The 123,944-nt window shown below is 32.6% G+C and overlaps 7 protein-coding genes, 2 long non-coding RNA genes and 1 other non-coding gene across 17 annotated transcripts; 6 read left to right on the top strand and 4 right to left on the bottom strand.

The window, feature by feature from the left end:
• The first annotated feature begins 6,617 nt into the window (after window positions 1-6,617).
• LOC105768461 (GDSL esterase/lipase At5g55050) lies at window positions 6,618-11,466 on the top strand. Its single transcript, XM_012588381.2, has 5 exons — window positions 6,618-7,013; window positions 8,638-8,768; window positions 9,585-9,815; window positions 10,080-10,329; window positions 11,200-11,466. Exons 1-5 carry the CDS (start codon window positions 6,761-6,763, stop codon window positions 11,418-11,420), a joined length of 1,086 nt encoding a protein of 361 aa, XP_012443835.1. The 5' UTR covers window positions 6,618-6,760; the 3' UTR covers window positions 11,421-11,466.
• Window positions 9,471-9,543, bottom strand: TRNAF-GAA (transfer RNA phenylalanine (anticodon GAA)). Its single transcript has one exon. It is a non-coding gene; the product is annotated as a tRNA-Phe (tRNA).
• On the bottom strand, window positions 10,974-28,821 carry LOC105768462 (DNA mismatch repair protein MSH5). The gene is made up of 35 exons (XM_052630528.1): window positions 28,783-28,821; window positions 28,117-28,148; window positions 27,805-27,899; window positions 27,537-27,617; window positions 27,386-27,458; window positions 26,720-26,783; window positions 25,999-26,153; window positions 25,752-25,853; window positions 25,626-25,653; window positions 25,516-25,547; window positions 25,362-25,419; window positions 25,090-25,176; window positions 24,831-24,887; window positions 20,204-20,305; window positions 20,079-20,123; window positions 19,674-19,751; window positions 19,511-19,561; window positions 19,337-19,418; window positions 19,136-19,209; window positions 18,876-18,975; window positions 18,393-18,489; window positions 18,184-18,279; window positions 17,992-18,056; window positions 17,793-17,851; window positions 17,301-17,377; window positions 17,111-17,197; window positions 16,540-16,601; window positions 16,377-16,438; window positions 15,222-15,275; window positions 15,014-15,099; window positions 14,306-14,337; window positions 14,185-14,208; window positions 12,551-12,666; window positions 12,352-12,448; window positions 10,974-11,422 (listed from the first exon to the last, which is right to left on the bottom strand). The coding sequence occupies exons 1-34, from the start codon at window positions 28,819-28,821 to the stop codon at window positions 12,377-12,379; spliced, it is 2,424 nt and encodes an 807-aa protein (XP_052486488.1). The 3' UTR covers window positions 10,974-11,422; window positions 12,352-12,376.
• A 13,146-nt stretch (window positions 28,822-41,967) lies between these two features.
• LOC105768463 (hypothetical protein) lies at window positions 41,968-47,682 on the top strand. 2 transcript variants are annotated; one of them, XM_012588383.2, is made up of 14 exons: window positions 41,968-42,192; window positions 42,379-42,440; window positions 42,867-43,067; window positions 43,199-43,296; window positions 43,549-43,742; window positions 43,868-44,049; window positions 44,407-44,751; window positions 44,835-44,899; window positions 45,229-45,277; window positions 45,403-45,532; window positions 45,808-45,892; window positions 45,990-46,059; window positions 46,643-46,783; window positions 47,044-47,682. In XM_012588383.2, the coding sequence occupies exons 1-14, from the start codon at window positions 42,096-42,098 to the stop codon at window positions 47,392-47,394; spliced, it is 2,070 nt and encodes a 689-aa protein (XP_012443837.1). In that variant the 5' UTR covers window positions 41,968-42,095; the 3' UTR covers window positions 47,395-47,682. The 2 variants fall into 2 exon arrangements, with proteins under 2 accessions (XP_012443837.1, XP_052486728.1); XM_052630768.1 differs by lacking the exon at window positions 45,990-46,059 and having other exon boundaries at window positions 46,648-46,783.
• A 4,524-nt stretch (window positions 47,683-52,206) lies between these two features.
• LOC105768464 (glycine-rich protein 5) lies at window positions 52,207-52,712 on the top strand. Its single transcript, XM_012588384.2, has one exon. The coding sequence runs from the start codon at window positions 52,234-52,236 to the stop codon at window positions 52,585-52,587; it is 354 nt and encodes a 117-aa protein (XP_012443838.1). The 5' UTR covers window positions 52,207-52,233; the 3' UTR covers window positions 52,588-52,712.
• A 3,144-nt stretch (window positions 52,713-55,856) lies between these two features.
• Window positions 55,857-60,449, top strand: LOC105768465 (dihydrolipoyllysine-residue succinyltransferase component of 2-oxoglutarate dehydrogenase complex 2, mitochondrial). Of its 2 annotated transcripts, none has more exons than XM_012588385.2 (15): window positions 55,857-56,017; window positions 56,183-56,242; window positions 56,328-56,402; window positions 56,665-56,728; window positions 56,820-56,847; window positions 57,285-57,355; window positions 57,759-57,833; window positions 57,935-57,990; window positions 58,070-58,114; window positions 58,272-58,547; window positions 58,617-58,711; window positions 58,815-58,905; window positions 59,012-59,122; window positions 59,272-59,466; window positions 60,019-60,449. In XM_012588385.2, the coding sequence occupies exons 2-15, from the start codon at window positions 56,192-56,194 to the stop codon at window positions 60,208-60,210; spliced, it is 1,425 nt and encodes a 474-aa protein (XP_012443839.1). In that variant the 5' UTR covers window positions 55,857-56,017; window positions 56,183-56,191; the 3' UTR covers window positions 60,211-60,449. The 2 variants fall into 2 exon arrangements, with proteins under 2 accessions (XP_012443839.1, XP_012443840.1); XM_012588386.2 differs by having other exon boundaries at window positions 55,874-56,017; window positions 56,186-56,242.
• Window positions 60,450-75,386: 14,937 nt separating this feature from the next.
• On the bottom strand, window positions 75,387-80,153 carry LOC105768469 (uncharacterized). 6 transcript variants are annotated; one of them, XM_012588392.2, is made up of 5 exons: window positions 79,763-79,882; window positions 78,828-78,877; window positions 78,516-78,676; window positions 77,253-78,041; window positions 75,387-76,926 (listed from the first exon to the last, which is right to left on the bottom strand). In XM_012588392.2, the coding sequence occupies exons 2-5, from the start codon at window positions 78,844-78,846 to the stop codon at window positions 75,520-75,522; spliced, it is 2,376 nt and encodes a 791-aa protein (XP_012443846.1). In that variant the 5' UTR covers window positions 78,847-78,877; window positions 79,763-79,882; the 3' UTR covers window positions 75,387-75,519. The 6 variants fall into 6 exon arrangements, with proteins under 6 accessions (XP_012443846.1, XP_012443844.1, XP_012443848.1 ...); XM_012588390.2 differs by lacking the exon at window positions 78,828-78,877 and having other exon boundaries at window positions 79,763-80,153; XM_012588394.2 differs by lacking the exon at window positions 79,763-79,882 and adding an exon at window positions 78,308-78,368 and having other exon boundaries at window positions 78,516-79,727.
• A 3,581-nt stretch (window positions 80,154-83,734) lies between these two features.
• On the top strand, window positions 83,735-85,232 carry LOC128041296 (uncharacterized). Its single transcript, XR_008196048.1, has 2 exons — window positions 83,735-84,157; window positions 84,289-85,232. It is a non-coding gene; the product is annotated as an uncharacterized LOC128041296 (long non-coding RNA).
• An 11,968-nt stretch (window positions 85,233-97,200) lies between these two features.
• On the bottom strand, window positions 97,201-98,179 carry LOC105768471 (uncharacterized). Its single transcript, XR_001125850.2, has 2 exons — window positions 97,931-98,179; window positions 97,201-97,581 (listed from the first exon to the last, which is right to left on the bottom strand). It is a non-coding gene; the product is annotated as an uncharacterized LOC105768471 (long non-coding RNA).
• Window positions 98,180-117,832: 19,653 nt separating this feature from the next.
• On the top strand, window positions 117,833-121,383 carry LOC105768473 (disease resistance protein SUMM2). Its single transcript, XM_052630579.1, has 2 exons — window positions 117,833-119,187; window positions 119,287-121,383. The coding sequence occupies exons 1-2, from the start codon at window positions 118,002-118,004 to the stop codon at window positions 120,744-120,746; spliced, it is 2,646 nt and encodes an 881-aa protein (XP_052486539.1). The 5' UTR covers window positions 117,833-118,001; the 3' UTR covers window positions 120,747-121,383.
• The last annotated feature ends 2,561 nt before the right edge of the window (window positions 121,384-123,944 follow it).

A 123,944-nucleotide genomic window follows, 5' to 3' on the forward strand; every position in this document is an offset into this window, starting at 1 on the left:
AGGGTTTGTAATTATTCATCTTAATAAATTTTTCTTTTAAGAGTGTAATATGTTTTATCATTAGTTCAGGCTGGATCTATATAAGGTATTTAGACCAATTCTTCAAGCCTGAGTTTAGCCTAGTCCGAGAACTGAGTTTGCTTTTTTTTCTCAAGTCTGACTCAATTTAAGAAAGATAAACCTAAACTCGACCTAATCAACCCATATTTGATTTTTTTATGATTGGTTTTTATTTGAATATATATATATATGTATATATATAATACACTAAATGTACTAAAAACTCACACCAAGATTTTCAATGTTATTTTATTGTTACATGAATTAATATTTTTTAATTTTAAAATGTCATAACAGTGGATTTAATGGAAATATTTTAATAGTCATAACAATTGAATCAATTTTTAAATCCGAAAAATAGAGGTATTAAATTCCTAAAAATAAAAGAATAGAACTAAATTCCAATGTACCAATTGCATAGAAACTTAAAGCATAATTTAACCTTCAAAATTTCACCTTTTTTTTTCTTTACATTATAGAAGAATGATTAAATTTCAATTTCAGTCCCTCTATTATGTTCAAATTTGAGATTTAATTCATATACTTTAATTTCTAACATAATTAGGTCTCTATATTTTATAATGTTATTAACTAGTCCAAATAGTTAATACCATTATCTTTTCGATTAATATGTTTTGTGGTTATATATTATTTGAAAGCAAATTTTAGATCCAAAAGTAGAATGCTAAATTCTTAAAAATAAAATTAGAGGGACTAAATTTCAAATGTATGAAGTATATAGGACTTAGAATAAATTTAATTTTTAAAATTTTACTAAATAATTTGATACAAACAAATAATCAAATCCAACTCGAAATATAAGTGCATCATACTATAAATATATATAAAAGTTTGGACCTTCCTTGGTTGACATGTGGAACTGGCTCTATTTTTTTTTTATTATGGTCAAATTTGATCCTAAACTCAAATTTAAGATTATATAATAATGGTCAAATTTCAATTTTGATCCCTTTGCTACACACAGATTTAAGATTCAATCTTTATATTTCAACTTTTAATATAATTTGGTACCTCAATTTTTACAATGTCATTGTTTAACCCAATTACTTTATTTTGATTAAAATGTTTATGCAACTTTTAAGAGTTATTAACACTATTAAAATTATTTCTTAATTTCAAGTGTGTTGCAATGCAATTTTTTATTACATAGTAGAGGTGCTCATGGGCCGGGCGGCCCTGCCCGGCCCGGCCCGATGGCCCGCCCGAAATATGGGAGGGTTTGGGTAAAAATATAGGCCCAAAATATGGGCTTGGGCAAAAAAATGAGGCCCGTTTAGAAAACAGGCCGAGCCTCGGGCACAACTTTTTTGGCCCGAGCCCGGCCCGGCCCGATATAATAAATATATTTATTTTTAATTTTTTTTTAATTTTAAAATATTTTTAAAATACTTTTTTTAATTTTAAAATATTTTAAAAATACTTTTTTAAAAAAAATTTTAATTTTAAAATACTTTTTAAATTTTTTAATTTTTAAAATAAATTTTTGGTATTTTATTAAAAATGGGCCGGGTCGGGCCGGGCCCGGGCTTATGATTTTTTCCCGGGCCAGGCCTGGGCAAAATTTTAGGCCCATATTTTGGGCCGAGCCTAGGACCCGGGCCAAAATTTTTTATGGGCCCGGCCTGAACCCGGCCCATGAGCACCTCTATTACATAGCTATTAAGTGCGTTTTTTTTTAAATTTCAAAATATAATGCCGACAAATATACAAAAGAATTTGATGGGGTTAACAATTAGATTTGAATTCTTAAATTCAAAAAATAGAGGAACTAAATTTCTAAAAATAAAATTATGAATACTATATTTTAAATATAAAAGAATCGAAAAACTTAAAGTATATGTAAAAGAGAATGTCGATAATGGCAAGAAAAGAGAGAAAAATAGAACACACAGATTTTACGTGAAAAATCATATTCTAATCAAAGTCAAATAGAAGTAATGCAATAAAATACCTTATTCTAATCAACATCAAATAGAGGAAGCATACTTCTATACGGATTTCACTTGTGTAGTCTGTCGACCCCAGCCCAGTATCTTGCTCATTGGGGATCTATTGGATCACATATCTTTAACAGTATATTTTAAATATTCACATATTTATTCTATAATTTGATTTCAAAAATAATTAATACTTTTTTTAAAACATTTATCTCATTAGGTTCTTATCATATCCGTTCTTTTTGGTACAACGTCTAGAATTACTTATAACTCATCCCAACCCTTAAATAAAAGAATAATATACTTTAGCACACTCAAACTCACGTCTTCCTGCACTGACAACAACACCAATACCAATCGAATTAACACTCAATCGATAAAAAATAATTAATAATTAAGTCAACAAGAAATGTAGGAAGACTAATTTTTATTAAAAAACAAACTTTTTTTTTCTTTTCATATCATTATATGAAAGCATAAAGATTTCATGTCGACAGTCTGAAAACAAAATCAGTTTTTCACCTATATATATATATAGTATTTATTTTTGGCCTATATAAAATTCAATAATATTGTATCTATAGCTTAAAAATCAACACAAAATCCCAACATACCAATTATTGCCTTTTATATATCTATAGCTAATATTTTTAGCGTTTGTATGAATCTGTAAAATATTTGTTATTATTTGGAAGATTTCTTGAAAATATTTCTTAAAAGTTGTTTTCGATGAAACAAATACATTTGAGATTTATGATAAAGAGTTTAAATGTAGTGAACTGATTACAAAGTGATGTTACGGTGAAATTATAGTAAATAATGAACCCGAATGACGTTAAGGATTAAATTGTAAACTTTGTGAAATTTATAATTGAAAAAGAGAAGTGATATGCATGAAAATTTGTTATGTGAAACAAAATATTATAATGAAATATTTCATTAAAATGCTTATATGGTGAAAAATAAATTGGATGGCAATAGGGACTAAACTGAGAAATGTACAAAAGTTTAAGTGTGAAACAATTTAATATGTGAATAAGGAAATTATGATAATATTTTAATGAATGTGTCTATGAGAGGATGAAATATGCATAAAGTATTGTAAAAGTGAAATTGTAAAAAATATGAAAATTTTATGATGATAATGACTAAATTGTTAAAATTGAGAAAATATGTGGATGAAATAATAGAAGTGAAATACATAGAAATTTGATATGTGAAACAAGATATTGAGATAAATTATGTGATTAAAGTGTAACGAGAAATAAAATTGATTTGATATGTTTAATGATACCCTATGAGGTTAATACACTTATGAAAAGGTCATTAGACAAGCACTGATCGAGATGCTTTCGTAACGATATGCCATTAGGGAGAGCTCAATCATGATGCTATAGTAGAATGACTTTGTGACTAAACGAGTTTATTATTAATAGGCAAAAAATTGGAACTTAATTACAAATCATTTAAGCTCTAATTACATATATTCAGCTGATCCATTTGCTAACTCGTTGAGACCATAAATGAATTATCGCCGTCCCCAATTAATTGAGCCAAATTAATTATGAAAAATTAGTTCAATAAATTTTATAAAAGTTAGTGACATATCATACATTATCCCATACTACCAAAAGTGGAATACCAACAAGCAAAATAAATAATAATATTCTTATTGTGTGTAGAATAACCTACTAGAAGCATTGGATGAAACCTAACCCAAAAAAATAGAAAAAAAAACTATAAAATAATAAAAAGTAATTCTAAGAAACTACTGAAAATTGATGGCACAAAATATAAAATAACTTATGAAGTATGTTGAATCACACACGTATACGTATGGAAACTACAATTTAAAATACAGATGAAGATAATAGACTACATATGTTAAAATAAAATGTATAAAGTAAATTAAATTTTAATTTTGGTTTTATGGTAAATTTAAACTTTTACCAGTTTAATTAGTATAGGTTCAAATTTCACCATACACGTATTTTAAAATACTCATGAACAATATAAATAAATTTAAAGACTTTAACTCGTGACACCAATTCAGTTAAAAACTTTATTAATGGAATAAATAGATAAAACTCAAGCCTCAAATTCAAAACTAAAACTTGGTTTGTTGTTTTACCCCTAAAATTTTCTATGGAATTCAACCAAATCTCCATGGATACCTAAATTCACATAAATTTACTGCTTTATATCTGTCACCTAACCTTTTCCTTTTAATCTGCAGTAACCCAGATTAAATTTAAGTATAAACATATTAAAAATTAGAACAATTCATAGGGGCTAATTTAGAAAAAAAATTAGACATATATTAATTTATGAGGATTAAATATAATTTTTTTATTTTTAAGAGATTAAAGTACAAATTTATTATATAAAAATTTATAATTTAATAATTATTAAAGGGACTGAACTGAAATTTTCCATTTTCTTTTTGGTTTGAGGGTGGAGTCAGGCTCTACCAACCCTTTTACGTTCTCACTTGACAATTGGGACTATAAACAGTAATCAAACTAAAACCCACATTTACGTATAGTAGGACTTAGAAATTCGTACATATAATTGCACGTGCAATTAAAATTCGAAATATGTAAATGTAAGGACGAATAATTCGAAATATATGAAATATGTAAATTTGTAGTATACGAATTTTTCAAAATCATAAAGTTTGTATCACAAATGATATCAAGTAAATGCATGTGAAACAGGCAAAAAAGACTAGTGATATAATTGGTGGTTTTCGTATGTTTGATTTTCAAATATTTAATAGTATTTTTTAAAAAATTAGAATCGAAAACGAGTTTAAATAAAAAATTTATTTAAGAGATGAGTCGATTCAAGTTTTAATATTTAGATTTATAAAGACGAGTTTAGATAAAATTTGATACGTACATAAGGACGAGTTTAGATAAAATATAATGCTCATATTTTGAGTCCGGTCAAGTTCGAGCAACTATATATAGTATTGATAGGAAAGTAGTTAATACCGTATTAGTGAACATATTATTTTCCTATTGGTAGTACTTATGCATTTATTTGTTTTTCATTTTCTAAGCATTATTCATAATTTTAAATTTATTTATTTTTGTATTGATCGGTACCACATATTTCGAATGTTATGAGTGGAATTTATCGAAACACATCGGTACGAGTAATACAAATTAAAATTTACACCAAATCCAGAATTGTAAATTGTTTTGATTTATTATCAAAGCAAATAATTCGATACAAAATTGACTTCCTAAAATAACATTTTCTTATCCGAATCTAAATCCGACCCGACCGAAACTATTTTTATTTATTGTTATCTTAAAAATAGCCACACAGAACATGAACATGAAATCAGATTAAAATATAGAGTTGGGCTTATTATTCAGATTAAAAATTGCAATTTTTCTTTCATAAATGTTACTTTTTTTTATGTCATGTGTCGATTTCTCAAAACTTTATAATATATATAAAATTTCAAAATTTAATTTGTTTCATTAATTTTAAGTCAAATATTTTAGTATAAATAAAAGGAATAATTCCAATGCAGAATTGACTTCCTTAATTAATAATTCTAAATTAAATATGACTCAACATAACAATTTTAGTTAACTGCTATCCGCCTAAATCATTTACATGTGTTAACATACTAAAACTTATTTAATATGTAATATTTTTTTATAGATTTTGATTATATCTGAATTTTTTGACATAATACTTAGAACTACCCGTAAGGCTCGATCTGCTCGAAAAATAAAATCTTAAATTCATAATTATATTATATTGTATTATATGGAATTTTGATTACATTGGGGGTGGGGTTTCCATTTAGTCGCTTAAACGACACCGTTGAATATCTTGGTCACCCTCCCCTAATTTCACACCACAAGAAACTACTAGAATAATGTAAACAAATTATAAAGTTTCCCATCATTCTTCAAACACATATATTGCTAATAATTTTTTAATTATTACCCTAAAAAATCATAATTAAAACCATACCAAAATTTATATAAACAAGTAATTTCTGGGTACAGCGTAAGATATATCGGATTTTTAAGGAGAGAATTCGGATTCGAATTATGAAAATGATATTGTTAAGAAGAACAATCACAACCACGGAAAGAGTTAGTTTTGAATGGTGATTTAAATCGTGAAAATGATTTTTTTGAGAGGAATAAATAACCATTACTACAGAAAGATCGATTTAATATTCATGAATGGTAAAACAGGCGTGAAACTAAATTCACCGTTAACACCTAAACATTTGAATCGATTATTGATGCGTTATAATAAGTTGAGAAGATTTAAACCCAAGGCATCAAAATTATGGGCGAAGGCAGAAAATTAGTTTAAGAGAACTTTGAAGATCAAAATGCAATTTTACCATTATACTAACTTATAATTTCATAAACTTCAAAGTATCTAAATGTGATATTTACCATTTTTAAGGGTCAAAGTCATAACCTTTTAACTTGTTCACAATAAGGTTCCCACCTTTTCAGTCATGAAAGACAATCTAAAATCCACTTTTGAACTAAAAAAAGGTAATGTGTCACCCATGAGACCTTCTATAAAAGCACAAAATCATTCATTTCAGTCCTCACCTAAGGAATCTATCACCCTTGAAACCTTCTATAAAAGCACAATCATTCATTTCACTCCTCACCCATCAAACCTTAAACATTTTTTTTTCAAACAAAGAGAGAGTTCTCTTTCTGGTCTTTGTTTGAAAAACCCTAGTAATGGTGAAAATGGATGGGAATAACTTCATCTTCTTCCTCACTATATGTGTATTGAGTTGGAGAATGGAGTTATTGAAAGCTCAAATGGTGCCGGCGGTGTATGTGTTCGGAGATTCGTTGGTTGATGTCGGGAACAACAATTTTTTACCTGTTTCATTCGCTAAGGCAAATTTTCCACACAACGGTGTCGATTTTCCGACCCGAAAACCGACCGGAAGGTTTTGTAATGGCAAAAATGCTGCTGATTTGCTTGGTAAGTAGCTTCTTTTTGTTACTTCACTAAGTAAACTCAATCTTTTAGATTATACATATATATATATATAAAACTCATGAATGAATGGTAGAAATGGTTGTACGGCTCCAAAGGGATAGAAGAGCTGCTAGTATCATGCATTGCAAATTAATAAACAGATTCTTTTTTGGGTTAATTTCACCAAACGTCCTCAAACTATTACATGAAACTTAGTTTGATATTTGAACTTTAAAACTTGAGTGAAACTAGAAAATTATTTAAGGAGGCTAAAATTGAATACTTTTTTTGGGGGGGGGGGATAAGGTATATTTTTACCATTATGTTTATTTGTAATTTCATAAAATTTTAAAGGGGCTAAAGGGAGAATTTCACCATGTTAATGGGGCAGATAGTCTTGCCTTCGCCCTAGAATTGAATCTTTAAAATATTAGTATTGTATCAATTAAGCCCTTTTCATTCGACTTGGTCATTAGTTTAGGCGTTAAAACCCTGGTCCAGATTCGACATGGAGCATATTTAAAATATGTTGGTCAAACTATAAACACGTATTTATTTACTGTACGGATAGTTTGGATCTGATGCATTTTTAAAATGCTCCAGATCATATTTGGGTGGTCATTTAACACTCCAACTAATACTAAACTAATGGAAAGATCTTGTTAATACAAATCTGATACTTTAAGGATTAAATTTAAAAAATTTAAAATTTAAAAACCGATTTAATTATAACCATAATTTAAAGATGTTGGATGCAATTAACCCTTTAAACCTTCCTGTCCAACTTTTGTTGCTAAATTCATGGCATTCACGTTTCTGTCTCTACATTTCCCTTTTTTTTTTTATAAGACAGAAAAATATAGAAATTTCAAATAAATTAATGCCGACGTTTTGTTTGGGACACATGATAATGATATTAAACACAACGTGACAGAAATAAATTAAAATACGACATTAAAATGATATAAACAGAATAAATACATAAATGTCTTAAAATATTTATTATTATAGTACATAAATACATTTAACATAAATGTAGGAGGACGTGGGTTTGAGTGCGCTGAAGCGCATTACCCTCTTATTTATGAGTTAGGCCAACGCGACTAGCGCGACTCAACTCAAACCCAATCTACACATGGACAATAAACACCCTTGATCATCAGACCATCACATGGGTTTGATTGTTCTTAGAATTTTTAATTTATAATGCATGCACATAAATAAATTTCTTAGGGGTCGAAATTGAGTCACATATTTTTATAAAAATTAGATTCAATTTTATTATTGTAATTTATTCTTTTTGAGGATTAAATTATAATTTTATAAATTTTGGGATCCAAAAACAATTACTTCATTTTAAGGTTAACTCCCACCTTCTCCGTGTGCATGTACTATTAATATGTTAGGCTTGTTTCGAGAGATACCTTAAGAAATAAAAAATTATATATAATTATAATTTATTTGTCCAAATAATTAACATCAAATACATTTAATTATAGCTATTTTCGGTGAAACAAATAAAATTGTGGAACTTTCTTAAAATAAATAAATGAAGTTGTGGAGAATGAAATCTCATATCTGCACATGTATGTGTTTTAACATTTGATTTGTATGTAATTTTGGGCAGCTGAAAAATTAGGGTTACCAAGTTCACCACCCTATCTTTCTTTGTCAGTCAACAATATTACTTCCCACTTAACCGGTGCTAGCTTCGCCTCGGGCGGTGCCGGAATCTTCAACAGCACCGATCATGTCTTTGTAAGTTGGAAAATCACATATTGATGTATTCTTTTTTTTTTTTTGTTCTTTGTTTATATATATATATATATATATATATATATATATATATATATATTTGTTTATGGATCAAGTTATTCACCCAAACCTAATGATCTATTGAAATTTGCAAGGATTTGTACAAAAATATTAGGTCTATTAAAAATATGGACCAAACTCATGCTCAAACCTTAAAAGACCCAAACTTGTCCTGGTCCTTTTAATTTTATAATAGATTATATTATATTATATTATTTTTATATATTATATAATTTATAACACAAATTAAATATATAAAATATATAATACTATATTGTTAGTTAAGTTATCTATATATAAAATTTTAGTAAATAAAAAATAAATAAAATGTTTTAATATTAAATTAAAAATAAATATTTATTTTAAAATAATAATGAAATCTAAAATAGGATGGAGTTAACCAATTACAAATATAAACAAATTTAAATAAATTTTAAATTCATATTTTTGAACAAATTTAAAATTTATTAATATCAAAAGTGTTACCTAAATCCAGCTGTATCCATAAACCCATCTACTTGTAAATAATGAACTAATTGGGCCTTTTTATTTGTTCGGCCTAATTTCGTTGTGTTTGCTTACAAAATTATTAAGAATAGCTTGAGCCCACACTGGGCTGTTGAAAACAAAAACAAAATCAATAACTGCGGTGAGCGTGGATCGAACACGCGACCTTCAGATCTTCAGTCTGACGCTCTCCCAACTGAGCTATCCCCGCTAACTGATATTTTTTATTTCTAAATTATTTTAATGTGACAGGGTCAGGCAATACCACTGTCAAACCAAGTGGACGATTTCATGTCGCTGAATAAAATCCTGATGAAGCAGGGAAGTTCTGCAGCACAAAATCACACGTCAAAATCTCTCTTCGCTTTTGTTATTGGGAGTAACGATCTCTTCGATTACTTTGGATCTCCAAATCTTAGAAAGCAGAACACCCCACAGCAATATGTAGATTTGATGGTTACCACTCTCAAACAACAACTCATGGTAACTTAACTACTTTCTTAAACCATTTTAAATTTGGATAATTCAAGCTTACCAATTAAATTTTGATTTGAGTTATGTTAAGTTTAATTATTTAAGATTTCGATTAGGTGAATTTAAATTTTGAGTTTATACAGTTAACTTGAATTTAGCTAAATTTAAATTCAAGTTAATATAATCTAATTTTCGAACTTACATATCTACCTATATACATGGATTATGTGTGTTATTTTTGTAACTTGATCTTAAGTTTTACTATTTTGGCAGAGACTCTACGCAGTGGGTGCACGGAGATTCTTTTTGGGTGGTGTAGGAGCCATAGGATGCATCCCGGTAGAAAGAGTTAAAAACAAAAGCCATGGATGCAATGCAGAACATAATTTTTGGGCTGTCAAGTACAATGATGGGCTAAAGGCAATGTTGAATGAATTAAAATCCAAGCTTCGAGGCTTCAACTACTCGTTCTTTGATACTTATGGTATCATGCAAACCATCACCCAAAACGCATCTACTTACGGTACTAATTACCACCTTTATTTTTATTTTATTTTTTTTATTATTATTTAAATTATCTAGTCTTGCTGTAGATTTAGGAGCAAACTAATATTTTTTTTACTATAAAATGAAGAATTTAATCACCGTCCATTTCATTTTGAAATCAATAGGTAAAATTGTAAATGATGATAAAGTTCAATATTAACAAATATTAAATTGTCGTGTTTTAGATTGGAGTTTAAATTATATTAGAGTAATTTCTAAAATTCACTTTTACGCATCTAATAAAAATGTTTCAAAAGAATATCATACACTTTTAACATGAGAACAATTCTCCTGAATAATATTTTAATTTTAATTAGTATTGATCGATTAAATATAATTTTAACAAATTAAGGTTCATTATCTATGTCAGGGTGGGCTAAAATTTAGAATATTTATAATTTTAAGGAAAATGATTAGATTAAGATTTAGGGTTTAAAGAGAGTTTAGGGTTTTAAATTTTATATAAGAATATATTTTTTAATTTTAGAGTTAAAAATAATAATAAGAGTTAAATTGATTTTTTGATATATTATATTATTCATGCACTCTAAAAATATATGATATGTTATGTTATTATTTAATCTCATTTTAAAACAAAACAAGTAATTTTTAACATTCTAATTAACGATCTAAAATTCTACTTATTTGCTTCAAAATTAACTATAGACAAACTAAATAGCTAGTTTTTATAATAAAGAGATTAATTTGCTCTTCAACCTATAGGACAAGGATCAATTAGGTATTTAACCTCTTTTTTTTTTTTGTCTTAATTGTCTTCTTCTTTTTTGTAAGGAAAAAAAAAAAGAAGATAGAAGAGTTTACCCTTTTATTTGCCATTTTTGAGCAGGGTTCAATGAGACAGAAGCTGCTTGCTGTGGACTTGGTGAATTGAGAGCTATAGTTCCTTGTTTACCGTTTGTAACACAATGCTCCAATAGGACAGACCATATGTTTTGGGATTTGTATCATCCAACCGAGGCAACCACTGGCATTGTTGTGGATACTCTTTTTGATGGTCCCTCTCAATATTGTGTCCCAATCAATGTTCGGCAGCTAGTTTCGGGTTAACTCTGCTTGTTATAAAAATAATATAATATGAGTAAGTGTTAAATAAGAGTATATGTTTAGTACAAATATATAATTGATTATTTATTCGATATAAATGTTGAACACTGATGTTTTTGTTCTTTTGGTAATAAAAATAAAAAAGATGTATCAATGTAATATTAGGGAAAAAAAAGCATAGCAAATAAATCTTATCCAATGAAATTGTGTTGAACAGAATGCTGTGTTATTTGAAGTAAAATAAAAATAAAAATACAATGTGATGAAAATGAAATAACCTATCAACTAAAATTGCTTAAGGTGTTCATTGTTTTCTTTATTGGTCTGAGAATACAGGTTGTTTTCACAAAGAACTATGTATGCAATATTTATATTTGGCAAATACTCAGACATGAGTAAAGTATATGATCCTTTATTATATAAAAATTAACAAAATATATATATTTGTGTATGAAAGTTGACACATATTCATATTTGACATATATGAAGCACAAATACTTGTATAAAGAGAGTGTCAAAGTGTCGGACACAGTTCTGACATGACAAAATACGTGTATCTTTAGATATCTATGTTCGACAAATACTCGAATATGGGTAAAGTATATGATCCTTAGATATATAAGAACTTAACAAAATACATATACTCATGTATGAAAATTGACACATAAGAGCCCATCAAGGGTTTTTTTCCTTTTACTTCTAAATTCAGAATATACAATGAGTAACTTTGTTCTAATGGATGTTCAATTGATAAGTATAAATAACTTTTTATATTATATTATTATATAAAAATTTAATATCCTAACTTTTTGGAAACTTAGATATTTCTGTTTTCATGTCGTGTTATATTTGTATTACGTATTCAGACTACCAAACAGCCAAAATGTAAAATGTACCAAAACTAAAGAATATACAGGCCAGTGCAAGGACATACCTTTCATGATTTAGAATTAAAGTATTCATATATCTTGGAAGAAGGCTTTGAGGTCACCCTTGAGTAAATCATAGGCCAACATCTTCTCAACTGCAGTCTGAATTTAGGCCCAATCAATGAGACAGAATGTATTAATAAAAACATGAAATAAACAATAGGATAGTCTTATACTTTTTTTTTTAAGTCGTGAAAGTAGAACCTTATATTGCTGGTCTTTGGCTGATATTTTCTCATTGCATAATCGTTCCACGTTTTTATTATTTTCAATAGCATCCAAGATTAATGTTGCTCTGTTAATCACTTCATCTGGGACACCTACATGATGAATAGAGGAATCATGCAATTCCTTCATGATCAATAATTTTAGGTTTTTAGATTCACTTGGCTTTCAAAAATTTGTATGTGGTTAAAGTATCAAAGTAATCTTGGTCAGAATAGCAATTTAGTCTTGTACAACTATGTTACATTCGGGTGTAGGTGTCAGGGTGACGGATATGTATCCTACAGAAATATCATTAGATTTTTTTAAAGTTTTTTAATGTATTTAAAGAATTTTTTAAAATCATATCTCTACATCAATATATCTAATTAAAGATTCAGATATGAAAACTTAAAAAAAAAAAGTCCAAGTAATAGAGCTATACTACGGAACATTTGATGTTGATGCAAGCAAATAAAATTGATACTGGTGTATATGAAAAATCGTCTATTGACTTGTGAAATCTAATAGTGAGACCTGTAAATAGAACTAAAGCAGTAAATGAATATAATTTATCAGACTCCACGTCAGCATTTAAACGATCTTCAATTAGTACTTTTAACAAATTTACTATGACATACTTATTAGTACTTTTAACAAATTTTCTATGACATACTTTAACCATTTCCTTTTAAAAATTTAAAATTAGTTTTTGTATTTTTATTTCTAAGAATTTAGTCATTTTATTTTTCAAATTTCAAAATTCAAATCCACTATTAACATTATTAAATTTTTATTAAATTCAAGTTAATTACATTATTATTTTTACTTACATGGCTACCAAGTGGGTATTTTTGTTTATTTTAAAATGTCACAGCAACAAATTTAATCAAAAAATTAATAGTGTTAACAGTTGAACCTGAATTTTGAAATCTAAAAAGTAGAGGGACTAAATTCTTAAAAATAAAAGTAAATGAACTAAATTCTAAATTTTTAAAAAGTACAAAACTTATGACATATTTTAACCATAATTATATCACTCAGTTCTATCAAATAGGACTGGATTGCACATTTTACCTTAATTAAAAGGCATAATGACTTATTTGGTCTTTTAACTTTGCAAAAAACTCATTTTAACCCTCATTTAATTTTTTGCCTCCTTTAGCCATTAATTTTGCATTATTTGTCAAATCACCTTAAAATGGATTAAAAAGTTAAGGCCTATCCACGTATATGCCACGTCAAAAATTAATTAATTAATTAAAAATTTAAAAATATTTTTATATTTATTTTGTAATTTTTATATATTTTTAATAATGTTAAAAATTAATTTAATAATTTTTATAATTTTTGAATTTTAAAATTTTAAATTAATTATTTGATGACGTGATGTTATGTGGTAAAAGTTAACCGACATTAATTTTTCCATCCATTATGGGGTGATTTCATAAACAACATAATTTCAAAAACTAAAAGAGGTAAAAAATTACATGAAGAACTTTTTTTTATTTATAAAATTAGAAAATCAAATAAATCATTATGCCTAATTAAAAAATTGCGTACATGCTTTTAACTATCTCTATGCATATAGTGATGAAAGCAGCAAACTCAGTTTTAGGAGATTCGAAACATACCTGCTAGTAATGCACAATGTAGCCCTGCAGGAAATATGAAGTAATCCATACGATTTTTAGTTGAGATTTCTATCATGAATCCCCAAGTTATATAAACTAAAAATAATAAAGAAAAAATCACCATAGCTCAGAGCTGCGTGTCCGGGAACTAACCTGCAAGAATGCATATGCAATTGTTGTCTTGATTATTAAATTAAACTATATGTAAAGTATAAAGACAATGGAATTAATAGGTCTGAGACCTGTCCACGGCCCATGGACAGGTCTAGGTCTGACCCAAAAACTGCAAATATGAAGTTATTTATGATACATCTAGGTGGTTCAATACAATGTATATTAACACTCCAAATCAGCTAGGTTGGTCTTTGGTAACAATTAAGACCAGACAAAGAGTTATTATACCATTTGGTACATGAGTTTGGCTTTGAGGTTCAATTTGGTACATGAATTTGGCTTCAATGTTCAATTTAATACCTAGTCTAAACGATATCATGTGACCCAATGAATATTTGACAAATGTTTTCTAGTAAAAAAATATAGAAGTATCAAATTGAAAAAACTCAGGTACTAAACTGAATATTGAAGCTAAACTCAAGTACTAAATTGGGACAAAAAAAACCATAGGTACCAAAAACATTGAAACCAAACTCAGGGACCAAATAGAATATTAACCCTTAGAAAAACACTAGCAAGAAATCTGTAAGGGTCCTAGGTTGTCATCTCCTCCTTTCTAAGCCTATTAGATGGTATAAAGTTATAGCCATCAATGGAAGATTTTAACATGTTACTGTGATTCCAGTAACGTGATATAAATGCAACAGAACTGTACCGATACAGAAAGATGATGTCTTCAACATTTATAGAGTTCTCGTCAGGCCGTAGCACACTCATGGTGTAAAAGTTGATTTTCTCGGACTGAAAATGATTGTAGAATGGAAAATTTTGAGTAAAAATAAAGGTAAAAGGCCAATGTTCTTTTTTTTTTCTCTAGCTGAATATGCCATTTAATTGTGCAGCAAGTATGCAATAATGTGTACCTTTGGTAAGCAACTTTCATTAAATAACTCAGTCAAGTGAGTGCACACCAGAACCTGCAAATACAATATTACCTCATAATCCCAATAATTTACCGATAACTATTACAGTAAATACACAGCCAATCATTCACTATGCACTCTGTTTTTTGCTTAAATCCTTTCTTAACTTCGTTAACCACCGTAAATGTTATGTTTCATTAAATCTACAGCCAAATAATGTGTATGCCTCCCTGAGCTTGGAAAAAGTGTAGTAAATGATAAAGCCAAGTAGTTAAACAGGCTAAGAAAAACACTTTGCAGTTTTAGTGCTTAGCTCCAGATGAGAGTACACCTATGTTACCCAAACTCAAGGGTGAATGTTGATATAAATATGCTTAACTTTTTCTTCAAGTTTTTCTATATGTTTTGAAGATCATACTTTTATAACTGTTGAGGGGAGATCAGACTCGCTCTAGGAGAAATCTTCGAAGTGTCATCCATTGGAAGCTGATGCACCACTTAACGGTGGAGATATTGTGCTCAGGATGTCTATGTTTGGTTTTATGCGCAAGTTTTATCTCTGGACTCCACAGAGAGACCTCAAAGGGTTCACGAAATGGAAACGCCTTGCCCGCTAAGGAAATGTGAGCATTTGGCATTGGTGGGGTTCGAACCCATGCCCTTGTATGGCATTAGTGGGTCAGAATGGTACCACTTGAGTTAGCCCACCAAGGCCAAATGCTCACATTTCCTTGGTGGGTGAGGTGCTCTCACCCCGTGAACCTGTTGAGGGCTCTCCGCGGAGTTAGGAGACAAAACAGGATAAAATCGAGCACAAACATTCCAGGCACAATACCTCCATTGTTGAGGGGTCTGTCGGCTCTCAACGGATGACACTTAGAAGACTTCTCTCAGAGAGAGTGTGACCTCCCCTCAACAATAACCAATGTTCAATTACATAGTAGAGATGGATACTTTAGGAGTGATGAAGAGTCAGGGTAACATAGGGCTACTCCACATCACAGCAAAACAAGTTTAGACTGAAAATGGTTACATTAACATCCAGTGTCTAGTAGATAGTAATAATTCTGACTATAATAAGTTAGAGCTAATGTGCACCCCTCAGATTATAACAATAGGCGGTAATTTGGTGGGAGGAAGAGTAGATCAGAAAACCTTCGGTGGAACATCTAAGTTGGCGAAGTGCTTTATGGTCCCACCAAGAAGACCAATGCCATCTAAATTACAAATTGATAGGATAACTCAGTGAATATATTTGTAGTACTGCAAAACCAGACATTAAATATCCGTGCGATAAGGTTAAAGGGAAGATACCAACCTTCTGTCAGGGTACCTTTACCAAATTCATCCAGCAAACATAAAGACCTTGAAGTTGCCTGCCTGTAAAATTTCTCAACGTCATGCACTAAAAAGCAATTTCTATAATATCTGAATTCGTATTTACAAATAAGCTTTCAAATCCAAGTCCATTTTTTCATCAGCATTGAATCTGAATTCGAATTAAATAAATTATATGCAGCATATCCAAATATGCTAAATAACTGAATTTAATAAGTCAAAATTTAAAGTACAAATTTTAAAAGTAAAGCGAATAACCAATTAGGATATTTGAATTTGAATCCCTTACCCACAAAAGTAAAGTTGATTCGAAATATGAATATCCGAATTCATTATTTGAAAAAGGAAACGGATTTGAATAAAGAATATCCATGGTTTATATTTGCATTCACTCTGAATCCACTGCAAATAGTAACTAAAATATCCAAATCTGAATCTGCAAAATGCAAATCAAATATCCAAAATCCGCACTATCTATTACCATCCCTAATCACGACATGCCATTCCATGAGAGACTACGGAGCCATCATTATCTTTCTAATCTAGTATACCTTAGCATCATTCCCACTTGATGTAGATCTATCATAAATGTGGACTGTTGTGCAGTCATAAGCTTGCCTCCCATTGCACAGAATATCCTATGAAAATAGGAAATATGGTTGACTGACCGACTGGATAACTACTAACAGAGATTTGCAATTTTAGTTTTAAGGAAGAATTAGCAACAAGCGCATCTCATACCTATCAGTCAATCCAACTGTTGCAGCATCAGCAGGTACAAAACTTCCAATATGAGAAAGGAAAACAATTAAAGCCACCTAGGAAAACCATAATTTAGTAAGTGCAATTTATTTGAAACCTTTTTAAATGGATGATTATGTAGGCTAATAAAGTAGTTATTTTCAAATAATCATGGATTTAAAATTTCAAATTAATCATCCAATAAAGAAATAAATGCTGTACGGACAGCCAACAAAGAGGAGAAATAAGTTCTGTTAGTACTGTCATGTCATGCAGGAGGAAAATAAAAACATAATCTATTTTTCACCAATCACCTATTTAAGGACAAACAAATTTGATAACGTTTTCTAACACAATCATATTGGAGATCAAAAGGAATCTCATAGAAACTAGTAAAAACATAGAAAAATCCATCAAAACTTAGCAAATATGCGCAAACAAGCACGTGCTTAATACAAATATGCTTCTACTAGAAAAGTACACCAGACTGACCTGCTTTATGTAGATGCTTTTCCCTGAATAATTAGGACCAGTGATGATATGAATCCTTCCTGAAAATAGCAGAACCTTGTAGATTTGGACAAAACCATTTCATAATGAAATATTTGGAACAGGCTTTTTGTGATTAATTGATTAAATGTTTTATCCTGAGATTTTTACATGTTACAGTTAAACTTTTAACTCAATTTACCTTCATCAAGAATCTTTGTGTCATTGGGGATAAATGTATCCACTGTCATTTCCTGCAAAACATGCCTGTAGCAGAAGCCTAAAGTTGTTAATGCTTGTTGGAAAAAGAAAGAAAAACATCATTAATTCTAATAATAAGATCTCTTAAGAGGTTTTCTAAATGAAAAAAAGTGTGAAATTGTAAGTAGATGGCTCCTTCCTTCCATTTTGTATATCAAGAGTGGTCTCCATGGTTAAAGTAGGCCTCACATAATTGTTCTGGCGAGCAACCATTGCCAACGACAAAAAGCTAATATCAACATGAAAGATATTATGTTTAGTATAGTTACCTAAGACACATTCATGTTTGCAGAGAGAAGAAAATGTGAAATAGAAATAAAGTGAACCTTTTATAATTCTTACCAGTCAAGTTCAGACACAAAGTTCACAGCCTTATGCAGTTGTGTTGAGAATGTTAGTACACGTAAGACCAAGTCTCTGATAATCGCCCTCTCCATATCTTCATTAATGAATTTAAGAAGTAATTTGTTAGACGTCAAATAATTATAATATAATTATATCTCTCTCTCAACGAGTCTAAGGTCTGGACTCTGGAATTCCCTTCAACGAGTTCCACTTGTTCACTATAGGTCATTTGCGTGGCAGAAGCACATGGAAAAGCCCCGCTAAGTCAAATGATTTCCCTACAAATCGTGCAGTGACTCGATCCATAACTAGGGACCGTAACATAATTATACAAAGAAATTCGCTACTAAGTAATTATGCTATCTTTCACTAACAGCAGCATGGTTGGGATATAGCTTGTTGAGATGGGTTACAAGATGAAACTTGTAAACATATAACACACCAGGCATTAACTACTTAAAAGTAAATTAGAAAGCGTACCTAGAACTTTATGATAAATGTCTCCAAGAAGGCTATCCAATTCTCGTGTCTTTGGTGTACGATAAAAGAATCTCTTTGTTTCCCCGTCAGCATCAGAGAACTGAGTTTTCGTAGAATATTCTCTGATTAGATGTGATACACATGGGAATAACATTCGCATTCATTTAAATCTAATGCATATATCAACTCAGTTTGCCTTGAAAATTTAATGTTAGACAATTACAAATTTAGGAAGCCATATGATGCATGCATCAACTTACTGAAAATTCAAGATCTTGAATTTTCGATTGTGTGATTTCATCGGGTTGTTCTTCAAAAAAACACATCAAGTATCCTAGACAGACAAACAAAGGTTATCATGCTAAATGTTAATTAAGATGTACTTCCAGTATATTAAGATTGTGTTTAATATCACAGGAAATACTTTGACACATGGATATGCTGAAGAGACACAGAACAACCTATTTGATGTATATACACAATACAAGGAGAAAACTTCTCTTTGCATAAATGAGGAAGTTGCTTGAGCTCTAATAATGAAACCTGTGAAGATGCAAAATAATGTAAACAACTCTGTAGAAAACCTCAAATGGTACTTTGAATTCATCAAAAATGCTTTATACTCTAATAAGCACCTCTTCTAGAAATTCGGGCAATTCCTCGTATATTTGTCTCAGTTCATCCAACTGCGCACAGATGGAAATAAACACTAAGGTGAGAAGTTTTCTGTAAGGACACAAACTTTCCTAGAAAAAACATGCTATCCTCATCACAGAAAAATCAGAATTAATGTCCAACCTCATCACAGAAACCCTCTTTCACTAGTGTCTCATAACCCTTCTCTTTCCTTCTGTTTACATCAATAACACCGATGACCTATAACACAGAATGTGTCAGTTTAAAGAAGAAAGTTATAAGGCAGGCAACAGGAAAACTCAGCATTTTTCTACTGACTATATTCTTCCTATTTAAAGGTCACTGAAATGAGAAATAGAACCAAATCTACATGAAGCAAAATAAGAGACACGAGGAGAAAAAGAAAGTAGCATAATCGGTTATTAGTTCCTATTTCCACACTATATTCTCAGTTTTAAAGCATCTCCTTGTCAAACCTCATAAAGGATTTAATTGGGATATGTCTAAACCAAGCAGCAATTTTTAGCATCAGCCTGTCAATGAATATTAAAAGTGAAAATGACTAACCAATTCATAGACATATGCCAGCTCTGCGGTGAGGCATGAACTAGCCTGGAGAAAAGATCAGATAGATAAATATTTCACATCCAACCTAATGGAAAGAGGACATTCATGAATAACAAGTTTGATACCTTAGCAACAATGTCTACGTTCAAGCACTCCATATGCTCTCTAAGGTTTTCAGAAATACCTACTTCAAATATCTTGTTCACATGCAAGAGCGAACAGACACTCTACAAGAAAACAAAGAAGGATTGGAAAATTAAGGTAAACTGTGCAGCATAAATCTAAAAGAACTCCATGCTTTTTGTGAGATAATTCTTTCAGGACAAAATTAAACCACTAACTGAAATGACTCCTGAAACCGAGAACAATTTGCTCCATGTTTTTCCATACAGTTCATGTTTCTCAAACTCAAATGCTGTATGCAGCCACATTTCTCAAATTCAAATTGAATCACTAACTGAAATGACTCCTGAAATTGAGAACCATTTGCTCCACATTTCTTCATACGGTTATGTTTCTCAAACTCAAAAGTTGTATGTAGCTAAGGAAACAATAAGTTCTAATTAAACTTGTTGGAATCCCTATAATTAAGGATAGAAATCTGATGGTATTGGAATCCCTATAATTAAGGATAGAAATCTGTTGTGATCTCTTGTAAATAGAAACTAATCTCGATTCTCGATTCTTAGGAAATTACGATATCAATTACTGATTCTTAGGGATTAGGATTTATTTCCTTTAAAATGATTATTTTTCTCTTTATAAAGCTGTAAACTAAAGTAGTAGCAATATAACAGAATTTTTCCTCTGAGTGTTTTTACATGGCATCAGGGCTTTAGGATTCATTCGATCCTAATTTTTTCTCTAATTTCCCTTCTTAAAAATTCCTTCGGTTTAGTCCTCCAATGGGTGATATCAATGAAATTTTCTCTCAAACCGAGACATCACAGATAACTCGAATATCAATCGGGAATCACTCAAGGTGAAATTAATTCCTCCACTACTGCTGATGATGTTTTTGATGTTCGCTAACAAAACACGACTTGAGACTCTCCATAAGATACTTGGTACTCCCACCACTCATGGATCTCTAGCCATTCAAGGTACTGCCTCAACATTGCTTTTGAATCTAATAATCAATCTCCTTGGATACTCGATTCAAGCGCCTCGATCACATGACAGTAACTCCACTGTTTCAAACCTACACTCCTTGTCATAACAAATCCGAATCCGCATAGTGACGGTTCTTACTCACCGTATTGGAATAGGAGAAGTACAAATGATGAGAGTTTTTCTCTCGATAAAGTCCTACATGTCCCAAACTTGTCCTGTAATTTACTTTCAATTAGTAAACTTACTAAGGATGAAAATGTTCTTGTTGAATTTTCGCAATTGGTTGTGTGATACAGAAGTAAATCGGGAGGATGATTGGCACTTGCTAAAGTTGATGATGGACTATATATTTGGAATAAAAACAGACACAAGGGGATTGGCTCTATCCATCGCAAAGAGGACACTATTATGTTATGGCACCGTAGGTTAGGACATCAAACTTTGTGTATTTGAAAAACATCTTCCATTGTTATTTCAAATAAAAGTATTAATTCCTTGAAGTGTGAAATTTGCCAATTATCTAAACATACCCGTGTGCCATACCCATTAAAACCACATATTTAGTCCCAACCTTTTCGTTAATCCATAGTGACCTATGGGGAGCCAAATAGAGTGAAAAATATTACAGGGCTAGATGGTTTATAACATTCATTGATGATCATACTAGGGTCTGTTGGGTCTATCTACTCAAAGAAAAATCTGAAACACCCAAAGTATTCCAAAATTTTCACTCAATGGTTTGAACCCAATTCAACTCTACCATACATACCCTCCGTACTGACAATGGGAGAGAATACTTCAACTCTGTCTTAAGTCCATACCTTTCTGACCAAGGCATTATACACCAAAGCTCTTGTCCTGACACTCCTCAACAAAACGGGATCTCTGAGAGGAAAAATCGTCATCTTCTTGATGTGGCTCGAGCCATAATGTTCACTATGAATGTTCCAAAATACTTGTGGGGAGAAGCTGTCCTTACTGCCTGCTATCTCATAAACCGAATGCCATCAAAGATCCTCAATTTCCAAACACCTCTAAATACTCTTTTAAAGGCCTTCCCTCTATTTCATGTCCCTAATCTTCCAGCCAAAATATTCGGCTGTAAAGCTTTTGTCCATAACCATCAACCAAATCAATCCAAACTTGATCCTCGAGCCCACACCTGTATCTTCATTGGATATTCCCCTACACAAAAAGGCTATAAGTGTTACTCACCAACATTGCGCCGAATGTTTGTCTCTCGAGATGTTACCTTCTTTGAAAATGAACCATACTTTGCAGCATCTCATCTTCAGGGGGAGATTTTTAATGAAGATGAGACCCTTAATACTCTCCTCATTATACCGCCTGATCCTACTACTACTATCCCAGATTTAGTTGTTTCCCCTATACAGCAAGAATTTAACACCGTCCTTCCCAATGACAATACCTCCACCGAAGTACAACAGCCACTTGATCAAGGAAAACAGCAAATACAGGTTTACTCCCGACGGAATCGTTCTCCTGAAACCGACTGAAGAAGGCCAATTACATCTCCAACCGAGGACTGCTTACAAGGCGAAGTCCCACCTCCGTCACCATCCATCTATCTTCCAATTGCGATTCGAAGGGTACAAGGAGTCGCACTCAACATCCTATTTCTCGGTTTGTATCCTATGGAAATTTATCTAAGTCTTACAAAGCTTTTGTGACTAATGTTGATTCTGTAAAAATTCCAAAAAATATAGAAGAGGCTCTTGAATCAGCTGAGTGGAGACAAGCCGTGATGGAAGAAATGAAGGCCCTCAAAAACAATGAAACATGGGAAGTCTCGGATCTGCCTAAAGGGAAAAAAACGTAGGGTGCAAATGGATTTTCACTACGAAATTTAAACCCGATGGCCGTATTGACCGATACAAAGCTCGACTTGTGGCTAAGGGATTCACCCAAACTTATGGTCTCGACTACAACGAGACGTTTGCACCGGTTGCCAAGCTAAACACCATTCGGGTCCTGCTATCTCTTGCTGCCAACCTTGATTGGCACTTGACTCAATTGGATGTAAAAAATGCTTTTCTCAACGGGGAATTAAATGAGGAGGTGTATATGGATTTCCCACCAGGGTTTGAAGAAAACAAGGACCAAGTGTGTAAGTTGAAGAAGTCCTTGTATGGGCTGAAACAATCTCCACGAGCATGGTTCACCGATTTAAAAAGCTATGACTAGCGAAATTACATTCAAGGACAAAGTGCACCACACCATGTTCTACAAGCACTCGGAAGAGGGTAAATGCTGCATCCTTATCGTTTATGTTGACGATATAATAATAACAGGAAATGACTCGAGCGAAATTTTGAGATTGAAAAAATTTCTTGGTACAGAGTTTGAACTTAAAGACTTGGGGAGTCTTAAATATTTTCTTGGTATGGAGGTAGCAAGGTCGAAAAAAGGTATCTTCATTTCCCAAAGGAAATATGTTCTTGATCTCTTGTCGGAAGTTGGTTTCATGGGCAAGAAACCAAATTAAACTCCTATGGAGTTTAACCTCAAATTGGGAACTAATGAGGATGGAGAAGAAATTGATAGGGGAGATATCAACATCTAGTAGGAAGGCTCATCTACCTATCTCACACTGTCCGCACATAGCCTTCATGTGAGTGTTATTAGCCAAGATATGCATGCCCGAGGAGAAGCACCGAAGTCTGCATATAGAATACTAAGATACCTAAAAGGAACTCTGGTAAAGGCACAGACTTCAAGAAGACTATCAACCGAAGCATGGAAGTCTACACCGATGCAGATCAAGGCGGGTTACATTAATGATAGACGCCTACAAGCGGCTATTGTAGTTATGTTTGGGGTAATCTCGTGACGTGGAGGAGCAAAAACAATCTGTGGTAGCACGCAGCAAGGCAGAGGCGAGTATCGAGCACTATCTCATGGTATATGCGAAGGAGTTTGGATACAAAGACTTATGGGAGAACTAAAAGTGCCTTTTACTGACCTATGAAGATGCATTTGTGACAACCAGTGTCATCAAAGATAGCACATAATCCATGCATCATGATCGGACCAAACATGTGGAAATAGATCGTCACTTTATAAAAGAAAAAGTACACTCGGAGAAGTATGCATCATCTACCTACCTACTAGACAACAAGTTGCGACATGTTAACCAAAAGTTTGAACAGAAACATGTTTGAAGAACTTAGTGGCAAGCTGGGTTTGATTAACATCTACACTCCAACTTGAGGGGGAGTGTTGGAATCCCTATAATTAAGGATAGAAATCTGATGGTATTGGAATCCCTATAATTAAGGATAGAAATCATTGTGATCTCTTGTAAATAGAAACTAATCTCGCCATCGATTCTTAGGAAATTACGATATCAATTACTGATTCTTAGGGATTAGGATTTATTTCCTTTAAAATGATTATTTTTCTCTTTATAAAGCTGTAAACTAAAGTAGTAGCAATATAACAGAATTTTTCCTCTGAGTGTTTTTACAAAACTGAAATCATTAAAATAGTCCTCAAGTATTGATGTTATATCTAGACGATCATCTTACCAAGAACGGATCTATAACTTGATATCTTGATATATATCAATTGCCAGACAAGAGAATCAAATGACAGTATGGCAATGTTAATATGCAATACCTTCAGAAAAGCAATCCAGTCACTACTTGTACACATAGAGCTTGGTGAGTTGAATTTCTTCCACACGAAAAGAAAATAAAAATCCATCAGAAAAATAAATTGGCTGAGTTAGCATCTAAAAGTATTTCATTTCAGAAAAGCAAAAATATGAAAAACTTTGAGGAAAAAAGTTGTACTTAATGCAACATAATCACTTCATTTTTCCACGCGTAGGAATTGTAAGGGAACCATAAAAAACATTAAACAGTAGTGGTCATACCTTTAGTAGGTGAGGGACATCCTTCATGGATTTCAGAGTTTCACATAGAGAAACCATCAGTTCTTCGGACGAAAGAAAGAATGATATCTTAATCCTGTTAAAGGCTATGAGTTTCGATAATAACAGATTAAGATTATAGCTGGAAGACCATATATTGGATTCCTCACGATAGTGGAGGTTCTGATATTATGTGTTTGAAATGCCACCATAATGAATTTTTTATTCAGGAAATGCAAGCACTTTCTAGATATGATTGAAGAATAAAGGGATACGACATTGAGACGATTGTTCAAGTTTTCCAGGTCGAGTATTGGCCTGAGGAACCAGTTTCTATAGCAAAGAAAACCATTGTCCAAGTGTTTGGATTAGATTAGATATAATATAAGCAGCAATAATTTAACAGATTTCTCGAGTTCGATCGAGTACCTCAAAAGACGTCTCCCCATTGGTGTCACACACTGAGTTTAAAGAGAAAGTGAATTATTCCACTGTGAGAAAAGATACAATAATATGAAAATTAAAGTAACTTTACAAACCTTGTTCATGATTCCAAACACCGAGAACCTAAAAAGAAAGGAAACTATTAGAGATATGGTCAGGTTAAAACATCTAAAAGTATACCCAGAAAGAACTTATACTTGCAGTATAATGGATGTAATTACCCTTCTTTTGCTCTACCAATTCCCATATGACTCGGATGTTTATCTACTTGAAAGATCTGCAATGCCTCATGTGCTGCAGCATCAAGCTTAAGAAACTTGTCTCTATTTTTTAGTTGTCAAGGAATGCAATATTGAGTTCTGGTTTCTAAATCTATTGTTATTTTTCCAAATAGAACGTAAATTTTGACTTGAAAAATCAGAAGAACAGGTGCTGTGAGCATTGTGATCAATTCATATAAAATGATACAATGAAATTTCAGTAACAGAATCGATTGTAATTGAAGCAGTCCTAGACTCCATTTGCTCAAGGGTATCTACAATCCTTTCATTCTCTAATATAGCAAGAAGGCCCCCACTTACACGAACTTGGATATCACTTCCCATGTCCATCATTGAACTTAGCTGCAATAGTTTAGAAGGCAATAAGAGCATGCATATATCAACAGAACTGATATTATGCTCACTAGAGTATCCTTACTGCAATGAGAAAAGAGTACTGGGATTGACAACCCCAAAAAAGGAGGATCAAACACGCCAGTAGAGGTTATATACTAAAAAACCTTTTTTCTTTAGTTTCTTAATGTCAGGATGCTGTTAAGAACACATCTCATTTCTTCAAAGATTGAAACAGAGAAGCTATACTGAGCAGAACATTGCCTTGTTTTTTCATCGTGTTTAGTTCTAAACTATTTACATTAATATAATAATTATGAATGAAGTAGTATTTTCATAATATTCCACTGCAACCTCGAAACTTCCACATCACTATGTTATAAAAATATTTACAATTTGCATAAAAATCTTTAACCATGACTAAACGATGAAATTATGTGAACTTAGTGCAAATGAAATTATTATTAGATATTACAGCTAATGGAGTATCCTGGTTAAGAGATTATGTTATCAAAGACAGGTGGCGTTAATAATCATGTGTGAAAGGAGGGGGGGGTCATATTTAGATGACTTACATAGCAAATTCTCTCCTTGATGTTTAATCCATCATCCATTCCTGTTACTCGAAGGTATATCAACCTATAAAAGGCAAATAAGAAACCAGAAAAAAAAAAGGTGAGGAGAAATATCAATGACTAAAGCTGGAATCGAAGAATATCATTTTAGGTATGAATGATAAGAAAGATATTTCATTTAGGAAAGCAAAATAAAATGAATCAAGCTACTGTATAAAATGAGTAAGTAGGGTACTACAGTTAGTCCTATGTGAAAAAGTTCACAATAAGAACTAATGTCCTGAGTGAATATAAATTCTTCCAATCAATCCATAACAGCGGCAGATATGAAGCATGTACGTGCATATTACAATATTAGTTAGTTGACTTCTGCCAAATACTGGAACGAACCATTTACAACATCTCCGATAAGTTTGTTACTATGCTTCATATGAAAGAATGATGAAGGAGCTTTCCAGTCAAGCATCCAATGAATGTTAACCATATGGTTAAGTATCTTTAGGGAGATTGATTAAAAGAATCTTGGGCTTCTGTTGCTGCTGTAGAGGGCTGGGATTGGGTGTAGTATTTTGAGATTACCAATGACACAAAAATGAACCCCAAGTTAAGTGCTTTAGTTTATAAATTTAGTTATCCTAGCAGTTCATTTATGCTATACATTTGTACCTGTGCCATGCTTGTTCGTAAGTGAATATCGAACTTTTAACAAGCTTCACTGTGGGAGTCTCTGTCATCCCATCTGCATCACTTTAGAGAGTAAATAAAGTTCACAAGCTAATAAGAAAGTTTATATAACAACTAAACCAACAGAAGTTACCACTTCGTTGTAAAGCTGACAGAAAGGTTTCTTCAGTTTTTGTACTTGTATATATAATCACCGGCTTGGCTTGATATTTCACTGAAATTGAGCAAAACAAAGAAAACCAGATATGATCAATTAGAAGTTAAAAACAGACTAAACGAATACAAAAAATCTGAAGCCATAGCAAATGGGAGAAAAGATTATGAAGGCAAGCAATGATAATTCTAATTAATTTGAACTTTTCCTCAAAAGCCAGTTCCTTTCATAGACATGAAACTCATACCAAGTTCAATCAGTGGGAAGTCTGAGCTACCATCATCCCAAGCTTCAAGTACATTAAGCTGACGAATGCTGGAATCGTAGTAAGAAATTCCAATTCTGCACAACAGAGTTTGAAAAACGAAAAAAAAAAAATCGCCCAGTTGATACCTTACACCATAATCAACAGCTTTAACGAAATCTACCTCCGCTACTTTCTTAATGTCATGTTTGCACTTACTTGTCAGTACTTGTTAAAACTTTCCTTTTTCTTTTCTACATTTTAAAGGCACAATAAGGAAATGGAAAATAACTCGAAATCAAAGATAAAGCTCACCGATGTCCCTGGTGAATGCAAGCCATGTAGACCTGCATAATATAGATCCATCCAAACAGATGCATTAGCAAGAAAATCAATCGTAACAGCTTTACGTGGAACAAAATTTTCCTAGGATCAAAACAAACTTAAAACTTAAAACTTAAAAGGTAGCATTATCTATGATCAAACAAATGTCAATAATTAGTATTGAATAGAATTTTACATTAAAATAAACGCGGTTGCATGATTTGAATCTTTAGGAATTTTTTTGAATTAAGCAAATGGATTAATGAACAATCGAAGATTGAGGTGTTAAAAAGTCGTTTGGAATATACATCTGATTCAACTCTGTTCGGATCATTGGAAAATGCAATGAAAATTATAAAATCAAAACAATGAAAGCCAAAATCAAACAAACTAAAAAACTATACTGCAACAAAAGAAAAATCAAGGTCTCCTGTCCTTAGATAGCCAAATAGAGAACTTTTAAAACTTGAACGTTGAGCGTTTCGGTTTTTTTTTTTCTTTAAAAAGCGAATCAAACAAGCGAAAAAATCATTTCAAGTTCTTTTTGCATTTTTTTTTCTTTCTTTCTTATCCTCAGATTTTCGCAGCAACCAAACAGATCTTACAGAAAAAAGGAAAAAAAATCGCAGGCATTTTAAGCTTGGAAATCAAATGGACCTGAGGGAGGGCTTCGGTTTCATCCATGTCTTCATCCATTGTTTGGGCGCTTAAATTTGATCACTAATTAATGAGAAAAAAGAGAGGGAATTTTTGTTCTTTTATAGTACAGCCTCGAATATGCTTTGAGATTGAGCGGGATATTCAACGGTCTAGTTCTTTAATTGAAGTAACAAAAAAATGGTTAAAATATGATATTAGTCCCTGTACTTATCCAAAATTTGAGATTTAGTTCCTGTACTTTAAAAGTTAAAATTTCAATCCTTTTGCTTTTCAATTTAAAATTCTAGCCCAATCATTATTTTTGTTTGTAATTTTTTAAAATTTTATCAATTTAACATATTTATTTCTTGTCAATCATATGCAATGTTATATGAGAGTAGTTTAATAAACATGTCAAGTTGACAAATTTTGATGAAAAATATTAACAATATCAATGATTAGATTGAAAATTTTAAATTATAAAAAGTAAGAAGACTTAATTTTAACTTTTTAAGTACATGGACTAAATTTAAAACTTTGTCCAAATATAGAGACTATCAGCGTATTTTAAACAAAAAAAATACCCTATACTTCACACTTATTTTGTAAAAAGAATATAAAATGTAAATATACACATAAAATTTTATATTATTTGTGGTTAAAATGTTAAAAAGAAACTAATCGAGTCTTGACTCAGTTGGCATTAACATTATTCTTAGTATAAGAGAACATGAGTTCGAGCTTGCTGAAGTTCATTTATCTTCCTTGATGAAAGTTTTGGGATGTTCAAAGATAGAAGATAAGAGGTGATATCATCTTTAACGAAAGAAGAATTATTAACAGAAAAAAGAGATGATAAATGATCAACAAATACATCCTTAATCCTATCAAAGTCTTTTATTAATTCCATATTATTGTCATATTATTGTTATGAATGAACCAGATTCGATTATTAGTTCTTCTCCTCTTCACTATTTATGCTAGTGGCTTCTCTACTTCATCGATAGCATCAAACAGATCCCGAATCAAGGGATCGTATTGGTTCACCAATTATACGCCATTCAACACCGAATCAAGGGCAAAACTCGATTTTGATGCTAAAATGAAATTGTGAGACAATTGGATTTATCTCCTAAATCAAAAAATTAACAAATACTAAATTGAAAACTATACACATAATTTTAAAGTCTCACGGTTCAATCACCAGATTAATTATTAACCTAAAACTAAAATTATGATTTAGCTCCTCATAATTTGAGAAACAAACAAGAAAATAATTGAAAGGAAATTACTCAAAAGCTTTTAAATTGAAAATTAAAAAAAAAAATCTCTAAAGTAAAACCACTGTGCGGCTACAAAAATAAGGCTCTTTTTGGATCATCAATTAACATTAGTGTAATGGAATCGTAAGGGATAATGCTTTTTTTATCAGAGTTTTTGGGTGTTTGGAACACGAATGGTGAAACACATTTGAAAAACCTGACCTCACTGCAGCTCCAATTTTCAACTGAAGATGAGTTTGGATGGGCGGTGCGTTTACCTACGGTTAGTGTAAAAATAGAGGTGGCAGTGAGATTAGATACTGTAGCGTGAGATAAAAAGTAAACTAAACGCAACGTACCGCACCGCACCCAATCACCCATCCAAACTCACCATGAAACACCAATGAAAAAAAAAACAACCCCAATCAAACTGTTTTTTTTACAATTTTAATCTTTTATCTAAGGTATGTTTGTGTTGTTCATAATTTTTTTTGTTTATTTATAAAATAGTAGTTATATATATATTACCATTATAAAATTAATATTAATTAATTAAAATGAAAGTTTTAATAAACATAGTAAATAATTTTAATATTTTATTAAACGAAATTATAAATTTACACATATTTTTAGTAATTTCGTAAAAATAAAATATTTTATATTTTCTCTATTATATATAATTTCTATTAATCTAATGTCTTTAATAATAATTTTCCAATCCCACCTCACCTCATTGTTTCTAATTTCATTTATTACTGATTAATTAGATAAACCTAATCCCTAATTAAACTTTTAAAGAAATAAAAATAAAAAAATTATTAAAATAGTTCTAATGTTTAAGAATTTTGTGCTCCATTTCAACTCTCATGCAAAATCTTAATTTTAGTCCACAATTTTATTTGTTTTTCAACACACTAGATAATATTGTGTTTATTATTGTAGTCTACTTCTAGTATCTAAACACGATTGGTATTAAATTTAACATCACGAGAATTATATTAATTATTAGATTAATTTAATTTGAAAATTAAATAATAATAAACACATATATGTACAAATTCATTGTACAAGAATAAAAAATAATTAAAATAAATGTATGAATTTGATTCACATAAAATATTAATTATGATCTGCTTTATCGAAATTATTAAAATAAAGTATTATAATAATTAATTTCGTAAATTAATATCCTTTAGAAATGATATTACACTGTGATATTTTCATATATGTATTTTGGCACCAACAAGGGGGATTCTGTTTTATTTGTTTATTTATTTAGGGAATATTAAATAAAAGAAAAGGAATCATAAAATATCTTTTCGGGAAAAAACTCTTTCAAACATTCAGTGAGAGTTTTTGTTCATTCGTTCGCAACATGGTGGACTACGTAAAGGCCGAGACTATTCTGTTGCGGCTTTGGATCGGTAGCGTGCGAAAGGGATTAAAATAGAAGTGGTTCATTCCTATTTTTCAAAGTTCAAAAGGTATGTTTTTCAAACATTTTCTACCCGATTCGTTCCTCGTGCATGGATTCCTGGTTTGGATCGCCGAAATAATTTTTTCGCTGCGCCATGGGACGTCTTGATGATCCAACAAGAATAATAAGGGAACTTCAACAGCCACGCGTCATTACCGTTAGCCCTATCGAGTCACTCAAATACACCACCCCTATGCCATGTAAAGGGTGTGCATTTGAATCTCAAATCATGTAGATCGGAGGATTCCATAAAATTCTTGAAGAAAGAACACCTTTTCCCATTAACCCGTCCACCCCTTTTCTCAGTAGAGGTTAAAATTGCATTAAAATCTCCCATTGTGATCCAAGGGGAACTCGAACATGGAATAGTCACCTTAGGGCATCCCAAAGTCCCTTGCGTTTATGATTATCAAGGCTACCGTAAATAAAGACAACATAAATCGGTCACTGAAGAGAACAGTAAGAAACCTTAGTCATAAAACATTGCATACGACTCCGCATAATTTCCACCTGAATCGTCTCCTTCCAACTGACCCAAATACCGCTAGAAAAACTTATAGCTTCCACCCAATGAGAACACTGAAAACTGAGGTTGGCAATGACCAAATCGGCTTTGCTACCACTCACTCTTGTTTCTAACATGCCAATAATATCCGATTTATACTCTCGAAAAAATTGTAAAAACTTTTTGCTAGCACACCTTTGACAATTCCATGAAAAAATAGATAAACTCAAAAAAATATATAAGAAATCTAAAAGAGAAAGAAAACGTACCATATTTCATGTCTGTTAGACACCTTCTCGACTTTTCTCGTCGCTACTTTGGCCCTCTTCTTTAGCCTCCAAATTAATTTGTGAGCTAATAAGCTTGGCCATTGAATTCATTGTGTCTGCTAAGGGGACCCTCGTAATACCAGAAAATTTTCTTTCTCGAATTACTTTACTAATGGCACCACTAGAGCGAGCAATGCCCTTAATTCCTGACCCCCTACCTTTCAAAAACGAGGACCCTTTACCTCTTCCAACCGTTGTACCATTTTCAAGAGACTTGGCATGCTTAATTCTCTCACTATCCTTGAAGGTAACAGCCGAGTGATTTTTAGGATTGAGAATTTCCCTACTTAAAACCACCAATGACTCAACCAGCCCATCAAAGGTGGAGTTAACGTGAGCATTAATTCCTACTAAAACCGACCCTTCCTTACTTAAAAGCAACGATTAAGAATCATAGTTTGGGGCATTGGCCTTCTCAGCTGACCTATTAACAGAATCATTCAAAACAGCTTGTATAGAAAATTCGGTGATATCATGAGGCTGGTACCACGAAGAAATTAAAAACGCCTAGACCTGCTCCTTGTTAATTTCCATAGCCTTTGAACTCACTATGACGCCATTGGGCTCCTGCGAAGAAGAAACAAAATTGGACTTTGGAGTAATCACAATTGGGTTAGAAACCATACTTGAGCTTTCGAGTATAGAAGTAATCTGAACCAAGTCTACTGAAGCTCCTGGCCCGTTACCCTCCAGCATATCAACTCCACCAACAGGCCCAGCAACCCTATCAAAATGCTGACCCGTTTTACTTGGAAGATTCTGCTCTTTATTAGTAAATAAAATAATTTCTAAAATTAAATATAATATTTAATAATAATTTTAAATATGTTTAAAAAAATCAAAAAAATATATCTTGCTTAACATCTTATTCTCTTAAATCTCATGTAACTTCTCTTAAATTTTTTTGTGCTTGTAAACCTAATCGAACAATAAGATGGAGTCATCGAATTTCTAGATTTGCAATTATCCTTTTATTATTTGATCAATTAAATTAGTTCATTTTCTAAAATAAAAGGAAACTAATTAATATTTATATAAATTAAAAAGTATACATACATAATTTAAAGACATATAATATATTAATTGTTATATAATTAAATTATGTATGTAAAATAATTATTATAACATGATGATATTACAATCAGCATTCTTCTATTAACGATATGCAATTTAAACCTTGAATATGGAACTAATTGTATATAGACGGGCTCATCTGTTACATTAACTAGACTCACTCCTACATAAAAGAAATTTTTTTTACTGGCTAATCCTAATTTCAAATAAATCACTCTTCCTCGTATGTTTCTTTTTTCTACAAAAAGAAAGCTTTTTTTTTTTTGTCAATCAGGTAGAATTTGACATATGGTGATGTTATTTCCAACCGGCATGTCAACTGGAATTTGATATGTAACCCAGGGGCAAAGCTAGAAAAATTTTTTAGGGGGGTCAAAATTAAATTGTAATTTTTATGATAGTAAAAAATGCAAATTTTTAAAGGATTAAATCAAAATTTTATCATTTTTAAGGAGGCAAAGTGCAATTTTACTTTTACTAATTTAAAATTTTAAAGGTCTCTTTTCCAATTTTACAAAAATAGTCACTTTTGTTTGTCTCAGATTACATTTTAGTCACTTATGTTTGAAATGTTACGTTTTAGCCACTTACGCTATAGTTTTGTTACGAAGTGGTCACTCAACCGTTAAGCTCTGTTAGATCCCTAATGGTGCTCCTACATGGCAGTCCAAATTGGTTTTTAATGTCAACTTGGATGTCCTATGTGGCAGTCCAAATAAAATTTATTTAATTAAAAACCTATTTTCATCCCAGCAACTGGACATCCAAATTGGCATTTAAAACCCATTTGGATTGCCATGTAAGACTGCCGTTAAGGAGGTAACAGAGTTTAACGGTAGAGTAACCACTTCATAATAAAATAATAACGTAAATGACTAAAACGTAACATTTTAAACATAAGTGACTAAAATGTAATTTAAGGCAAACAAAAGTGACTATTTTTATAATTTACCTATAAAATTTTAAACACTTTTAAATATATTATAATTATTATATTTAATTTTATTATTAATTAAAATATTTAATTTTAAAAAACATTTTTATTGATATTTATATGTTATTTATTAGTTTGTCTAAAAAATATTTTTAGACGTGTTTTAGTTGCTAGTCCTGTTTTCCAAGTTGTTGCCCCATTCAACACTCTTAAAAGAGACTCAAGTCTTGAATGACATTGTAAGTGTAAAACTTTGCCAAATATTTTTTTGACGAATTCCATCAAATCAAAGTCTACATTCTCTAAGTGATTTTACTTAGTTCCGTGTTTACTCACTGTTAGTATAAAAATAACAGTGATGATGGGATTAGATGCTACAACAATATTGTAACGTGAGATAAAAATGAATTAAACGCACTAAACTGGAGATAAACACTCTCATTTCGTTATTTTTGTTATTATTATTTAAAATTTAAGAAAATATTGGCATAATATTTGATAACATCGATTAGTACATCTTCTCTTATTAAGTTTAAGAAATTTAAAATAATAGTAATATAATTAGATAAATATTTATTATAAATTTTAGACTCTACAAGTAAAGTTAGGGAGTTGATAAGTACTGGATATATAGTAAAATATTAAAATAATAGATATTAAAAAAAAGCTTATAAATTTCTAAAATTACTTGTGGAATAAAAAAAAGTACAAAGCCAATGTACCAAATATTCACCCAATTAATTATTCTTAACTAGTTTTTTTTTTTATTTATAAAGGGTAAATTACACTGCAAGTCACATAATTATCCATTTGTTTTTTTAGTTTGTTTTCGTTGAGTTTTGTTAAGTGTTTTACGGAAGGGTTAGTGACTTCACATATGAAAGCACCTCCTTGGTCCCTAACAACCAGTCCATAGCTGGCTTGCTGCATGTTTTCGCTAAAAGCAGTGTCGATGTTACACTTGATGCAGCCAACTTGTGGCCGAGACCAGCTAACAACGGGAGCAGCGACTGCTTGAGCAGTAGCAGGCCGCACTTGTTGGTAGGTCGATCGCGCAACAGGCCAATCTTGCCCTAAAGAAGCAGCAAAAGCCGAAGCCACTGTAGATGTGTCTGCATGCCATAGGAACTGATTATGGAAATACCAGAGAGACCAAGCAACCACTCTACCAAACATCAGTATCGACACCAAGCAGAAGCGAGAATAACTGGTCAGAAAAAGACGAAGATGGAACAACAATAGTAGATAACGAACATACTTGAACCGCAAAAGTACAACCCAAAATTACATGGTCGATATCCTCAACCTGTCCGCAACGAGGGCAGTTAATCAGCACCGCACAACCTCTGTCAATAAGCCGACAACGCGTAGGAAGCTAAGAAGACAACGCCATAAAAAATCTTTTACCTTTGGTGGAATATCAGCATTCCAAAGAGGCAACCAAGGCCCCTCCACTCTATTAACAAGTGAATCAGCGAACTTGTCAAAAGCAAGGCAATAGGCGGACTTAACCGAATATTCACCATTCTTATCAAAGTGTCAGATAAGCCTATCGGGAGGGCGTAACGAGCTAAGCGGAACAACCATAATCCGTCGCACGTCACAAGGGGCAAAGACACCCTCGACCAAACCTCGATCCCAACCCCACTGAACATCACGAAACAAGTCACATACCAATATATATACCATCGGTAACGTATACTCAAGTAGTGCAGTTGTCTATTAGGGGATCTAAATTTATACAAGAGAGATGTGTTATATGCATATCGTGGATGCAATCATTGAAAATATAAAATAAAGAAGGTTCAAGTCATCCGTTGACAATGTAAAAGTAAGAGATGCGATCCATTCGTTCGTAATATGAAACATAAGAAATACATACTATTTATTTGTTAGAACTAAAGAATGCATAATGTTCGTTAAAATGTGAGCGAGAGGATTATTCATTGTTATAAATATAACTTTTGGCCTAAGTTTTTTTACAAGAATATTGAATAAGTGCTTATGGAAGGTGGTATTATAGTGTTGATCGGGAGAAATAAAGCGTGTATGCTCGTAGTTATAAAATTTATTCATTAACCCTAATTTTGATTTTTATGAAAAAGATATGTCTCATTTCTATCGAGAGCTCAAAGGGTTCACGAAAGGACTTAAATGTAAAAGATATACCTCACCTCTGTCAAGAGCTCAAAGGGTTTACAGAGAGACTCGAATGTAAAAAATATTTATATATATAACTTCTTGTGACTTGAAAATTTTGCACATCTAATAAACATAAAAGTATAATCAAATAAACACAAATTTTTAGTTCAATAATGATCAAACCCAAATTATTTCTGGAAAAATAAATACTCAACCAATAAATCATAACTTGTGTTTAATACACAATTTTTAGTTCAAATAATTGCATGGTTAATACACATATTATCTATAACCTACTATTAATTAAAGTTATCCCTCACTTGATGAAAAGCCATAATTTGAGTTTGGAAGGCCAAAATAATTTCATGACAACTAAGCAATGTATTTTTTTCTCCATAGTGAGAGTAATTAAGTCATTTTATTGCTAAAATAAAGAATAATGTTAAGAAAAGTGAAAAGGAAAGTAGGGAAGATAATTATAATATTTATAATATTAAGCTATTATAAAATGTAATTATTTAAAATTAAATGATTATTATTGAAGTGTCTAAAGTTATTACGATGAATCAATGGAAGTGCGCCTATTTTCACCACCACTGTTAGAGAGTGTAACTTGTCATATTTCAATTATTGATAAATTATTAAAACAAAATTTTGGGTTATGTTGATATCATGAGATTATTCAAGCCCACAGATGAAGATCAATTCACTTGGTGAAACATATCTTGAGGATTAGATCGGATTGATTGCACCAAATCCCTAGGATCAAGGATGTTAAATCAATTCTCTGGTCATTATTATTGTATTGTATTTCGCTTTTTTAGTTGTTGTTTAGAAGGGATCGATTCTGATTGATCTTTAGTATGTTAGCTAGTTCCGAAATTTCCTGTATATTTGAGAGACTTGTATAGGTTTATACACAAAGTATTAAGATTACTTACTAGTTCATTGAGGAACATTTCTTTTATGCACTTGAGACCGTAAAATGTTTTGTTATTGGTTTAACAAACTAAGTTCTCAGGGAGAGAATCTAATGGTGAGAGGTTTAGTTCTTGAAGTACAAAAGTGAGAGGTTTAGAACTAGGATCACTGGTTGTATTGAGTTCAAAGATAGTAGATTTATCTCATTGAGCTAGACTTTACAGATGTAGAAAAATCAAACAGCGTAAACAATTTCTTATCCCTTATTTTATTGAAGTTGTCGTAATTATGGCAGAAATTCCTATTTCCACTATCATTTCTACTCATATTCTATTTCATGCATTTACCAATTAGCCCACGTCAACAATTATAATAAGTTACATAAAATATGAAATAAACTAAAATCATATAAAACAACATGAAATGATTAAAACATAACATAACATGAAAATGATACAAATACAAAATGTGTTAAATTTGCATTTAACGAATTATTCACATGTAAATTAAATTTTATAATGAAAATTCATAACATGAAAAACACAAACACAATATGATTATGTCTTTCTTTAAATTGAATCAATATTAAAATGATGTAAAATATGACATAAATTTAAACTCAACATAACATGAACGCACATACGATTCTCTAAATTGAGTCATTGTGATAGCGTATGTAATACACATTATGATACAAAATAACATAAACACGACATGCGTTACAAAAATCGTTCAAATCTATATAAAAACATGTAACAATATATTTTTCGTATTTAATTTTTTATCAACAGTAAAGTCATATTTAATATATTTTTATATTTTATAAAGAATTTGACACATTAAAAATATTTTATGTCAAATTTGACAAATATATTTATTTATATTTATTTATGGTTTCATGTTTTGATTATTTTCATATTGATTTTGTGTTGTTCAATTAATTATATACAAATAGATCTAAATTTCGTCTCATATATTATATAATAAATGGATTTATTAAGCATCTAAATTATTTCATTTTTGTATTTTTAAGTTTATTTTAAATTATCATATCAAATATGATAGTCTGCTGGCAGCAAAGTGCAGGCATGTATTTTATATTACATTTAAAATTTTCATACATCTAATAATTTATAGTGCATAATACATAAAAATAAGTGGCAAAGGGGCTGACATGGGGTCGAGTCCTCAAAATGGTAAATTTTTCATGTAGACCCTTTTATAATTTATAAAATTTTAAATTAAAAATGGTAAAATTACATTTTAGTCTTAAAATGATAAAAATTTGATTTAATTTTTAAAAATTATAAAAATATAGGGTATTAAAATAATAAAATTATATTTATTATTATTATTTAAAATTTAGGAAAATAATAAAAATATAGGGTATTACATTCTATAATTGCTTTTACCTAAGCAAACAAAGTCTCATTTCAATATCTTTTATATTTATTATTATTATTTAAAATTTAGGAAAATAATGACGTAATATTTAAAAATAATAATTAATACATTTTCTCTTATTAAGTTCAAGCAATTTTATATAATACTAATATAATTATTCTTAATTAATTTTTAGCCATAATAATAAATTTAGCTCTTAATGTTAAATTTATTTTCATTTTATCCTTATTCTTTATTTGAGTTAAATTTGATCCCTATCTTTTAAAAGAATCAATTACTTTTTTAATGAAAATACCAACTAGAATGTTAAATTTTTAAACATGGTAACCCGTATGATAATCCATGTGTACTTCATGTTAATTTTTTAATAATTTTATAATATTTTACTTATTTATTAACGTGACATATAAGATAAATAATGTCATGTTAGTATGTTGTCACGCCAACATCACTAAAAAATTAACGTTTTAGTTAGCATTTTCATTAAAGAAAAAATTTAATCTTTTTTGAAAGGTTAATAGTTAAATTTAATAATTAAAAAAAAGACCAAATTGACAAAAGATATAAATATCAAGGACTGAATTTATCATTATACTATTTTTTATTATATAAAAAGTTGACACTTAGGGTAAGTTTGAATGGCCGGTGAGTTTACCTGCGGTTAATGTAAAAACAGTGGTGGCGGTGAGATTAGATACTGTAGCGATACTATAGCGTGAGATAAAAAGTAAACTAAACGCACTGCACTGCACCCAATCGCCCATCCAAACCCACCCTTAGTCATGTAAAACTAGATTATTTAGCATGTTAGGTTTTACGTGACATCTAAAACGTGTTGACCAAAAAAAAAATCTTATGCTATATTTAAGGTTAATAATTACTAAGAAAAAGTTAAAAATCTTTTTTGATTTAAATCCAGTGGGGGTAATGCTTCTAAGTTACGGTGGTTAAATTATTTCATAATATATCCTTATATTTTTCAGAAATTTAGAATTTAGTTTATTATTTTGCTTTTAGAATTTAATCTTTTAAAATTCAGGTCTAATTGTCAACATTGTAAAATTTAAGTTTATTACGATGTTCTTTTTTAGTTATATTGTTGCCAAGTGAGTATTTTTTATTTTAAAATGTTACACTAACAAATGTAACAAAAAATTTAACAGTGTTAATAATTGGATCGAAAATTGAAATCAAAAGTAAATAAACTAAATACTTGAAAATAAAAATATAGGGACTAAAATTCTAAATTTTTGAAAGGTATAGGGACCTATGACATATTTTAACCAAGTAATTAATAATATGCTTTTGAAACTAATGATTGTTGCAATTGACGACAATGAATTTGTGCTTTTGTCCTTTAAGTTTATTTATGCATAATTACATATAAAAAATGATTTATAGATCCGATCTTGTTTTTTTTCATTTTTTTAATTTAATTTTAAAAACTAAATTATATAACTCTTAATTTTTTTAATATTAAAACTATAAAGGTTTAGGCCGATAGAGCCTTAACTCGACCGGCATGGGCATTGTTACCAATACAGGAGGACATAGATTCGAATGTACTGAAACGTATTATCCTCCTATTTATAGTTTATTAAATGAAATAGTTAACGTGATCTTCATTAGCTTGTGTGCTGATCCCCTTTAAAGTAGTGCTTTTCATAGGTCATCCGCCCTAAATGTCTTTGGGAAGCTTCACTTGTTCTCCTTAGAGCAAGCCGTCCACCCATTTTTATGTATGAACAATCTTTCAATGTGAATGCACTTCATAAACAACAATTAGTATATTTAAGCATAACAACCTCGTACAAATAGAGGCCCGTGATTATTCTTTACGCATTTAGTAGGACTACTATCACGTCATATTAATGGACAAAGGGACCTCTCCTATACATAAATTGAGGAAAGATGAAGAAATGATCAATCTTCTAGCATCCTAGGGAAACTCTGAGCAATTGTCTTCTTGATCAACCTATCATATTGTCTTTATTTCAACTCTCAATCTCTTTAGGTGAATTGGCCTTCATTGTACCACATTATCCTCCACTGTTGTTGTACTTTGTATCAACAACTTTCAAAATGTATTTGTATAGGACTGACATAGTAATATTTAAACTCATAATAAATTTAAGAGAGAACAAGTGCGTAATAGAAATCATAAATAATACATGTAAGATCAACTAGAACTAAAATGGTAAAAGTACCATAGAGGCCCTTGTACTAGAAGTTAGTTTGTATTTTCCCTCATCTAGAACTAAAATGGTAAAAGTACCATGGAGGCCCTTGTACTAGAAGTTAGTTTGCATTTTCCCTCATCTACTAAAAAATGGGCAAATTAGTCCATGTACAATAGATCAAAGAGCAGTTTGATCATTCTATTAAAAAAATAATCCATTTCTACTATTAAAATTTGGTCCATGTATGCTAAAATGAGATACATGTGGCACGCCACGTATAATTGTCTAGTTATTCCGTCAGCCAAATTAGTTTTTAACAGTAAAAATAAATGAAATTTTTAACAGAAAGGACCAATTTGCTCATTGATCTAATGTACAAGGATTGATTTACCTATTTTTTAGTAAAAGAGGCAAAATGTAATTTAACTCCTAGTAAAGGGTCAACTTAATATGAAACCACAATCCCAAAAATAGAAAAGGGCAAATTCCATTATAACCCCTTCAAAAAATTTAAAATTACAAGTCAATATAATAATAAATTTACACTTTGACCCTCCAAAATTTATGATTAATCTTTAACCTCCCAAAGTAATTTTCTAACTTTGCGATTGAATACATTTGACTGAAAACCGTAATATATTTGACCTAAATCAAAATAAATCTACAACATTTATGTAGGATGAGATTGAACTCCACCTTAATTTTATTTTATTTTTAAAAATTTAAGCTAATTCAATAATACTCCAAATCTTATCCATAAATTAATGCAAATTTTTTGTAATAAAGTCAAAATTAAAATTTTATACAATCTTATCCAAGTTAACGTCAATGTTACATAAAATATCATCAACTTACCTTAATTATAAAAATAAATCAAAATTTAAAATATATTTACATAAATATATTATTTATTATTTAATATATTTAATTTTTTTTAAAAATTTAAAATCCTTCTATTTTCCACTCTAACTTGCTTTTCCATCCAAACAGATCTCCCGCTTTCCCTGCAAATGCCGTCCTTTCGGTCCTTCCAATATTAACAACACCTCTCATTTTCCCTCTTAACGCTCCAAATCTTAACGTGCGCATCCTCAGCGCACCACATGGCAGCTCCTTCATTTGTCTCCAAAGCAAGAACCGCTTTCAACTCTGCAGCTGCCAAAGCCGAGCGAGTTTTCACTGATTTTAAACCCGATTTTGGTAAATAAAAGAAAATTTTTTTGATCCTCTATATTTTTGCCTCTTAATATCCATCGCTAATTTTATTTTTGCGCTTTGCTAATTTTAGATTAAAAAAATTGTCCGGCTTTTAGGTGATTGATGTAAATGTTTATAACGGGAATTTGATTATTTTTTCTTTGTTTTTTCTTATCCATTTCGTTGAAGATTCTGATAAATTATTGCGGAAAGAATTCAAAAACGAATCTCTTAACGAAGGCGAGTCTAAGGTAATTTTTTTAATTGATTTTTGATTTTTTTTTAATTTAGAAGGTCGTCGGAATTAAGGCACAATGCGATTCTTTGTTTGGCTGCTGAGAAAATGAAGTAGATTGTAGAATTCGTTTCTTTGAAGTTTCGTTGAGAAAAATGAAGTAAATCGAGTTCGAAGAGTTTAGCTTAGTTTGTTTCTAATGGAACCAGAGGCTTTGTGATTTGTATACTTTTTTTTTTTTTAGTTTCCTGCACTTTCTCTGCAACCAAACAAGCTTTAAATGCTTAAAAGTTATGCTGAGTACTTAATAATTATTATGCAATTTAAAAAAAAAGAATTATTTATTTCTTTTTTCCCAGAAAATTCACGTGAAATAATAAGAAAGTAATTTTCAATCCATATTTACTTATTTTAGTTTTAAATTTGGTGTGGTTTGACGCAGAGTTTTGACGAGGTAAAGAATTCTAGGTGGAGACCCTCAAATTTAGGGACAAAGCAAGAATGGCAGGAAAGGTTTAGGAAATTACGGATAGGGAGAAAAGGTATTGAAGACACCGAGAAAGTTGAAATTTCTATAATGGCTGTTCCATTCTATGATGAAAACATATATTTGCTCAACATGAAGAATGACACGGAAGCAAAGGTACATTTGTGATTTTGTATATTTTTTTCTTTCCCCACAGTTCAGGGTTACTGTTATGGAAATTAAAATGTTTATTTTCCTGTTATTACTTAAAATTAAATGGATTTATTGATGGAATTGTTTCCCTACAGCTTTTAGAAGCAATACCTTCTGTAGATGTTTTAAATACCACCAACACGAATAGCATTCCTCCGACATCTGTACTCAAACAATTGGCTGTAGCTATTGAGTAAGTTTTAGCCATTAATTTGCCCCCAATACTTGAATTTGGTTTTTCTTTATCTGACCTTGTTGGTATTTAAAATTATAGGATGCCTCATGGCTGATTTGTGAATTGCTTTGTTGTAATGATGGCTACGGTTTAATCTTTTGGAGCAAAATGAGTTCAATGCTTACTGGTCAAATGTGTAATCTGTTGATTAATCATATTTCAGCTTCTACATGGTGTTCTTATATTTCTGTACTTTCCTTCTGGTCCCAGGGCTGGAAAAAATTTTAAGACGGTGAAAGATCTTTTGGCATCTTTTGGAAATTCTTCACCAAGTAAGGAAAAGCCAGGCTTGAGCTTCTCTACAGTCAAGTCGTTAGTTATTCGTGAGAAAGAGGATAAGCTTGCATCTGGATTTGGTGATGACAAGAAAGTCCTTGCTTTGATTAATTCACTGTTTGATGCAGGTAGATTCATATATGTCGCCGATAAGACATGTGCTTTTGTTCGGAGACATGTTTCTTCTTTGAACTTTCAAATTTTCTTGTGATGGTCTTCCACTTTCATTGTAATATCTGCAAGATATTTGCAGATGGAAAATTCCTCCAACGGAAGCTTGTATCTGATTCAAACACATGTACACCAAAGATACCTTTTATTAAAGACATTCATGGTGCTCCTCCACATGGCTTTGTTGTTAAGCTTTCTGAAGTCATTGGAAGCTTTAGATCCCTTCACAAGATGGCACTCTTTTGGTGCAGGGTTGTTATCGAAGTAAGTGGATTATATGTTACTTCTATCCAAAATAACACAAATGGTCAATGTCAAAAGCAAACTTCACTGAGTTTACACTTTGGATCTTTTTGTCCCAATAAAAACTAGTATCAGAAACTTATCTAATGAAGTTCAAGGTATTGTCATTGCATGATATTATAATAACCACTTCTAGCATAACAACATGCTGACACTTGGGTGCATCTTAGTAGTTGCAATTTGTCATACCACAACTTATCTTCAAGTAAACTAAAGTCCTTCACATTCACATGCTAATGCATTTAGAGTTTTTTTTTTCTTCACATTATTGTTAATCTTCATCTGATGAGAAGTGTTTGGAATCCTTTACACATGCAGCTGAGAAGATTTTGGTCTGAAGAAAAACATCTGCCAGGCATTCCTGTGAATGAGATTCCAGATCTAAATTCATGTCTTCTATATCAACAATTACAGGTTATTAACTGTTGTCTATCAAGAAAAAGACAACATTATATTGCCACTGAATCATTTGATTCAGAAATGATGGAAGCTGGTTCAAATTTTAAAGAATCAGATGTTTCTAAGGGCACAGTGTCTGCCGGCTCTGCTTTGTTTGCTCGACTTAAGACTGGAGAACTTGTTCTTCGGCAGGGAGCTAATCAACTGATTGAAAACTTGGCAATGTTGGAAACTGGTGAACCTATGTACTCACCTATTACCCAGGTCTGGTTGCAAATTCTGCCAATAGATTACCTACCTTCCAAGCCTAATCCCATAAGTTAGTGTACTTATGTATATGTCTGCAGGAAGGACCTTTGCTTACAGAAGATCTTATCAGGGAAACGGAGGAATTGGTGCTTCGTACTGGGAGGTCAGTATTTCGGCTTCTTAACCTTATAGCTCACCATTTAACACTTACTAATATGATTTTCTTTTGATGATCATCGTCTTAATTTGTTTACTGCATAAAATTTGTTCATAAATTTTATCATATATTAAGATTCTCCTGTATGCTTTAAAACAATGAACTTAACGTGCAGGATCTTTTCCATCTTTCTGTTGTATGCATCATAAGAATTTGAGTGAAACATAGGAAAATAATTCAGAATCTACGAAGTCTTTTGTCTGTTACCATAAGACTCTGTACAGTTACATTATTCTTGTTGTTTTTTACTCATTGCCTTGTCTATTGTGGGTCAGTGTTGGTGCTGGGTGCTCTCGACTACTCTCTGACATGCAGGCTTTCAAGGTGATTTTTTAGCACAAAGAAAAATCCTCCATCTTTACTACTGTTGTAGATATATATGGATGCAACAGAAAACTCTTCCTAGTTTCAATGCATAATCTTTTTTTTCTCTTTAACACTCGTGTTAGGCTGCAAATCCTGGCTGTGTTTTAGAAGATTTTGTTAGATGGCACTCTCCTCCTGATTGGATTGAAGATGAGCCAAGCGATAAGGTTCCGGGTGCAAGAGGTCAACTAAGTAGTAGAATGCAGAAAGGAGGTTTTTTTTTTTTTCATTATCCCAGTTTCCTAAAGTTTACTTTTAGTTTCTTCTCAGTCAGGTCTTGCTATTAAGGAGAGAACATCAGTCCATTGATTGTGTAGAGGAGTATGTTTGTATGAACTCGTATTATGTCCTTGTGTGATTCGTATTAGAAGCGTGTCTCATGTAGAAGATACTCTTCTAGTTGTTTATATTCTTAACCTGCAGAGATTGTCATTTCTCGGACTTATGCTATAGTTGGCTGTAATATGTGAATTATACATATTTGTTAGGTAATTTGTGGCGTGAACTATGGGAGACATCAAAACCCGTACCGGCTATTAAACAAACACCCCTCTATGATGAGGATTTGGCAGTGTAAGTTGGATTCATAAATTTTGATGCTACGAATCTTAAATTTTCTATTACTGGAGCATTGATCTTACAAGATTAGCTTGTTTTATGGTTGCTTTAGGGATGGAATTCTGAATTTCTTCGAGAACATTCCCATTTCTGAGCTTTTTCAACAATTGTTTCTTGCTCTTGTGAGTGTTTTAATCTAGTTCGAGTTTTCTTTATTTAATGTCTCTTATTACCAATCTGCCGTTCAGTTTATGTATCCAAACTGTGGGAAAAAGGAGTTTTCTGTTTTTCTACTTTGTTTCTAGAACATGATTTGACAACTATGTCCAACACAGGTATATTTAATTTTTCTAAAGTCTTCATATGTATTTGGTGGGTTCTAGGAGGATCATATCTTTATACCCATGTCCGGATACGCATCGAACATGAGTGTTGAACACATGCATTTTAAGAATGAAGATACGAAACAACATAGTTTGACACAAACTATGTTGCTTTGAAAAATACCTGTGTTCAATGCATACTTAAACTTGTTTTTAGGAATATGACCCTCTAAGTATTCTATAAATGCATGGAAAAACTTAGAAAAAAGACTAAATGTACTTGTTCAGATACATATCCACATTTGACGCCCATGCTTGAGTCTGAGTAACATAGAATGTGAATATCAATAATTGGCTGTTATTTTCTTATTTTTAGGTTGCATATTATTACTTTTACCACTCATTGTTTATAATGCTAATTTCTCATTTGCGTAATGTTCAGCTCAGTTTGGGATTTGTATTAGCCGAGGACAAACTCTCTGCTAACGAAAACTTGTCAAAGCTGTTTTATGAGTGCAAAGACTATGTTGTTGCAACTTGCCAGAGAAATACCTGGAACGATAAAGTGGACGATCTTTGCCAGGTAGGTTTCTATTGTACACACATGCCTCGAGCTAGATCGTTTCATTTAGTTCATGTCATTGTTTACAAAGAAACCTTGGTTTCTTCGCATGCAAGAAAACCGAGCTGCGCTCCTTGTCATGTTTTCTATTCCGTTGTCACTTAAAGGAGATTGCTATTTCCCTCGATAAATTGTCTTTTGGCTCATCAATCAGATGAATATTTTGCTTCTTCTTCGAATGTATACATTTGATGATGTTCGAAAGTGAAATCTATTTATAGGTATACGAAACCGTGGAAACGATGTTAGTGTCTCCCGAAGAAGTCATAAAGGCAATAAAGCAGGCGGATGAGACACCAACACAGGAAAATGAAAGCCCCACCCGGGGTGAGCTAAAACTTCGATTCCTGAGGCTCGGACTCAATTTTGGTAACAAGGATAAACAGCAGAAAAAAACACCGACGACGACAAAAGAACCGAAGAAGAATGCAGATGAGAATCCTTCTCGTCCATTCGCTAGCTTTTTCGATACCAAGTCATCTTTATTTGCAAAGATGTCACCTAAAGCTAAGAATCTCCCACAAGTTGACAAACCTCCAGCCATAGATGAAAGTAATTTGACGGTGGCTTGATTGTATTGATCAAACAAATATTTATTCTTTTCGGCCTTACTCTTTAAATGAGTTGGGCTAAACCTAAAACGGCGTAGTTTTGGAGGTAATTGTAAATTATTGTGAAATGAGATGATGGCTTTCCATCCGAAGAAGTAATTTTTCTAAGAAATTAATATTTTTCTTTATCTCGAGCATGTTCGGGATTCTCAGTGTATTTCGTAATTAATAAGTTTAAGAGTTAGAATGACGTCATTTGTGCTTAAAGTGTAATCAAATAATATAAATAATATTTGATAGTATTATAAATCTCTGTGAGTTTTTTTTAATTAAAAAATTAAAATAATAACAAAAATAGTATAAATATGACTTAAAAAAAAAATTCACCTCAAAACTATGACAATTTTCTTATTTAACCTAAACTTTGATTCTATTATTACTCTCTCTTCTCCCACGTTTCATCTTCTTCCCGCTCTCGTAAGCACCAGTAACAGACCAGCCCATTGCACCACTGCACCCTCTGGTCCAGGCAAATGAGCAGGCCACAGATGAATCTACTACTTCCATGCTCATCATGTAAGTCTCCAATGAAATCATTGCCTTTGAAAGTGAGATTATGGACCGGAAGGCCCCTGCAAGAGCTTGAAGTTTGTTGTTGTGGTGAACAGTTTGAGAGGGGATGGGCGATGGGAGCTGCTGTGAAAGTGGGCTGTAATGGGCGCTTATGAGAGAGTGAAGAAGGAGAAGAAGAAACGTGGGAGGGGGAGAGAGAAAGAAAATAATATTTAAATTAATTTATTTTTATTTTAAAAAATGTCACGTATTCTGAATTTCTGATTCACTTTAAAAATTTCGAATGTAGTTTTGGAGATCATTTTCGTTTTTTTAATTGAAAAATTAAAAAACCTTGAAAATTTTAAAATTATTTTTAGAAAATGAACAAAAATAAAAATTAAAAATTAATAAAAGTTTTTTTCTTTTCACTAAATTGTTTTAAAAATGAAAATTATGAAAACAAACCGCATAACTTTAAATGAATTCACCTTAATTTAAATTTATATAAAAACAAAAATTATATAAATTTTAAATATTAAATATAGTACTCTGATTCGAATAAATTTTATTTATTAAACGTGTTTTTAATTTTAAAAAATAAAAATATTTTCAAAACTTAAATTTTTCCTTAAATAATATATAACAAAATATCTCCTAAATAACAATATTCTATAATAGCTACCAAATCCATCAACTATTTACTTAAATTCCTAATGAAAACATAATTTAAAAAAAAAATTTACAAAGTTGGGTTTTTAACGGGGCTTTGAGTCACTACACCAAAATAGGCTTTTAGCGGTGTTTTTAACGGCGATTGGATAAAAAACGCCGCTAAAAATCAAGCATTAGCTACAATTTTCAAAAAATGCCGCTAAAGATCAAGTATTAGCGGCGTTTTTGAAAATGCGCCGCTAATGCTCTATTTTAGTGGCGTTTTTGAAAGTGCGTCGCTAATACTAGTATTTAGGTAGAAAATTATATTTTTTTATTAGAAATTTAAGTAAACAATTGATGGTTTTGATAGTTGTTATAGAATATTGTTATTTAAGGAGATATTTTGTATGTATTATATAATAAATTTTACTGATGTGGAGACAAACGTTTTGTGTGAAATGCGCTTTCGGAAAGCACTTTACACAAAAAGTGCTTTCCATTGACATGTTATAGTTCTATGCTTGGTGGTTAGATGTTGGTGTTCCCACCCATGCGATGTTCACTGGTGAAGTCAGAAAATTTTTGAAGGGGTCGAAATTAAATTGTATATTTTTACCATAGTAAAAATATAAGTTTACCATTTTAATAGTCTATATCATTATAAAATTTAAAAGATTAAATTAAATTTTTATCATTTTTAGGGGCCAAAGTGTAATTTTACCATTACAAAATTAAAATTTAAAGGGCCTAAATGAAAATTATTCATTTTAAGGAGGGTCGAGGCCCCTGCTCGATGTTGGCTTGATTTCGCTTTTAATCATGTTATGCTTTATTTTTTTCATGTTGTTTCAAGTTTTTTTCTTTATTAATTTCTTTTTTTTAAAATTTTTAATTAATAAACATGTTATTTATATAAATAAAATAATAAAAATGTAATTGTATAATTAAAATATATCCTTTTATATCTATCATTATGTTAAAAATATTTTATTTTTAAAAGTATAAACTAATTTTATATATTTTTCCTTATATATAATTTTTATATGTCAAATATTTATTTTTCCACCTACATTATGGGTATGATAAATTTTAATATTATAAAATTAAATAATTATTTCAAATATCATTATTATTTTTATATGCAAAATATTTCAAATAATTTTTAATTAATGACTTTTTTTCCAAATTTTTAAAATTTTTTACAAAGTTGAGTTTCCAATATGATTTTGAGCATTTAATTGCAAAATTATGTTTTTCACTAAGAACTTGCTTGAGCATTTGGCAAAAATAGACAAAAATGTTATTTTTAATTGAAAATCAAGGATTTTGGCTTTTTTTATTCCAAATTTAGGGAAAGAGGCTCAACGAAAGCTTACCTACATGGCACTGTGTCCCAAAATAAATTTTTTAAAAAATAATTTATTATATTTAATTTGATAAACATTACAGATTTTAAAAATATCATCGTCATTGATCACACACACATATTTGATGTTCAATTACAAATGGTAAGAAAATATTATTATATTTTTCATATTTGTTAATATCATTATTAAGTTGTTGAAATTTATTTAGGATTTTGATTGAGTTTTGTGTTTATATACTTAGGACGAAGATTGAATTATTGAAACATCTATACATAATTTAAGTACGAGAGCATCACGTGTTATAGAACAGTACTTGAATGAGGTGAGATTCTTATACGTGTTCCGTATGCTCGGTGAGACTAAATTGGGGCCCAAACTTATTAGTACTTTGCTGGAGAGATGGAGACCCGAAACAAATACATTCATCTTCTGTGCGATGAGTGTATGAATACACTTAAAGATGTGGCATTTCAACTCGGACTACTCGTTGATGGGGCAATTATTATAGGAGTAGTGCGCGTTGAGGATTGGCGGCTAATTTGCCACTAGTTATTGGGAAAGATGCCAGACAAGTTTAGTGGTAGCTAGACAAATATGGGATGGTTAGAAGATAATTTCTCACATCTCAACAACTCTTCTAGTGAGGTTGAAAGACATCAATTCACTTGAGTATTTATATTGAGGTTGATAGGGGATTTTCTAATGTAAGACAAATCTCAAAATAAGGTACATTTAAGGTGACTCCTACAACTAATTGACCTAAAAGAAGCTGGGCGACTCGGTTGGGGATAAATTTTTTTGGCTATATTGTACTGAGAATTCTGCTGAGCCACTGAAGCACCAAAAAATTAAAATCGGTGGATATACTCTTTGTCTAGTCATGGGAATGATACCGCTTACAAATTTTTCGTCCCCGAGTAAACTTCTCTCACCAATTTCCACTCATAATAAGGTAAGATTCTAGTTATCATATTATCTTTTTGGAATAACATATTATTTGAATAGATTGAACAATGACGTGAGCCATGTGGGTATATCAAATGAACTTCAAGTTCAAGGTATTTGATTATTGTTAGATCAGCGATCAGAACCCAATGTTAGTTTAAGAATTTTTAAGTTGCATAATAATTACATAAGGATTTGAATTTTATTATTAAGTACGTAATGAAATTTATAATTTTGTATTGCAGTTTGGATGGATGTCATACTTTGATCTAAGAATTGAAGAATGCATCCCAACTGAATTTTTGATGAATCATAATATTTGGCATGTCAAAGTGTCGTTTGTTTATACAACAGTTTAGATGCATGAATCTGATTGAGTGATGTGCCAGTTTAACTTTGTGCAAAATACTCCGCCCTCACCTCAGAACCTCGATAAACTTCACAAGATTGACTTGCGGGAGAAAACTGATAAAGATTGGTTTAGATTCAATGCCAAGTATATGAACTTGTGGGCACATATGTATAACTTTCTACCTATACACGAACAAATTGTCAAACCAAACTTGTCGGCCCTCACCACATAACAATATATCTCTCTAAATAATAATATCTTATAACAATCACCAAAATCATCAACTATTTACTCAAATTCTTAACGGAAACACAATTTTCTAATTAAATGCTCAAAGTACTATTGAAAAACTTTGTAAAAATTCTAAAAGGAATGTAAAAAATTATTAATTAAAAATTATAAAATTCATAATGCCAAAAAATAAATTTATTTTATGATTTTTTAAATAATTTAATATTTTTCAAATTTGTAATATATACCAATAAATTTATTTACATGACAACATCTTTATTCATCCCCAAGCATAAAATAACTTACAAGGGGTTGATTTGGCAGAAACTTTTACTATTTTTTTTAGCTTACGGCAAAGCTTCCAATCAAAACCTCACAACAAGCAGACGTGGTAGCGTTGAACATTGATGGTATACGTTAAAAAGTCAAAGTGATGCATGGACATGTAGAGGAAAACTTTTAAGAACCCTAAAGATACGTGAGTTGTGACAGCAAAAAATCATTGCAAATTGCCAAAAAGAAAACATGCAAATGGAAGTCCATGCAATTTGGATTCTGAATCATAAAAGCAAGTGATATTGAGAGTTGAGTGGATGCATTTAAGACATCAACTGTGCTGTTCCAACCTTCTTTCATGCATCATGCATGGCGTCATATATTTTTTTGCTATATAAACCTTCCTTCGGGTGCTCACTTCTTCATCCTATATTCATCTTTTTCAGTGTTATATATATAGATTACATAAGCATTCAAAAAATGGTGTGTTATAAGCTTCTTGTTGTTTTGTTTGTTGGTGCATTTGTGATTTGCAGTAGTACTAGTAGTAGTGCCAGGATGCTTACGGGTGGGTTTGAAGATGAGAAAACACTGTTTCATCTTCGTCCGAGATTCGGTGGTGGTTTAGGAGGTGGAGCTGGATTTGGTGGGGGTGCTGGTGCTGGAAGTGGTGGTGGACTAGGTGGAGGGTTTGGAGGTGGAATAGGTGGGGGTGCTGGATTTGGATTTGGAGCTGGAGGTGGAGGTGGACTTGGGGGTGGTGTTGGAGCTGGTGCCGGTGGTGGGTTTGGTGGAGGAGCTGGCGGAGGTGGTGGGTTAGGAGGTTTCCCTTGAAGTCATGCTGAAAATCGTTCCGAACATATTATATTCTAATAACTTAATGAGTATTACAATAAGTTCAATTATTCAACAATCATAAATGTATTTTATTTAATGTTTGGAATATTTTACAATATGAACTCTAGAATATGTACAAGAGAAAAATGAGAAAATAAATAATCTTAAGCTTTTCTCTTTTATCTTTAATGTTTGGATATGTATCTTCAGTTGTTCTTGACTTCATATCCTCTAATTGATTTTTGGAAGTTTGGAGCTGTTGGAGGGAATTTTCAGTCGTTGGAAGATTAATCTCGTGCATTTATGCAAGGTCAAGTCTCAATACATAAGGTTAACAAGTCTCAATACATAAGGTAGCAAGTCTCAAGACTATACTACTCCCAAAGGGTTGTGCTTATTGTTTTACAAGTCTCGATACTTCAACCCAAAGTTTCAAGACTTGGTTGCTAGGTATCGAGACTTGACACATAAGTCTTGATATTGTACCATTGTAACACCCCATACCTAACCCGATTGTCAGGTCCGAGCTACAATGTGCCACATTCATTGTCGAAGCAACTACAATCATCTTTCACTCGATTTAAACTATTAAACAACTAAATATAAGCAAAACAGTTGTATAAAACGATATGCATTCATTTCCTGGTATTATACGAGCTTACAAAAGCTCTATTGCCAACTCAAGAATGAATTAGGACCAATTTGTAATATTTTCAAAGTTTGAAGTTGATGTTACAAATTTGGGGGTTCCTTGTCGCGAAGCCACATACTAACTTGGTCTCGTCGTAGCAACCATTGCTCGACGTGACGACGTGACATACTGTTTTTAAATGGTACCATTTTGACACCAACTTATAAATATCAAAGCAACCGATTTCACTTCCATAACATATATTCAACCAAACGTACACATCCAATGGGTTTAATTTTAAACCATAATGCCTTTCATATTGATTTGCCGTAATTTGATATGTCAAATTAGGCTTACGTTATACTTAATGAGCTCATTCTTGAGCAATTTTAATGTTTTTCATAGTTTTCGTTTAATTTTTGTTCTTTAGCTTTAATAAGCTCTTCATGCATTTTATGCTTATTTTGTGCTATTTTAAGACCCAAATTTTCCAAGGGTGCCATTTGGACCCTAATAAGTGATCGAGTGGTGTAGGAGCATGTTGGTGGCCCAAAATTGAGTGGAAACCATGCCACAAGCAGAGGTATCGCGACATTAGAGCTTGAATATTGCAACACCTCCGTCAGGCTCGGAATGAGGAAGAAAAGGAGCCATCTATAGTGGTGTTGGGATACCCACCCTTGGGTATCACAATATCCACCTCCAAGGAAACCCCTTGAGTAAATTGAGGAGGATATCGTGTTGCCTCCCTTTGGTATCACGATACCCCTACCGCACGGGAAAAAATGACATCAGGGGTAGTTTTTGTCCACTCGAAGCACCTATCAAATAAAATATGGAGAGGGCATTTTAGGCAACATTTTTGGGTTAGAATCAACTAGGCTGAAGTAGAGGTGATCATGGGTTGGACGGCCTGGCCCGGCCCGACGGCCCGTCCGAAATATGGGAGGGTTCGGGTAAAAATATAGGCCCGAAATATGAGTTTGGACAAAAAAGAGGCCCGTTTAGAAAATGGGCCGGGCCTCGGGAAAAACTTTTTTGGCCCAGGCCCGAATATAATAAATATATATTTTTTATTTTTAAAATACATTTCCCATTTTTAAAATATATTTCATATGTGCAAATATTAAATATTGAGTTTTCAAGGATTTGTAAGATTTATATGGTTTTAGAATTTAGATGCAGGGGATTATATTTTCTGCATTCTTTGTTTTTAGGACAATTTAAACCAGATAAGAGACTTTTTCAGCCTTCTTTTCCTCACATATATAATAATGGTGATTCATGCGCCATTTGGTTTAACAAAGCTGAATATTATGCATTAAGTTTGGATTGCAGGTAGAATTGTTGATCTTCTTGGCAGTCAATGTTCTTTGCAACCCAAAATATTAGCCTGCTTTATTTTCCATTATCATGTCAAGAGGTATTTACTTTACAGAGTTGAATACTCATTTTTCTTTGCTGGTAGCATTCTATTCTCTAGTTTGCAAGTTGTAGTCACAAGAACAAAAACGACCCTACTTATTATTTGCGTACGTTTTATGGCTCCATTATTTGCTGATTGCTGTAGAAAAAAAAAGGAGACGGGTCGGGCCCATGCTTAAAAAGCGGGTTAAAAAAATTTTTGGGCCTGGCCCGACCCGCCCATGATAACCTCTAGGCTGAAGTGTGTGAAAGCCTTTATTTGAGCACATTTGTAAAAGTTAAGACCATATATGACCATTTTAAAAGGTTTTGACCCTTAAAAGATTGGGCTTAAGGGTGAGCAAAATTCTATTCGATTCAAAAAAAAAAATTCAAATTTTAAGCTAATCAAATTGAATTATTCGATTTTTTTGAGTCAACTAGAATAATTAATTCGGTTTTTCAAGTTCGAGACGAGTTAAATTTTAAAATTCAAATAACTCGAATAATTTGAATAATAGATTGGTGTAGTTACCCCTTTGGCCCCTATTAATTTTGAAAATGAGCAAATTAATCTCTCTCAACAAAAAATATAAAATAAAATTCAAAATAATTTTGAAAATTCAAAATATTTATAAAATTTAAAAAATTCTAAAAAATTAAGGAATATGTGAAAACATTAAAAATTTGAAAATAATAATTTTGAGAACCTAAACAAGTAAATTACATATTCAAGTTTATCATACTAAAATACCTTATTTTCTCTCTCATTCGCTTTAAAAGAATTTTCAAATATATATTATTTCAAATTTATGTACTACATTATGAAATTAATTATATTGTAACAAAATTTTAATTTGACATTTTAAAAAAAATTTAACTCAAATAATTTCATTCGATTCGACTCAATTTGAAAATAATTTCAAATCGATAAAATGAGACTCATCAACTTGATGAATTTAAAAATTTTCATTCCTTTCCGTTCGACTCGATTCGGTTTAACGCTCACCCGAGATACACTTTAATTTAATTTGAGTATTTATTCTTACTTTTTTAAACCCCAAGTAAAGACCAATTTCTCAATTCACAAAACGGTGCCGTTTCAACTTTTCTTTCCATTCTCAGCCAAGACCGCGAAAATAAAAAAGAAACGAATCATCACTGTTTCAAGCATCTACAAATAAAATAACGCCACGTAAGAGAGCTTAACTGAGGTTGCCGTATTGGATCCAGCAGCCCCGCAAAACGTGCATCGTCGCAGTCTCTCCTCTCTCTTTTTCGCTCGTTCTTTTCTCTTCTCTAAAAAAACCCTAATTTATTTATTTATTTTTAAAAAATAAAAAAAGACTGTATTTTACAACTCTCAAATTTGTCTGCAAAGCCTAAAATCAGGTCAAACCTTTGTTCCTCTTTGATTTTTTTATTGTTTAATTTTCACGTCTCATTCATTCATTTCTGGTAAATATTTTGATTTTTTTTTTGGATTTTTTCTTTTGCACTTAGATTACTGATATTGATTTATTTGCTTCTGATTTTGTGAAAAAAAAATGAAAATAGAAGACAGTAATGTTGGGCGCTTTAAGGAGAAAAGTTGCGAGCGGACGCTCATCAGCTTCGGTTAGAACATTTTATTATTATTGTTTTTTTCCTTTATAATTTTACTTTATTTAGTTGAAAATCTGGATTTTATTTTTATTTTCAGATATTAGGAAAGTCATTACAGGCGATTCGGCCTGGTGTTTCGGCTTCTAGAATTTCTTCTAATGCTGGAAAAGAGGTAAATTGTTTAATTGAAAAAATGAATTAGGATTTAGTATTCATGCATGTAGTTTAGGTTTCCTTGCATTTTTATTGATCTTGATGATACTAAAATTCTATAATTGATGTCGAAAGATTCTTGATTTATTTAGTAAAATGATGTTGTTGAATTTACATTAAAACAATGATAAAGTAATGCAAGATCAATCATTTAGGTTTGGATTTTATGTCATCAACTGGTAATTGTTCTCATGAGATTTGAATTTCAAGTTTTTTAACAGATGCTATCAGTTCAACTGAGAGGGATCGCCCATGTTCGGAGCTTCTCTCATCTTGGTCTGCCTGGTAAATCTTTTGAATGGTTTTTCTTCTCATGATAGTGTAATTGTGTTGATTGTCTTTGTTGTTAATGAAGGTTATTTCATAATTATTGCAGGATGTTCTGCTGGTTTAATAAAAACAAGGTTAGTTCGTTGTGTACTTCGTTATGCAAATCAATATTTGGAATCATACTGTCACAATTAGTCATTACTTGACAGTAAAAAAGTAACTATATTTGCATCCGTGTCCGATATATATTCGAACTTGTATACAAAGATATGTTCCTCCAAGAGCCCTCCAAATCTTTCAAAACAAAAATTCAAATCCATATTGAACACATATTCTTAACACTCAGACTTGAGTCTGAGGAACATAGCTTGGCACAGTGAGGGTATTAGTCTTAGATGACTGCTGGATTGATCCGATATTTGCATGTATAACTACCATATCTATCTTTGTAGAGGCAATTTCAGTGCGAAGTAGTTGACCCTTTTTTGTCCAGAAATTAGATTATTTAGGTCATGATTTTTTATTTTAATCTTTAAATCCACTTCTCTGACAGATTTTCTTTTATCTGTAGAGATGCCATTTGTATCATTCAACCAGAGGCTATCATGCAAACATCATGCAGGGCTTTCTCTTCTGGAGATGGTATGGTATTGACTAATGTCCTCGATGATATTTATTGGGCCAAAGGCTTATTAGCCTTTTCTCTTGTTTTTCTAAAATGGTTATCAATATATGGGTTTGTGTTTTTGGTTTTTGCAAGAATTTAAGCCCTCTGCATTTTAATTGTTCATTTCATCAACATCTTATCGGGAATAGATGATCAATATCTAACTGTTGCCAAAAACCAATTTTGCTGTTATTAAGAAGTACTAGGTAGGCAACCTATCCAAAGAAGAAATTAGCACTTCTTTCGTTCTTGCAGCTCCACCTTTTCTGGGCATTTTTAGTGCATTTTTCACTTGTAAAAATACATGTTGATGAGGGTTAGGTGCTTGGTTGAAAAAAAAACCCTTCTTTACCCCGTGTTTACTTGCTTGTGATGAAGGGGATCTCGTTGATGCTGTTGTCCCTTTTATGGGAGAATCAATCAGTGACGGAACTTTGGCAACATTCTTGAAAAGTATGTTTTCTGCTACAGTAGTTTGTATCATTCACTAGATGTACCTATTTTCATGGTTGTAAGTGCTTGATTGTGAATTTATCTGAATTTTCTGGGAGCAGAACCTGGTGATAGAGTAAAAGCGGATGAACCGATTGCTCAAATAGAAACAGATAAGGTACTCTTCTTCACCGTTTCTTTCATCTGTCGAGAAGAGATGGATTTACACCCCTAATACCTGTGTTTATTTTCACTAGGTAACAATTGATGTTGTCAGCCCCCAAGATGGTGTGATACAAGAGGTAATATATGAATAAATCTTGACTGTTGGATCATAATTCACACAAGCATACATGCAAATGTCTAGCATATTCTTTATTCCTAGGCTCCTATCTTCTCATTTCTGGGTATGAGGGGAGTGGGCTCAATCATGAATGTTACTTTTACAATTCTTGCCAGTATGTAGCCAAGGAAGGAGAAACTGTGGAACCAGGTACTAGGATTGCTGTCATTTCAAAGTCCGCTGAGGGGGTAGCAGCTGCTGCTCCCACTGAAATGAAATCCGAAAAAGCTGCTTCTGAGCCATCTCCTCCTGCTGAAGCTGTAAAAGAGGATAAGCCAAAAGCTAAAGTTGAAGCTTCTCCTGCTGCGGCGAAGCCTAAAGCCCCTTCTCCACCACCTCCAAAACGAACAGCTTCTGAACCTGTACTTCCACCCAAAGAAAGGGAAAGAAGGGTAAGTCTTTTCATATCTGTTTACATCCACCTTTGGGACAAATCATGTCAGCGTCTTAGTGATTTACAGGTTCCCATGACAAGGCTTAGGAAACGAGTTGCTACACGATTGAAAGATTCTCAAAATACTTTTGCACTGTTGACAACGTTCAATGAAGTTGACATGTAAGTTCAAGTTTCCCTCTCCTTTCTATTTTGGTTTGTATTCATAAGAAAGCTGATTCTGTTGATTTGTTTTATTTCCTTATCAATTTTCCTTTCATTGCAGGACTAATTTGATGAAGCTCCGCTCCGATTACAAGGATGCCTTTGTTGAGAAACACGGTGTCAAGTTGGGATTTATGTCAGGATTTGTTAAAGTATGCAATGATTTATTCTTGAATTGCTTAGTATGCCTTCATGGTCTACCTTAACTAACTTTCTCTCTTTATCCCCTTTACCATTTCCTCCATTCCATTGTTTCAGGCCACTGTTAGTGCACTTCAGCATCAGCCTATTGTAAATGCCGTAATTGACGGGGATGATATTATTTATAGAGATTATATAGATATCAGCATTGCTGTTGGAACTTCTAAGGTAACAGTCTTTGATTTGCCAAACGACAATTTAGCCATTTAATGGCTTGCTGATGAAACTTGGATAATTGAGTATTTTATACTATTTCAAGATACAATTTAGCATCTAATATGAATGTATGATATGGATACTTTTATCTTTCTTGGCAGGGGCTTGTTGTTCCAGTTGTCCGTGATGCTGATAAGATGAATTTTGCTGAGATAGAGAAGACAATCAACAATCTTGCAAAGAAGGCAAATGATGGGACCATTTCAATTGATGAAATGGCTGGAGGCTCATTTACAATATCCAATGGTGGTGTTTATGGAAGTCTATTGAGTACCCCCATTATCAACCCTCCTCAGGTTAGTGTTTAAAAACTGAAGCTGTATGCACTTAAACTAGTGAATTATCCATATTTAGTTGAGGTGTTTCTCATATTTAGCTTTAGACTCTGAGTTGGAACTAGTGGTTTGATCGAGCCGAGCTCAAGCCATAAGAAGTTAGAACTTGAGATTATCTTGAAATTTAAAGCTTGAAGCTTAGCTCAAGTTTTGATCAATTTTCACTTTTAAAGCTCATGCTCATTCAAGATTAATATCAAACTGTTAAAGCTCACTTAATTAAGCTTACTTATCTAGTAAAAATGAGCTTGATTCCCTTGCTTGATTTTAAACTTGATTATTTACATTCGAGCTTGAGTTTAGCTTTTCAATGCTAATTAAAAATAGAAAGCTTAGTTCAAGTATCAGGATACTCGAATCTGACTTGCTCAATAGCTTGAGTTGTTCAAGATCAGACTCAACAATGATCGTTTTGAGTTTTCTATTTCTTTTAAAAGCTAAGCATAATTATCTCGATTACATTCTCATGTCCAAAAATAGAATCTTAAATGCGTAAGCAAATGTTTTTGGCAGTCAGCGATCTTAGGTATGCACTCAATAGTGTCCCGACCTATGGTTGTTGGAGGTACCGTAGTCCCAAGGCCGATGATGTACATTGCACTCACTTATGACCATAGATTGATCGACGGAAGAGAGGCTGTCTTCTTCTTGCGTCGTATCAAGGATGTCGTCGAAGACCCTCGCAGGCTGCTACTCGATGTATGAACTATGAAGATCAATTAGTAAGATTTCATGGTTTTTATAGCACACAGCATTTGATTTTTATTCCTATATATATATAATAATAATAATAAAGAACCAGAGGAATGAATGCCTCAAGTTTTTTGGAAGGTTGCATTTGTTGATTCACCCTTTTTTTTCTAATTACTTTCTGAAAGTACGGATGGCCATTGTTGAACCATATGTTGGAGTATTTGAAATACAATATTTCCTGTTTTGTTTTATTTTCCAAGCTTTTAGATTCCGTTGTCTAGCGTATTGTTTTCTTTTAGGTTCAAATATGCCACAAGTTTTTGTATTTTTCTTTTATAAATTTGGAATTTAGTCCCTTATTTTCTAAGAATTTAGTTCGATTAAGTCTACTGTCAAAATTATTTTGTTAAATTTAAATTTATTTTTATTTTTTTAGTTAAATGACTATCAAGTGAGTTTTTTTTTTAAATTTCAAAATGTCACACAAATAATTTAACAATAAAATTAAAGTATTAATAATTGGACTTGAATTTTGAAATTTGAAAAGTAAAAGGATTAAATTCTTAAAAATAGAAGTAAAGAGTTTAAGGTATTGTTTACAATATTCAAACCCAAGAGAGGATTGTATTTTTAGGAATCAAAATGAATAGTTGGCTTTTTCATGACCGAATTAAGACAAGTAGTCCTATGCACACACTCACTTTTGTGAGGGGAATTAATTAATGATTAGTTATGTATTTATTTATTTATCATTTAAAAAAATTTAGATAATTAAAATTGAAAATAATTTAATTGTGAAAAAGGCGAAGGAAGCAAGGGAGGCTGAGATTGAAAGTGGCTGTCGGGCTGAGTGAGAGTGTTTCTGTAGTGAGAACGTGAGGAGAGTAAAATAGAATTCTTGGGCACCGAATCAATGTTTCAATGGGGATGACACGAAATAGAAATGCCCCTATTTCCGACATAAGTCCGTATTCAACATGGACCATAGTAGCATATTTTACTGAACCAAACAATGGATTTATGATGGGCTCGCAGAATTAGGCTATAATGGAATGGTAATGCCAGCCAACCAAACAGACCCTTAAGTTCATCTTGACTTCTCTTTCGTTTTGCTTTTTATCTGGTTTCAGGGCCCCCAAACTATATTTGCAATTGGTGGGGGCATAGCCCTGGTAGCAGAAAACTTCACATCTGCAATTGGGACAAAATTTAGGCACCATTGTTTGCAGGAGGTCTGGGTATTAGGAAGACCAACACCTTCAATGATGCCCATCTCGAATGGTGCATAATGACTGATCACAACTGTTCCCTCACAAATATTTTAAAAGCCAAATACTATAGTCATCACCCCTTTGAATCAGTTAAGCCTAAATCATCTGACTCTTGAACCTGGAAGGCATCCTTAAAGAAAGAGACATTTGCTTTCAAAATAAGGATATCCAACTCCAAGAAGGTAGAAGCTGTTGGATTCGTACCCATTCTGATCTCCCTCTTGTTGATACTGTTAAACCACCTATCCCAGCAATCGAGGTTAATGCTTGCACTCTCCTCATCATGAAAATTTGGGATCAAAAGAAATGTTTCAACGTTCTCAATCATCACCGGGCCTCTGACCTCCTCAGCGGGACCCTTTCTATGAAGAGTGCCTATGCCCATCAGTGTTAGTCTGATCCTTAACACCTGCGGCCTCACCCTCTAGCAAAGCATGGATTAATTTATGAAGGTTAAAACTTTCTTATAAGATTATCATCTTCCTTTGGAAAATTTGCACAAATTGCCTTCCAACCAATGAGCTCTTCTGAAGGCGTCTTTCCAAAGCAGGGAATCCATTGATCACCTCTTCCTTGAATGCAATTTTGTTCGGGCAGTCTGGTTTGGTTCTTCCCTTGCCCTTTGATCCGACTCCCTTCAGATTTCTTCTCTACCATCCTAGTTCCTTCGTTGGCTCAACTCCAGCAACATCAGCTCCATCGGTTCAAAGAATGTTTACACCTATGCGGCTTGCACTCTCTAGATGATTTTGAAATCAAAGAATGAGCTCATTTTCAGAATGGTTGATCCTTCTCCAACAAGGGCAGTCATAAGGCCATGATTCCATAATGAATGCCTTCCCCTTTGACAACTTGCAAAGCCATCAATCAAGAATTCCCGTCTCAGAATGGGCTCTCTCTTGCATTGTCTATTGCAGGTGAAATGGCATAACTAGTGGAGCAACCATCGTCTCAACTCCTATCCATCTGAAACAACAAATTTGCCAGCAAAATTCAGGTCAAACTTCTCACTCTTCACTCTATCCTTATTTTCCTCAAAAATCATAATATTTGTCTGTAGGTTCCTTGAAAGTGACAAGTATTTCCTCCAATTTGTGGGCGTTGGAAGCTCCAACCAGCTCTTGATGACATCAAGTATTTCCTCCAATTTGTCCAAGTTCAAGATGGGCTTATGAACAATGTTCACTTATCCTTGGAAATCAAACGACAGGCTTTATGTGCTTCAACGATTTATCATAGTTTTTCATGACTTTAACTCTCTTGTTTTATACCAAAAAAGATCATTTGTTCTTTTGGGTTATTAGTAAGTTGAAATAACTAATACATGGTGCTTATTTTATTTCATTTTTAATTTTCTAACTCCATGTCACTAAAACATTTTTAATAGTCTCATGGGCTGTATCAAGTTCGAGGGTGGATCCATGCAAGGTATCTAGATCAATTTTCTAAGTTCGAGCCTGGCTCGACTCGAAAAATAAGCTTACTTTTTGTCCAAGCCCGACCCTATTTAAGAAAGGTAAACTCGAGCTTGATTCAGCCCGCTCATATTTGATTTTTAGATTAGTTTTTATTTAAAAATATTTTTAAAAAAAATATAATACACTAAATGCACTAAAAATGCTAAAATAAAAATTTTCTAAGACATTAAAAAATATTTATATTAAAAAACACAACCATAAATATAATAAATGTTTTATTGTATTATATAAATTTTAAAATTTTATATTTTGGGTTGAGTTATTTAGTTGGCTAAGTGTTTTTTTTTTTTTTTAAGTTTTAGGTAATGGATTTAATTGTTATTAAGTAATTTAATATATGTTAGGATCGTCCCGATTAAGCAACAAACAAGTAAAAATAGCAGAAGAAATTGAGAAGATGAACACACAAATTTAACGTGGAAAAACCCCTCTAAAGAGGATAAAAAACCACGGGCAAAGATAATTTTACTATAATGGCAAAAGAATGAAGAGTACAAAAGATGTAGATAAAAACTAAACCCGAAAACCCGAAAAACAAAGAACCCGAAAACGTAAACACAAAATTCTCTGAATGTGTTATGAGTTCTAATCTAATGGGCGTGTCTTATTTCTAAGATTGTAAAAGAACCTATTTATAGGCTAAATTAGTAAGTCAAATAAACTATACTAATAAATGCTAAATATATTATACTAATAAATACTAAATCTTCTAAAAAGAAAATATATTTTTGTTTAACTTGACTTGCAAGCAATCTCTTAAAATTTGGGTCACACAATTCTAACAATCTCCACCTTGACACGAATTCTTTCAATGCCATCTTTGCCAAAACCCGCCACGGGCCTATCTTGAACTATGCAGGGAATTAACTGAGTCGAATCAATGCTTAGAAGCTGGAAGACTTCTAGCCTTCGACTTGTGCACTGCCAAATCAAAACTAACCTGGGTCTGATTTTCACGAATACATTGCCCTAACTTTTCAAAACCTGCATCCAAAAGAGAACCTCTCTTCAACGAAACGGTCATACATTTTTCCCTCCTATGACCAAGTTGCCTCCGCTTCAAATGAGTTGACTTTGACTCCGTAACGGACGAGGGACGTCCGATTTCACCGGTCACTGTAGAATCTTCCAGAATATAAAGACTGCCGGTTCTTTTACCTTTTAACAAAACGAGAGCTCCACGAGATACTTTAATGTCGCTCAACTCGATGTTGATTCTACATCCTTTCAAGTCTAAAATACTCAAGGAGATGAGATTCTTTCGTAAATCAGGTACATACCTGACATCTGAGAGTGTGCTAATCGTCCCATCGTGTATCCTAATTTTAACAGTACCAATACCGATTATTTTACTAGATGAATCGTTTCCCATGTGCACAACTCCACCTTCAATCGAATCGTATGTGGAGAACCCTTCTATTGGGACACATGTGGAAAGAACATCCCAATTTAGGATCCACTCGGGCGTAAGCTTGGAATTATCGCCGTTGACACTAACAAGAAATCATCATCGCATTCATCGACCAAATTAGCACCACTACATCTTCCTCGTTACTCTCAATGACTCTTTTATTTCGCAGTTTATAACAATCTGCTTTGACGTGACCTAACTTTTTACAATAGCGGCACCTTTTGTCTCGTTTCTTTGATGCTACCAAAACGAAAGCTTGCCTATCTGCTTTGCTATTCAAACCAAACTCATTATCGAGTTTGTCTCTACTCAACAAATAACCCTTCATATCTTCGAACGAGAGTTTGTCTCTGCCATAAATCAGGGTCTCCCTGAAAGACTTGTATGAAGAGGGTAAAGAGCATAATAATAGCATAGCTTGATCTTCATCGTCAATATGAACCTCAACGTTCTTTAAATCATTTAAAAGAGTAATGAATTGACTGATGTGATCTTTAAGAAGCTCACCTTCATTCATGCAAAACGTAAATAGACGTTGTTTCAACACTAAACGGTTAGCCAGAGACTTAGTCGCATAAAGAGTTTCTAACCTTTTCCACAAGGCGAATGAGGTCTTCTCCATCAATACCTCCTACAATACTGTATTCGCGAGGCACAACTGGATTGCAGACAAGGCCTTTTCATCAAGCTCTTCCCATTCTGTTTGATTTAGATTCTCAGGCTTTTTCCCTGTAACAACCTTTTTCAAGCCGTTTTGAACTAGAATTGCCATCATCCGAACTTGCCACAGATTGAAATTTGTCTCACCATCGAACTTCTCAATTTCAAACCTTGTTGCTGCCATCTCTGAACGGGCTGATCTATGAAAATTAAACTAGCTCTGATACCACTTGTTAGGATCGTCCCGATTAAGCAACAAACAAGTAAAAATAGCAGAAGAAATTGAGAAGATGAACACACAAATTTAACGTGGAAAAACCCCTCTAAAGAGGATAAAAAACACGGGCAAAGATAATTTTACTATAATGGCAAAAGAATGAAGAGTACAAAAGATGGAGATAAAAACTAAACCCGAAAACCCGAAAAACAAACAACCCGAAAACGTAAACACAAAATTCTCTGAATGTGTTATGAGTTCTAATTTAATGGGTGTGTCTTATTTCTAAGATTGTAAAAGAGCCTATTTATAGGCTAAATTAGTAAGTCAAATAAACTATACTAATAAATGCTAAATATATTATACTAATAAATACTAAATCTTCTAAAAAGAAAATATATTTTTGTTTAACTTGACTTGCAAGCAATCTCTTAGAATTTGGGTCACACAATTCTAACAATATAAATATAAATATAAATATAATATATTTTAACATATATAATTGATATAATTATTTTTTATAACATAATACATTCGGGTCGGGCTAAACACAAGCCAAAAAATCTTGCCTAAGGCCTGACCCATATAAAAAAAATGCCTTAAACTTTATCCAACTATATTTTTCGGACTTTATATTTTTATTCAAATTCTCTCATTTTTCAAATGAACCTTTGGGCCTAAATTGATTACCCGACAATGAGCAGTTCTAGTACATATATATGAACACATGCCCTAAACAAATATACAAACATAATATAAATAAAAAGAATTCTCAATCTATATAATACTTATGCATAGTTCAAATTATTTTTTGTATAAAATATTATAAAGATAAATACATGTAAATAATTTAATTCCCATATAATTATGAATAAATTTTTCTTCAATGCTAGACAGTTGAATACAAAAGAGATGCAATCAATTTAATCTTTAAAAGATAATATATTTAATAAAAATTTAAGTGTTAAAATCTTATTATTTGATTAGTCCACTTCTAATAGCACGTTTTTAGTCTGCTTCTAATAGCACGTTTTCTATTCAAAATAGATCTCTTGGTGGTGGTTTGGTGGTGGATTAGGCGGAGAGGACATAATTGACGGTGTAAGGGAAGTATAGAAGAGGGTTTGGCAGCACTTTCAAGTGAACAGTTGAATACTCCATAACCCTGTTCTGGCGGCATGGCAGGTCTGGATGAGGTGATAAATCTAAGTGTAGTGGGTAGTTGTTTTACGGCTAGTGTTGTTCAGTTTCAAGCGATACGCACCACTCTAGCAAATTTATGGCACCCTCGCGGCGGTGTTATGATTAAGATCTGCGTGAGAAGAGGTTTCTTTTTTAATTTTACTATGAGATTGATCTTGATAGGTTTTTGGATGAAAGCCCTTGGATGTTCAACAATCATTTACTGCTTTTTCATCGATTAAAGAAATGGGATGATCCGATGGCATTACCATTGTTTTGGGCGGACTTCTGGGTCCAGATTCAAGATCTCTCAATTTTGCTTTCTGTGTGGTCGATTAGGTCATCTTGAGAGATTCTGTGTAACACCCTTAACTCAAATCCGTCGCCGGAACAGGGTTATGGAGTATTACTGAAGTTTACAATTTAGACGAACAGAAAATTCAAACATTTCATAACATAACAATCATGTCAGAAACCAATCATAATCATGCATATTTCCCTAATACGAGCCCTCGAGGCCCAAAATACATCTTAGAAACAAATCGGGACTAAATAAAAAATTCAGAGAATTTTTCAGAAACTTATAAAAATTTCAAAACTACAGGGGTCATACGGCCAAAAGACACGCCCGTGTCTTAGGCCGTGTGGGCATTCGAAATAGGAACACACAGCCGTGTCCTAGCTCATGTAACTCACTAACTTGGGTCACATGGCAAAGCCACATGCCCGTGTACCAGGCCATGTGAGCATACTGACTTGCACTCTTTAAAAGATACAGGGGACACAAGGCCGTGTCACCTGGCCGTGTGTCACTCTGCCCGTGTGGACAAAAATATGTCATTTTCCTAGCCACATTTCTCACCCAATTTGGTACCAAACTAAACATAACAATTTGCATATAACCAAGTCACAAATAGGCATCCAAAACCAGCCAAAATCAAGCTTAAAACATGTAATATCATCACATACAACCAATATGCCCTTAGGCACCTCAAATGACAACTTATAATATGAATATTTATGTATTCAGTATATCCAAATGTATAATTCACTTATATGCATATTTGCATTCAAAGTTTATCAAGAAGATTTAGATCATTTCTTACCAAATTACTTACCTTCCAAAACATATCATTTGATGCCAAAATGTATATAACGACCCATTTTCAGTGAAATCGGAATAGTGGTTTTGGGACCACAAATCCGATGTCAAAAAATTTATTTTAATATTATTTTAATATCTAAAGCATGATAATATTATAGTATAAAACTTTCGTTAAGAAATTTTACCATTTGCATGTTCAATTTGATGAAAAGGACTAAATAGTGTAATATGCAAAAGTTGTGTTCTATTACTAAAGGTATTAATTAGCTATAGAACTTTCAAGTAGAGGTCCTTATATGGTAATTAGACCATTAAATGAGTTAGTGATGTGCATGGCTTGGTAAATGTGAAATTATTAAAGTTAGGTAAGGGTAATTTGGTAAAAAAGCAATTAAAGATAAAAATAATCAAAAATTAAAGCTATCATCTTTCATTCTCTTCTCCAACTTAAATTTACAGCAAAGAAAACACCATGGGAGAGCTTGAATTTTTTTCTAGACAATCCCTTGCATGTAAGTGCAATTTTGTTTCGTTTTTAATGATTTTTATATTTTTGGGATCGTTGTAGCTTAACCTAGCTATCTCGAGGACTAATTTGCAAAACTATTAAATTTTTTGATTTTTTTCATTGATAAATAAGTTAGGTTTTTGAATTTTAAGGAATAAAATGAATCATTGTTGTTAGATAAACAACTTTTGTTAAGTGATTTTTGTTAATTTGTCAATTAGGGGCCAAATTAAAAAATGTGAAATATCATGGTATAAATTTTGAATTAATGATATGTATGGGCTGTTATGAATATATATGATAATTGGATAGGCTTGGGTAGGGAGGGAATTGCATGAATTTCAGTTTATGAGCCTAGGGACTAAATTGTAAAGAAATTAAAAGTATAGGGGCAAAATGGTAATTTTCCCAAAACATGATTTTTGGACTAAATTGATTAGAATTAAGTTTGAAATAGTTAAATTTGATTATATAGATCAAGAAAAGCAACGTACAGATTTAGATCGGGGAAAAGTTAAAGTGTTGGATTAATCGATCGTTTTTCTCCGTACGAGTTGAGGTAAGTTCGTATGAACTACACTATGTATATTGTTGATTAAATTGAATGTTATTATATGAAATTTTATTGAAAATGAATCGATATATATATGTTATTATACAATTTAGCTTATAATGAAACGAGGAAAATTCAACGACGCACGACGACTGTCGAGTCTCGTTTGAACCTTAGGAATATTTAGGATACAAATGACATGTCATTAGGGGTTACCGTGTTTTGGGTGTTGGTCTCGTATGTCCTATCGGTGGCTGAGTTTTCGACGTGTGTTGCGGTTACTTTACAGCTTGTGTGAGCAGACCCAGTTATGGCTCGAGAGAGAGCATTGATACGAGATATGAGATTGTAGTGGTTTCGAGCACGTGTTTGCACATAGTGTGCGAGATACCCGCGTATCCGATAGTTTTTCAAGTGGTTCAATGGGCACAGTATGGTTACGAGGTCATATGAATTTGATACGAACTAGTACAGGTATGTACGCGAAATACGTGGAAATGGTATACATTTATGACATATGAATAGATGGCATGACTAACTTGGTTGATGATTATGTGTTAGGCTTTTGGGCCAAATTGAGTTGTGATATGCCTTGTTTTACTTACTTAAATTTTGGTTAAACGTGTATGAGAAGAAGGAAGGATCGGCAAATGCTTCTATTTGAATTGCTATGAAAGTATGGAAAGGTTAGAGTTATTAGACGATCGAAATATGCTTAGACACATGCTTGAAAATGTGAATGCACTTAAGTAGTGTGTACTTATGCTATGATGTTTTGAGATGATTGCTAGTTTATGTAATAATTAAAATTGAGAGGCTAATGTTGTTTAAGCTAAAGCCAAGATATGTTGGATTGATTAAAGTGGATTATGCTTATAAATTCAAGTTGTAAGCTTTATTTTTGAATTACGAACTTACTAAGCATTACATGCTTACTTTGTGTTAGTTTTTTTGTGTACTTAGATATTGGAAGCTTGTTCGGGTTGGAAGTTGGCAGAGATTTCATCACACTATCTATCGAATATTTTGGTATTTGTGGTTTTATAATTTTGGTTATAATGGCATGTATAGGTCATTTTGGTTAATGATAGCCGACATGTTTTGTTATGTTTGTAGCCATTTGATTTGGCTTGTATTTGAGGTATATTGTGTATGCATATATGTGTAAATGGCCTTATTATATGTGGTGTATGGTTGTCATGTAAATGCCTTGTTTGTGAATTGGTGTTTTGATTATCAAATGGTTGGTTTTGATAAGTGACATACATGTTAAGCTTTAGGCACAATGAGGCATATATGTATTTGACCATTTAGGTATGTTTGAGATGCATAGTTTGCTTGATTATAAGTGGTCAGTTGGGGTGCTTATGGGCATGGTGTTGTTATGTGTGGATATTACACGTTATAAGCTTGATGTTGGTTGGTTTTGCATGACTATTTATGTTATGGTCATATGCAAATTGTTGCGTTTAGGTTGGTACCAATTTGAGTGAGAAATATGGTTTGGACAATGGCCTATTTTTGGTCTACATGGGTAGAGACACGGGCGTGTGTCTCAGCCATGTGTGACAATCTGCTAGGTGACACAGCCGTGTGTCCTCTAAAATTTCCTTAGAAAACAAGTCAGTTGCTTCACACGACCTAGCACACGGGCTTGTGGCTTGGTCGTGTGGTACAAGTCAACATACCCTCCAGTTTTCACACGGCCTAGCACACGGGTGTGTGAGGCCATTTCGAAGGGTACACGGCCTGGTATACGAGCGTGTGGTCTAGCCGTGTGACCTAAGTCAGTGAGTTACACGGGGTAGGACACAGGATAGGACACGACCGTGTGTCCCTATTTTGAATGCCCACACGGCCTGAGATACGAGTGTGCCACTTGGCCGTGTGAGACACACGACCTGGCCATACAGGCGTGTATCCCCTGCATTTTGAAAAATTTCAATGTTTTTCTAAAAATTTCTTGAGTACTCTGTTTAGTCCCGAACTATTTTTGATGTCTATTTGGGGCATTGAGAGCTCGTATTAGGGACTATATGAATGAGTTTGAATGTTGTTTGGTTTGAATGAGAAATGAATATGACATGTATGATTCTTTGATCTATAAGTCCGGTAATGCTCTGTAACCCTGTTCCAACGTCAGATACCAGTTAGGGGTGTTACAATGTATTTCACATACCAACAGATTTAACTTATATGCCTTACATATCAAGGCACCAATTCATGATCAATTCTTCACATTCCAAAACACATATATGAAATGCACATTAGGCTACCTTTTTATCTCTCTTCATTCAATCATAAACCAAACCACACATCAACCATAATAAGCAAAACATGCACATATCCAAAATTCCATAACACAAACCAAACAAGTGGCTAATCTCAACAAAACACATATAAGCCAACATTGGCCAAATTAACCTATATATGCCATTATAATCGAAATTAAACAACCGAATGTACCAAAAGAGCTGATGGATAGTGTGATATAACTCCGACAATCTTTCAACCCGAATAAGCTTCCGAATCACTAACAATACGAAAAATAACACAGAAGTAAGCATTTAAGCTTAGTAAGTTCATATAACATAGAATTTAATTTACCATTTAGTCACATTTAAGGTAAGCATACAAAGCATATCCAAACTCAATTTGGCCAAAAGCCTAAACATATATCCTCATCAACCATGTTAGTCATGTAATTTATATAAATACCAAGAAACGTGTATGAGCTTAACAATAATCAAACTTTCATGTACATATAATTTCCACATCATGTATTTATATATCGTGTACAAATAATTTTTATATATCTCATGTAAATACTTGTAGTAGTTCGTATTGAACTCATAAAATCTCGTAATAGAACAGTGCCCGTTGAACCATTTAGAATATCGTTGGATAGCGGGTAGTACACACGAGGTGTGCTAAACTGTAATCCGCCAATTCCTATACATGTATGTTCAGACAAGCTCTGGGTCGATATGCTCTTATGAGCTGTAAATGGTAAGCTCTTCCTAGCTGAATAACGGTAAGCTCATGCGAACTGAGTATCGGTAAGCTCATACGAGCTAAAATCGATAACCCTAATGACATATCATTTGTATCCTACGAATTTCTAAGGTTCAAACGAGGCTCGGTAATCGTCGTACGTCGTCGGATATACGATCGATATTCATATATGATGGTAATGCAAATAACATACATCTAATTCAATCAAAGCATATAATTACACAATTTAATTACACGAACTTACCTCGACGAGTGTACGTAGATACGAAAGTGACTAATCTGATATTTTTCCTTTGCCCCAATCTAACTTCGTACGGTCTAACCGGATCTATATGAATGAATTTAACTCAATTCAATATAATTCATATTCAATTTATTCCAACACACTTTTTGGCAAAATTACCAATTTGCCCCTATACTTTTAATTCTTTACAATTTAGTCCCTAGGCTTGAAAAATGAAATTCATTCAGTTTTATCCCTACCCAAGCCTAGCCGAATTATAAACATATTTGTAGCAGCCCATATATTTCACAAATTCAAAATTTTACCACACAATTTTCAGTTTAATCCCTAATTGATAAATTCATCAAAAATTCATTTACAAAAGTTATTTATCTAACAACAACCATTCATTTTCTACCATTAAAATTCAAAACCCTAACATGTTCATCAATGGAAAAACTCAAGTACTTTAACAGTTTCACAAATTAGTCCCCGGGCTAGCTAGATTAAGCTACAACGATCCCAAAAACATAAAAATTATCAAAAACGGGACAAAACACATACCTAATTGATGGAAACAAGCTTGCCTAACCCTAAAGAGAAAAAATGACTTCTTTTTCTTGGCTATTCGGTTGAAGAAAGAACATAAAAGATGATACTTGGCTTTATTTTACAAAATTATTTCAAGTTACAAGTTTACCAAGCCATGACATTCCAATAACACATTTATGGGTTATTTACCATATAAGGACCTCTACTTTAAAGTTCTACAGCTATTTAATTCCTTTAACTATTAGAACTCAACTTTTGCACTTTACGCGATTTAGTCATTTTTATCAAATTAAACATGTAAACGGTAAAATTTTTAACGAAATTTTTATACGGTAATACTATCATGCTGTATACCATAAAATAATAATAAAATAAATTTTTTGACTTCGGATGTCCCAAAATCACTATTCTGATTTCACTGAAAATGGGCTGTTACATTCTGCCCAGCCAAAATTGTTCATGGGAAGAAAGAACTAGTATTTGAATGGGATCTTTCGATTAAGGCAGTACCGAAGAAAGCGATGTTGGCGACTAGTCCTTAGTTATGTGAGAAGGGAGAAGGGCCACAGATTGGAGACTTGCAGAAATGGCTGGGTAGAGGGATTGCTGCGGAACCTGTGAATATACAACGTTTGTTTCAAAATAGGGATTTTCTATGACAGGCAGGGGCCAAACTTGGACTGAATACGGGAGGGATGTTGGATACTGGTGTTAGTGGATTAGAGAATATAGACCCGAATAGAAAGTTGGGGGAGGAAGACTGCCTTATAGAGATCGGAGAAGGGAAGAAACGTCAATGCAGTTCTCAATTTTCTTCAGTTTCTAGTGAAATGGATTTGGGGAAAACTACTGATGGACATTCTTATGTTCATGATTCTGACATACCAGCTGACACTGCGAGGCAAAGCAACCAGATGCAATAAAACTCTTATGCTAGAATGTTCGGGGACTGGGGAATCCTTGGGTAAGGTGTCGCCTTCAGCATATGCTGAATGAGAATAATCCTGATGTGGCTTTTTTTCATGGAAACTAAGCTACATAGTTCAAAGATAGAGAAAGTGTGAATGGTGTGGGGGATGATGGAGGGAATAAATGTTAGTAGCGATGGGAGTAGGGGTGGATTATCTTTAGGAGGCAATGTGTTAAAGTAGTATTAAGAAGTTTTTCGATGAATCATGTTGATATGCTGATAAAGGAGGCGATGGAAGACACTTGGTGACGATTTACTAGCTTCTATGGACATCCGGTGGAGAGTCAAAGGTATTATTTGTGAGATTTGTTAAGAAATCTTACCTTTGATAATGGGAATTTGTGGTTAGTTATGGGGGATTTCAATGAGATTATGTATTCCTATGAGAAAAAAATGTGGAAGGTTAAGGGAGGAACAGTCTATAGAGGCTTTTTGCTCGACTTTTGATGATTGTGACTTGTAGAACGTGGGTTATGAAGGGCAATGGTTTAATTGGGAATGTGGGAGATTAACGAGTAATAATATTCAGGAACGATTGGATAGAGGGGTGTCTATTCCGGGATGGAAGTATTTATTTCCCACTAATAGCCTAAAGCATTGCGGTCATTCAATTTCGGATCATTGTCCTCTATTACTTAATACCTATAGCGGAATGGCAAGTCAAGGGAATTTGTATCGAGGTTTTAAATTTGAAGCTGCATGGATACTTGAGGAGTCCTACGAGGGTGAGGTGTGACGACTATGGGAGATGCTGAGGGATTGGTTCCTGACAGACCTCGGTAGGTTGGAAGGGGTTTGGTGAGATGGGTTAGGGATGTTTGCAAGACCTCACGTATGAAGCTGGAAAGATTAACTGCTCGGTTAACCGAGCTTAATAATACTTCACAGGATGATGAGACTCTAGAGGAGTTAATCATCACGAAAATGCAGTTAAATCTAGAAATTGATAAAGGTGAGAGGTATTGGGAACAGAGGGCGAGAACTAATTGGTTAAGGAATGGTGATCGAAATACAGGGTTTTTTTTTCATAGAATGGCTTCCCAACGTAAAACAGCATAAGTCAATTAGTAGCCTAGAGGACAGAGAGGGACGAGAGAGTGTGGGAATTGATGCTATTGAACAAGTCGCTTGCCAGTATTTCACAGATTTGTTTACCTCCAAAGGGCGAGGTGATAATTGCAGGATTTTCTCGAGGATTCTGATTCATATTACTGAGGATCTGAATGGATTCTTGAACTTGTGTTTTACGGCATAAGAGATTGCTGCGACGGTGCGAAGTATGCATCCTACTAAGGCACCTGGAGAAGACGGTTTACCAGCTCTGTTTTATCAACAGTTTTGGCACATTATAGGTACAGTGTTACTGATTATTGTTGGAATATTCTGAATAATGATAGCTCTCTAGAAGAAATTAATCATACAATATTGTTCTTATCCCAAAAAGATCGAACCCTGCTAATATGACTCATTTTAGGCCAATAAGCCTGTGTAATGTATTGCTTAAATTTGTGACTAACGCTATAATGCATAGAATGCAAATGATAATGTCGCATTGTATTGATGAGGCGCAGAGTGCGTTTATGCTAGTAAGGCTGATCAATGATAAATTTTTTTACGAAAAAATTAAAACTATTTTGGGATATCAACTTTAATTATTCATTGAACTCAAAAATTAAGAAATAAAATAGAATCGATTTTCATTTTTAATTTTTGCTAAAATAGGAAATGAAAAATAATATAATAGATAAAAAATACTATGAAGATTCTTTGTAATAAATTCCATCTAATTTTATTATTACATCAATATAAAGTACACATATGCCATATGCAACTGTTTAATTATTCCATTAATCACGTCAATTTTAATTGTAAAAATAAATGAAACTTTAATAAAAAACTAATTTTTAATTGTAAAATGAATAAAACTTTAATAAAACTAATTTATTTTTATTTAAAGAATAAAAATTAAATTACTTAAAAGGTATAAAACTATTTTACAAATTTTTAAATGTGGTACTTTTAAAAAGCTAAGGGAAATCAATTAAAATTGATTAATTTGGTCATATATGAATCTTAAGCCACTATTATATAAAAGTATAACCAATGCTAATATTCAAAAAAGAAAAGACCAAAGCTGATACAAAGAGAAACAAGAAAACAGGTTCAGTGTTGTTTACTACAACGTCGCCATCAGCATAGCTCGGATTTTGGCTCTTAAATCGTTAGAAACCGTGGTGGTTGTGGACGGCACGGAAGAAGCCCTTCCCTCCGCCGCATCCAGGTTTGATATATCTGCAGAAGCCTCCCTACTTGCAACATTTCCCTCACTCAATTTCGATTGATCTGATTTCGCATATATCTCTCCTTCCTCCAATTCCACTTCTTTTCCAGCATGAGATCTCTTCCGTCGATGATTATACTCATCATCGGAAGACCTATGGTGCTTGTGCCGATGTCTAGAGCGTCGATGCTCATTCTCAGAGGAGCTATCATGCTTGTGACGATGTTGAGATGGATGATGCTCATCCTCGGAGGAGCCATGACATCTTGACCTCTGGTGTTCAAAATCTGAAGGGCAATCTCTTTTCCGTATATGTCGAGAATGAAGACCGTCACTATCAGAGTGGTCAGACTTATGACTTTGTTCATCATCGGTGCTACTATCATGCTTATGCCGATGTCGCGAATCTCTATGTTTTGAAGAGGAATGTCTTTTTCTATGCTTACGCCTATCCCTACTTTGGTGATGAGATCTCCGTTTTCTACCCGAGTGTCCGTCCCTTACTTTATCTTCTTTTTCTTCTTGTTCTTCCTCCTCCTGTCCGCTAACTGCTTCATGTCTTTTTGATCTCGAGCGGTACTTCCTCTTTGATCGACGTTCATTATGATGAATACCAGAATTCATCTTTTCATTTTTGTCACAAGTATCGATATCCATTGCACCTGAGCTGCCTTCCTTTTCTTTTACAGAAAGGCTTCCACCCTCAGCACCTGAACCACAAACCCCTAACTCAGGTGGTTCGGCAGATAAGCCACGCAATGATTCGGTTTTAAGTGGTGCAGAACCACTTTTTATCAAGGCTGCAAACATCTTTGCCCGTTTTAATCGTTCAGCTTTCAGTTTTTCTTCTTTTGTCAAACATGCCTCGGACGAATCAGCCTCACTTGCAGCTGCAATAGCTGCTGTCTTTGCAATAGCATTAGCAACCTGACCAGAACTTGGGACATGCCCATCGTCACTAGTTGGGATCTGACTGCTACCATTTAATGATGTCTTCGAAAGAATCTCTAAATTTGGTTTCTTAATGCCTCTTGTGGCAGCCTGAAGAATAGCAGCTGCGGCAGCTGCATCCACACTAACTCCGATTTGTGGCTGGGTAGCTTTGGAAGAAGGGGGATCTTGTCCATCCTTCTTTGATTTGCTGATTACCATTTTAAACTTCCCTTTCCTATCTGAATTATATGGTATGTCAGATCCAAGAGATGCACTATCACTTTCTCGGGATGAAGCAGCTTTCTTCTCTACCCCACGGCCAAATGAATCATGCTTCTCAGAAATTAATCCTTTACCAGGTAACTTTGACTGCAGACAAAGAGGCATCTTCCATCAGCAGAACAAACAGTGACAAAATATTGCAACTTAGAATCAAAGATAGAAGCAAAGAATTTACTACCAAGATCAGATCGGAGCACAACTGCAATCAGATTAGAATGAATATACAAATCCAAACCAATCATTAAAGAAAACGGAAATATAGATGGAAACTTGAAAGGTATAACTTGATGCAGATATGTGTGTTTGTGCACGCAAGAGAGCATATATGTATGGAAAATAAGATGTCTTACAAAAAAGAATCTCATAAAAATACATAAAACATTATACGGAACAGCGAAACGTGAGAATCGTACCTTTCCAGCTTTTTGAAGAGCTTCTAAATAATATGGATGATATAGATTGGATGGCAACAGGAATGGGAACCTCCCATGCTTCACATCTTGTTCAACAAGAACTGCTTCAAACTGTCTACCATTTCTGAGTATGAACTCGACAATCTTATCAACCACTCTCTTTAAATCAGATGGAGGCTCCACTACAGGTATTTCAACCTTTGATATGGGTGGCAAAGAAGAAGCTCGTGATTTCTCAGCTGCGGAAGCATCACTTTCTTTCTTCAACCCAGTCAATGTTCCAGGCTTAACTGATGTCATAGATTGATTTCTTTTTATTAGAGAAGCCTTTTCCTTCAAAGGGGCCAAATGTTTAGTTACAGTATCATCTTTTCTACTAACACTTAAAGAAGATTCTTTCTGCTCTGGTCCGTCAGTTGAATTTTTATTGATAGCAACCCCAGATTCCATTCTCTTAGCTTCAGTAGCATTCTCCGTTTCACCATCCTCGTCTTCTCCGGAACCATATACAGTGCCAAGCAAAGATAAAGCGCCACCCCCTCTACCACTACTTGCCTGATCAAGAGAACCATCAGCTTTGCTCTCTTCATCAATGGAATTGCTGCTTAAAAGTTCTTGGTGATCAACAAGAAACCTAAAGTAGGGATGAAGTCGATGATCAGGCATTAAGAAGCCAAATGTTGGGTTGTCTCCTTGTTTGACCCTCAAAACAATCTCTGATTGCCCACCATGTTTGCTTACAAATATAGCTGTCCTAGCCATAATCTGATGTACTTTCTCCGTAGGAGGCTAAAGAAAAGACAGAAAAAGAACAAAAAGGGTGTTCAAGTCAATAATGAGAAATTTAACAATTGCAAAGTTCCAAGAGTGACTGAAAACTTACGAATAATCCCAAAGAATTAAAAATGAAAAAAGAAAACCACAGAATCTCACATATATTCAGATAAGCACAAAGATCAAGAAATAGAGAACTCCTAGGAAGATATGTATCATTCCATTTGCTCAAGTGAATAGGGTTCCTGTAAGGTAACAAATTTCTATCATTCTAATCCCACCTGCATGCACCCTTGTCATGACATCAAAAGGAAACAAGAACTGCATCTGCGCTCCGAGCATCTGAAACTTAGACATCGTAAGCCTTAGAATAACACACGCACCTTACTCAACTATCAGACAGCCACATTGGATAAGTATCGACAAACAATTATATCTAGATTATACAAAAAGTAAAGATGTATCCTAAGAAGATGAGCATGTACTTACTAGGTTTTGAAGTAAGGTTTCAGGAACAGGAAAGGGTGGCCGAAAACTAGATTCCACATCAGCATCCTTTTGCTCGTTTGATTCACCAGTGTTTCCATATGAAAAGGAAACAGCGTTATAGAGACCACCAGCAGCCGCAGGTTCCTCATTTTTTTCTCCATCTGGAAGCAAAATAAACCAGAATCAAAATCATTTCTAAATAAAGCTATTAATGCCATTATTGTTTTAGAAGTGCAAAGTAAACACCACCAATGACAAACATAAAAAGAAACTAGCCAGGATATGCTTAGAGTAAGGTAATAACATTCTTACTTGTCTCTTCGAAACGCATAACTGTTGCAAACTAGGTTCCTTCCTGCAATCTTGGAAAAGCAGTGCAACATATATAATGTTCATGCAAACTAGAAAACGCATCACCAATTGCTTACCCAACACCATTATCCCAAAAACCAAGCATAAAAGTATATTTTGTTTCAATAGGCCAAAACCCAAAGAGCAGTACAGGCAAACGGCACAGCCTAACAATTCATACACCCAGGAAACTTCCATTAAACATCTTTTGAAGCTCAAAACCCTAATAGCCAATTCATCTTTCCATATATTAATATCTACAAGGAAGATACATTAATTACTCTAAGTCTCTAACATCTCTAACGGTAACATAAAGCATATTGTTTTTAAGTTGTAATGATTTTTTTAAAACAAGCTTACAATCAAATACAATATTTGAATCCATTTATTTCTTTGTAGACATTTTCCCACAAATCAGTGCTGAAGCTCAAAACCTCAACAGTGACATGAACCAAGGAATTAAACAATTAAAGATACTACTTAGCTCATATTTTACCAAAAAAACAGCGATAGAAAGCACTCGTTTCCTTTCAATTAATATCTTTAGGTAACTAAAGCTGAATAAAAAACAATCTAACATAAGCTAAGGCACTGTTTGGAGGTCACTCTTTCAAGCAAAAAAAGCAACAAAACAACATTACAGTTCTGTCCTAAAGAAAATACTGTCTTTTTGTTATCCATAAAGGTTAAATTTTTAACTTCTTTATCCAAATGAACCCTAAAGATTGAAACGATAACAATAATATTTTTCTTTTTTACTTCAAAAATTGGAACTTAATTTTTCATAAAATAGCAGGAAAAAAACTCATAATTAATAATTATAGAAGCAATAATATAATACCTAATTTTTAAAAAAATTAAAAAAAAAAAGGAAATAACTGTTTATCGTTTCTCACCTTGCTGATCGGGCAGCGACGGAGAAGGAGGAGGCAAATCGAGATAACGCTCACGATCGAGATCGGAGTCCAACGTATCATCGGCGGTTACCGAAGGAGAGGAAAGGTGGCGCCGTCTCTTTCGAGGCGGAGGAGGTCCAGAGAGAAGGTGACGCACATCGTAGCGATCGATGGCGAGGGAGTTCCAGTCAACGAGAGCCTCCGGAGAGTTAACGAAGGCGGCCATGGCGTCGTCGTCGAAGAGCAGCGCGTGGCGGCCAATCACCTCTAGATCCATCGCTAATACAATTAGGATTTCTTTTGAAATTTGAGATTTTTTTTTGGAAGAATGAAAGGAGAGAGATTCTTTGTGATGGGGTTTTGCTTTGCTTTTTCTATATTGAAAACAAAAACAGCTAAGGCCAAAGGAGAGCCGTGTTAATTAAAGAAAATGTTTGCCCTTGTAATAATTAGGGATAATATTAAATTTAGTCCTTAATATTTATATTTCTTTTTTATTTGTCTCTTATTTGTTTTTTAGTTAAATTTAACAGTTTTCAGAGTGAAATTTAACTATAATCTTTCAAAAATACTGATTAAAATGTTAAAATTTTAAACACGATAGTCCATATGTTCATCCTCATGCACTTTATGCTAATTTTATGAATTATTTATAATTTTTAATTTATAATTTTAAGTATTTATTGATGTGACATATAAGATAAATAATATCATTTTAGCTTGAAGTATACACGGGTTGCCACGTCAACATTATTAAAAAATTAATGCTTTAATCAACTTTTCTAGTAAAAGAACGATTTAACTCTTTTAAAATTTCAACAGCCAAATTTAGTTAAAAATAATAATAGCTAAATTGGTAAAAAAGAAGAAAATAAAAGCAAAGGTTGAACCCTAAATTTACCATTATGGTTAATAATTATTTATATTATTTTTGCCTTTGAGTATTTTTTTGGATTTTTTAAATAAATTTATCTTTGAATTTTATTTGAATAATATACTAAAAAAATCCTTAAACTACTATGATATTTACCCATAAAAGCCATTGGTTTTAATGTGATATTTACACATAAAATATTTTGAATTTCATGCTCTTATCTTCTTAGAATTTTCAAACGAGTGATTATGTTATATATAAAATATTTTCAAAAAAATAAATAATTATTTTATTTTTATTTAATAAACTATTATTATAGGTATGCAAATTAGTTTAAAATTTTAAAATATTTCATGGGTAAAAATATAGGTTAAGGGCTTATTTAACTAAAAAGAAGTAGTACAAGGGCTTGCTTAAGCAAAATATAGTAGTTTAAGGAAATTTTTAGTATATTAGCCTTTTTTTTTTCTAAAGATATCTAGCCTAGTAATTAATCTTCCATATTTTGTAGGCTCATTAAGGAGGTAGATGCTAGTCACGAGTTTTAAAACTGCTCCACCCCAGGGGGAAGCTAGAAAATTTTTGTGGGGGACCGAAATTAAATTGTAATTTTTATGATAATAAAAATGTAATTTTTTAAAGGATTAAACCAAAAATTTATCATTTTTAGGAGGGGCCAAAGTGTAAATATTTACTAATTTAAAATTTTAAAAATTTTAGATGACTAAAATGAAAAATTTTCCATTTTAGGGGAGTCGGGGCCCTGCCAGCCCCAGTAGATTCGCCCCTGCTCCACCCTTGCCATCTCACCTAACTCCCGTGGTTAGTATATTAGCCTTTTCTTTTTTTTACAAAAGATTAATGAAAAATATAAATATGGTTAAAATATTTCATAAGTCCCACTACTTTTCATGTTTCAAAATTCAAGTTTAATTAAATTTATTTGTGTGAAAATTTAAAATTTAAAAAAACTCACTTGATTACAATGTAACTAAAAATTAGCATTGTAACTAATCTAATTTACCAAAATAATTTCAATAGTATTAACAATTGAATCAATTTTAAAATATAAAAATAGAATAATTAAATGCCTAAATTTAAAAGTATAAGGACTAAATTCTAAATTTATGAAAAGTACAGTTACTCTACATATTTTAACCTACAAATATATACTTTTGAAATGTTGAGAATGTTTTTATGCTAAATAGTTGGTTTTGGAAAGCATAAGACAAATAATTAAAAGGCTAAAATGGTTGGTTTCTTGTTTCCCATTTTCCTCAATTTGCAAATAGATTACTATACAAGCATAACATAAAAGAAGGGATAATTTTACCTTTCATCCCCAAATTATGAGCAAAATTTTAATTTGATAAATTTTAAAACATTTCTTATTGATTCCATAAATTAAAGTATCGTTCTAATCAAATCCTTTCGTCAGTTTAGTATGCACCTACTCATGGGTCGGGTCACCTGGCCCGACCCGAAGGCGTGCTCGAAAACTGGGAGGGTTTAGGCAAAAATATAGACTTGAACAATGGGCTTGGGCAAAATAATAATGCTCGTTTTAAAATGGGCCGAGCCTCGAGTAAGACATTTTTGGCCCGAGCCTGACTCAACCCAGCCCGAATTCACTAAATGGCAAAAAAAAGTTTATTTTTTTAAGACATTTTTGGCCCGAGCCTGACTCAACCCAGCCCGAATTCACTAAATGGCAAAAAAAAGTTTATTTTTTTGTTATTTTAATGATATTTTCTTATTTTCCTCCCTATTTTGCTACAATTTCACTATTATGTTGGATATTGTAAAACACTTGTTTTATTGTCAATTTTGTTATTATTTTAGAGGCATTTTATTGTTAAGTTGCATTTATCTTAGTATTATTTAAGTATACATATTTTTTAATATTTATTTTTAATTTGTTCAGAAATATTTATTTTAATATTTTTAGTAGTTTTGATGTATTATATATATTTAAAAAGTATTTAAAAAATATATATATAATATAAAAAAATTAATATGGGAGGGCTAAGTCAGGCCCAAATTTTAGTATTTTTATCTGGGTTAAACTTGAGTAAATTTTTAGGCCCATTTTTCATCTCGGGCCCTTGGCTAGCAAACTGGTCTAAATTTTTAGTTGAACCCAACCCGGCCCGTGATCACCTCTAAGTTTAATAGTATACTTTAAAGTTAATTATTAGCTTAAATTTGACGTGGTTATTTTTTTAAACACGTATGAATGAATAAATATCTTTAAAACACTTCAAATTTAAATTGATATATTGCACCAAAGTTGATTGCTCGATTGATAAAATGATTTGGTTTTGATATAATCTTTTTTATGTGGTTCTAATTAAGTCCTTCAAATAAAATGTTGTTTCAATTAGACTCTTCTACTAATTTAAGTGCCAAGTTTGGTGTTTAACAACAAAGTTATATGTTAGATTGATAGAAGAGCTTGATTTTGACATGGTTCCAATTGGGCCTTTAAATTAAAGGATTGTTTCAATTAAGTCCTTCCATTACAAAAGAACCAAGAACATCAAAACACCAGTCAAGAAATCCCATATCATTTTCCTAGACAGTAAGAAGAGATAATCCCATTACCTCATACAAATATAGGGGAAGATTGAGCAACTAGGAGGGGCTGGAAGACCATCTTTGTCCAGGATAAGCAGCAGGGGGAGATGGTCGTCTGTCAAGCTAACCAACTGGGCTGCCACCAAGTCTGCTGCTCTATTTGCATCTCGCTTATTAAACTGTATTTTCACCTATTGAATCTGAGCCAGGAGACTATCCACCTGAGGAAGTATGGACCTAAGCTTTCATCTATTCCTGGATTTCTATTGCTTGAGCTTTTGAACAACAATCTTCGAATCAGTTTCAAGAAAAATCTTATCATAATTCTTCTTAAGTGCAAGCTCAATTCCTAGTTTCGTAGCTAAGGCTTCCACAACTTCAGGGCTATCAGTTATCCCTTTTGATCCCTCCCCATCAACCAAAGTTCCAAGATCATTCCTTACCACAATTCCCAATCCTGCAGAGAGCCAGTATCTTTATCAAAAGCTCCATCGCAATTAATTTTTAGCCATCCCTTCTCTGGTATGCTCAATTGTTCCATCTCAGTAGCTACTACTTTCATCTTCCTAATTGTGTACCCTACATCCATATTTTTACCTTGTAGAACTTTTTCACATTGCATTTTCCAGATGTACCATGTTGTATATAAACCATTCTAGTAATCAATTCCTTTCCCCTTATGCCATTCCTCAAAGATTTGATCGTTTGGTTGAGCCAAGAATCAAAAGTACTGATGTATTCTCTTAGGATTCTCAGCCCAAAACAAGTTTCGAACCAAACGGCTCTCACCTACTCACAACTCAGCAATAAATGTTCCACTATTTCCTCCTCACTTCCACATATCTCACAAATAGGGCTAGGCAGACATCTCCTCTTCCATAACCCTAATCTAGTAGGTAGGGCATTAGAGCATCATCTACATAAAAAGATCTTCAGTTTACAAGGTACCTTTAAGCTCCATTTCAATTTCCAAATTTTGTTATCTATGATATGTGAGGAAGATGGTCTTGCTCCTTCCCTTATACTTGATTGCACAGCAACTTGTAACCTGATTTCACTGTGTATTTTCTTGAAGGGATGAACGGCCAAACAAGTTTGTCCTCACCCTCAATGTCATATATAATGGTTTTTTGTATCGTTTCTTTTTCCTCTTTTGATAACCAGCGTCCAATGGTAGGAAGATCCCAGCTCTTCTCATCTTTTCTTAATATTTCTGCAACTCTTATTGGTCTGTCTTAAGTTGCATCCTTAAGAGGTAATTCAGTCAATTTACAGCCCTCAATTCCCGCAATCCATCTATCCCCCCAAATCTGAACTTGATCTCCATTAATAATCTGCCAAAACATGTTATTCTTCATAAATTCCTTAGCTTCTATCAGACTATTCCAAGTCCAGGAAGCTCTCGACCCTCTACTAGCCTCAATGAAAGAGTGATTTGGGAAGTATAATCCTTTTAGAACACGAACCCAAAGAGCCTTTAGTTCCTGTATGATTCTCCAGCATTTTTTCGCAAGAAGAGCAAGATTGAACAGTTCCAAATCTCTGAATCAAGCCCTCTTTTATCTTTTGTAGGTTATAAAGTGGTCGTGCCTCAAGACTAAGGATTTAAATAGCAGTCTGATACTTGTATAGCGACCGCTATATAGTTGTAGCGGCACCATCCGAAACCGCTATTATGTTTTACAATAAGTTGTGCGAATTTTAAAAAAATTCACGACCGTGATACCTCCAGTGACCGCAATAGCATCCGTTATGTCCGCAACCGTGGTCAACGCAACGTGACCGAAAACACGGCCACGACCGCAATTTAAATCCCTGCTCAAGACTATTTGCAGGCCACTCCCATAGGTAGTAGTTGTTGCATTGTGAGGCTATTGAAACTCATTTGTACCCTTAATAATAGTTATAGTAAAATGTTGAGTTGAAATTTCGGACTCAATAAAGACAGATATGGCTACTGAATTAGGATGTGGACAATTACAAATATAAATGTTAAGCAAAATGTTGTCTGTGTTATCATCTTCATTTTCGATGAAGGAGCAAACCTGGTATACTGTATACACGAGCAAGCATGAGTAATGGAAGGGGACTGCTCACATCATATAGCTAGTGTTGATCCACATTTGGAGCAATTAAAATGCTGAAAATAAGGATAATTTGGATGCAATTTTAATGGGCATTTAAAGGCTATTCGGGCGGGCAATCAGCAACAATTTTGGCAAGAAATCAACAACGATTATCTGAAGCAAAAATCAGCAATAAAAGATAGCAATAAGCAGCTTATTTTGGTCGATGAAGATCAGCAGACTAATGAAACAGTTGGTGCAAACAAGAGTATATGGCAGCAATATTTAGCAGTGACTTAAAGCAAAAATGGGCAGCGAAAGTGGCAAGAATTCAATTAAAAAAATGTCATGAAAAACATCCCAATGCTTCTTTAGATTGTCCTTTGTTGAACTAAGCCAAATATCATGGAATTCCAAGAACCCACATTTTTAACAGGCATTTTATCAAACAACATACGAGCAAGCAGATATTTTCATGAAATCGGACGTTTAGACTCAAGTCTTCTAACCTAGAACAAGCCGAAAGGGCGACGATCAATGCCATTTATCGGGTCTTAAATTTGCTCTACACATATCCAACTAAAACAAAAGCATGAATAAGGGCGGTTCAAGACCGAATCTCTTTCAAGACTTCCATCGAACATTTTTTCAACACGAGATTATCTACGATTTATTACTTCCATAAGATATATATCTATACTATTAATAAAATTCATGATTGAGTTGGTAGTACGAGTTAATCGGATACTGACTCAATTAAAAAAATTACAAAAATAACCTTTTATATTTAATAAGTTATATTAGTCGAGGGTCCTTTAGTCTTTTTATTTAAAAAACTAATAAAAATATACATACGATGAAGCTTGAGTCCAACCAATTGCATTAGTAAAATTTTTAATTTACCATTAGACTAAAACTTTATTTTGATATTTTATATATTTTAATTTTATTATGCATACTTTATTACTTTCATCAATTGTATATGTCTATACTTACTATTAATAAAATATCTAACTGAGTTGGTGTCACGAGTTAATTAAATATCAAATCAGTTAGGAAATGACTAATATACCCTTTTATTAAATGACTATTATTATTTTGATGACAATTTTGTTTTTTCACACTTTTATATAATTTTAATTAACAAGAACTAAAGTTAACATGTCTAGGGATTAAACTTTATAAAGATAACATGTCTTTTGTTAAATGACTAATCGAGTACAAGCTCGATTAGGAATGACTAATATACCATTTTATTAAATGGCTACTATTATTATTATTTTGATGATCTTTTGTCTTTTCATATTTTTATATAGTTTTGAAGTAAAAAACTAAAACTAACACGACTAAAAATTGAACCTGTGTTTAATAAATTTATAAACAAGCTTTTTATCATTACACTGATAACAATTATTGAGTAAACTTTAAACAAATTAACTTTTAACATAAAATATTTTCTCTCACCAATTTTGTATATCTATAATATATATTTAATGTCCACTGCAATTGTGTGTGATAGAAGTATTAATATATATTATTATGTCCGATTAATTATATAATTTCGAATCAATTATTTAATAATTGAAAATCTAAAAAATCTTTAATTGCTCCCTGTCGAATTAAATTTAATGATGAATTAATTAATTCAACTAATTTGATTCAGTCAGTTAATTCGGTTAAAATCGAAAAATGACGAATTCATTGTCGTTGGATGCAGAAAATTAACGTTCGGGGATTGGCTTGCTTGATGTCAAGTGTAGTGAAAAAGATAGATGAGAGAAGAGAATTAAAAAAATTAATAAATAATAATATTTTTATTCTTTTTAACGAAAAAGTATAAATTATATTACCAAATGGAAAAACAAAGACAGGTGGTGCAATTTAATTGGTTGGGATTTTTTCAATGTTTATTAAAAATTGGACCAAAAATTATAACGAATTAATATTTTAAAAATTAAATTGAGCAAAAAAAAAATAAGTATACTTCAAGAGCAAAATAAATAAATAAAGCTTTAGTTTTCTTTAATTTTTTAATTCTAATTTTTTTTTGGTGAAAACAAATTACAACTCAAGAATCAAACATTCAGAAAACTCATTACATAATTCTTATCAATCAACCGCAACCCCGGTTCTCTGTCTCTCCTAGCCTTGACGATCTTGTTTGCAATTTTATTCTCTTCCCTTGGAATATGTTGAAAATTTCAGTGACTGAGAAGCTTTAATTCTAAACTTAGCTACATAAGATTTAACGTGTCATTTAATGCTTTTAATAACAAAATGACTTAATTGATATGAAATTAATAATTTAAAATTATAATTAAAATATTTTAAAATTTATTACCAATTTAAATATGTAATTAACTTATAAATAGAGATGATCATGGGTTAGGCCGGGTCGGGTTTAGGTCAAGCCTCAATAGAATTTTAGGCTCATTTTCTAGGCTTGGTCCCGGCCCGACTCAAAAAATGGGTCTTAAATTTTGCCCAAGTCTGGTCCAGATAAAAATGCTAAAGCCTGAGTTTAGCCTGGCCCGGTTGTATTAAATTTTTTATAATACATCAAATACACTAAAAATATTAAAATAAATGTTTCCTAATAAATCAAAAATAAATTAAAAATTATTTATACTTAAATAACACTAACATAGATTCAACTTAGCAAATAAATACACATAAAATAGTAGCAAAATTAACAATAAAAGCAAATACTGATAAAATAGTAACAAAATTAACAATAAAATAATAGTTATACAATATCTAAATAATAACAACAAAATAGTAAGAATATAATAGTGAAACAACACCAAAACAATGACAAAACAGTAACAAAAATAGTGAAAACAAGAGCAAAAAGTAGCAGAGTTTTTTTTTTTTTACAAATTTGAGCTGAGCCAAAAAAAAAAACTTCCTCGAAGCCCAACCCATTCGTTGTTTTGCCCAAAATTATTTTCCGAATCTATATTTTTATCCACACGCTCTCACTTTTTAGATGATCTTCGACCGGACCACCCTTATAATTGGGTATTTTACTAAAAAAAGGCTCATTTCCAACATTATTTACGGAAATAGGCGACTTGAAACATTATTTACTGGAATGGTCCAAGAAACGCAAAATGCGCCTACATGGAAGTGTTTTAAGGGGAAATTTCAGAAAAGCGCCTTCTCGTTGGAGCGCTTTTGCCAACATGGCAAATAACATACAAATAACCTAAAAACCCTAGAAAAAACACGGGCTAAAGCGCATTGACGTGGGAGCGCTTTTGTTGACATGGCAAAAGCGCTCCCACGAGAAAGCGCTTTTCTAAAATTTTCCCTTAAAACGTTTCCACGTAGGCGCGTTTTTTATTTTTTGGCACATTCCAGTAAATAATATTTTAAACAACCTATTTTCGTAAATAATGTTTCAAGTGGACTTTTTTTTTTTAATAAAATACCCCTTATAATTAGGTCTACTCATAAATCAAATTAAATACGGGTGAAATCAAAATGGGAATTTGATTTTTTAATTGGGGTATCAAATGTGTGTCAAGATTGGACCGTCAAATCTTACTTGGGATTGAAGCTCAATTAGTTTAATTGGGCATAAGACACACTTGCAATACAATTTTCTAATAACTTGTGTTACACAATAAATACGTACATACGTGGCCCAATTTATTATTTTCTTAGGCAAACGTAGTACTTTGGTTTTTGTTGAAATTAAAAAAAAAAAAGAAAAAAAAAAAAAGAAGACAAATTGTTGGTGCCAAATCCTTTGAGCTTAAGTTTAGGTGTTTCACAAACCACGTTAAGTGGCAGCTAGTATTGGCTCTCTTTTAGCTTCAAATTTATATAAAAAAATGATATAAATATTAAATATATCTTTAATTGAGATGGATAATCATCACCTAGTGCGGTGAAGCGATTGATCATGATTTTGCTGCAATGTGATTGGAATGTTCATGTGGTGCATGTTAATAAAAAAGGTAACCGAGTAGTGAATAAAATGACAACTTTAGTCTTGGGTAGGCAGTTCGACTTGAGTGTGTTGTATGAGCTTCTTTATGAAATTGTAACGTCTTTTGATAGAGGATGATAGTGGTGTAGGAACACGAAGAGTAATCTCTACTTAGTTTGATTTTTTTCTCTTTTCGACCAAAACAATTTTTGAAAGAGTAAAATTTATGATGTTTTGAGTTTGAATCTCATTATGCATAACTGAGTTGGGACTCGTCGAGGGTGACATCAATTTGGTCAAAACTTTAAATGCTTACTAGGTTTTGTCACACCCAAATGTGGGTAATGAACTTGCGTATTGATATTATTGAACATGTATTTTATCATCGGATCTGTAATTTGTAATTATTTTATTTAAAGATTATATAAAAATATAAAAAGACAAAATTGTCATCATAATAATGTTAATTATAATATAAAAGAATGAGTATTTCTGTAATTTCATAATTGAGTAGGTGACTTGGTTAAGAGTGACACTAACTCAATATAAATATTAAATTAGATAAATATAGATAGAAATGTAGGCGAAAAATGGTTATATGCAACTGTGATTCCAAGTCATCCTTATCTCTTTCCAATAGGAGAATGACAAATCAAATTTTTCTTCCTGATTTTCAGTTTTTTCCTCTTGAAAAAATTCAAATCCAACTAAAAACACTAAAAATCAGGAGAAAAAATATGATTTGTCATTCTCTCATTGAAAATGGATAAGGATGGCGTGGAATCACAGTTTTATACAATCCTTTCTCAATGTAGACATAGATATATAGATATTAAGTGCAAAATAAATTATTTAAGACTATCAAAACTTAAAAAGAAAAAAGATAACACAACTACTAACTAATATAAATTATTATATAGAATTTGACCTATTGAAATGTTGTTGTTGTTTTTTTTATTAGTTTTGATGGAGTCTTAAATAATTTCTTTTGTAATTAATTGTAATATAAATTATTATATAAAATTATACCTATCCAAAAGTTCATTTTTTCTATTTTATTAGTTTTGATGAAGTCTTAAATATTTTTTAATCATTATATTATATAATATATAGTTTATCTATTTTCCACATTAATAAAATATATAAGTATTGAAAAATAAAATTATTATTATGTCAATTTTAAAATTGATCCGTCATGTCTTCTCATTAGCTAATTACAATTGACAAAATGGACTAAAAAGACATGACCAAAAATTAATAACAATTTTGTAATTTTTCAAAATTGACAAAATGGGGTTTATATGATTTTTTTCAAATATGAAGGGGTAGATAGATATTTTTCAAACTATAAAAATATAAGTATATTTTACACCAAACTACAAAGGTAAATGTCTTTTATTATTATTATTATTATTATTAAATAGAAAATGTTCTTTTTAATGCATACTAGATTGCTTCTATATAATATTGTTGGGATTTTTTCCTTTTGCATTTTGTTTTATAATAATAATAAAAATAACCCGACTCAAAATTCGATTCGAAATCTAACCCAGTTACTTGACTTATATAATAAATTTTTTTCTGCTTCTCTCCTGTTCTTGACTGGAAGATCACTTTTCCATTTTCAAATTCTACCGTTGATATTGTGTATTAACATACATACACATATATATATGTATATAAGTTCTACTTGTTATTTTTAGGGTAAAGATCAAAATTATACATTAATTATGATTTAATGTGCAATTGTATACATAAATATTGATTTTGTGTAATTTTATACATAAAATTTGTATTTGATTCAGTTCTTGTAAATTATTAACACAATTATTGATATAGCATCATTTTATGTTTATATATTGCATACATAAATAATTATATTTATTCAATATAAAAATAAGTTAATGTATTTATTTATTTAAATGTGTATGATTAAATTAAAATTAAATTAGAACTTCTAGTATACATTTGAACTACAATTAGAATTTTACGTGTATAATTTTTACTTATATAGTAATTTAATAAATATATATAGTTTATTATTGTAAAATTGAAAAAATAATATTTATAATTAAATAATTTTATATGAATAATAATAATTTAAAAAATTAATATAATAATAAATAATATAATTTATAATTTTTTACAAACTTTTAATTATTTATTAATAAAATTATTATTTAACATAAATACAATTTTAATATGCATTTTATAATTTAATATAAAAATATAATTTTAACTATTTATTTTAATAATTGTAATATTGATTTAAAATATTTTATTTCAACATATATCTTTTAATTATTTATTTTACTTATACATAAAATTTTACTTAATGTCCTTAAAAATCATTTTTCATTCTCATCTCACCGTTACGGTTGTGATTGTATTCAAACACATATCTCACCTCTCTTTTGCTATGGTAGCTAATCTCATTGTCCATTCAAAAGAAGCCTAATTTAGATATCATTCCCGATTATTCTCCCCTTTATTTTCAAATATCGAACGAATTTTCATACTTTAACGTGTGACACTATTATTTTAAAAGTTAACGATCCTTTAAATATGGTTGAATTTCTTCATAATACTTATCGTAATTAATATAAGAATTAATATTTAGTACACTGATAATATACTCTCTTTTTTATTTCATACTCAATCTTAAATTTTTTTATAATTTTAGAGTACCGAATATTTTAAATATAATAGTGTGAATTGATAAGAAAATTTGGACCGTCTTTTTATTTTAATTTTATTTCCTTTGCTTTGCCTGAGGGCATGGCTAAATTTCCTCAAGCCAGGCATATGGGAGCACATTTTTATTGGGGGTTCATTAAATGGTTCTAGAAATGGTCAAAATTGCCCCCCACTTTGACTTTCTACGCTACCATGTGATGTGATAATAGCACTAGCATATGCTTATATTTTGTTAAATTTTGTTATTAGTCCCTATACTTTAATTTAATAAATTTTTAATCCTTATTCTTTTTAAATTGGTCGATTTTGGTCTCGACTCAAAAGTGGTAGTTAAGCTCATTTGGGTAAGTTCAATTACTAGTTCTATGCGTACAATTGTAGACTTAGTTCATATTCTTCAATTAAATCGTTCTAATTCCTTATACTTTTTTAGCTTTAAAATTTTAGTTTTGATGCAAATGACGGTCGTTAATCAATTAACAGAATTTTTAGTGAGTAATATATGAAAATAACAAACGGACATGGCATTATACATATGGCATAATATGATTGCCACATCGATTTTGAAAGGAGCAAAGTTTTACTTAATGAATTTAATAGTTATCATTCAAAAAGTATATGAACTAAAAATTACGTATAAGGATTAAATCCAAAACTTTCATAAAATACAGATGTTAATAGCATAATTTAATTTTTTTAAATTTAATAATTAAAATTAAACAAAAAGTGGTGACGAGTTTATAATAATTAAACAAAACCCTTAATTATTTATGATCCTAACTTGGGATCTATGAATGAGAAATAATTAAACTTGCTTGAAAATTAATAAACCCTAGATTTTCTATTTTTTTTAATGAATTGATCTCTCCAATTCCAACACCCTCCATGCATGCATCACATCCCACCTTTTTACCTCTTTTCAAGTTTCTTTGGTCAACTCCTCTTATTTTTTATTTTTAAAAATTATTTTAAAATACAAGAAAAAAATCAAATTCGATTAATAGAGACTAATCTTTTTAAGATTCGCGACTGTCATTTTCAAGGTTTAAATTCAAGTTTTTTTTAGAGTACAATATATCTTATCATTAAACTTCAAAAACGACATTATTAGAAGAATCACCATTTTTTTTTACTATTCGTGTACAAATTTACATGTTACATTAATTATACATCAAATATAATTTTTTATTAAATTTCATTTCGAAATAATTACGTAAATCAATAGAGTTAAATACGAGTTTTTTTTTTCTCTTATAAATTAAGTACCCAGGGTTTCATTTCCCTCATTTCCTTCACCAAAAACTCTCAATATATATAGCCAACAAGCTCCCCTAGAATCCAAGCCTTGAACATTTCCATTTCCTTCACCCCAAAAGGAAAAATACTCAAGAAGGAAATGGAACTCACAAAAATTATCATCACCGTAGCTCTAAGCTTCACCATAACAATGGCAATGGCAGATCAATCACCATTGCCATCGACAAGAGTAAGCCGTTTCCTTCAAGCCAATAACCCAAGAGCGGCAAACCACTGCAAGTACAACGAGGGGATTTGCGGCGCCACCTCGACTTGTTGCAACAATAAGTGCGTGGACTTGGTAACGGACAGCAACAATTGCGGGGCGTGCCATAACAAGTGCAAGTACACAGAGGTTTGTTGCCGGGGAGAGTGCGTCAACGTCTCGTTCGATAAAAGGCATTGCGGTGGGTGCAATCACCGGTGCGCTCCCAATGAGTTTTGTGTTTATGGAATGTGTAACTACTCCTGATTTCGATTACGAATTCTTTTAAGGTTCGTGATTTATATTCGTATACACAATAAAAGAAAGTCAATAAAAACTATATAAGTATATATAAAGTGTATTATTTTTCTTTCATTTAGTGAAAGAAAATATTTTTCTTCATAAGTACACTTCTTGTAGTTCATGTAATGGTATAGCTGAAATTTTCTTAGCAAAATTACTTCATGTTGCTACAGTCATATGACCAATTGCTTCATAGATTTTGCAAAGAGTCATCTAGAATTAGTTTTTTTTTTTTTTTTGAAAATGTGGGGGTGAGAATAGTTATGATTATGAATGTAATTATCATTTTATTTTTATTTTGTTACGTACCATTATATATATTTTATATAAATGGAAATTTGTGGTACCCGATCTTAATAGTCAAATAATTTTTTATCAATGTCGATTGAGTTTTAACTCGACGAGTATCGATATTATTATCAGTACAGGAAGATGTGGGCAGTGGTGTATCAAGGGGGGCTGGCCCCTAAAATGGAAAATTGTCCATTTAGGCCTTTTAGAAAATTTAAAATTTTAAATTAATAAAGGTAAAATTGCACTTTGGCCTCCTTAAAAATGATAAAAATTAGATTTAATCTTTTAAAAATATATAAAAATATAAGCTATTAAAAATTAAAATTTAATTTCGGGCCCCCTTAAAAAATATTTTTGGCTTCATCCCTGGACGTGGGTGGGTCTGAGTGCGCATTATCCTTCTATTTAAGGGTTGGGGGTGACTATGGGTAGTTTTAAACATTGTATAAAAAAAACAAATATAATAAGAACTTATAATGAAATTATGTTAAATTTTTTTATTAATCTTTTTTTAGTAAATGGTGAATAAAATTAAGTCATTAATTTAGTGATAAAAAAATTTCAGTTGCTTTAAAGGTTTTTTTATTATCAAAAGTGGTCCTTAAATTATTAGTTTCGTCTCATTTAATTTATAAAGTGTACGACATTTAATAAGAATGCACAATGCATTACATTCTTATTGATTGACATCATCTTTAGGGACAAATTGGGATAAAATTGATAGTTAAAGGTTCACTTTTGACTAAAAAATTTTAGGATCAATTTGAGAATTAAGGTATAGTTTAAGAGCCAATTTATAAATAAAACCAAAAATAAATGGTATATACAATTAAACAATGTTGTCATTATTTTAAAAAAGAAAAACAAGTTAATAAAAATAAGGAAATTATAGGTAGTGAATGGGAATATAATGACTCATTTGACCCTCTAAAGTTATAGAAAAATTATTATGCGCTTGATTTCGGAAATCCGCATAGTAAAAATTGACATCCTTGAGATTCTCACCCTAGGGGAACTTGTGGACTAGAAGAATACAGTCATTGAAAGACCAGGGACTACTAGAGATCATCTTCTTCAGATCCACAGCATGATAAAACTGGATCAAATATAACCCATTCCCATCGATCGACTTATCCAAAAATTTCCCGACAAGACAAAGCTCATAATCAATATTAATCGGGGTGAGATCCTCAGGACCCAAAACCAACGACGCTTCCTCCTCTTCTAAAGTGAGATTCGCAATTGCCTGTTCTAACGCATTAGCTAATGCCCTTTCTCAAATATCTACTGCTGCTTTTAATGTCGTGCTAGTGCTTCAAAGTGAATTGACCACTCGAACTAGAAATACTTGGCTACAAGGTCTAGAGTAGATTTAAAATATCGTGCTCTTTTGCAACCTTGACAAATACCAACTGCTGTGTGGATTGATATCTCGTTAGATTTTATTGAAGGTGTTCCTAAATCTAATGGGAAGAGTGTTGTATTGGTGGTGGTCGACAGGCTTAGTAAGTAGAGTTATTTCATTGCTCTTGAACACCCTTTTACGACAACAAGTGTAGCCCAAGCCTTAACAGTGTTTACAAACTACATGGGATTCCTCAAAGTATAGTTTCTGACCAACACAATATTTTTGTCAGCACATTTTGGAAAGAGCTTTTCCGAGGTAGTCAATAGGAGTGTTGAGACATATCTTGGTTGCGTATCAGGGGAGCGACTAAGGGATTGGTGAAAATGGCTTCCACTTGCCAAGTGGTGGTACAACACATCATTTCACACTCCTACGAAGACAACTCATGAAATTATTTACGAACAACCCGCACCTGCACACATGCTTTATTTGCCATGCGAGACAGAACCTTAAAGGCTAGGGAGGCCGCAATTCAATTTGCACTGCTCGGTAGTATGATCGCGGGGGTTTGTATATGTCAAACTCCATCCATATCGACAAAAATCCTTGGTAAACAAGTAGTATATGAAGTTAGCACCCCAAGTATTTCAGGCCATACCAGATTGTTGAGCACCCTGTTTTCCACGTATCTCAACTAAAAAACATGTACTAACTCTATAACATCTACCACAACTTGATGCGGATGGTACTACTGCAAAGGAACCGATATTGTTATGCTCGATAGGCACATGGTCAAATGGAAAAACAGAGCAGTGACTGAAGTGTTGGTTCAATTGAGCAATTGTTTTCCTGAAGATGCAACTTGGGTTAAGTCGAAATTTCCATTTTAAATCTAAGGAAGTCGAGGAATCTTTTGGAAAATCCAATTCAATGGATGGAAAAAGCGGATCAAGGGGACTTTTCCAGTGAACTTTTGTTTAGATTTGTCGCTAATGAATTGTGGCCGACAAGCAGCGTCTGGTGAAGAGAAAATGACAAAAAGGAAAAAAGAAACAGAAAAGCGAAGGAAAATGGAAATGGAAGGAAAAGAAAGAAAAACATTAAAAAAAGGTTAATTTATCCAAATAGTTATTTTTGTTTACCTTCAAATTACATTTTAATTATGTATATTCGAAATGTTACGTTTTAGTCACCTACATTAACATATTATAACATTTTAGTCACTGAATCGTTAATTGCCGTTAATGGTATAACGGACGTGACAAATTAAATCATCATTTCAAAAAAAAAAAAAGGTTAAATTATATAATTGGCTTACATATTTTTTTGTATGAGCAATTTAATCTTTTTTTTATGTTTTTTAACTTTGTTTTTTTTCTTTATTTTCTATTCTATTTTGCTTCTCTCTCTATTTTCCTCCCTTCTTCATTTCTTTATAATAGTTTTTTTATGTTTTCTATTTGTTAAATTTTTTTTATGTTTATGAAAAAAGAAAGGTGAAAGCTGAAACAAAAATAAAACTTGTTTCGCATATTCTCACCACACCGTTATAAACCCTCATCGTCCATCATCGTTTTTATGAACCAATTTGGATATCTCAATGGCCTAGCCTACAAGCTCGCCTCACTTGAAGACCTCATTAGTTGTGGCTTATAGCAGTCCACCCTCAACAAAGTTTCCCAGGCCCGTTACCTTAACTTCCTAACCAACCCTTGCGACCACCTTATTTATCTTACCTACAACATTCTCGCCCTTTCAAAATTATGTTGTTTCATGGATTCTTCAAACGAGCTCTACACTCTCAATGACTAAAACGACCACCATACGAAACTTATCCATAGTTTAGTGATTAATTGTGTAGTTTATACTAATAATAATAAGAAGAAGAAGAAGAAGAATATGCCAAATACATGAAAGTCGCACTACAAATGAGCTAAAAGTTTAGTCACCTAACTATTAGTATTTTTTTGTCACTTAACTCTGAAAAGTTACAAAATGGTCACCTAACTATTCTATAATACCCAATTGTTGCCCGAGCCGAAATTATGTATAACCAAACCCAATAAACTTGGGTCAATTCTAACCCAGTTACAAGGCCCAATTGGCCAAAGGTAACAGAAACCTTAGCAGCAGTTTTTTTCCCTTTCCTCAGCGCCGCAGCAATCGCCCCCACGTTCAGCAGCTTTCGCACACGACGCACGCCTCTTCCACGACCTCAACACCTGCAAAAAAAAAAACGGATTGAAACAGCAAACAAATAGTGTATGGCAACGATAGTAAAGGGGGGGGGGGGGAACAAAAAAAAGTTGTAAGGTTTTAGGGGGGGATAAGAAATCCGATTGATTTTTTTGGTAAGGGGGGTTACAAATATTTGTATCAAAAAAGATTATTTTAAAAAAAAAGACAAAAAAGCAGAGATCCAAACACTATTGAAAGAAAGAATTAAGAGAACATTGTTTTTTTGAAGGTGATCTTCTTCTCTTTTTATTATTTTCTATGTTACTTCTTTGTTTTTTTTCGTTTTTCTGGGTATGCGAAACAGAGGTAAAGAGGAAGGGTAGAGGCACTTACCGATGGCGGCATGTCGTTGATGCTCTCGCTGCGCTTGGTTTGAATCGGAGTTGGAAAAAAGAGGGGAGAATGCCAATGTGAGGAGCAAAGGGGGAAAATGGAGCAGCTTTTCTTTCCTTCTTCTTACAGCCTGCATGTTTTATCCCAGTGGGATATTTGTGCTTTTGATCCTCTTGATTTGTTTTATTGCTTTAATTTGTTTCTAAAGTTTTCCGAATTTGCCCCATTGGTTTCCAATTTTATTATTTTAACCCCTTTTAAATGCAACGTTTTAGGAGGTTTGAGTAAATTGCTTTTTCTGTCCTCCTCCTGTTGCGCGCGTTTTAATTTAATCCTTTTCTCGTTTTCTATTTTTTGAATTCAACCTTTAAATTCTGTTTATTTCCAAATTAATCCTTCATTTGTCATTTAAAGTTTTTTTTTATTAATACTGTTAGATTGTTATTATTACTGTCTTATTGTTAGTATTATTTATTATTATATTAAATATTAATATTATTATACCTATATATTTATACGCATATGTATGTAAATATATATATGTACATATTTTAAATGGTTTTAAAATATATATACGTGTCTTATATATTTTATTATTACTTTATTTTTTATTATTTTTATATGCATACGTACATATACATATATTTTATGAATTTCATATCGTTTTTCATTTTTCCTTTTTTAATTCTGTATATATATTTCTTTTATAATGTACATATTTATACACTATTCAAAATTATTATAAAATATTGTTCGCATGTTTTTATATATATTTTTTCGTATTTTCGTAATTTACTAATATATTATATTTATACATTTTTATGTTTATTATTTTTAAAATGTATGTGCATATTTTATATATCTTATTATTGATTCATTTTCATGATTTTTGTATACATGTGTATATATATGCATTAACATCTTATCATACTTTTAAAGAAAATATATTTTGGTTTCGTTAGTATTAAAATCCTCATATTTTATAAATTTTCAAAATATTTGGCATTCATGGTTCTCGAGAAAGATCGTGTTCTAACTTACTGGATTGTGATAATTTTTCGATGAATTTAGAAAACCAAGTATTTATTTTGCAATAAATTCATAATTTTCAAATAAAAAGCTTATTCTCGGGAATCCAAAAATGTCGGGTCCTAACTTACTGGTCGTGACATTTTATTATCTCGAAATAAGAATTTCTAAAACAAAAGGTTATTTTGAAGATTTTAAAATATTGTGCCCTAACTCACTGGGTGTGATGTTTTATTTCTTTGAAATAAGAATGTTTTATTATTTTGATTCATTCACAAGTTCAAAGTTTTCTTTTAAAATCTTTTCAAATTTTCGACACTAAGACATTAAATAATCAATTTGGTACCGATTTTGGGCGTTACGAGGGTGCTAACCCTTCCTCGTGCGTAACTGACTCCCGAACCTGTTTTCTCAAAATTCGTAGACTGAAAATTTTTAAGGCGAGCCGATCACACCTCAATCAAGGATCGGTGGCGACTCCAATTTTTGTTTTTTTTAAGTCGATAACATATTTTTGCTTTCAAAAAAATGGTTTCGACATATTCAATTTTGTCTTTTTGGTCATCAATGGACTAACATGACAGCTTTTAAATTTGATATTACAGCAAATTTAACCATTAACATTTATATATGTTTCAATTTAGTCTTGATTTTGAAAAATCTAACCCTTAACATTTACACATTGTATTCCATCAAATAGTTTGATACATCTGAACTAGCAACGTTAGTTTATGCTAACGTGGCATTGATAACCAATTCTGTGATGACATGCAACAACCTCTCAAAATGTCATGTGTCAAACATGAATAAAAAATCTTTAAAAATAAAAAAAAATTGATAAAAAAATATTACACAAAGTAATGATATTAACATGGAGGTATCAAATTATGTGACCGAATATAATTCAAGTAACAAGTATGTTTGAAATTTAAACACCAACTAAATACAAATTTAAAGTTTTAGGCACAACCTATATAAAAGATTTTGTAATAATTTAAAGTTCTGAGGTAGGAAGCCTTGCTTGGTGAGCAGCTCAAGATCAATGTTGATGCAGCCTAGATTTCTAAGGAGCATGTTGCTGACTTCGGTGCGGTGGTGTGAGATTCTGATGGCATGGTTTGAGTTGGTTGCGCACAACGTCTCGATAGAGCTTTTGATGCTCATTCAGCTGAGGCCTCATTGTTGGAGCTCTTAGGATGGTTAGGGAAGCATGGATTCCACCACATTAATGTCGAGTCCATCTGCTTTTCCTTTCCTTATAAACTTCGTAGTTAATGTTTTGTTTTGCCTTTGTACGGTTATTAAAAACACAAAAACTTGGACTCCTTCCACTTATTGTCCACATTACTGTCGAGTTTAAACAATTACCCGTCTTTTTGAATTTTGTGGACCAAAATTATTGTTTTAATAAAATCAAATCGTTTATTCACTTATTACCCATCTTTCTAAATTTCCTAATATTCGAGTCCATCCACTTATTGTCCACATTACTATTGAGTTTAAACAATTACCCGTCTTTCTGAATTTCGTGGACCAAAATCGTTATTTTAATAAAATTAAATTGTTTATTAAAAATAATCACTTTTCGAGGTGACCCATTCACACCTCATCAAAAAAGATTGGTGGCGACTCCTATGTTCGTTTTCATTTTCAAATCCAAATCGATCCCGTTTCACAAAAAAATAGTTTCAACAATCTTGATAGAGCTTTTGATGCTCATTCAGCTGAAGCCTTATTGTTGGAGGTCTTAGGATGGCTAGGGAAGCATGGATTCCACCACATTACTATCGAGTCCATCTGCTTTTCCTTTCCTAATAAACTTCGTAGTTTATGTTTTGTTTTGCCTTTGTACTGTTATTGCCTATAGGTTTTGTTTAAACACTAGTCCTTAATAAAAATTTTAGGGTCTAAAACATGTAATTTTCTTGAGAATCAATAACAATACATAAATTTTAATAATAAAAGAATCTATATAAAAAAATATAGAAACAAAAATCCATTAATGAATAAATTTTTAAATCTGTTGTATGTTCACATTTATTATTTTAACAAATTTTACATGGACTTTGATTTAATATACAATGTCACACATAAATTTTGATTTTGTGTAATTTTATACATAAAATTTTGATTTGATCCAATTTTCGTAAATTACTACCAACAATATCTATATTCTATTTTTATTTTTCTAGAATTTTTATATAGATTTTCTATTTTATGTAAATTTGATTTGTTTTATAATTTTATATAGAACCAAGTTCAAATTGACAATAAAATATAAAAGTTGAGAACTAAAGTTGTTATTATACCAGCTAAAAAGGTGTCACTTAATAACTGAGTGACAAAAAATAATTTCGAAAAATTTAATGACCAAATTGTAACCTTTTTAGTTAAATGATCAAAATAAAATTTTATCCATGATTTAATATTATGGTGTAGTTTGTAACATCCCAAACCCGACCTAGACATTATGGCCGTACCTAGAGTGATTACATAAAATGGTTTTAGCTTTCCAGAAACGTTGAAAAACAACACAAATTCTGTTACTAAGAAAACTTCAATTCAGTAGAAATTATTCTTAGTTAGCTTTTCAGCTGAATCCATGTTTAATTACGTTTTCTAAAAATCAATTACTTTGCAACAGAAATTCTTAAACCATTATATTATGGAAAACCAAGTTTGTTTTCTTAAAAACGATTGTTTGCAGGAAAATAGACATTTTTTATAAATCGTTTTATCAGTATCACGCGAAAATTGAAAATAAAATCCAAATTCAAAAATAGTCCCAATGTACAGAAAGTCCAAAATTTACAAAACTATCAAACCAGAATCGTGAATAATTTAAATTTAAATAAATTGAGTTTACAAAAATATGGATATAATCGAGCTCCTGCCGCACTAACTCGCCTAAGTTTGAGGGTTACCTGAAAGTGACAAACAAACAGAAAGTAAGTTTTCATAACTCAGTTTGTAACTTAAAAGAAAACAGAATCACATATTTAATTTCCAATTTATTACATAGCAGAGCAAATACAGACGTATATTTCATACAGAGTTAGAATTATATGCAAATTTACAATTCTACCCCCATCCGCTACAAACCATCTCCAACCATCCCTACACACCATATAGGGTCTTAATTAGACCTATCTAGCTCTATACACCACTTAGTGTCGGTATGACACTTTTTAGAACATTTGCAGCTATGTTGCTAGTATAATGGGCGAGAAATCGCATATCATAGTATATCCCACCCCAGAATCAGATATAATTAGACAGAAATCATACATAACATTTTTGATGCAATTCATATACGTATTTAACATTACACTCAATTTGGATTATCATAGAGCAACTCAGATACACATATAGATATCAGAATTCGCAATAACAAATGACTAAATTTCATGTTTTATGGTATATTTAACCTCATACGGCCCACGAAAGGCCTACAGTCAATCAGGATGATGTGTATGTCCCTAGGGTAAAATTATGAATTTTGGATACACACGGCATGGCACACGGTCCACACACACCCATGTGGTCCACATAGTCCAAAATAGCCTAGATCGTGTGTCAGATACGACCCAGCATACGGTCTATCACACGGTCGTGTGTTGCACACGGTCATGTGGCATCGATAGTGCCCAATTTTGACTTTCTCCATTCACTATTTTTCGAGTTTCTCGTTACACACCTGATTCGTTAATGATGCGAGAACAACCACGCGATATCCACCTAAAAACAACAATTAGCACTCGCCAATTCAGTAACGATTCATAAAATCTAACTACAAAATCAACCACAATCGACTTGCCCACCCTAACAAAAAGAACGTCCACACATTTATCGTTAAACAAGTAGCCACTACACGAGTCCTACGTCACTGGAGGTACACCAACCACTCCTTGGACCTCTTCTAAACATAGCGCATCAATTAGATACTCAACCAAAACAAGAGAAATATACAGATTCCATGCCATGCTAACAAGATTTTAAAATCCCCAAACGCCCAACGAACATTTCCACATGAAATAAAAATAGAAGTCGATAAAACCTTACCATTAAGGATTGAAATCAACCACACGAGACACCCATGATCTGAAAGTATCAACCAACTTAAACAAGAAGAATAGGGAAGCCAACAAACAAGAATTGAAAGGAAAATAAATATTGATTAAAGGAAGGGGTAAAGAAAAGAGAAAGAAGGGAGGAAAAAAAAGGTGAAACAATGGGAAGCAAACGTGGAACACTAAAAATAATAACGAAAAGAATAAGGATAACCCCAAAATCCTTTATAAAATCTTACCCACCAATATGCTAACTTATTTAATTTTAAAGAGATTAAATATCAATCCAACACACTAACTTGAGCAACTAATCCGAATCTAATAAAAATAATTTAATTTACTTACCTCAAACCCGAGACCTCAAAAACACTACTCCAACATTTAACCATTAAAATAAGTACTAAATTATATAACAACATTTAACAAATCATGTAAACAAATTTTGGGGCTTTACATAGTTTACCCTTTTAATAATAATAGGGGGAGAGTTAAATCCCCACCACTAAAAATGAGAATGAAACATTATTAATTTTTCTTTTCTTAATTCAAATGCATCTATCTCAATGTTGTAACGCCCTGAATAATTTAAGTCCGCTTTTGTAATGTACAGCCCAAATTTTGCCCAGGCCCAACAAACAAAGACCAAAATCTAACTAAACCCAAACCCAACAAGCCCAAGAAACTAAAAATTTTCAGCAGTCCACACGCACGCCAGGCTATTTTGGACTCTACCAGGCTCCCTCACGTACGCCACCGCCACCGTCGCCAATCGTTGGCCCTCCACACGTGTCAGACACCTGCAGAGAGCAATAAACACGCAAGCACAACAAGACAACAAAAGATTACAACAGAAAAAAAACAAGAAAATAGAAACAAAAAGTTGTAAAATGGCTATAAAAAGCCACAATGAACAATAGTAGGCTCTTCTCGCAATTTTATACACTTTAGAAATAAAAAGCAAGCTAAGGTGATCTTTTTATTCCAGATCTGTTGTTTTATTTATTTTATTTTATTGTTTTAAACAAAAATAAAATAACATAAAAGAGAAAGGGAATATTTGCAGTCGCCCACAAGTCCCATAGCCGGAGTCCTTTGCGGCCGCCGGAATCGTGCCAAGGGAGGGCGCTGGGGGTTTCTTTTTCCTCCGGTCATAGGGCCAAAAAAAAAGAAAGGTCACCGTCACCAAACGGCCTTTTAAATCGGGCTGAAAATTTGATCTCCGCTGCGCTCCGATCACCACCTACGGTGGAGGCACGGCGGCGCGAGCAACGCCCCTATCGGCCGGATGGAGGGGTTGAGAGAGAACCAAACTGTTCTCTTTTTTTTTTTCTGGAAAAATGAAACTGAAAGTGTATTTTTTTCTTTTTTTTACTACTTATATATAGAGTGTAAACGACGCCATTTTGTGCCTTAATATCGGTGGCCAAAACGAAGCCGTTTTGATGCTTGACCCGCGATCCGACCCAGTAACGCTAGGATCCGTGTGTTTTGTTGGGAGGGGCTAATTGCATGTTCAGCCCCTCCGCTTTTGCAACATAGTGCAATCAGATTCTTTCTTATTTTTGATTCGGGCCATAAGATTTACTGCTTGTTTCATTTTAGTCCTTTGAAACGCATCATAGGAGGTCAATGGGATATCTTTTCGATTAATCCCCGCTTTACTTTGCGCATTTGAAATTGGTCCCTTTATTTATTTATTTTTATTTTAATCTATCCTGCTAATTTAATTTAAGCTACAATTAAACCCTTTTTATCTTAATTCTTTATTTATTTATTTAGTTTTTTTTGTTTACTTATTTATATCTTTATTTTAAACTTTATTATACATGTACATATACATATTTTTATAATATACATACGCACATATGTTTTATGTTTTATATATTTTTACATACATATGTTTTTATGTTCTATAATTTTAAAATATATATACATGCATTCTTATAATATATATGTGTTTTACATTTTATAACTCCTATATATATATATACATACGTAGTTTCTTTTTATACATATACTTTATAATCTTAAATATATGTATACCTATATACCTTTTATAATACATAGATGTACACATATTTTACAATTTATATATACATATATATTTCACAATTTTAAAATATACATATACATCTCTTTACATTTTGAGTTTATTCATTTTCTTTATTGTTATTATTATTTATGTATTTATTTATATGTTCAGATTATTTTAAAAGACCATTTTAATTCTATTCGTTTATTTACTTGCAATTATATGATTGATTTGTCTCTTATATTTATTTATTTCATTTTTTGATTGTTCATATTATTCATACTTACGTTATCGAATTCATTATCATTGTTACGAGCATCAACATCGTGTTTTATTTCTACTATTTTGTGCCCAATTAATTTTATTCAATGCATAAATTATGATTTTTGAATAAGCAAAATTTCGTGTTTAGATTCGAGAAGGTCGTACCTTAACTTACTGGGTTTCGATTTTCACAATAAATCTAAATACACGAATCTTTTCAAACTTGAGTTTTAAATGATCTCGGGAAATTAAGAAAAGATTGTGTCCTAACTTACTGGGCATGATCCTTTTTTTTAAAACCCCGATGTACAAAGCCCAAATTTGCCCCAACCCAACAAACTAAATTAAACCCAAAAAAACTGCAAGCCCAAACCCAATACATCAATTACCCTAGCCCACGTTCAAAAAAAAAAAAAAGAAGAACAAGTAGCAGCAACCCTAGGTGCGCCGCACCTAGGGTCTTCAGCCACCAACCCGTCGCACCTAGCCTCTGCTAAAATCATCCACTTGCCCTGGTCGCCGGCGCCGCATGTCACGTCTCTGCCCACCTGCTCCACCGCCTTCAAGTGGCCTACAAGAAATGACAATAAGTAATATAAAAACATTGTAAAAAAAAGGCTATAAAAAGCCATGCAAATACCAGAAAAAGGGGGGGTTATTTTCTTTTCCTTTTCTCTTTGTAACGTTTTTCAGAAATAAGAAACACAAAAATCAAAGGTTTCTGGCTCTTTTTGTTTTCGTTTTTACATATTTTAACCCTTTTTTATTTTTTTCTTTTTATTTTTTTTGTTCATTTATTTATATACGTATAATATATATAACAAAAAAAGAAAAATTACCTCTTTGAAGTTTCCGGCCACCGCGCACGGTCATTCTTTTTGAATAATTATTTTTGATTATTTCATTCTTTTGGATTTTCTTCCACATCATTCATTCATTCATAATCATATTGTATAAATAATTATTCATAAATTTATACATTCTTTTGTATATTCTTTGGTACTTATTATGAGTCCTCAGATATCAATGACATGAATGAAACTTCTGCAAACTCAGATTTTCCACTTGAGCGAGGCATGCGTTTAGATGGATCTCATGACTTTGGAAATAACATAGATCAAACTTGTTGAGAATGGTAGAACAAGAGGATAAACAGATCCTACTCTCAAGGAATCATTAGAAATTCTGAGCTTGGTGAAGACTAGAATTGACCTGACCACAGAGACGAAGCAAGACCTTGTTGAGTTACCTCTAGAGTTCAAAGATGTCTTTGTACGATCATACCAGGGTATGCCTCGATTCTTATAATGAAACCTGCACAATAGCATGATGTCAGAAATTTGTAGTGTGAATGATGCAATTCTTTGCCGAGGCAATGCCTCTCTCGTTGAGTCAGCATAGTTTTGCCCATTTGAAGTTGAGTTTCTATCCCTTCAAGAGGATGTTGGATTTTATCCTGATTAAACAGGAAGATCCAAAGTTTTATGTCGTAGTTGCGTCTCAAAAGGGCTCTATGAAAGAAATCTGGTACCAAAGAAGGTTTTTCACATACAAGATGAAAGTGGAAGATCTTATGTGGAAGACTTTAGAATAACATTGATTTTGATCGAAAAGCATGACCAGGATTTGCCTGATCCCATGAGTTCAGATTCAAAAAAAAAAACAAAAAAACAAAAAAAAAATCGAAAAAAATCAAAGTCAAAAATAGGAGAAAAAGAAATAAGAAAAAAGAAAAAGAAAAAGAAAAATGAGAGGTCAAGGCAAAAACTCGCAAAAGGCGCTTTGACCAAAGGTGGATTTGAGTTGAAAACTCGAAAAGGGCGACTCAAATTTTGAGCAAAAGGGGGCATGGTAAGCATCATCATCGAAAGCTTCTAATGGGCATTGCTCCACTGTTGAGATCATTAAATGAATAGAGGCTGCTTCATGCGTCAATGTCATCACATGCCGATTTTAGAGAAGATGGTATTGGAAAATGTATTGAACTTGAACAATAGCACGATAGCTGAGGTCTGAAATTAATTCAGGAGCAGACACCACGTTTCGTCACCGAATTGCCTAGAGGTGAATAAGGACTGGCATGAGAAATTACCATTTGCCCTCATTGCTTGTCGAACATCTGTACTGGGGCAACACATCTCTTTTTGGTTTACAAGATTGAGGCAGTTTTACTTATTGAAATCCCTTCATTGCTTGTTAGAGGGATCCAATCGCGATGTGATCAGTTAACCCTAGGAAAAGGGTTAAAAGCTATTCATCAAGGGTCGGATGTACCAAAAATAAATGATATGAGCCCGTAATAAACAGGCTCGTCTCAGAGAATTCCACGAGAGGGCTGGATGTTGAAAAAGATTCTTCCTTAACGAAAGGATTCTAAAGGGAAATGAATGCCAAGCCGGGGATGTCCCTGTGTTGTAAAGAAGACCTTTTTCAGAGGAGCACTGATCCTGAGTGAGATTGCTAATCCTATAAACTCAGATCCAGTCAAGAAACACTTCATTTAAAGAAGAAGAAATGACCAAGGTGAAAATCTGCAAAAGGCATTTTGAGGCAAAAAAAAAAACTCTGCTAGGGCAATGCCGTTCTCTTGGGCCTATCGCGATTTTGCCTATTGAAGACGAGATTTTTTCTGAGTTTTTGGACCCAATCCCGATCGATGAGAAATGTTCAAAGTTATCCATCATGGTCAAATGCGCCAAAAGCAAATGATGCGAGCTCAAAAAAAAATGGGAGAAGAAGAAGTTCGCCCTAGAGAACTCCATGAGAGGACCTGGTATCGAAGAAGATCCTTTCCACGTGAAAAGAACTTCATGCCAAGATGGGAAGAACCTTATGTGGAAGGCCTTATCTGGAAAAGCGTCAATCTTGATCGGAAAAGATAATGAGGACATGCCTAATCCAATGAATTGAGATAAAAAAACAAAAAAAAAGGAAAAAGGAGGGGCCAGGGTGAAAACCCGCAAAGGGCACCTTGAGACCAAAGGGGATTTGAGTTGAAAACCCGAAAAGGGCGGCTCAAATTTTTGATCATAATGGGACATTAAGTGATTAGAGCGACTCAAATTTTGGATCAAATTGGGGCATAAGGCGATCATGAGCAGCTCAAATTTTGATCAGATCGGTGCATATGGTGATCTTGCTATACATGAATCAATAGGAAAGGGTAGGCGACATCTTGGGGCATCGACAAAGTCTTGTTGATCTCCTAAACACATATCTTCAGAAATTTTGTACAGAGAAATTCAAGCTGCGATATCTGGGGCACCCAACCTTCATATTATTTATATTAAATTTGTTGTTCTCGGAATACTTCATTCTTTTCCAAGATACACATTCCCAATCAATTGCATTATTATATTTTTATTTTGATAATTTATTCCTTTCGAGCTATGCTCATAACCAACTTTATTCTTATCCATTGTTATGACCCTTTTTGCAAGCATGTTGCATTGGAATAATGATTAATGGACTAATAAAACTTTCACAAAGGAAGTTTTGCATATTAATCTAGAAGTTTCTAAATAATATAGAAACCTGAAACAGGACTATTGTTTAGAACACACCAAGTTTAAAGGGTGAGATATCTAAGAAGGAAGAGTCTAAATAAAGACTATCCTTTCAGATTTTGTTGAATATTGATTGAACAAAATCACAAGATGTGAAGGCTTCAATAAACAAACAAACAATGATCATCGAGTGATGAGAAAAGGTTTTCTCGGAGAACAATTTTGCAATTGTGCATAAACATTTGGTATGACACCCTGGGAATGGTGTAGGAAACCAAAGAGTTTCACATTCTGTATAATTGAATTATGATAACAGAGGATCAAGAAAAGGCCAAGTCTTTCTATCCTTGGGTTACAGCGGGAGAAAGATGTTTCAAATTTTGCATCCAGTGGATTGAACTTGGAGGTTTACAGTGGGGGCAATCTGATTAAGTGTTTCTTTGGATATGCCAACCAAGTAAGAAGGCGTTGTAACACTTCAGTGATAAAACAATGGGCAATAATAACTCAAACATTAAAAATGGATCATTCTCATGACATTCTGCATTCATGCAAACATCATTCATACACATCTAGTTAGGAAATTTTGATTCATTTCGATCATGACATCCTAAACACTAGGCATAAATAGGTCCATCAAATGGATTATACAGGTCATGTTCCCTAGAGAACAGATTAATGAAGATGGCAGATCTTGCCTTCCTGTACTGACAGCGAAGCAGATCGAAGAAACCATAGTTTGCAGCAATTCAAAATATTGAAGCCACAACGGCGAATCTTACTTTCCAAGCGATGCAGCGGAACAGATTGAAGCTACGACGGTGAATCTCACTTCCCCGACATTGCGGTTGAATAGATTGAAGCTACAACAGCGAATCTTACTTTCCAGGCGGTGCAGCGAAACAGATTGAAGCTACAACGGTGAATCTCGTTTTCCCCGACATTACAATTAAAAGATTGAAGCTACAACGGCGAATCTTATTTCCCAGGCGATGTAGCAGAACAGATTGAAGTCACAACGGTGAATCTCGCTTCCCCGACATTGCAATTTAAAAGATTGAAGCCACAACGGCGAATCTTACTTCCCAGGTGATGCGGCGGAACAGATTGAAGCCACAACGGCGAATCTTATTTCCCAGGTGATGCAGCGGAACAGATTGAAGTTACAACGGCGAATCTCGCTTCCCCGACATTGCAATTTAAAAGATTGAAGCCACAACGGCGAATCTTACTTCCCAGGTGATGCGGCAGAATAGATTGAAGCTACGACGGCGAATCTCACTTCCCCGACATTGCAATTTAAAAGATTGAAGCTACAATGACGAATCTTACTTTCCAGGCGGTGCAGTGGAACAGATTGAAGCTACAACGGCGAATATTGTTTCCTCGACATTACAATTAAAAAGATTGAAGCTACAACGGCGAATCTTACTTTCCAGGCGGTGTAGCGGAACAGATTGAAGCTAGAACGGTGAATCTTGCTTCCCTGACATTGCGGTTAAATAGATTGAAGCTACAACAGCGAATCTTACTTCCCTGGCGGTGTAATGAAATAGATTGAAGCTACGACGGTGAATCTAATTTCTCCGACATCGCAGTTAAACAGATTGGAGATGGCAGACCTTATCTCTCTAAAGTTGCAGTAGAGCAGATCGCATCCAGTCTTATCACCCTAAGCAGTAGGGGAGTAGGTTGAAGATTGCAGATTCTGTCACCCTAAGCAGTAGTGGAGCAGATCGAAGATGGTGAATCTTATCTTCCCAATACAGTGGAGAAGCAGATTTAAGCCATTAGTCCTATCACCCTAAGCGGTAGAAGGGGAGTAGGTTGAAAATTGCAGATTCTGTCACCCTAAGTAGTAGTGGAGCAGATCGAAGATGGTGAATCTTATCTTCCCAAGACAGTGGAGAAGCGGATTTAAGCCATTAGTCCTATCACCCTAAGCAGTAGGGGAGTAGGTTAAAAATTGCAGATTCTGTCACCCTAAGTAGTAGTGGAGCAGATCGAAGATGGTGAATCTTATCTTCCCAAGACAATGGAGAAGCGAATTTAAGCCATTAGTCCTATCTCCATAAGCAGTAGTGGAGTAGATCAAAGATTGTAGATTCTTTATCCCTAAGCAGTAGTGGAGCAGATCAAAGACGGTGAATCTTATCTTCCCAAGGTAGTAGGGAAGTAAAGTTAAACCACGAATCTCATCCCCCTGAAGTTGCTGCGAAGAAGATTGAAGCTACGAGTTAGAGCTTTTTAAAGTGCAGTAGAGTAGAGCGAAGCAACAAGCCGCAGTAGATTGAAACAAAGCTACTTGAAGAGAAGCGTCAAGAGAAGTCAAGACTCGGCAAGACCGGGAAAATTTGGTCTTTTTTAGTCTTTGCTCTATTCTCGTTACACGACAACGAGCAAAGAGGGGCAGCTGTACAAAGCCTAAATTTGCCTCAACCCAACAAACTAAATTAAACCCAAAAAACTGCAAGCCCAAACCCAATACATCAATTACCCTAGCCCATGTTCAAAAAAAAAAAAAGAACAAGTAGCAGCAACCCTAGGTGCGTGGCACCTAGGGTCTTCAGCCACCAACCTGCCGCACCTAGCCTCTGCTAAAATCATCCACTTGCCTCGGTCGTTTGGCGGCAAGATGTCACGCCTCTCGCCCACCGCCCACCGCCTTCAAGTGGCCTACAAGAAATGACAATAAGTAATATAAAAACATTGTAAAAAAAGGCTATAAAAAGCCATGCAAATACCAGAAAAGGGGGGGTTTATTTTCTTTTCCTTTTCTCTTTGTAACATTTTTCAGAAATAAGAAACACAAAAATTAAAGGTTTCTGGCTCTTTTTGTTTTCGTTTTTACATATTTTAACCCTTTTTATTTTTTTATTTTAATTTTTTTGTTCATTTATTTATATACGTATAATACATATAACAAAAAAAGAAAAAAAAAAGAAAAATTACCTCTTTGAAGTTTTCGCCATCACAAGACGGTGTGGCAAGCAAGCATGGCAAGACGGCCAGCTCCTCTCGCCGGATTCTGGGCTAAGAGAGAGAGTAGAGAGGTTTTTTTTTTATTTTTTTTTGTTTTAAAGAATGGAGAAATGAAGATTTTTGAATAAAATTTAGCTTTTATAGCACACATAAAACGACGTAGTTTCACTTGGGGGTCTTAGTGCCAAAACGGCGCCGTTTTGCTCGACCCGTCGGCCGACCCGACCCGCTACAGGGGATCCGCGTGTTTTTTTAGGGAAGGGCTAATTTCACTTTCAGCCCTTCTGCTTTTTAATGATTTTGCAATCAAGTTTCTTTTAGTTTTTAATTTGGCCCTGGAATTTCTTTAAGATTTCAGTCCGATCCACCTTGAAGCTATGCGTTTTGGAGGGACGGGATTATTCCCCTTTTGGTCCCTCCTTGTTATTCGCGCATTCAATGTGGTCCTTCCCTTTTATTTTATTCGTGATTTGACCCCAAATGTTTTTTTAAACTCAATTTAGTCCTTTTTTGTTATTTTGGTTACCTTATTATTAAAATTAATTAGTTTTATTATTATTGCTAACAATGTTATATTCCTATTTATATTCATTTATGTAAAGTTCAAATATATTTATCTTAGTATAATATTATTATTATTATTTTAATTACTTATATATATACACGCATATATGTATTTAGACTTTAGATTATTTTATTATTCTATTAGTAATGTTATTATTATCCTTATTTCTTTTATGTTCTCTTTCATTTTATTTTATTATTATTTATTTATTTATTTTTTCTTTTTTTCTTTCTTTTCTAAAAGTTTGTTATATATATTACATACACTCACACATTTTTATAATTCATAACTTAAATATATTTATGAATATATCTAAACACTTTATCTATTATTATTCATTTTGTTATGGTTGTTCTATTTATTTATTCATATGTTCATTATTATTTTAGGAAACGCTTTAGTTTTTTTTTATTTTATTTATTATTTCATATACTTGATTCTTTTATTTTATGTATTCTACTTCTTGTGATTATTGCTTATATTATTTGTGCTTGTATTATCATCATCATTTTGTTATACAAGTTAATATTGTGTTTATTCCTACCATTTTATGTTGAGTTAATTTTATTTAATATGGTTTTAAAATAAACAAAATTTCGTGTTTAGATTTGAGAAAGTCGTACCCTAACTTACTGGGTTTCGACTTTCACAATAAATCCAAAGACACGAATCTTTTCAAATCAAGTTTTTAAACGATCTCAGGAATTAAGAAAAGATCGTGTCCTAACTTACTGGGTATGATCCTTTTTTTAAACCCGAGAGATAATTAAATGTCTTTTTAAATAAGTAAATTTTTGGCATGTATTCTCATATCGGGAATTCAATACGTTGTATCCTAACGCATTGGATGTGACACGTTGTTTTCTCGAGACGAGAATTTTTCGAAATAAATGCAATATTCAATGTTTAATATTTTGAGAAATTGTGCCCTAACGTATTGAGTTGCGATTTCTTCATTTGATTTAAACAATTGAATATTCTTTTAAACTTTATTACACGAATTTTTTAAACTCAAGTTTTAAACGATATCGGGAATTAAAAAAGGATCGTGTCCTAACTTATTGGTCGTGATCCCTTTTTAAATCCAAGATAATTAAATATCTTTTAAATAAGCACTTTTCATTCGCGTATCGGGAATTCGAGACATTGTGTCCTAACTTACTGGATATGAGTCTCTTTCTCGAATAACGCGAAATATCCCCCTCTTCTTGAAAATTTTCAACGTTTTAATACAAGGATCGTATTTTTAAAATTCTTCAAAGTTTTCAATCTTCGACATTAAGACATTAACTAATCAACTAGGTACCAATTTTGGGCGTTACGAGGGTGCTAATCCTTCCTCATACGTAACCGACTCCCGAACCCGTTTTCTGAATTTCGTAGACCAAACTCGTTGTTTTAATAAAATTAAATTGTTTATTAAAAACAATCGCTTTTAAAGGTGACCCGATCACACCTCATCAAAAAAGATTGGTGGCGACTCCCACATTCGATTTCGTTTTTCAAAACCCAAGTCCACCCCGTTTTATCCAAAAAATGGTGTCAACACCCGATATAGCTAAATATCTTTTCAATAAGTAAATTTTTCGGCATGTATTCTCGTATCGGGAATTCGATACGTTGTGCCCTAACACATTGGATATGGCATATTATTTTCTCGATATGAGAATTTTTTCTAAAAATGATAAAGGTAATATTTTGCATTTGGAAATTCGAGAAAGCGTGCCCTAACGTGCTGGGTTTCGATTTCTCGTTTGACCAAATAGTGAAATATCCTCTTAAAACTTCAAAGTATGGGTTTTTGAAACCATAAGGTGATCTTGGTTTCGATGGTCTAAAGTATCGTGTCCTAACGTGCTGGATGTGATATTCCTTCAGAACAAGATAATCTTAAATTTCAATCCATGTTATTCGAGTTTTTTTGTGTGTTTTTTTAGGATCGTATTTTTAAAACCCTTCAAAGTTTTCAATATTCGACACTAAGACACTAATTAATCAACTAGGTACCAATTTTTGGGCGTTACGAGGGTGCTAATCCTTACTCGTATGTAATCGACTCCCGAACCTATTTTTCTGAATTTCGCAGACCCAAAGCGTTGTTTTAATAAATCTAAACCGTTTATTAAAAACAACCATTTTTCGAGGTGACCCGATCACACCTCATCAAAAAAAGGATTGGTGGCGACTCTCGTTTTTGTTTTTGTTTTCAAAATCCAAGTCAACCCCGTTTTGTCAAAAAAAAGGTGTCAACATGTAAAATTTGATATAAATGAGTATTTACTTGAATGGTTAAATATTCTAGGTGTGTGTATGAGATATTGAGTTCAAGTCTCTCTTTTTGCAAATGTTGTTAGCACATTTTGGAAGGAGCTTTTCCGAGGTAGTCAATAGAAGTGTTTAGACATATCTTGGTTGCGTGTCAGGGGAGCGACCAAGGGATTGGTGAAAATGGCTTCCACTTACCGAGTGGTGGTACAACAAATCATTTCACACTGCTACGAAGACAACTCCTCATGAAATTATCTACCAACAACCTGCACCTATACACATGCCTTATTTGCCATGCCAGACAGAACCTTAAAGACTAGGGAGGCCGCAATTCAATTGCTTAAATTTCATTTGGATCGATGCAACAATAATAACTAAAATAGCACTGCTCGGTAGTATGACGTGGGGGGTTTTGTATATGCCAAACTCCAGCCATATCGACTAAAATCCTTGGTAAACAAGTAGTATATGAAGTTAGCACCCCAAGTATTTCAGGACCTACCAGATTGTTGAGCACCTAGGAGCTGTTGCTTATAAAGTTCACCCTGTTTTCCACGTATCTCAACTAAAAAACATGTACCGACTCTATAACATCTACCACAACTTGATGCGGATGGTACTACTGCAAAGGAACCGATTGTTATGCTCGATAGGCACATGGTCAAATGGAAAAACAGAGCAGCGACTGAAGTGTTGGTTCAATTGAGCAATAGTTTTCCTGAAGATCCAACTTGAGTTAAGTCGAAATTTCCATTTTAAATCTAAGGAAGTCGAGGAATCTTTTGGAAAATCCAATTCAATGGATGGAAAAAGCGGAACAAGGGGACTTTTCCAGTGAACTTTTTCGCTAATGAATTGTGGCCGACAAGCAGCATCTGGTGAAGAGAAAATGACAAAAAAGAAAAAAGAAAAAAGAAACAGAAAGGCTAAGGAAAATGGAAATGGAAGGAAAAGAAAGAAAAACACTAGAAAGAAGGGTAATTTATCCGAGTAGTTACTTTTGTTTACCTTCGGATTACATTTTAATTACGTATGTTTAAAATGTTACGTTTTAGTCACTTACGTTAACATATTGTAACATTTTAGTCACTAAACCGTTAATTGTTGTTAACGTTATAACCAATGTGGCAAGTTAAATCATCATTTCAAATAAAAATTTTAAGTTAAATTATACAATTGGCTTCCATATTTTTTTTGAGTAATTTAATCTTTTTGTTTTATGTTCTTCTAACTTTCTTTCTTTTTTTTCCCTTTATTTTATATTCTATTTTGCCTCTCTCTCTCTCTTTCTCCCTTCTTCATTTCTTTAACGTAGTTTTTTTTTTTATATTTTCTATTTGTTAAAATTTTTTTATGTTATGAAAAAAGAAAAGCGAAAGTTGAAACCAAAATAAAACTTGTTTCGCATATTCTCACCCCCCACAATTACAAACCCTCATCGCCTATCATTGTTTTAACTAACCAATTTGGATGTCTCAATGACCTTGTTTACAAGCTCGTCTCACTCGAAAACCTTGTTAGTTGTGACTTATAGCAGTTCATCCTCAACAAAATTTCCCAAGCCTGTTACCTTAACTTCCTAACCAACCCTTACGACCACCTTATCTATCTTCAAATAAGCTCTGCACTCTCAATGACTACAATGACCGCCATACAAAACTTATCCATAGTTTAGTGATTAATGATATAGTTTATAATAATAATAATAATAATAATAATATGCCAAATACATGAAAGTCACACTACAAATGAGCTAAAAGTTTAGTCACCTAACTATTAGTTTTTTTTTTGTCATTTAACTCTGAAAAGTTACAAAATAGTCACCCAATTATTTAATTTTGTTTTTTTGGTCAACAGTGGATTAATGTGGCAGCTTTTAAAATTGATATTATAGCAAATTTAACCATTAACATTTATATATTGTGCCAATTTAGTCTTGATTCTGAAAAATCTAACCCTCAACATTTACACATTGTATTCCGTCACATAATTTGGTACATCCACAGTAACAACGTTAGTTTATGCTAACGTGGCATTGATAACCAATTTGGTGATGACATGCAACAACCTCTCAAAATGTCATGTGTGAAATATGAATAAAAAATCTTTAAAAAAAAAATAAAATATTACACAAAGTAACGATATAAACATGGAGTAATAAATTATGTGACCGAATATAAATTCAAGTAACAAGTATGTTCGAAAATTTAAATACGTTTTAGGTACAACCTATATAAAAGATTCTGTAATAATATAAACCTACTTAAGCTTTTTGTAAAGGAGTCCCCACTAAAAAGTTGCTGCTTTCATTTCCCTGACCCTAGGCTTGGTTGTATTTTCTCAGGAGCTTCTATGGTCTTTATTTATTTATAGCAAGACCTTCTAGGCTTGGTTGGACGTTTTTAATGAATACCACTGTATATTCCGGAAAAGAAAAAACAAGTTGATGAATTGTTTTTATATATTTTAATTATTTTCATTGCATGTTGATTAGAGAACCATCAACTACTCCCAACTTATCGTTGAGAAATGGATTTCGTGAGCCCAATCTTTGACATCGTCCCTCCTTTGTGGGGTTTCGGTGCCAAGCATGTGGCGCATGTGAAACACCTCGGCAAACGGCTAGAAGAGTTGAGGACTGCAATGGATGACCTCAGTGACCAGAGAGATGAAGTGAAGGAAAATGTAAAGATGGGTGTGTGGTGAAACCATCGCATGGGGTTCAATTTGGATTTTTTTTTATTAACCTTTACATTTGTAAAATATTATTTTTGAGTATATGTGACTTTCACATTTTTAATAATTACTCCAAATTTGATTTAACTTTAATTAAAGGAATTAATTTATTCTAATAAACTTAATTACACAACTATATTATTTAATAAATTTACTCAAAATTATTTTTTTATCATAGGACTGTTAATTGATATTGTTTTAATTGGTATAATAATAATTTTAGTTCTTAATTTTATATTTTCTCTTAATTTGACTCTGACCATATATAAAATGACAAAAACTAAAATTATTTTTTAAAATTTAGAAAATTTAAAAATGAAAAATTAAATTAAATTAAATTAAAAATGAAAATTTCCCTAACCGTAGGCTTTGTTGTATCTTCTCAGAAGCTTCTATGGTCATTTATTATTATTATTTATAGCAAGACCTTCTATGGCCGTTGATAGAACAAAGAAAAAAAAAAACTCTAGTGAAACAACTCGGCAAACGCCTGTAAGAGTTTGTGGTATGTCACTTACACCAAACTTGGTAATATCAGTTGTAGCTTAGCTTCATTTGATTATCGATGTCATCTCTTCCATTTATTTCTTGGTGATAAACTCTAGTGAATCCTTGAGAAATGGATTTCGTGAGCCCAGTCCTTAGGGTCATCCATGGTTTGTGGGGTTTCGGTGCCAAGCATGTCGCGCATGTGAAACACCTCGGCAAACGGCTAGAAGAGTTGAGAACTGCAATGGATGACCTCAGTGACCAGAGAGATGATGTGAAGGAAAGAGTAGAGATGGGTGTGAGGTCACAACAGGAGATGGTTACGAACCGAGTGGAAAAATGGTTGAGAAACGTAGAAACTATTGAGCAGCAAGTAATTGCCCTTATCCATGAAGGAAATCTTCAGGTTGAGAGGAAATGTCTTGGCTGCTGTCCCAGGAATTTGCAGACAGCCTACAAGATCGGGAAGAAAGTGTTAAAGAAGACAGCAGAAGTGAAGAAACTGTTAGAGAGTGGGGATTTTGCAGCCGTCACTGTAAGGCTGCCCCCCCTACCATCCCCTCCCACCCCCCCGCGTCGCCCTCAGATGGTGACTCTATTTCCTATGGAGAATACCGTTGGCCTAGACTCTAAGGTTGGACCCGTATGGGAAAAAATTGAGGATGGAAACGTGGGGATTATTGGTTTATACGGAATCGGTGGGGTTGGTAAAACAACCCTCTTGAAGAAAATCAACAATGAATTCTCTATCCGGGACCATGTGTTTGATAGCGTGATTTGGGTTACACAATCCGAAGCAACAAAAGTTGAGGAATTTCAAGATATCGTTCGGAGGAAATTGGAGATCTCAGATGACATATGGCAAAAGTGTTCAAACGAGAACGACAGAGCGCGTGAGATATTCAGGCTCTTAAGCGGTACAAGGTTTGTGTTGCTATTGGATGGTGTTCAGAATAGCTTCTTCAGATCCCAACTCATCAGCTTAGGCATCCCATTACCAGACAAGGGAAATGGGTCCAAAATAATATTTACTACCCGTTCGGAGGAGTTGTGCGGTTACATAGGAGCTCAAGAGAGAATTAAAGTGGAATGTCTCCCACCAGAACAAGCCCTGCGTTTATTTTCGATGACGGTAGGGGAGCACAACTTAAAATCTGATCCAGAGATTCCGAAGTTAGCTGAAATTGTTGCGGCAAGGTGCAGTGGTTTGCCACTTGCACTGCTCACTGTTGGGAGCGTCATGGCTAGTAGGAAGACTTACCATGATTGGATCTGTGCAGTTGAGATGTTGCAAAGCTACCCATCAGAATTTTCAGGTATGGGAAATTTAGTGTTTCCTCCTATCAAGTTTAGCTATGACAGCCTTACCTCTCCCATCGCTAGAAAATGTTTTCTATATTGTTCTATATTCCCAGAGAACTGCACGATAAGCGTCGATGAGCTTATTGACCTATGGATAGGAGAGGGTCTTTTAAATGGAACAAGTCCACGCGAGCAAGGAGAATTCATTATTTGCACTTTAAAGCTTTCATGTTTGTTGGAAGCTGATGAATCTATGGAATTTGTTTGGATGCATGATATGATCCGAGACATGGCACTGTGGCTAGCCCGTGACGAAGAGAAAAATAAGAACAAGGTTTTGGTAGCAAGAAGTGGGAGGCTTACCGATCAAGAGTTCAACAAATGGATAGACTCAAGTTGGGTCGCGTTGTGGGGTTGTAGTGACAGAGAGATCATCCATTACCCACCAACTTGCCCTAATCTCTCGACTCTGCTCATAAGAGATACACTGGTCAAGGCATTTCCTGGTGGCTTCTTCGAGTTCATGACTGGTTTGGCAGCTTTAGATTTATCGGGTAATCAAGGATTGGTTGAGTTGCCTCCGGAGATTGGAAGATTGAGAATGCTGCAGTACCTAAATTTGTCATTAACAAGCATAACCAAGCTACCTACGGCCCTTTCGAATTTGAGAAACCTGAGGTGTTTGTTACTGGATTATACTATGCACCTTAAAGAGATCCCACTGGAGGAGGTGATGTCTTGTCTTTCACTGTTGCAGGTGTATAGTAAAATGACTGGGGTGATGGAGTACTTTGATGAAGTGAAAGTTTCAGTTGATGATGAACTTGCTTTCTTGGAGGTGTTGGAGGGATTTCGTCACATGAATAAGATTTGTATCACCATATTTTGTCACCCCTCTGTTGAAAAGATATTCAGCTCATACTCCATACGATCATGCATTAGAAAATTAAAACTTATCGATTGCACGGGATTGACTTCACTTTGTCCTAGCTATGCATTACCAAATTTAGGGAAACTTGAGATATTTCGTTGTTGTTCACTTCAAGAAATCAGAAAGCCAGGATGGGGTGAGTTTCACAACCTACGTCAGGTTCACGTAGGTGTTTGCCCACTGTTGCGAAACCTGGATTGCCTTGCTTATGCTAGAAATCTTGAGATCCTCACAGTTCTAGACTGTCAGTCTATGAAACAAGTTATAAGTGAGGAGGATGAACAAGATACAAGTGAGATGGTAGGATGCAAAGTCTTCCCAAAGCTAAAGACGCTTTCTCTGACTTGTTTGCCAAGTCTGGAAATCATTTGCCGCTACCCCAAGTCCTTTTCTTCTCCTATAGAGATCGAAGTATCTCGGTGCCCATGTTTGAGGCAACTTCCATTTGACGAAAATAGTGTAGATTTCCTAAAGAAAATCAGAGGAGAATTAGAGTGGTGGGCAGCTTTGGATTGGGACAGTGATTTTGTTAAGGAAGCCTGTAGCTTCAAATTTAAATCCAACTCTGCAGCCTCAGGAAATGCCAAAGAAATGACCGCTTCTACTAGCAAGGGAAAAGCAGCCAGTTCTTCTAAATCATGATGGCTCTAACTTGATTATTTTGTGTGCTTGCGTGTGTTTAGTTGTTATCTATTTACTTGTCATTTTTATCCAAAACGAGACTGGTAGATTCTCGCCATTCGTAACTTTGTAGGTCTCAATTAGTAGGACTTAGGCTTTCACAAGCCTCTTGCTGGTCTCCTGGTAACTATGGAATGCTAGGACTTGGAGCTTTTTCAAGGAAAGGCAATGTTACCGCAAGATGATCTTAGCTGTGCCCCGACCCTCCAGAAAGACTTCAGAGTTCACAATTTCATTTGCGCCCCCATGTTGCCTAGGACGCCAAGAGTTCTGATGTAGGAAGCCTTGCTTGGTGCTCAGCTCAAGATCAATGTTGATGCAGCCTAGATTTCTAAGGAGCCTCTTGCAGCCTTCGGTGCGGTGGTGCGCACAACGTCTCGATGGACTGAGGCCTTATTGTTGGAGGTCTTAGGATGGGTAGGGAGCACGGATTCCACCACATTACTAATGAGTCCATGTGCTTTTCTGTTGTTAATAAACATCATAATTGATGTCTGGTTTTACCTTTGTACTGCCAACTCATTGAGGAGGCCCATAGACTTTGTGATGACTTTGTTTATGTGATTTTTGAAGATGCCTATGGTTTGGATTTTCCGAATGTCATTCACCAAATTATGTACGATAACTCTTTAGTTTTATTTATGCATGTGTGTCGTTTTTGGGGTTTTTTTTTTCCTTAAAATAAAATAAAACTATTAAGAACTATGAAAATAAAATTTGCATATATATATATATATATATATTAACTATATTGTATGTATTAATTAAAATATATTATTTTAATTTTTTACAATTTACGAATAATATTAGGGAAAAAAGAAACCAAATTTCTTTAAATTGTTAAGACTAATTAGTGATAATATCATGCAAAATTTTAAAATTGTAAAATAGTAATCATACAAATTAAAAATAGTTTAGAAATATAAAAGGATAAGATAATTAGTAATACTATGAAAATCATACTTTTGGAATGTTCAAGGACCAAATTAAATGAATTGAAACCTACATAACAAGGACTTAAATAAAAAAATCAGAATTGCATTAGGGATGAAATTGTAATAAATTTAAAAGAAAGGGACTTAACATGAAAATAACTCATGTTTTTATTTAAACACTGCATTTTAAAACCCTTAATAAAAATTTAGGGTTTCTAAAACATGTAATTTTCTTTAAAATCTATAAAAATACATAAACTTAGCTAAAGGTGTTTTCAAACTAATCTATGAAGAGAATTTAAGAAAAATTAGAAACAGAAAATCCATTGATGATATAAAATTTTAAATCTGTTATATGTTAGTAAAACTTAATATTTATTATTTTAACAAATTTTACATCAACTTATACAATGTCATATATAAATTTTGGTTTTGTACGATTTTATATATAAAATTTTGATTTGATCCAATTTTCACAATTCACTAACAACATTACCAAATTAGCACCAGTTTGTATTGATTTATTGCATTCACAAATAATTATATTAATCCGTTATGAAAATAAATATATGCACTCATTTCTTTAAATGTGTAATTGAATCAAAATCAAAGTTTCATGAATATATATGAACCACAGTTCAAGTTTCACGTGTATAATCGCACCAAATTAAAGTTCATGTATCAAATTGCACATTGGACCAAAGTTTATGTATAAATTTGATATATATCTTTTTATTTTAAATTTATTTAATTTTTATTGTATAATATGTTTTTTAAATTATGATTAAAATTTTTCTTCTTAAGACATATATATAAATTATTATTTCTGAATTAATTAAATTTAATAATTATTATAATTTTGTAGGAAAAGATGATTTTCAACATAAAATATATTTTCTATGCACAAACATAAAAGATAATTGATTAATAAAGATATTAGAAGTAATTTAAGTAATTCTATCTATTAAGAAAATTATTTCAAAAATTAAGGTAGTATTTTACACTTTAAATTTTTTTATAATGATTATATATTATAAATTTTATAATATTTGTTATTTAATTTATATATTATAAAAATGTTATAACTTAGCATAATTTTTTCTCCAAATTAAGTTCATATAAGTTTTTATAATTAAAGCTACAAATAGGGGCATAGCTAGGAGGGGTGGCAGGGCCCGATCCCCCTAAAATGAAAAAAAAAATCATTTAAGCCCCTTTAAAGTTTATAAAATTTAAATTAGTAAAAGTAAAATTACACTTTGACCCCTTTAAAAAAGATAAAATTTTGATTTAATCCTTTAAAAATTATAAAGATATAAATATTAAAATGGTGAAATTGTATTTTTACTATCGTAAAAGTATACAATTTAATTTTGGTCCCTAAAATATTTTTGGCTTAGCCTCTAGCTACAAACTATTTAGTGTTCCAATTAAATAAAATTGCATATAATGTTTGTTTTTCTTGTTATTTCTAGCAGTAATTGTATTATCAACTACTTTTTGGACTAACATAATATATATAATGATTTAATTTTAATTTTTCTTACTTGTTTAATAATTTTTATGATAATTGATATTATTTTTAAAAATATAAATCATGTAATCGTGTAATTACAATTTGTACTATCAAACATGACATAGAGAACTACAATGTAATTATACTTTGTCACCAAACACGTTTAAGGAATTACAATTCTTTACAATTACAAGAGAATATAATTACTACCCTAACGATTACGCTTTGTGAATAATTTATTTTTGGCCAACTTTTTTATGAAATATTATTAACTATGAATAATTTATAGAAACAATTTTATAAATTTAATCTTATAATTAGTCGAGTCCCATGATGTATGAGTTGTTTGTGTGTATTAATATTGTAATATTTTTATAATTTTGATTTTACTTTAAATTAATTAATTATTTAAAAATTAATGATATTTGAAAAACATATAATATATTTTAATCAATGTTATTAAAATATTTCCTTATTTTAAAATATATTTTAAGTTTAACAATTTGCTGTAAAAGATTTTAAAATTATGGACATTAAAAGTTGATTTTAAAATATATTTTAAGTTTAAAATTTTACAAAATCTAAATATATTTGAGTCAATTTGCTTTTATAGTTTGTATTAATTTATTAAAGGGTTTAGGGTTTGTATTATATTTTAAAAAAATTTATATAAAAAATTTTAATATGGGTTGGGATTTGGTTTTAGCA

The sequence above is a fragment of the Gossypium raimondii genome, chromosome 5 (assembly GCF_025698545.1).
Source record: "Gossypium raimondii isolate GPD5lz chromosome 5, ASM2569854v1, whole genome shotgun sequence".
NCBI lineage: Eukaryota > Viridiplantae > Streptophyta > Magnoliopsida > Malvales > Malvaceae > Gossypium > Gossypium raimondii.

What these genes read in the sequence shown, in the direction of transcription:
- LOC105768464 (XM_012588384.2), top strand. Translation starts at nt 52,234, where the DNA reads ATGGTGTGTTATAAGCTTCTTGTTGTTTTGTTTGTTGGTGCATTTGTG.
- LOC105768462 (XM_052630528.1), bottom strand. Translation starts at nt 28,821, where the DNA reads ATGGATGAAGACATGGATGAAACCGAAGCCCTCCCTCAG. An exon ending in CAAGTGGGAATGATGCTAAG is followed by an intron (nt 16,602 to 17,110) that starts GTATACTAGATT and finishes GAAATTTTACAG; the next exon opens with GCAGGCAACTTCAAGGTCTT. An exon ending in ATGAAAGTTGCTTACCAAAG is followed by an intron (nt 15,100 to 15,221) that starts GTACACATTATT and finishes AATCATTTTCAG; the next exon opens with TCCGAGAAAATCAACTTTTA.
- LOC105768465 (XM_012588385.2), top strand. Translation starts at nt 56,192, where the DNA reads ATGTTGGGCGCTTTAAGGAGAAAAGTTGCGAGCGGACGCTCATCAGCT. An exon ending in CTTCTAATGCTGGAAAAGAG is followed by an intron (nt 56,403 to 56,664) that starts GTAAATTGTTTA and finishes GTTTTTTAACAG; the next exon opens with ATGCTATCAGTTCAACTGAG. An exon ending in CCATTATCAACCCTCCTCAG is followed by an intron (nt 59,467 to 60,018) that starts GTTAGTGTTTAA and finishes TGTTTTTGGCAG; the next exon opens with TCAGCGATCTTAGGTATGCA.
- LOC105768469 (XM_012588390.2), bottom strand. Translation starts at nt 80,039, where the DNA reads ATGGATCTAGAGGTGATTGGCCGCCACGCGCTGCTCTTCGACGACGAC. An exon ending in GTCGCTGCCCGATCAGCAAG is followed by an intron (nt 78,677 to 79,762) that starts GTGAGAAACGAT and finishes TTTTGCTTCCAG; the next exon opens with ATGGAGAAAAAAATGAGGAA. An exon ending in AAACCTTACTTCAAAACCTA is followed by an intron (nt 78,042 to 78,515) that starts GTAAGTACATGC and finishes TCTTTTCTTTAG; the next exon opens with CCTCCTACGGAGAAAGTACA.
- LOC105768473 (XM_052630579.1), top strand. Translation starts at nt 118,002, where the DNA reads ATGGATTTCGTGAGCCCAGTCCTTAGGGTCATCCATGGTTTGTGGGGT. An exon ending in CTACCCATCAGAATTTTCAG is followed by an intron (nt 119,188 to 119,286) that starts GTATGGGAAATT and finishes CTATATTCCCAG; the next exon opens with AGAACTGCACGATAAGCGTC.
- LOC105768463 (XM_012588383.2), top strand. Translation starts at nt 42,096, where the DNA reads ATGGCAGCTCCTTCATTTGTCTCCAAAGCAAGAACCGCTTTCAACTCT. An exon ending in CAATTGGCTGTAGCTATTGA is followed by an intron (nt 43,297 to 43,548) that starts GTAAGTTTTAGC and finishes TTCTGGTCCCAG; the next exon opens with GGCTGGAAAAAATTTTAAGA. An exon ending in TAGTAGAATGCAGAAAGGAG is followed by an intron (nt 45,533 to 45,807) that starts GTTTTTTTTTTT and finishes CATATTTGTTAG; the next exon opens with GTAATTTGTGGCGTGAACTA.
- LOC105768461 (XM_012588381.2), top strand. Translation starts at nt 6,761, where the DNA reads ATGGTGAAAATGGATGGGAATAACTTCATCTTCTTCCTCACTATATGT. An exon ending in CTCTCAAACAACAACTCATG is followed by an intron (nt 9,816 to 10,079) that starts GTAACTTAACTA and finishes CTATTTTGGCAG; the next exon opens with AGACTCTACGCAGTGGGTGC. An exon ending in CCAAAACGCATCTACTTACG is followed by an intron (nt 10,330 to 11,199) that starts GTACTAATTACC and finishes ATTTTTGAGCAG; the next exon opens with GGTTCAATGAGACAGAAGCT.